Genomic DNA, 123,336 nt, shown 5'->3' with positions numbered 1-123,336 from the left:
AATGTGTTTCTCAACTATTCATGTTTGGTAACAGAAACACGCTTGTAATATCTCAACATTATCATTTAGGATGCAAGACAATTTGAAGTTTTTGTACAAATTTTTACAAGAATAATTGAAATTGACACTCTAGATTTGGCTTCGCGAGCCACATAAAATCATGTGGCAGGCCGGATCTGGCCCCCGGGCCTTGTGTTTGACACGTCTGTTCTGGCTCTTTTGTCATGCCGGTAAACGTCTTTGCTTTTTTTTTTTGTTTTGTTTTAAATGCACAATAATTTCAAAGTTCAACTAAAAGTCATCTCTAGTATTTGGCAAGCAAGTCAGAAGTCAGAAAAACTCCGCCATCTCTGGTTACTTCAAGATGTTTTTTATTAAACTTGAAAAAAAAAAGTTTCCTTAAGCACAGTGGTCAAATGGTAAACACAGCCACCTCATCAGAGCTCTGAGGTACTGGGTTTGAATCCGGCCTTCATGTGTGGCATTTGCATGTTCTCCCCATGCAACACCCTAACTACGATGGGTCACACAATGAAAACATTGACATTTGGGGCTAACATTTCAATTAAACTTTTAACATGCAGTTGTGACATTTCTTATTTGGATGTACTGTGTCCATTTAATGTATCTCAAACTAAAATCATAAATGTGTGTGGGGGGCAAAAAAAAAATCCCTTTTTTATAACTTGGCTGTCTGCCCTCTGGGTAGGACACCCTAAAAGCGTTATGAAGGTGTGAGGTGCCTGTTAAAAAAAAAAAATAGGAAATGACTATACAACAAAGCATGTTGTTTGGTTGTGTGTACAAGCGTGAAAGAAAGATAGCTGGTAAGTCACAATGTTCCACTGTTAGGGTCACTTTTCTTTAGAAATGAGAACAGAAGGGTCAAACTTATATAGGATAACCTTTGACTACAAAGGCGACTTCCTATCCATCCATTCATCCATTTTCTTTGCCGCTTATCCTCACAAGGGTCACAGGAGTGCTGGAGCCTATCCCAGCTGTCAACGGGCAGGAGGCGGGGTACACCCTGAACTGGTTGCCAGCCAATCGCAGGGCACACAGAGACAAACAGCCGGACTCACAATCACACCCAGGGGGAATTTAGAGTGTCCAATTAATGTTTCATGTTTTTGGGATGTGGGAGGAAACCGGAGTGGCCGGAGAAAACCCACGCAAGCATTGGTGAGAACATGCAAACTCCAAACAGGCGGGTCTGGGATCTCAGAACTGTGAGGCCAACGCTTTCCAGCTGTCCCACCGTGCCACCCATCTACAATTACATCCAAATTTCATCCAAAAGTTGAATACAGTGCATCCTTAACTGCGTGTGAGTAGTGTATAATAATAATAATACATTTTCAGTCAGACCCTCTAGCTGGCAGCAGACCAAATGCCTCCATGACTTGGAGGAGGTCCAAATTTTGCACAATTCCCAATTGTGAGACAAATCAAGATGATCTTACTGTATTTTATGCCCTGTGCACCTTCAGTGTTCCATGGTTTGACAGGTTAAGGCACCGTCTCCAGCTATGGATGCTAGACCTGACCGTATCTCTCACTGATTTAAAAGTACAAGGTCAGCGTTTCATACATTTTATGCATTCAGTATACTGGAAATAATTAGTAAGAATTTCATCTGGCAAATATTTGTAACTTTTTAAGGTGCAATAATACTTATATATATATATATATATATATATATATATATATATATAGCCATGGACCATGAAGGATAATGACACTATCAAAACATTATATTGTAATAAAGCTTACCCACTTTAAAATTTCAAAATCCTATTTTTGGTGTCACAAACAATAACATCGGTAGCTCTTGGGCAGGCAGAACATTTCATGCCAGTAACCAATAGCAGTCATTAAAAAAAAAAAAATAGATATAAAACATTTTACACAGGCGGCACGGTGCCTCGGCTGGTAAAGCGTAGGCATCACAGTTCTGAGGTCCTGGGTTCAATCCCGGGCCCCGCCTGTGTGGAGTTTGCATGTTCTTCCTGTGCCTGCATGGGTTTTCTCTGGGCACTCCAGTTTCCTCCCACATCCCAAAAAACATGCAACGTTGATTGGACACTCTAAATTGCACATAGGTGTGATTGTGAGTGCAGCTGTTTGTCTCTATGTGCCCTCCAATTAGCTGGCAACCAGTTCAGGGTGTACCCCGCCTCCTGCCCGTTGACAGCTGGGATGGGCTCCAGCACTCCTGTGACCCTCGTGAGGATAAGTGTCAAAGAAAATGGATGGATGGATGGAACATTTTACACCTATCCCACCCCACTGGATTGTTATTCTTTTATCTATGTTGCATCAAAGTACTGTATTGTGAAAAGTTGTAGGAAATCGGTCAGAATGTGAACATCCATCCATCCATTTTCTGAACCGCTTTTCCTCACGAGGGTCACGGGAGTGCCGGAGCCTATCGCACCTAACTCCAGGCAAGAGTTTTGGTCCTGAACTGGTTGCCATTATTTGCCTAAAGGCAAAATGGGTCAATATTCAACCGATTTAGATCTGGCCTGTGATTGGTCAAATCCAACCAGTTCACACACATCTGGTGAAGCCTTTCAAATGCTGTACTGCTCCTTGTCGTGCTGAAATGTGAAATTCCTCTTTGCCTTCAGCCTTCCAGCAGTCAGGATTTTTTTGGGCCAAAATTGACCCCTATTTGAAAGTGCTCCTAAATCTCGCAATTTTAACTGCAGCCACAGTTCAAAACTGAGGCCCAAAACACGATGCGTGCTTCATTATGTTGATCTTATACTGTCACAGTGTTGTTTTTACCAAGCTGACAGATAAGCAAGCACCCCAGCTAGTTTATCGCTACATTTGTTTGCATTTCCGGAAACCCAACTGCAGACATCATTGAATCAGTTTATAGCTCTCTTTCCTCTCAGTGCCAACACACAAAGTAATCTAATATCCACAAATCAGTTTTAATAGTTCAATTCAGCCATACAGATCATTTCCTTTTGACTTGTTTAGCAGTAATGTAGAATAAATATGAGCTATTCACAGAAATGCTGCATCTGCAGTATTCTTTACTTTCAAAACTGTGCAGGGAATCCAAAAAAAATCATGAGCTTGGCAGCGTGGGTGCAGGCGCTCACGGATTATGTGCCACTACAGCACAAAATACCCCATTTTCAGCCTTTAATCAATGCATCCTTGAATGAGTGGCGTTATAAAAAGCTGTATGGTTCTGACACAATCCATCAAATTGACTAAGATTGTAATCCTCGCATTGATTCATTTCGGCGGCAACTCCATTAGCAAATGACCAAAGTCGGTTTTTTGTTTTTTGATTCTACTTGCAACAGCCCAGTAAAAAAGGGTTGAAAATGACAATTTGCAGTAGGTAATACTGCACTCATGGAAAAGCACGACAAGTTAAAAAAGCAACAATGATAACTCAACTATGTCTTTATACATCAGTTTTAGTATGTGAAAACATGGAAATAAAAAAATACATTGACAGCATTTCCTGTCAGACAAGTTTGTTGAATTGATGCAGAATACATAAACCCAAATGACACTTTCAGGGTCACATGGACCCAAATTGGACTTTGCTGGGTCATTTCAAACAGTGTATTTGTCCTCTCCTTGTCTTTGGGGTTTGTGATAGTGGGTGTAGTTGCTGTAGAGCTCGCTAAACACCTCACGGACTCCAGCCTGCAAGCTCGCCGTGAGGAACTTAATATCCTGCTCCACACACAGGTCCAGTATCTGGTAAATGCCCTCTGTCAGGTGCAGCTTGATCTCTGGTCGCAGAGTAACCTGGACAAACAACAACAAGAGCGGTAATTTAAAATACAAAACTAAAAAATAACAAAGGCTTTCAAATGGGCTGATCCTTAACTTTAAAGTAACAACAGAATCTCTGAAACACCGGTCTCTAAGTAGTGAGAATAGAGCCTTTGTTGTCATGACAAATGCAGATTGTGTACTTTAGTTGTGTATAATTTTGTTGAACAGCCAGGACATGGGAGAGAAGGTAGAGTTGAAGAGGCAAGCGTGAATGACCAGGAAGTGGCAATGATTAGTAAGGGGGAAGTTAGAAAGGCACTGAACAGAATGAAAAATGGAAAGACAGTTGGTCCTGATGCCATACCAGTGGAGGTATGGAAGCAATTTGGAGAGGTGGCTGTGGAGTTTTTGACCAACTTATTCAATACAATACTAGCAGGAGAAAAGATGCCAGAAGAATCAAGGAAAAGTGTGCTTGTCCCAATTTTTAAGAACAAAGGCGATGTTCAGAACTGCGGAAACTATAGAGGAATAAAGATGATGAGCCACACAATGAAATTATGGGAAAGAGTAGTGGAGGCTAAACTCAGGACAGAAGTAAACATGTTCAGAGACAAGAGAGTGAGTATATTGGTAGAAGGGTGCTGAGGATGGAGCTGCCAGGCAAAAGAGTGAGAGGAAGACCAAAGAAAAGGTTGATGGAAGTTGTGAGGGAGGACATGAGGACAGTGGGTGTTAGAGAAGAAGATGCACAAGATAGGCTTAGATGGAAAAAGATGACACGCCGTGGCGACCCTTAAAGGGACAAGCCAAAAGGAATTGAAGAAGAAGAAGCCAGGACATCTCTCAGGTTTTGTTGGCAATGCATGAGCGTAGGTGCCAAGAGTAACTCTTCAGAGTTTAGTGCAGTACTTCAACGATATTCATGGTACACTAAAATGATCAGAATATTTATATATGAAGATGGGATGTTATAAACTGTCATTTAATCATATTATATTAATAACTTATAAACACAGTGTATGTATGTTATACAGTATATTAATTATATTTAATTGTTAATGAACATGATGATGGTGGCAAACACTCATGATGATTGTACTTGGAGATCTAAGACCTAGCATTTCTTGAGGTGGTACTTTGTGTAAAACGTTTGAAGACTCCTAATTTACCGTAATTTCCGGCCCACGGAGCGCACCTGATTATAAGCCTCACCCAGTACATTTGTAAAGGAAATATCATTAGGTACATACATAAGCCGCAGCTGTGTAAAACTCACAAGTGCCCACATTGAAACACGAGATATTTACAAAGAAAGACGGTAGAAAGAAACAGTTTTCCAAGTTGTAATACATTAGCTTAGCTTACCATAGCAACAGCACGGTAGCACAAACAGGGCTGGTTTAAAAAAAAAGAGCCTCAAGCTACGCAGTAGCAACATGGAAGCACAGCACTAACAGGGCTGTTTAAAAAAAAAAAAAAAACTAAATCATTGACATGCAGCAGTAAAACAGCAGCAACTTGCTAGCGCAGCGCTAACAGGGCCGGTTAAAAAAAAAAAAAAAAACATACCGGTAAATGTCACTTGCTCGCCACTGGTCTCACGCTTACCTTTTCTGCTTGACTGCGCACTTGCGGCCGTTAGAAAAAGTTCAGAAATTAGCCACATCACCACATAAGCCGCAGGGTTGAAAGCGTGTGAAAAAAGTCGCGGCTTATAGGCCGGAAATTACGGTAGTTAGTTTGATTGTGTAGTATGGTTTGGTTTCCTCTCCTTTGCTCACGCCATGGGCTCAGCCTGGATAGAATATTTTAGTGTTTTGACTACTGGGACAATAGGCATCTTTCAGTGAAGCCATATAATTTCAATTTCAATTCTAAAATAATGATCTCCTTTTAAAAGCAATATTTGCTTCGCCATTTTGGTCATGTTTTTCCAGAGTACTTCTTGGAAAGTTTGTCTCACTCGGATGATCAGGACAGAGATGAAGTTACATTAGACTCGCATGAATTTCTCGCTGTTGAAAAAGCCATTTTCACAGTCATTGAACACGTCATGGTGTTGGATGACTTGAACGGACCACTCTTCTTACCTTTTCCGTCAGTCTGTCCATTCATTTTGGTGTCTGTTCCTATGTCCCTTCTCAATGTGTTAATTATACTGCAAAATGCTGAGTCAAGCAGGCGTCGCATTAAATACAGTCTGGTAGCGTAGCGGAGCGGAGCCGTGTTCAGAAGCCAGACGTGACTCACCGCCTTGAACTAACCTCTAGCCAAAAGCTTAATTCCAGCACATGGAGCTATAGTAATCCTTAGCCCGTTCCATTGGGGAACATTTAAAACCGCGTTGACGGAAATATTTTCTCGACTCTTCTTTTTGGCGTCGGAATCTTACAGCACTGTTGGATTTTATATGTGACCCGAACTGGGCTACATCACTGGATCACTGAGTTAGAGCTGTCTCCTTTGTGTGTGTGTGTGTGTGTGTGTGTCTGTTTATGTGTGTCTATAAAAACAGTTGACAGAGGGTTTTGGATTGATGGCTATGTATGACTGTGTGTAACGTCTGTCACCTGTTAAAGCTATTTTCCAATGCTAATATTGGAAAAATAAATTACAGAAATCGCTCAAGTGCGTGTCTGTGTGCATGTACCTTTTGCAGCGCTGTGACGTATTGCGCCACCATGAAGGCAGACAGCGTGGTGAAGTTCTCAGAGATGGCAGCAATGTGCGAGTACATCCTTTCTACCAGTCGGGAGCACTGCAGATAAATTTCACTTTCTCCACCTGCAAACCACACATTGACATTGATTTCCTAACCTAAGAGGCAATACTTTAGCTATAAATACACCCCCAGAACGGCGCTGGTATAAAACAAGGTAAAATACCTCCAAAGCAAAGTCATAAATCAGTCATGATGACATAAGTCTAATTACAAATGAAAAAAATATACCCTAGTAAAGCAGACTTGGTGAAAAAGGGATGTTTAGAGTAGTTTTTCAGCATGTTATTATTTTCAGTCTTTTAAAAGAAAAATGAATATCCTGTCAACGTTTAGTTTCTGTTGTATATCAATGTGTGCTGCTGTTAGCGGAAAGATTTGGGTGAGACATTTACTGGAATTCCCGGCCTACAGAGCGCACCTGGTTATAAGCCTCACCCAGTACATTTGTAAAGGAAATTCCATTTGGTACATACATACGCCGCAGCTGTGTAAAAGCCGCAAGTGCCCACATTGAAACCGACATTGAAACACGACATATTTACAAAGAAAGACGGTACACAGAAAGTTTAACGCTAGTGCCACCGCGCTAACACTAATGTTAGCACCGCTGTGCTAACAGGGCCAGTTAAAAAAAACTAAATAAATAAAATAAAATACTGGTAAAAATCACTGAGACACGGCAGTAACACGCTAGCGCAGCGCTAACAGGGCCAAACTTCCTCGGCACATATATTCCACCGGTGTCACGCTTACTTTTTCCGCTCGAGTGCCCCTTGCGACCGTGAGAAAAAAATTCACAAATTAGCCACATCATCGAATAAATCGCATGGTTTAAAGCGTGTGAAAAAAGTCGCACTTTACAGGCCGGAAATTACGGTAATAGATACTATGATGATTTTTTTTACATCTTTTCTTTTACAATGTCTATTCACCCATGTGTAAAATGGGTTTTTGGTCTCTGGAAACTAACATTTTGGAAGACGAGTCAGAATCAAGACTAGTCAAGTTTTTCAAAAACTTTTAAACGTTTGCTTTTTTGGAACTCTTATGACAACAAAATTATTTTTTTTTACTCAAACACTCCTCAACATTTCCACATCAGTCTCAACGGAAAATGTAGACTTCATCTTCCCGTGTCTTTTGAGGAGTACCCAGTCAAGCAGCGCTTTCACACTAATAGTGATTTTCAAAGAGTGGTCGGGTGCACGCTCGTGGTATGTAGATTCCCTCTATTGGTATACAAAAAAAAAGTACAGCTCAGTTCAGTTTTTATTTCAATACAGCTGCATTTAATATTCAAGAAGTTTATTTTTAATCATTTATTTATGAAGTTTTATGTGCAGTACATTCAAATTTAATCATTATTGAAGTACTTTTTTACAAGCCTATGTTTAAGTGCATTGTTCTTGCATCCATGGCTCTATGGATAACGTTTCAGTGGTTTACAATATTATTGTTTGGAATATTTAATATAGTTTGGAAGAATAAAAGCTCTAGTTCAATTTTAATGAACGGGTTTTTTTAGGTGAAGTATAAAATTTGAGGTATACTGCACTGCGACATCAAGATGAAAAGATGCAGGATGACGTGATTCCCTTTTGTGTTTAATATTTTCCAGACATAACTTTATAACATCAGTGGGGGTTGTAATGCCTTCTTAGGTTTTGTCATGAGCTTGGAAGACTGGAAACAGACAGACATTGGCGTCAACTGGGATTTTTTTTTTTTTTTTTAGCTTAAAAGCTAAATATACATAGATGTATCACAAGATAAAGCCTATTAAATGTTTCAGAGGAGAGTCAAAATAAGCCCTCACATATCCAATTCTCTAAGTAAATGAAAATAAAATCCAAGCTCAGGCAAAAGTCTTATTTTGAGCTCAGTTTCATTTCATATAAATATGAAGAACGTACCTGCGTCATTGACTCCTCTCTGGCGACCTTCCTGCATGATGGAAGCCACTAGACGGTAAAAGACATTCAAGAATGATGGCGTGGCGTTCAGCATCACCTGAATGCACACGAGGAAAGGACAAACTGTACTTCTGAAATTGTCTGACAAGAAGACGAGGGACAGTTTCAACCGAGAATGTTTAGTGATAGAAAAGTGCTCAACTGTAGTCCACATGTAGCTTCTACATCTTCATTTGACTTTTTAGAGGGTGCAAATTAAAAGGATTCAAAGGAGTGTGGATAAGGTTGGGAACCTCAGCTTTATGTACAATGTGATATAATATGCTGCTTCGCTGGCATTGCATGCAATCATTGAAAAGATGGATCCAGATTTCTACTTTTTACAGTTGCCAATTTCCTTCCAAGCACTGTTGTAGTACCCCTGAGCAAGTTACCGAATAGTGACTACATCACTGTATTTGTGACAAGACATGCCTATAGAATTCATAGCAAGAGTACAGTTCGTTTACGTCAAGCTAAAATAGACTGACAAGATGTGCAGAGCGGCTTTAGGAATGGGGGGTGGCGGTACAGGTGATGTCAACAAGTCAAATGGTTTCCATCAGTAAATGCCAGCACTCCAACATCTCCACACCCCTCTCCCCCAATCTGACCTATCACACCACACTGCAGCTCACTCTCCTGTTCCACTCAACCTCCGCTGTGCACTCCAGTCACATCTTCATCTTCCTTCTTCCTCCCTCACTTTGGATTCATTTCTGCGTCACCCAATCTTTTCCTCCTTTTCCGCATCGCCACAGTTTAACCCCTCCCCCGCAACCGCCCTCTCTGATAGGCTCCTCCACTGCAGTCTTTCACTCTGAAAACATCTGATGTCAGTTAGCAGGTTTTTGCCTGCATTAATGCATTGCAGCTGCACTGTTTGCTACAATAGCCCAGGCATACATTCACCAATCCAATTGGTGTAGAAACCTGGGTCGGCCGCAATCAAGATATGTGAACACATAATGTTCATTTCTTGGCACAAAATAGTAAACTGCGGACACAAAAAAAAAAAAAACAGGTATAACTGTGTGCACAAAAATACAAACATGCACGAACTATTCATTTGTAGGTCTCACATTGCCATTAAAAACCTGGACGTCTGTGTAGCCAAATGGAGTGCACCTTCACTAGAACAGTAAAAATATGCAAATGTCCTTAAGACAGTGATTCACAACCACAGTGACATGGTACAGGGGATTGCCAGGGGAGCCGTAATTGGCCAACTTCACTAATTTTACCAAAAATGATTGTCCATTAAAAATTACAGTGGTGTGAAAATGTGTTTGCCTCCTTCCTGATTTTTTTTTTTGCATGTTTCTGGCAAATGATTCCCATCTTCAAATAAGTACACAGAAATGCTGTTTTTAAAAGAGGTTATTATTTAGAAGGGAATAAAAACAATACAAATCTATATGGCTCTGTATAAAAAAAGTAACTGACCCCCTCACCCATTAAAGCATAACTGTGGAGTTCAATTCCTCTAGTCAGACACAAGCCTGAAACAGCAACAAATGTTTTCAATCAAGAAATCACCCAAATAGGACCTGCCTGACAAAGTGAAGTTCACTAAAAGATTTTAAAAAGCTAGACATCATGCAGGGATTTACAGATATTCAGGAACAAGTAAAAAGTAATTGAGATCTAGCATTCTGGAAAAACATTATAAAGTAATTTCTAAAGCTAAAAGACTCCAACGAACCACAGAGAAAGCCATTACCCACAAATGGTGAAAACATATAACGGTGGGGAACCTTCCAAGGAGTGGAGGGAGGCCTCACTTGCCTCAGCAATGTTAGTCTTCATGACAACACCGTAACAAAGACAGTAGGCAAAAATGGTCTTTTGGGCAGAGTTCCAAGACAAAAAAAGACTGCTGAGCAAAAAGAACATTAAGGCGCATCTTAACTTTGCCATAATACATCTTGTGTTTACTTGTGTTGTCTTTGTCTTTTGTATTTGTTTAATTATGGGACCAACCCGAATTGTGGGAGTTGTGACAACCATGCAAAAAGGAAATCAGGAAGGGGTCAAACCTTTTTCACACCACCCTATATCTTTGCTCATCTATCAATGCCAGTGACATATTGTGACAGAACAAAGAAATGCGCTCTTATTTGATGGCAGATGGTATAAGAAATGTGTACCGTAATTTCCGGCCTATAAGCCGCGACTTTTTTCACACGCTTTCAACCCTGCGGTTTATGCGGTGATGCGGCTAATTTCTGCATTTTTTGTAACGACCGCAAGGGGGCACTTGAGCTGAAAAGGTAAGAGTGAGACCAGTGGAATATATGCGCTGAGGAAGTGACTTTTACCGGTATGTTTTTTTAACCGGCCCTGTTAGCGCCGCATGTTTCTGCTGTGTTACTGCCACGTCTCAGTGATTTAGGTATGTTTTTTTTTTAACTGGCTCTGTTAATGCTGTGCTACCATGTTGCTACTGTGTAGCTGCGGCAGCTGTTTTTTTTTTTTTTTACCGGTATGTTGTTGTTTTTTTTTTAACCCAACCCCTTCGTGCTACCGTGTTGTTGCTAAGCCAAGGTATTAAAACTTTGAAAACTCTTTGTGTACGGTCTTTCTTTGTAAATATCTTGTGTTTCAATGTCGGTTTCAACGTGGGCACTTGCAGCTTTTACACAGGTGCGGCTTATGTATGTACCAAATGGTATTTCTTTTACAAATGTACTGGGTGAGTTTTATAATCCGGTGCACTGTGTAGGCCCGAAATTACGGTATTAACATTGCCATATATACACACACAGACACACACAAACACACACACACACACACACACACACACACACACACACACACACACGCAGACACACATTGTTATATGATGAGCATTTAATTATGAGTGTGTTCATTTAAATGCCTGGATAAAGAGTCCACTTACCTGAGAATGACACTGGATGATAGCAAAAAGTGCCTCATGAATAGCAAAGAACACTGACTGGTACACAAGTGGAGTCAGGTGGTCAAGCGGCACAGCCTGAAGCGCTCCGAGGACCAAGACTACGTGATGAGGGTTGCTGATGAGACCCTCACCCTGGCGCAGCAGCGTTGTCATCGCTGTCACAGTGGGAATGGTGAAGGTCAAACTCAAGCCCACGTCCTGACTGGATGACCTTACAAGAAACTGTAACAAAGTTGGAAAATTATGTAGTTTGGCAAAAACACTCCGAGTACCTTGAAACCTCTAAGCTAAGGTGCCACTGTACAAATGTGCATCCTACTGCCACTACTGTGTACCATTTTTTCAATTCTACATCACTTTGATTTCTCATGAGGAGTCAAGTGATAGTGTTCTCCTTGAGGTCTGTAGGAGGCAGTAAGATGCATTACAAAGTGGGTACAACTGTAAAGTTTTTCATTTATTTTTTACAACAGCTCCATCTACTGGATCTTGTGTGTCACACTCGCACTTTGCTCCAATGGAAGTGGATGGTTATAAAACAAAATTGTGAATGAATTCTACCGTTATCTAAATCTGCACTCACATGGAGTCATTTTCTGTTCATGGATATCACAGCTCCAGAGGTGGGAATGTAATTGTTTGTGTTTTTATGAAATCCAGCCAACTAACCACCCAACAACAGCATGACAAATCATACAAAGGTTTTCATGCGGAGTGCGTTATTGATGAATAAAATAATACTGGATTTGCTACCTGGAAAAAGACCAACAGGTGTTTCTTTTTTAACCTAAGACAAAAAGTTTAAAAAAAGAAAAACTAACTAATTGAAATATGCAATGAAGATACAACTGCAAGGACAATAAAACGTATATCAGCTGTTTTAAATAAACGACTTCTTCAATTAAACAGTTCCATATTATCCCAAAACACTGTTGCTTATTGAAAATATTTGGTAGGGATTTGACTTGACAGATTTTTTGTGCTTAAGACATGCACAAAAAGACACATGAAAAATTACCCCCCCCTCCAATTTTTCCATTTTTGCATAGGTTCTCCACTTTAATGTTTAAGATCATCAAACAAAGGTAAAATCTCAGACAAATATAACCCAAGTGAATTTAAAATTCTGCTTATGTAATTTCGTTTATTAAGGGAAAAAAAATAAACAACTCGGACAAAATAGCTACTAAAAAAGGCTGCAACAAAATGACACAATCCAAAGAAATTGCGGAGTAGTTGAGAAATAAAGTAATTGACATTTATCAGTCTGCAAAGAGTTACGAAAGCCATTTCTAGAGCTTGAAGAATCCAATGAACCATTTAAATCCATTGAACGGTGGTGAACCTTCCCAAGGAGTTGGTGGACTACAAAGATTAACGCGAGAGAACAGCAACGACTCATCCGGGAGGCCAAAAAGGAACTTGGGACAACTTCGGAAGAACTTCACGCTTCCCTTGCCTCAGTTATGGTCAGTGTTCATGTCAACAATAAGGACATTATTGAGGAAAAATGGCATCCATGGCAGAGTTACAAATCAAAAACTACTGATGACCAAAAAGAACATAAAGCCTTGTCTTACTTTTGCTAAAAGATATCTAAATGATTCCTAAGACTTATTTGGGAGAACTTTATAAGGACCGACGAGATTGAGATTTGTGACCTCAATCTGGAGTGCACTTGGGTTGTGCTGTAGGTCAACTATCCAAGACACCAGCAAGTCAACTTCTGAATGGCGTAAAAAAACTGAATAAAGGTTTTTGAGTGCCCTAGATAAGTCTAGACTTTAATACGATTGAAATGCAGTGACCTTAAAAATATCGCTCTTGCTCAAAAATCCCAAATTTTTGCTACAGTCAAACAATGCTACAAGGAAAAGTGGGCCTAAAATATCTCCACAGAGATGTGAAAGACAGCATTTTAAATTCATTTCATACAAACGTGTCTGATGGCCTTAAAAAATTGGAGAAACTATGCAAAAATATTAGAATTTAAGAAGGGTGACACGGCACTCTATGCAGCGTTTCTGGCTTTATTGATTGAAAACACCCGCGTCATGACACAGGACAAGCATTGCAACATGTGTGTGTCTGTTTGAGTGTGTGATTGTCATCTGCCCGTAGAGTGCTAGACTCCTAATGGCTGTCACGTGTTCTTTTGGAAGCTGACAGTGAATGATTATGGATGAAATACTATACTGAACACTTGAGTTTCGCTCGATAATGTATTCTGCTTCTCTCAAAGCTGTGACTGTGCACGTCAAATGCCAGCCATGTCAAAATAATGAACAAAAAAACTAAACCTATTCTTGGAGATGCTACATCCAAGTAAAAAAAAATTAAAACGCTAATTAACAGCTGTTAGTGTGCTCTGGACTAAGCCACATACTCGAGCAATTAATTATTGTGCATTATGTGTGCATTTTTCTCACCACCATAGCAGACAGAATTTGTGGTGCAAGGAACCACAGAGCTTTAGAGGAAGGTTCAGGTAACTGACAGCAGGACAGCAGCTTGACAATGATGACGCCAGCCAACACTTCCTGGAGATGAGAAAATGGACAGCAGAGTGAGATAACAGGCATTTTGGAAGCTACTATAAAGCTCGTGTACCTACGTCATAAAAAAAATCAGGTGATTTTTGTTTACCTCACCATATTGCCGGTCAAGCTAAGCATTGCTCAATGCTAAGATGACATGGAAATATGTCTTGTAGCACGACGCCCAGAGTCTTGTCCAATACCGTCAGACATTTAGAAGGTGAAAATAAACGATGGTATGTGGAAAAATTTGATAAACTCGGCACAGAGGACCCGTATTTAATGCCGAAATCGATGTTTTCGCCGATAAGAAATTGGACTGTTAATTTGCTTCCGTTTGTCTTGGACACCTGGATGTACACGTGGATCAAGTGAGTAAGTCGTCCAGATTTACACGGAAAAGTTTGAAAGCGTATAAAGGTCTGGACACATACGAATACTTTGTTGGTGGATCTGTTCTCATCAGGAATAAATCCCAAATAGTGATCGTTTTGAAGGCTCGTGAATGCGGAAGTGTGTTCAACGATATGTTAACCTTTGCCGTCATCCATCGATCTTTTCAGCTAGTATTCAATACAAATACTAATATCTAAATAAATGACTCCTGGTTTTACACAAACTTGCATTCATTAGCTATGATTGAAAAAAAAAAAAAAAGAGGACAGCGTCGTCTCCATGTAACGTACACGGAAGCGATTGCGGTCACACTTAACCTCCGGAAACCTCTGCGACAGACTTTTTTTTTTTTTTTTTTTTAAACACGCATTGTTCTTAAATGAGCCAACTTGGCATTATAAATACTTTTTGGTAATTTGAGATTTAGAAGAATAATTCCTACCTGAAATGAAGCGATCGCTACACATGTGTGCGTGTATTTCGGTTGGGCACCATCCATCATGTTTCATTGCCGAAATCCATCGATATTTTCTGGTCTTTTCAGCTGGTATTCCATAGAATGACCTCTTTGAATATCTGTCTCGTATGTTGTGACAGCCAACAGCACAACAGGTCTCGGGTATTGTAAATATTCTCCTCCGGTTCAATGTCTCCCACAATGTCGAGTAGCGATGCTTGACCGGCAATATGGCAGCGTGAAAACGGTGACGTCACGTGCACAAGCTCTATATACTCAACTGTGACAATATAAGGTGCACATGTACATCTGAATGATGCCTAAAATAAGAGCTCTATCAGAATATTAAAAAAAGCTCTAAGTATGATGCAATGCTGGGTGACAACACTGCAAACATCAGCCACAATAATAAATGTGCAGTCAGACACTAGTAAACAAATGTCATCATTATCTTGGACACTACTCTCATTAGTCTTCAACTGTACCAAATTCTGTGATTAGCGAGTGTCAGTCATTCTGTCAATGAAAAACCACGAGAAGAAAATCAAACCTTGTAGTTTCCAGAGCTTAGCTTGCAAGTGTCTAAACCATCTTCGATCATAGTCAGTAACATGCTAAACTGGGAGGGAGTGCTGTTCTCCAGTAGGTGGCGCAGCAGGTTCTGCAAAGCTGGCTCCAGCTCAGACGTGTCAGAAGGAGACAGCCACGGTGCTACAAAAGGAAATGCAAAATTCAGTTAAGACATTTCAGTAATTTTGTTTGAAATTCCAGGTGCGCTTAAGTAAACCAATGTTTGAACCGACAAGTTAGAGTAAGTCAAGATTGTTACCAAAGGCTATAAAACAATTTATAAGTCAATGTATAATTCCAATGTGAAAACACATGAAACATATTAACACAAAAGTATTGAGAATACCTTGTAATCAATGAATTAACTAAAGCAATGTCAGGCTACATCCCTTGAATCTTGCTCAACCAATGCTCTTAACTTTGTGGGCAGTTTGGGAAAGGTTCTTTTCTGGTCCCAAAGCAACTTCCATTGCAAGTTCCCAACCATTACTGAGCCAAAGCACATATTTTACATTTAGTCACTGCAAACTTTATTTTGAGTGGGCCAATGCAGAGACTGTGAAGCCATGTGACTGTTTGTCAAATAGAATCAAATGTCACTAACAGTTAAATTGGTGAAACAGTCGTGACACAAGTCTCTTTGACCAACCAAAATTGATCAGCCCAGCGATAATGCAACAAAGTGGCTCTGGAGAAGGAAGTCTGGGGGTCCCTGCTAAAGCTAGTGCCCCCGTGACCCGACCTCGGATAAGCAGTGGAAAATTGATGGATGCATGGGTGCTTCTACTAAATATGGAGCAAATGGTCTGAATACTTATGACCGTTTGATAGTTCAGATTTTCTTTTTTAATAAATCTACAAAAATGTGAAGAGTTCTGTTTTTCTGTCAATATGGCTGGCGTGCTATGTGTGTATTAATGAGGGGGAAAAAACAAACTTAGATGATTTTAGCAAATGACAGCAATATTACAAAGAGTGAAAAATTTAAAAGGGTCTGAATACTTTCCATATCCACTGTATCAGTATAATCTGACATATAATATAAAATTCATTTAAAATTGGCAAACATCCAGTAACTATTTTATTGATTCAAATTTTCAGCTAACTTTATCACCGATACTGCCAGGCCTGGAAAATCCCTACACATTTTTTAAAACTTAAAACAGAGAAGTGAAACATTAACATATCAATTATATTGAAATTTTGAAAGATATATACATATACATACAAGTGCATATCAGTTATTGGCCATCTTGACCACTAATAATTGATATCAGTCCGAAGGAAAAAAAAATCCATCTCCAGTCCAATGTAAGAGTATAAAAAGAATTTCTTCTTCACAGGATAAAATTATTTAGTCACATTCACAACCAAGATCCATAATTTCATCCCAGAAGAGTGAAATCTGTTATAGTTACATAGTTCCCAATATTCCTTATTTTTACATCCTAGTACTTACATTTTTCGATATTTTCTATTGATTAATAGGTATAATTGGACAAGAAAGTAGAGTAATTATAATAGATTACTTACCTGTCAAAAGTCTGTGTACATTTTTAATGATCTGAGCATACAACTCATCCACTTCTTTAACACTCTTCTTTTTTCCTTCCTCTTCCTCCTTCTCCTTTCCTTTTAGCTTTGTCACTGCTAAGTAGCGCACTGACAGGAAATTCAGAGAGGAAACCAGGAAGTCCACAGGTCTGGCCGCAGAGTTAATCTCTTTCAGGATCTGCTGACAGAAACCCTGATAAAGAGTTTCATGCCGCAGGATGGTCTTTTCCTCGTCGCCCGCTGTCATGTAGGACAGCTTACACTGCAGCATGATCGTGACAGTGTCGACCACATAGGCGGGACTGAGCGAGCAAGCAGGTTGTACGTCGGGTTCATTGACATACTGAGCCTTCACGACTGACTCCACAGCTGATCCCAGTGAGGATGTGGTTCTTGCAATTGTCTGGATTAAGGTTTGATCCATTTGTTTATTCCTTCCCAGGTTAGAGGTCATCGCCTTGGAGGAGGCAGCCAACGATGCCAGGAGGAGATGAACAGACATGACGGAGCCTTCAAGTTTTGATGTGGTGTCCTTACTGGAAAGATATGAGGCAATCCGGTCCAGATTGAGGCGGACGCTGCTGTTCCTGACCACGATCAACTGGACCAAATATACGATGAAATCTTGCAAAGCTTTCATCAGATCCAACCAATCAGAGCTGCTGGTGGCACTAAATCGTCCTTCCTTGCTGTGCCAGAGGAGAGAAGACACTATGGCCTCCAACAGAGCACTGCCATGAATAATCTTCAGAACACCTGGGAAGTTTTTGCCCTCCACAAGACAACCAAGTATCCTAAAAAGTTTAGCTTGGAATCCTGCACAACAACTTGCCGTATCTGGAGCCTCAGAATAAGAAGCGGTGGATGTGAGCATGAAGGTAAGAAGGAGAAAAATGGACGAAAGATTCTCAGAGCTAAGACCATCTGGGTGTAGGCTTGATAAAATTTGCAGCAGGTCGACCACCTCTTTGGTTTGGGCCTCACTCAAAAGTACAAATACTTGTCCAGATTGCGAGGATACCAAAATATCATTTACTATGGTCTGCTTCACCAATAAGGACAAAGGCTCCATCTCACCCTTTTGGGCTTCCTGATACTTGTCAAGAGTCAGACAAACATTAGGGGCATGGGCCGCTGTTAGAACCTCGAAAATCCTCTCCGAGACCATACCGACTGTGGCAGAAAACAGCGGCGGCAACTCAACCAGCACAGAGCTGTGGATGAGCTCTGAGGATATAAAAGAGACAGAGAGTTGATCTTTACCTCTGCTGGATTGCTTGCACAACAGCGAATCAACCACAACATCTGCTATGCAGTTCACATCTTCCCTGCTCAGGTAGGGGGCCAGCAAAGGTAGATTGGATACGACAAAATACCAGTGTGCAACACGGCAGGAACTGGAGTCCACACTGTATACCTGCCCGTCCCAAACCTGATCTCCTTCTGAACAAACGCGGAGCTCATCTTTAGCTGAAATGAACTCGACTGCCCTGTTTATGGTTTCCAATGTACTCGGCTCTGCAAGCAGGAATGAGTCCAAAAGTACTTTCTTAATCTGTTGCATAATGAGGAGCCTGAGATAGACAAAGCTGATGGAACTGCATGGCTGTAAACGTACAGAGTTTAGCTCACAATTTAGGAGATTCTCTATACTGGTTAAGGCTTCTGCATTGGAGTCAAAAGGTGTGTATTTGCTACAGTATATGTGGAAGAGTGTGTCTACTTCTATCCAAGTGTATCTGAGGAGAAGAACCGCCTCTCGGGTTTTCTCCTCCCACAGAGATGCAGTTACTTTTTGAGAGTCTTCCAAGTTCACATTCTTTTTACTTTTTTTCTTTGCTCTGGAAACTGAATTCATAACTGCTTTCATTGTCTTGCTTTCTGTGGGCAAAAGTTGCAGCAGGTCATCGAGGAACCTTTGCATCTCCTCCATCATGCTTTGACCTTGTCGGACTAAGGGAAGAGGTGAAACATTGTCTAGAGTCTTTAGACTAAATAAAACAACATGTAGGAGTTTGCTGAGAGAGAAAAGCTTCATTGACGTCTCTTCTCGCACCCCATCCCCCTTTGCTTCACCATTCACTCCCTCGAGCTCCATCTTCTCAGCCTCAGAGCCTTCCTTTACCAGGCCAGGTAAAATATATTTTCCCATGTTCTCCAACATTACGGAGCAAATCGCAAGGCCCTGCGAGGGAGGCGAGTCCAGAATGCTGGCCCTGAGCGAGGCGGAGACGCAGTCGGAGAGCAGAGGGTGTTGAACCTTTTTAGGAGATGGCTGACAGATCACTGAGAGGAGTTCAGAGAAGAAGTGAGGCAACTGACGGAGCTTGGTATACGTCTGGAACAGACTGCACAACATCAGCTGTTGGGGAATCAAAAAAAAAGTCTTGCTTTAGACAGGCGAACATTTTAATTCTTCAAGTTTCAAAGAGGTGCCTGAAAGCCTCTTATAACATAGCTCGAGATTGCGAAGAAAATGGTCACTTATGCAACCCTTTTTTTTTTGTGCAAGAAAAATGTAATGTGGTCATCTTTAGCGAGTGCATGTTTCAATGCTTACGCCAATTCTTTCAGGAAGAATGGGCTAGCATTCCTGCAGAGTACTGCCAGAAGCTTGTGGAAGGTCACCAAAAAAAATGAGCCAAGTCATGCAGCTACTCAATACTAAGGAAATGCAACGTTTTGACCTCAGAGAAAAGAATATAAAATTCTCTATGAAATTCCCTCTATCATTATTGTAGCATTTAACAAAATTAAATAATTTTGGTAATGCTAGCTGACCTGAAACAGGAGCGGTTTAATCTGATTTGACGTAAGACAGTGGAGGCAAAAAAATGAAATGTGTTTTTTTTGCACAGTGTATGTAAACTTCTGGCTTCAACTTTGTGTGCGTGTGTGTATACACATGTATACACAGTATTGTATACTAACAGGAAGATGATCTGATATCAATTTCCTCACAAATTTAATTGCAGAGATTGAGATCTTAATTTCTGGACCAATAAAATGAAACTGGATAACTTCCCACGGGACACCGGAAATCAATAGCTTAACAGATGCTCTGCTGATTATTTTGAAATAATAAGCACCCTTGTGTGAAAGTTGTCTTAGGAAACAAAAAACTAAACATTAGCTAAGTAGTCCTATCAATATCAAGTAGCTTAGCCGAGTGCTTTGGAAAGATATCCGGTCACCTACAGTAGGTGGCCTAATTAGGTTTCTGTTTGATCATATGGTGAGTTACACACTGTATTTCCCTTTTGCTATGCCACACAATGTACATGGGTGATAGATAGCTACATACTCCAAGGTGGAAATACAGGACCAATGAAGCTTTTCCACCATAGCAAATAAAAATGTTTTGTACCGCTTGGTGAAAATGGGTATATACTAAATTCATGTAGTAATAATAAAAGAGACTATTTCAAGACCTGTCTGGCCCGTTGGACTCGTGCTTCCATGGAGTCGGCATGAACCCAGGCTGAAGATAACAGCTCATCCAAGTCTGTTTCAAGAAGCATGTGGTTGAGACCCAGTAGCACCTTCAAACAGCGATACCATGCAGGGATGCTGAAATACAGAGAATACATATTCTGTATTAAAGTACCTTATCACAACATATCTTTACACATCACACGCGCATCTTCAATCCTTATGACTAAATGTGAGTTGAAAATCCGTGATTTACCTGGGCTGGGCCTGATTGAAGAGGACTTGAGCGAGGCTTTTGTAAAACTTGAGCTGCACCTCTCCATGTCTTATCCTGTCTGCTGCCACGTTATAAATATCTGCAGATAGAGCCTGGCTAAGGAGCGATTCTGCAGCTAGCAGAGCGAGATTCCAGCTTTCTGGTGTACAAGAGATGTTGGATGGGGATAAATCCAAAGCAGGTACCAACATTGTGAGGAATTTGAAACACAGCATCCTCTGCTCTTCTTCATTTTCTACTCTACATTTCCTGTAGCTTTGTAGAAAGAACTTAAAAAGCAATGGCACAGTGTTTGACTTTACCGAGTACATGAGTGGCGGTTGACAAGAACATAATTTGCAAAGTAGGGCATTAGCTGGCCTGAGGGGGCCTTTTGTCCCACCATGGCCACGTTTCCCGGAATCATCTTTGGAAGGTAGGAGCTCATCCTTGTAGGATGCCAGGAGGTCAGCAGAGAACAGTGATAACTGAAGGATGGAGTCTATCCTGACCCGGACATCTCTGCAAAGCTGCTGGCGGAGACTCAGGTGTGTGTGAGAAGGAACATATTCAGCAGATGTCAGCATGTGTCTGAGGAGCAATAACGGCTGGATGAGCTGGTTGGTTACCAAAGCGAAGACTCGATTTGGATTGGCTTGTTGCCGCTGAACTGATAAATACGATGTTAAAACCTGAAGCAAGAACTCAAACAAATGAGTTGTGGTGCTGTTTTCTTTGGGTCTCTCATCTAACTCTTGGGTAAGAACCACTTCAGTTTGAGAGTCCAGTTCAACTGAGTGAAAACACTCACTCATAGTGTCTGTTATGAGTCCAGAATGACGGGATCCCGAAGGTAAACCTTGTTCCAGTTGATGGCAGGCGAAGGAGCAGACTTTAACCGAGAGACTGACCATGAGTTCAAACTTGGTGGTGAACACAGATGACAGCAGTGAGGATGAGAGGATTCCCTGACACACACTCAGCAAGGTGGGCACACCCACTGACAGCCTGGTGGGGGTGACAGCACACTCCTCAAGGAGGTCGAGTAGCAGCTGGAAGCAAAATGAATAATGTATGTCATTTGTACCTCTTAAAGTACATAATAGACACAAGGGATCACCAGAGCACCATCAAATTGACTTGGGCTGTAATGTATCTTTTGTGTCACTGTCTTTGCTGCTTCACTATGATTTACGCAAACACATTTCTTTTATTTTGTGATCTTTCCCAAAAAGGGTGGTATGCCTGAGCGAAGAGCATTATCACAGGCAGAAATGTAACAATAGATTTGGGTTTTTTTTTGTTTCTTTTTATAAAGTGTAAAAAATGGGCACTGATTGTTAGTTTTTAATTGAAATGCAATAATCTATCCATCCATTTTCTTTGCCGCTTATCTTCACGAGGGTCACTGGGAGCGCTGGATCGTATCCCAGCTGTCGACGGGCAGGAGGCGGGGTACACCCTGAACTGGTTGCCAGTCAATCGCAGGGCACATAGAGACAAACAGTCGCAGTCACAATTACACTTTGGGGCAATTTAAAGTGCCCAATTAATGTTGCATGTTTTTGGGATGTGGGAGGAAACCACAGTGCCCGGAGAGAACCTGTCGCAGGCACGCAGAGAACATACAAACTCCACACAGGCGGGGCCGGGATTGAACCCGGGTCCTCAGAACTGTGAGGCCAACGCTTTACTAGCTGATCCAGCGTGCCATCCAAAAATAAAAACATGGGGGCAAAAAAAATAAAGAAATAACCGCAATGGTACATGCACATGAGGGTCACTGTGTGCCAAACTAAGAAATACAGTAATCCCTCATTTTTCACAGTTATTTGGTACCAGACCCATCGGCGAAAAGTGAAAAACTGCGAAACAGGGGTAAATGGCGTGGTTTTTTTTTTTTTTTTGGTTCATAGGTTAGGGTTAATGCACTAATGTATGCTGTTGTTTTTTTTGTCATATTTATTTAAAATTTTGTTTTTTGCTTCGTAGGTCCTTGTCATCTTGCTGGGGATGGCAGATTATACCCTATCAATGCGGCTTTCCGGTACAGTATTGTACTAATTTATGCTGGTGTTTTGTTTTTGTGGGGATGGTGCATTAGTACGTAGCGATCTGTCAATTTTTTTTCTTTTTTTGGGGACAGAGGGCTCAGAAATCCACAACCCACTGAATCCGCGATTGGTGATCCGCGTAGAGACGGTTAACAGATTCACAATCACATACCTGTGCCATGTTGAGCCTCATGCTGACTGTCTTGCCTTGCTTGAGACCAACATGGAGCTTCTGACTATGAAGAAAAGCATCCAGGCAACTCCACAGGCCCTCCAACACAGTTTGTGAGAACTCAACCTTTTTGTTATACCAGCCGGTCAGAGCATATGTGCACCAATCCAGAAGGACCTATGACAACACAAAGTGAAGTACGGAATGATGAATGAAACTGCACACAAAATCGCTTAAAGGAGTAGAATTTGGGTGGTTGTAGGAAGACTTTCTCAAACTCCACAAATCCATAACACCACCAGCACGCTCCGAAGAAAATAATCCTACTTGTTCCTTGTTGGGCAGTAAGCATTGAGAGGAGATCCAAGCAAAACGCGCTAGCTTTAATTTGTCCTCCCATGGAGTTTGAGGGCTCTTTAGCTTCAGATGGATGCCAGAATAGATGGCAGCCATCGTTGCTTCTTCTGAAACCTACAGAAAGAAAATGTAAAGCATTAGAGCGGCAGGTAAGCACGTTTTGCATATTACACATTTAAACGACATGCCACCAGCCGCCCATTGGTGTATGAATAAAGGGTAAGTGAATGGTAGAATGTGAGACTCTGTAAAGTGCTTTGGGCACTGTGACAGTGGAGAAAAAGCCCTATACACTTGCAGTCCATTTACAATTTAAAGTATGTGATGTGTGAGAAACCAGTACAGCATGACTGTATACTTTTCATTTTGTTACCAAAAGGGAATACATCAATAATTTGGAAAGTGTAGTAAGCGTCACACTGGTGGTAAGCAGGCTGACCCTCATGGTATGTAAATAATTGTTTTAATTAAAATAAAAAACAAATGAATAAGGGTTATTGCGTAACTCAATTCTACATGCAGCAAAACACGAAGTACAGTACCAATAGTTACTTGCGGTTCAAGTCACTGTCAGTGCTGTTTGGCAGCAGAACAATGAAAAATGGCAAATACAATACAATACAATACATTCTTAACTGAGACAGACTCTATGCTTCGGATTTCATTCAAATCAACGATATATTATAGATTCTAAATACAATACATTCTTAACTGAGAGAGACGCCATGCTTCTGATTTGATTCAATCATTCAGACGTAGCAATGTTACGCTAGCGAAGAACGTCTCATTCATTTATACGAGACGTGTATTGAAAATGAAATATAGGGCATATCTTCGTGCAAACACAGTCTGGTTAAACTTTGGGCGCGAGCCGGCAAGAAAGCGACACGATTGTGCAATCCGATCATAGCTAAATATCGCTCAATAAAGAATAAGAGTGTCAATCGTTCACACGTAGCAATCTTATGCTAGCGAAGAACTTTGAATTCATTTATACGAGACATGTATTGAAAATCAAATATAAGGCATACCTTCGTGCAAACATATCTGTTCCGGTTGATATTAGATGGATTTAGTTGATGATGCGGTCTTCCACAAAGTTTGATCCATCAAAGGCATTTTTCGTACTGGGTCTTCGGTTTTGGAAAGGGTACGAATCGAACTCCACTAACTAGCCTTTCAGGATACCTAGCGTCACTATTACAAAGTCCGTGACTACACCTCTTAACCATATATTTTGTTAAATAACCTAAATACGCGATAAAACGCTAACAAAACCTACACTGGACCATGCAATGTTGTCTGAGAAAATGGCGGGAGCAAAAAAGGGCTTTGGTTTATGCAGATCTCTGGCCTCTGATTGGTCAGTGACGCGGATTGCGCAATATCCACGGAGGGGTCAATTGCTGTTTGGTGCATAGGCATAAAGAACAGGACCCTTACCCAAAGGCAGAACGAGGCTTTCCTCTCATCCACTGGAGTGAACTCCAAGATACAAGCACTGACTTGGGGGGCATGAAGTATGCCCACACCTGCTCAGCACCTCTCACTGTGGCCAACTGCATAGTGAAAAAGTGTCCAGCCCCTCTCAAGAACTACCAGAGCAAAAACTGTGTGGACACGAGCCCATTTCTATCCAGTCAGAACTTTTTGACGGAATGCACCACCTCAGCCTCCTCGACTGCCAAAGGGGTGACATTCCACGTATGTAGAACCAGTTTCTGTAGCCTGTGGTCAGACCGCCAAGGTCCCTGCCGTTGGGCATTGCCCATTTCTCTCCACACCCTACCACCTTGGCCCCTCCCAGAGGTGGTGAGCCGATGAGGAGGGGGATCCACGTTGTCTCTTCAGGCTGTGGCCAGCCATAACGCATGGGTGCAGGCCCAGCCACCAGGCCTGGCACCAGAGGGGTTCCCATTGGAATACACCTCGTGCACGTGATGTAACCATTTTCACGCCGCCATATTGCCGGTCAAACAGAGCTGCTCGACATTGTGGGAGACATTGAACCAGAGGAGAATATTCACAATACCTGAGACCTGTCGTGCTGTTGGTTGTCACAACATACGAGACAGATATTCAAAGAGGTCATTCTATGGAATACCAGCTGAAAAGACCAGAAAATATCGATGGATTTCGGCAATTATACATGATGGATGGTGCCCAACCAAAATACACACACGCCTGTGTAGCGATCGCTTCATTTCAGGTAAGAATTATTCTTCTCAATCTCAAATTCCCAAGAAGTATTTATAATGCCAAGTTGGCTCATTTGAGAACAATGCATATTTTAAAAAAATAAACTGTCTGTGGCAGAGGTTTACGGAGGTTAAGTATGGCCGCAATCGCTTCCGTGTACATTCTGTAGAGACGACTCCGTCCTCTTTTTTTTTTCAGTCATAGTTAATGAATGCGAGTTTCTGTAAAACCTGGTCTCATTTATTTAAATATTGCTGTTTGTATTGAATACTAGCTGAATAGATCGATGGGTTAACGTGTCGCCGAACACACTTCCGCGTTCACAAGCCGTCAAAACTGTCACTTGTGGGATTTATTTCTGATGAGAACAGATCCAGCAACAAAGTATTCGTATACATCCAGACTTCTATACACTTGAAAACTTTTTGGTGTAAATCTCAACGACTTACTCACCAGATACATGTGTATATCCAGTTGTCCAAGAATAGCGGAAGCGAATTAACAGTCCAATTTCTTATCGGCGAAAACATCAACTCTCGGCATTAAATACGGGTCCTCCATGCCGAGTTTATCTCATTTTTCCACGTACCTTCGTTTATTTTCACCTTCTAAATGTCTAACGGTATCGGACAAGACTCTGGGGGTCGTGCTATAAGACATATTTTGTGTCATCTCCAACCGACTTAGCGTTGAACAATGCTTTGCTAGAGAAGCAATATGGCAAGGTAAACAAAAGTCACATGATTTTACGACATAGGTGCAAGAGCTCTATAAAGGGGGGAAAAATGTGATCCAAAATTGGTAATTATCAGTGGGTTCAGAGCCATGCTTTGTCTGGTCCCTCACCTACGACGTGTTTACCATGGGAGACCCTGACAGGGGCATAAAGTCCCAGAGAGCTCCTTGGACCACTGAAACACACCAACGCTTCCGCTACAATACAGTGACAGCTCAGGGAAGGGCACGTACTGTATATGAACAACTCAACAAGCCTTTCATACAATTTATATTCAATAAACAAAAGCATACTAGATAAGTCAGATGTCTTCACTTTGCTCATACAACTCTGCCAGCTGTGTCTAAATGACTGAAGATTTCAAAAGTCCAAAATAGATGTATGGATAATAATGCATTCTCGATTTGTTAAAGTTCCCGTCATTGTAGTCGCGACCATTAAACCACCGAGTTAAGAAGAAAAATGATTGACGGCTAGCCATGTAGCACAACTGGCTAACAACTTATTCAGTTTATACTGCACCAAAGTCCGCTTTTCGTCAGTGAGCTATATAAACAAATGTTAACCTGGCATATCAGTGTGTATTGGCGGCTATTTACATTATTATTACACACACAAGAATCAATTCAACTTACGATTTCTCAACTCACACGTGTCTTCTGTTTTCACGTTTTTTGTATGACCATTCAACTTCCACCCCGACCGCTAGACAAAAGCAATCAAGAATAAGTAATAACGATGGATTAAGAGTTGATTGTATTTTCCGGACAAAAAAATAGTCATAAAGCATATGAAATAGTATATATTACGATTTTAGACGTCTTATAATTACTTCATTGTGTTGGTGTGAGTGTGTTTGTCATATTTTATACACACATTATCAAATCTGAATACACCTGGAAGCTGTTTGTTTTAGGTAACAAAAATATATATAACGGCAAGGAATTTTAGGATATAACGTAGATGTACACATCAATTAATAATGTAGTACATTTTCAGTTTGAAGAAAAATAAAGAACGTCGACGCCGTCTTACTCTGGCCTCGTTTGCTTTTGTCTTGCAAAGTTTGCTTTCCTGAGCAGCCATGAATGTCCTGCCTCGCAGAAGAAATCGTGTGCTGAAGTGTATGTAACAAATCGAGGTCACCTTTCCTGTTTCTCCACTGAGGGGCGTCTCTTGTCTTGTGAATGTTCTGTTGGATTCGTTCGTCGTTCTCGATTTTGGATGAATATCAAGCCTCCGGAGACCCGGCGTGACCCGACTGTTGACATCAAATCCGGACAGCAGATGACAGTGACAGGCGGGGTGTTGCTAGCCTGTTGTCGATAGATACACGTCGTGCACGGGTTGTCAAACGCAGATAACGACGGGCTATATGTAACGGTTATAAACTCGACAATGTAGAGGAGAACCAGCTCCCAGACTCGAGCGGCTATGCTGACGTGACTTCTGGACCGGGTGGCGTATTCCGTTCACTTGTGACACCCACATACCCTGGAATTGACCTTTCCCTGTTTAGTTGTACTTTAAACCGGGAGACAATGCGACTTTTAATTGGCATGTCGAGGTGTACACACGGGGTACATTTACACAGGACTCCACAACCCAGGACCGTGTGGGTCGCCGTCTCTCCCGACCACCAGAGGAAGCGACATCCGGCCAGATCGTGGATGCCCGCCGGATTCCTTCTCCCGTCCGTCATATCGGCTGTCTCCCGTAGGGATGTGTCTTCATTTCACCCGTACACCTACGCCAAGACACGGACACCATCACTCACACCCGTTGCCTTTGCCAGCTCTTCGGTACCGTCCACATCCGGACCGCGGAAGGACCAAACTGACGCCGAAGGCGGCCAAACACCGACCAGCTTGCCCCTGGAGGACATCAGAAGGGTTTTGCGTCTTGCCCACCCGGAGAGATGGAAACTATCAGGTGACTGATAGATGATAGTTTTGATGATTTTTCTGTCATTTTTTTTACATTAAAAAAATGGCATTTCAACAGATAGTTGTATTTAAAAAAAAAATGGTCAAAGTAGTCCTTATGCAACTCCTGTTCCAAAGTTTGAAAAAAAAAAAAAACCTCTGATTCTGAAGACAATAAGGAGGAAATATGTACAAGGTGTTAAAAAACAGGATGTGGAAACTTTTGATGAGGGTGATTTGTGTAGTTTCTATTGTCATGAAAGAGTTAACAGTTTGATAATACATTGCTTCACCCAAGGACTAACCATGAGTGAGAAAAGTTTTTATCATTCATATTCTCTGAAATATGCTCAAGAAATCTTATTTCTGGCAGGGAATGTAAATTTATGAGCACATCTGTACACTATATGGCCTGCGATTGACTGGCTACACAGTCCAGGGTGTGTCCAGCCTTGTGCCAACTTGGATGGGCTTCAGCTTATGTGGGAGCTAAAAGAGGACACGAGCTATAAAAAAAAATAGATGGATGACATAACATGTCAAATAAGCTGTCTGCAACCCTTTTGTAACAGTTTATTAACCCTTTTGCTGCCAGCACCCAATTTTATTTTGATGTGGAAAGTTTCAAATCAACTTAGCATGTTTTCATATTTTGCCCATAGCTGCTGTTGGCTTCCTGACCGTCTCCAGCGCAGTCACTATGTCGGCGCCATTTCTCCTGGGTAAAGTGATCGACACAATCTACACGACTGGATCAGATGCGGAGGCCATGGCGTCCTCGCTCACGTCCCTGTGCCTCGTGCTGACTGGCGTGTTCTTATGCGGTGGGGCTGCCAATGCTGCCAGAGTCTACCTTATGCAGATTTCAGGTGAGTCGAGGGAACTGGTACAATGGCAAAAGGGAGTCATGAATTTCACTTACAGCGCAACATATACTGTACTGTAAAATTTTATAGATTCATAAAGATGGTTGCGAAGGACAATTTATGTGTAACTCACTTCAACAACGCACTGTCACAAAGATGCCACCAGATGCTGCCAAACAAATACTGTTCATAGTTTTTGCCTAAGGACAAAACAGTACGTAAGTTTTTCAGCTAATAATATCCATCCATCCATTTTCTTTGTTGCTTATCCTCACGAGGGTTACGGGGAGTGCTGGAGCCTATCCCAGCTGTCAACGGGCAGGAGGCGGGGTACACCCTGAACTGGTTGCCAGCCAATCGCAGGGCACATAGAAACAAACAACCACACTCACAATCACACCTAGGGGCAATTTAGAGTGTCCAATTAATGTTGCACGTTTTTGGGATGTGGGAGGAAACCGGAGTTCCCGGAGAAAACCCACGCAAGCATTGGGGAGAACATGCAAACTCCACACAGGCGAGGCCGGGTTCGAACCCGAGTCCTCTGAACTGTGAGGCCAACGCTTTACCAGCTGATCCACCAATATATAGAGTATATACATATAGCCGAACCACGATTACACAGTGGTTCAATTTTATGTTCATTTGGTGTTCGTGGGCAAAGTGAATAAACTAGTGAATAAAAAATGTATTGTTATTATAAATGTATTGATGTCAAAAGTCACTGTAAAATGAAAATATGTATTTCTTATGAATTTGATAGACCACAGAAAACAGTTGTTAACAACCATCCCAAATTTGAAATGGCAGACTTCCAATCTGAGCTCTTTTGGCAGAATTCAGGTGCTTCCATAATTGACTGATGGGCCCTGACGTTTCCCCGCAGGCCAACAGATTGTCCGCAATCTCCGCGCCTCCGTCTTCTCCTCCATCCTCCGACAGGAAGTGGCGTTTTTCGACAGGAACAGAACGGGCGAGCTGATCAACCGCCTCTCGGCAGATACGGCCGTGGTCGGCCGCTCCATCACAGACAATCTGTCCGACGGCTTGAGAGCTTTGGCCCAGGCGGTTGCTGGTGTTAGTATGATGGTAAGTGTGTGCCTCCAGGTGGTTCATCATTTCTACCTTTTTAGATTAGAGGATATTTTATTTCACGTGAAAGACTTTGAGAGTGCAGTCCTCTTCAAGCAAAGGTTAAACATAGTGACCTCCCATGAAGCTTAGATAATTAACAAAAGGTCAAACTTAATCTAGAGCCATGTTAAATTTTCCATTTTTAATGATCAAATGTGTCCTCTGATCTTAAAGGTCTACTGGCACGTATGACGTGATTTTTAGTATGTTTTAATAGAAAAAAAAGGCAGCGGGAATGGACCCATCCACTTTTTCACCACACATCGTGATGTTGTCGTATACGGATTTTTGCATCTCCCGCCATGAAAATCCTCTCGAGGGCTTCGTTTTGGAGAAGAAGCAGGAAGTGACGTTTTTTTTTCCAGACACCCACACTGTTGGTTTCACGTGTTTATACCAGTTTTACCGGCGGTAAAGTAGCTGTTTTTTTCCTGCGTATTGACCAAAATGCCGTCTCGTTGTATTGCTGGATATTGGTTGAACACTCGGGAGGATGGATTCACTCTTCACACATTTCCAAAAGAGCAGGTAATCCTCCCAGAAGTAACAAAAGATCCGCGTCACAATAACTTAATAAAGTACGTAAGTCAGGGGTGCTAAATGTGTCATCGCTCGCAGCCGAGGGTGGCGTTGTCGTCGCTCCCGGGCGGCATTGTCATCGCTTGCAGCCTCGTGCGGCGTTTTTCATTGCCACTGCGGAGGTAGATCGGGTGGGGAGGTGGTTTGGCCGTGTGCGGGAAGAGAAAGAAGCTCTTCCCCCCCACCAGCCAGTTACTTCGCCCAGCATGGGTCCTCCTGAGTACGCTACAAACTGTCATACATACTGTCGGGGAGGCTGCTGTTAGAAGTGATCCGCTTATCATCTAAATATGGCTCGAAACGATATGGTAATATTGCCACAGTCACTTCACTCAATTGCGAGATGTTCTCTTCTTTGAAAAGAGCTTCCGTGTCAGAAGGGGCGTTGGAAAAATCCGAAAATCTCTGTTGTAATTTTCATATAAATATCAATTTTACAATGTATATTGGGATGTCGGTAGACCTTTAAGTTTGAAGCATTTAAACTTTCAGAGATGTGGTATGATAAATCTGCATGTCAGTTTTCAAAAAGGTTTAATTGACAAAAATCCACATTTATATATCAAACTACAGAAGATTAAGAAAAATGGGTTTGACTATAAAATCGGGATTTCTTTGTGTTGTCATGGAAAATACACCTTGAACCCAATTTTTGACACATATTCTAGTGCTATAAAATGAGAAACTGCTGGTAATCAGTTGTATGATTTTTAATTTTTTTTTTTTTGGGGGGGGGGGTGAGAAAGGGCTCTAGAGTGAGAGTAATTTGATCCCATATGTGCCCTAATTTCATGCAGGGAAAAAAAGGAAAGAGGATGCACCTGTTGTGAATGTGAGTGCGTATGGTTGTCCATATACTTTGACTTCCTTGCATGTTAGCAGTCAGCAAGGAGAAGGCAAAGTTGTGTGGAATGAGAAACTGTCCGAAATTTTGACTTGTATTGTCTGTTGTTCTGTTCTGAGCTTAATAAAATTAAAGTTCACAATCAAATAAGCGAGGAATCATTGTGACATCTGCTCTTTGTTAAACGCATCACATGCTTCCTGGAAATGTAAGTGATGTAAGGACAAAATGATCACATCCAAGTGTTTGTTGAGAGTCCTTGAGCAATTCTTGTTGCACTTCAAGGAAGTACTGCACATGAGGTATTCATCTTTTGTCTGCATGGAACTCTTGACTTGTTGGGAAACTGGTTTGAAGTAATACTCCTAACAGTAGAGGAAATTGTTTGAAAGGTGACTGCACCTCCCTTGTTAAAACTAAAGAGTTTAATTGAAGCTTTTTTTAAATTCCAACAAATACATCCCAAAAATCTGCAAAATCCTCCATTTTTTTTTTGTTCCATTGCTCATCACCCACTACTTTCTTTCTTGCCCTCACTCCTACAGTTTTACGTCTCGCCGAGTCTGGCAAGCTTCATGCTCCTGATAGTGCCCCCTTTGGCTGGCGTGGCTGTGGTTTATGGCAGATATCTTCGCTCCATCTCAAAGCGCACGCAGGATGCACTGGCCCAAGCTACACAGGTATACTACAGACACGTTGTGAACTCGCTAGAGTCGACAAGCGTTTCTGACCATGTCGAGAAAGTGTTTGAATATGTGGCAATGAGGAATATTGCAAGGGAGTGTGACAAAACAAGATTGCAAAGTCGTTACATCAACATGTCCCAACAGAACAAATTATATTGTTGTTTAGTATGTTCTGTAAAAGTTTCCACTGCAACATAATTCTATAGGTAACAATAGTCCTAAAGTTTTTGTTCATGTGCAGTTGGCAGAGGAGCGCATCAGCAACATGCGGACTGTCCGAGCCTTTGGAAAAGAACTGTCTGAAGTCAACATATATACCCAGAAAACAGATCAGGTCCTCAAACTGGCCAGGAGCGAGGCTGTGCTACGTGCTGTCTTCTTTGGAGTGGTAAGTGTGTGAGAGACAAAGCCGATCTGCAATCATGAAGTCCTGCTTGACATCCAAAACTACAAAATAATAATAATAACTTAAAAAATACGTGACCTTCTTCACATTAAGGTACAACAGTATCATCCGTCAATATGTCTAACTTCCTCTCATTTTTCATACATGATATCTATTCCGCGGCACGGTGGGTCAGCTGGTAAACCGTTGGCCTCACAGGTCTGAGGACCTGGGTTCGATCCCGGCCCCGCCTGACTGGAGTTTGCATGTTCTCCCCGTGCCTGCGTGGGTTTCCTCCCACATCCCAAAAACATGCAACATCAATTGGACACTCTAAATTGCCCCTAGGTGTGATTGTGAGTGTGACTGTCTCGATGTGCCCTGCGATTGGCTGGCGACCAGTTCAGGGTGTACCCCGCTTCCTGGCCCTTGACAGCTGGGATTGGCTCCAGCAATCCCCGTGACCCTCGTGAGGATAAGCAGTAAAGAAAATGGATGGATGTATTACATATTCCCACTTGTGTTTAAGGGGATCTTACCATCTCTATCTGTCCCACCTCTTCTTCTTTTCCTTTCGGCTTGTCCCGTTAGGGGGCGCCACAACGTGTCATCGCAGATGAACGCATATTTGTGCAAAATACACAATATCCCTCAAGTCTGGACACATAGACAAAATGCATTTTTTTCAAGAAATTACAGTTTCAGCAACATTTTAATTGATTGAGATATCACCATGCAAAATACAGTTGAACCCAAAAGTTTGAATACAGTGTTAAAACACACTTCTTTTTTGCCTTACTGTCTGAAGTTATATTAGACAAAACCTCTTTCAAGTCAGTCAATAGCACCAAAATTATTTCATTTTGTTAAATGCCACAATAATGAGAAAATTGTATATTATTTTGAGGTCAAAAGTTTACATCCACAAAAAAAACTGTCTTTAAAGAACAAGGTGAAGTCCTGATGATTTGGAAGCTCCTGGTAGGTTACCTGACAACATGTGAGTTAATTGATAACACACCTGGGGATGTATTGAAGGCCAACACTCTGCTTACTTGTTTGAAATGATGGAGAAATCAGCCAGGAAATTGAAGAAAGAATCGTGGAGCTACAAGTCAGGCTCATCCTAGGCAACATCTAAAAACATCAGCCAAAAAGCTCTAACTTGTGTGCAAATGGATCTTGCAAACGGAAAATGACCCAAAGCATACTGCCAAAATGGTTAAAAAGTGTTCTGGGCATGTCCCACCGGGAGGAGACCCTGGGACACCGCAAGAAACGCTGGAGTCTCTCAGCTTGCTTAAGGAGTGCCTCCAGATCCCCTCGGAAGTGGCTGTGGAGAGGGAGGTCTGGGCCTCCCTGTTAAAGTTACTGTACCTGGATAGGTTGAAGAAAAATGATGGATGGATAAACTGTGAGACAAAAACTGAATTGTGTGGTTTTGCACAGTGTATGTAGAAGTCTGGCTTCAACTGGTTATGATGCAAAGATTGATGCACTTTGCAAGAGTCATGTGTACTTGCTCTAACACCCCTGTGTCCAGATGTTACAGACCCTCTTTATAAAGTATATATGAGCCAGGGCTATACCATTAAAGTCAAGTTTAGGAAAATATTTCAAAGTCAAAATACAGAGCATCATAATGGACAGCACGCATTACGATTCTGTGCTAAATAATGATGTGTCGTAGCATCTCGGAACAAGTCTTACAAATGTAACTTATTCTGTTTTTTATCACACCCCAAGCATTTTTTTAATATTTTGACTGTTTTGGCAACCCTCAATTTTTAGCATTTGAGCAACATATTGTAGTGTGTATAGTTCTACCCAAATTGGAATCGTCTTCTTTTTCTTTTGGCTTGTCCCGATTAAGGGTCACCACAGCGTGTCATCTTTTTCCATCTAAACCTATCTCGTGCATCTTCCTCTCTAACACCCACAGTCCTCATGTTTTCTCTCACAACATCCATCAAATTTTATTTGGTCTTCCTCTTTTGCCTGGCAGCTCCATCCTCTACACCCTTCTACCAATGTAGTCGCTCTCTCGCCTCTGAACATGTCCAAACCATCGAACTCTGCTATCTCTAACCTTGTCTCCAAAACATCCAACTTTGACTGTCCCTCTAAAGAGCTCATTTTTAATCCTAGCCAACTTGCTTACTACGAGCGAGAACCTCAACATCTTCATTTCTGCCACCTCCAGCTCTGCTTCCTGTTTTTTCTTCAGTGCCACCGTCTCTAATCCATACATCATGGCCGGCCTCACCACTCTTGCGTAAACTTTGCCCTTCATCCCAGCGGAGACTCTTCTGTCACATAACACACCAGAGACCTTCCGCCAGCTGTTCCAACCTGCTCGGACCCGTTTCTTCACTTCTTTACCACACTCAATTCAAATCGGAATAAACTGTTGTAAATGTATTTTTCCTCACAGAAAAAGGCTTTTGATGTGTTTTCTAGTGGAAATCAAACAAGTGTGTGTGTTTGTTTCAGACTGGTCTCAGTGGTAACATCATGATCCTATCCGTGCTGTACAAAGGAGGGCTTCTGATGGCGAGCCAGCACATGACTGTGGGAGAACTTTCATCATTCCTCATGTACACCTTCTGGGTCGGCATCAGCATTGCAGGTACCATGTTACACGTTATACGTCATCCGCATTGCGCTCTGTACATGTTCTTGCAAGTAAAACGTGTACTGACTATATGATTCTGGGTGATGTGGAGGTCTGAGTACTTTCTACTCAGAGCTGATGAAGGGCTTCGGTGCAGGAGCGAGACTGTGGGAGCTGCTGGACAGAAAACCTGAGCTCCCTCTTAATGGTCAGTATTCACATGACTGGAAGACGCTCGTGTCATATAAAACCCATAAGTAATAAGATAAAGGGGACAAAGCTTATTTCATGTGCGTCCCGCTTCCTGTGATGTACAAAAATTAGCAGGGACTCATAAAGCAACATCAATCTACGCCTTAGGACACGGAGCTATGACTTCAAGTACTCTGGTGTGGTGCTGGAAATCAGTTGTATGATTTTTTTTTTTTTTTTTTGGGAGGAGACAGGGCTGTAGAGTGAGAGTAATTTGATTCCATATGTGCCCTAATTTCATGCAGGGAAAAAAAGGAAAGAGGATGCACCTGTTGTGAATGTGAGTGCGTATGGTTGTCCATATACTTCGACTTCATTGCGTGTTAGCAGTCAGCAAGTTGAAGGCAAAGTTGTGTGGCTGTTTAAATACACTGTCTAATTCCCTTTTTTATGTTTGGCTTGGCCGTAAACTTAAACTGAGTGTGGCATTCAAGAGTTTGAAGCCCCTTTTTTGAAGGATTATTGGTTATCTGGCAAATGGCTGCTTTTTCTGAAGTGAGATGAGTTTATTTTGCTGCCACCACATGCTGCTTGTATGTTGGATTTTTAATCGGAAGACAAAGCAAGAAACGACAGCTCATATCGTTTGTACATGAAGGCACCACAGTACAAAATCAAATGGGGAAAGAAAAAAAGAAAATCACTCCTGCATCTTCATCCTCCGCAGATGGTCAAGTTCTGCCTCCAGAGCAGCTGAAGGGCTGCTTGGAGTTCCATGACATCTCCTTTGCCTACCCGACCCGTAAAGATGCTCCCATCTTCCATAACCTCAATCTCCTGGTACCAGCTGGAACCATCATGGCTGTAGTGGGACCAAGCGGTTCTGGAAAATCAACTCTAGTATCGCTGCTGCTCAGGCTTTATGACTGCGACTCGGGTAAGACTTGCTTTTTTTGTCTCTCTTTCCTCTGTTAAAGTGGGAAGCCGCTGGTTGTAGCTCAGTTTGCACCTCTTCCAACAGGCATCATCACTGTGGACGGTCATGACATCAAGGACTTGAATCCCTACTGGCTCAGAAGTCACATTGGAACTGTTAGCCAGGTAGAGATAAAAATGTTAAAGTACACTTTTTTTTTTTTAACAAGAGAGCTGTTATGTTTCTCAAGTTCTCGCCTTTTGTCTCTCAGGAGCCAGTGCTGTTTTCCTGCTCCATTAGCGACAACATAGCATACGGCGCTACAGACCCAGAGGCTGTGACGACAGAGGACATCCACAGGGCAGCCCGAGTAGCCAATGCATATAATTTCATCCAGGATTTTCCTAAAGGCTTTGACACTATAGTGGGTGAGAAAGGAGTGCTGCTGTCAGGTGAGTCCCCACAGCATGTGATCTTTTTCCATCGAACCCTACCTTGTGCATCTTCCTCTCTAACACCCACTGCTTCCTTGTGTTCTATGGAGTGATTAATATGTCTGATTAACAATTGTGAGTATCTGGGTTTCAAATCTCAGGTCAGATCTGATGGAGTTTGCATTTTCTCCCTGTTCTGACCAGAATTTCAACAGTCGTATAAAATCAATTCCTAAAACGATCCTTATATCAGCTGAAAAACATAATCGCCTGAAAACAGTCCATGTTGTATCCCACATTTTGCCCAAAGTCGTATGAGAAGAACTTCAGCATAACCAGGATGCAGAAGAGGATAACCACTGTGAAAAAAAGTGATTCTTCTCTTACTGTCTTTATCATGCACAATGACATGAAAGTAAAATTTAAACTTCACGACTGTACAAGGAGCCCAAGAACAATAAAACGACCTGCCGCTTTAGTTCATATATTAGAACACTATGAACGCCAATTTCCTCATTTTCTATTCCGTAGGTTATCTGCTGTAGAAAATGAATGGATGACTGGATGAGTTCTATCTGTTCCCTCGGTACTTTCATTCCTGTGAATTTATATTCCTTATGAAACAGCACATACTCTTCCAAGTTCAAACCTTAAAAACGTGCTTCACATTGTGTATTGCAAATACATGTTCTCACAATTCTGTGTAATAATTGCAATAGTATATGAAGACAAAATGTGCATTTTATGAGATTTGTCAACCAGAAGGGTTCATTAAACAGTAATTTACTTAACTTCACCACAAGTTTGGGTACTGCAACATCATTTTGATCCATTCACCTGCACACTGAAATGCGAAAATTAATATCCACTGTTGTATAGTACAACCATGCAATTCTTTAATATCATCCACACGCAAAATGCATTCTGAGCCAGTAGGACATTGTAGTTGACATCTGTGGGTGGATAAATATTTTCTAATTTTGTGATTGTATCCCAGGTGGTCAGAAGCAAAGGATAGCAATTGCAAGAGCTCTTCTGAAGGTCAGTGAAGCACCCTTATTGTGCTACGAATCACAATGCTAAGGGACTTGAACGTGCATGAAAGCATTTAACTGATCAGTAGAGAAATCTTAATTATTGCTTCAGACAGACTTTAATTGTCTTGGATTTCTAACTCACAATAAAAAAGCGCCTTCAAGCAATTAATCCATAGCACAGTTGTTCCTCCTGGCATTAAACGAGCGCTATTTGCAATAATTTATGATTGGAATGTTGACGCTTTGTACATTCAATTTGTACTCTCTGTCATCAGAATCCTAAAATCTTGCTTTTGGATGAGGCCACCAGGTATGACAAAGGACAGACTATTTTGACTTATTATTTGTCCTTCATTAATCGTGAAGGGATCATTTTATTCTGTAAGCATTTTCTGTATTTATGAGTTGTATAATATCCCATCCTCAGTGCACTGGATGCCGAGAATGAGTACCTGGTGCAGGAGGCTTTGGAGCGACTCATGGAAGGTGGATCCCATTTTTGTCTTTCCTTTCAAATCCCCAATATACAGAAGCATATTGCTGCCACACCAAAAAAAATATATAAAAAGGTCACTACCACATTATAATGTGAAACATATAACGTTATAATGTGGTTAATTACATGTTATGATGTGAATCGTTTCACATTATAATGTAGAAAATAATAAATAAATAAATGTCACCCTTACCCCCCCAAAAGGCAATTACTTCCGGTTCGGGTGGGCAGCAGCAATAACGTCTGGTTCAGGTCCCTGCCAGAGCCAATTCGGCGAAGCCGGATGAACGTGCATCTTCTTTTTCAGTCTTAAATCATTTTTTTAGTATTGAAGAAGCAGTGTTATAGAAGACCTGGGTTGATGTACAGGAATGTATATGTTTGATATATAACTCTAAAAGGTCTCCATCCACCCAAACCGGAACTAAATGTCTTTTGGGGGCAGGGTTAAGAGGGGTGAGATTTATTTATTTTCTACAATAAGTTAAACAAATCTATGCTATAACATGAAACAAATCACTTTATAACGTGTAATTACTACATTATAATGTGAAACAATTCATTATAATGTGAAACGTTTCACATTATAATGTGTAATTAACTACATTCTAATGTGAAACGATTCACATTATAACGTGTAATTAACCACATTATAATATGAAACAAATCACGTGATAATGTGATAGTGACCTTGTTTTTGGTTTTTTTTTGGTGTGGCAGCAATACGCTTCCGTAGCAATATGATGTTTGGGCTTAAAATATTTTCAAACTTATTTTGACAGAGTAGCGTTTATATTAATGCCTTAGTGATCTACAATCTCTTGCTTGAGATGTTAATAAAGAGTGGACCAGGCTAGACACCCTAAGCGGATTTAGCATTAAGCATTGGGCTAATGTTATTGTTCAGCATTGTGTGCAGTTTTTCTGCAAATGTAGTGGTCCTTCAAAAAGATAAAGAAGATATAGATCATTTTAAGACATTACTTATAAGTCCGTAAATGTTGTAAAACTGTCTTAGAACTTGCTTTGAATGCTCGCTTTGTCATAATTTCCTTCTCATCAACAGGGAGGACGGTGGTCATTATCGCTCACCGACTCTCCACCATCCAGAACGCCAATGCAGTTGCAGTTCTGGACCAGCGCCGTGTCGCCGAATGTGGCCAGCATACCGAGCTGCTGGGAAACAGACAGGGGCTGTTCCGGAAACTGATGGAGAAACAAGCTTTTCTTCAGGAAGAGCAAAAACGGGCCCTAAGCTAATTTTTGTCAAGTGGATAAAGAACAAGGATGAAATGAGGTGAGATTAATGGCTGGGGTGAACAACAGCATCCTCATGCCGGCTGCCTGCGATAATGCTGCAAGTGTCCTTTCACTAAGCGATGAGGCTCCATGAAGAACCTGAACAAGTACTGACTATTTACTACCTTTAATAAAATGTTATTCCCCTCTGAAGGGATAAAATGGTAAGAGGCACTTCTCGAACTGGAGACACCTGTGGTTGTAAAACATTGTCATCATGGATGTATAATCCAGGTACATAACATGTCAATGTATTTGTGTGTAGTGGAAATGTTTTTTTTGTTTTTTTTTTAATACAAGCGGCACACTGTTCTCAGACAGAACAATGATTTCTCAGAACCCCCCCCCCCCAAAAAAAAAAAAAAAAAAAAAAAAAACAGTATAACAATTACTGCTAAAAGTGTTTTTATGTTCTCTTTTCTGGTAGACAATTCAACTTGAAGCTCACAAAGAGAGCCCTTTTAGTGTTTATCGTTAAAATGAAGCAGCTATATCAGTATGTGGTATTGGTATTGTGTTAGTGGAGAAATAAAAGGACAATAACACTTTTTTAATGATCACATTTGATTCTCTAAACACATGCTTGTCTCTTAGTATAATTCTATATTATTACACAAGTGCCAACTGGATTTGCATTGAGATGAGTTATTTTGCTACAGTGATTTACTTGTTTTAGAACAGACAACGATTTTTCTGGTTGGAATTTATCGAGTGACTCTGTGCTAGTTTGTTCAAATAATACTGGTTATGATTAGATACTAGATGTGTGGTGATGGAACCACCAAGGTCAACCAATCCCTTTCTCTGTTAAACTGTCAGCGTCATCAAACTGAATGTTCAAAAACGTGTCTGACTAAAATGTTTTATATCATTCAAAATAATGTCACAAAAAAAAAACGTTTTACATTAAGAAGCTATCTTTCCTCTGGTTTCTCTTTCTGAGCCCATGACAATCATACGTTCACTTGAATCAAGAGCAACTCATTAAATATTTTGCTTGTAGATGCGTTCAAATACTACAAGGGTGGGTTTACAGTTAATTTAAAAAAAGATGTTGGATTAATCAATTACATAACTCATATTCCAGAACACTTGTGTTCATGCTAGTGAAAGAACAAATGTCTGATAGATACCAGAATATAAACTTGGCACATGCTCAATCTTAACTAGTTTGAGATTGTGTACAATACTGTACAGAGAGGAATAAAATTATTTTAATTTTAAAGGGGATTTCCTTACAAACTTTTTAAATTGGACTTTAGATGCTTAAATGCAACTTTATTTACAATTTGTGCTCATATAAAGATTACACTAAATGCAGAGCTAGGAGACATTGTTTATTTATTTTATATTATGTAGCAGATCTTTTGTGGCATAGCAAAATTCATGACTGGACTTCATGCTTTCGAATTCAAAATTTAGTTCAAAATGAAAATGACCTTCACTTTCACATTGACGGTGCTTGAAAATGTGTCATTATTATATGTATGTGGTGTTTCTTATGTTCTATCCTGCATTTTAAATCATGTTTTGATAAATTCTAGTTTTGTGTTAAACAATAAAGTAGAGTATGTGTATATTTGATGGCTGTGTTTGGGCGTTTTTATAAAGTGGTTTCAGTTTTTGGCGGAAACGTGTGCGTGCAATGCATGAACTCGTCACCTCGTGGCGTGCTTGCCGTAATCCAAGCATGGCGAATACAAATCGCTGTGTTTTTACTGGGTGTTGACAGTGCACAGCTCAATGTTTGCTATAGAGTGTGCTGCACTACAGTGAATGTGAAGTTTGTCTCGTGAGTTTTGTATGTCGTCTGGTGAAGAGATGATGAACTTGTGTATGGCAGCTCCTCCTGGATTCTAGTGTGTTGCAGCTCCCCATCTTTGCCGACCCGTTAGAGCAACTTGAATAATTTACATTTTCGCAATATTACAGATATTTTTAGATGGTATTTGATCTGGGCAGCCACATAATTTTAAAAACAAATGAAATGTTAGAACTTTTTTTTTTCAGTGTATGGAGGTTTTGGAGAGTGAAATATACAGGTAGATCTCAATGGAGTATATCATGGAAAATGTAATTTGTTTCAGTTGTTCAGTTGAAAACGTGAGACTGACTACACGCATGACTACACGCAATTTTCCTGATTACATAGCTTACAGGGAACAAAAAAAAAAAATTAATAAGTTATTTTTAATAGAGAAATTGGGTAGGAATCCACCTTCTAAAGAGTATTTTCTCCTGTTTATTGAATCTATATAATATACAAAACTCACTTTTTGAATTGAGCTACTCAAATTGGCTTTTATGATAACATTGAGATGCCCTCACTGGATACTTGCTGTTTAACTATTTCTTCGTGGGTACCATTTTCAGGGGTGTATAATTCATATTGATGTCATACGAGGTCTGTCAGAAACATTGCACAACTTGTGTCACTAAAGCTATATTTCAAATCTAAACAATGAGAGTTCCCCTTCAAAGTGGCCAAGATGCTCAACGGCACATTAACAAAGATCCTGCGACGTTTGCTTTGTTTAGTGCTCTAGAAGAGGCAAGAGTTATGGTTGGACAACTTGTAGCTGCTTTACCTTGACAACATGCCAGCTCAAAATACTCCTGCGTGCTGGAGCGACCTCCCAATTCACCCAGACTGTCTCCGTGTGATCTTTATCCCTCTTTTTTTTTTCTCCCCCTGCAGAACGCTAGTTGGGAATCACTGAAGTGCACAAATCGACTAGAACTTTGAAAGCTGTTTAACGACATCTGAACAATAATATTCCAACTACCGGAAGACAAAGATCCATTGCGAAAAAGGGTTCTTCGCAATTAGTATTACCTGAAGTAGAATAAATGTTTAATAATCCAGTATATAGTTTGTGTTGCTTTTTAATCCTCCTGACCATTGGTGAATGTCTTTCCTCCTACATGCTATCCTTACCACAACAAAAATGATTACAAAGTAGAGCGAAATGCCAGTATCCCCAACAACTGTTTCTCTCTTGTTTTCTCTCTTTGCCTGGCTGCGTGTCCCCGTGGGTTTACAGGCTAATAAACATCACAAAAACACCCAATAAGTCCATCAACTGGCAACGTCACATCCACTGACACACAACACTTCTTCTCCCCGACACCTGCTGCAAACACATGGACACACTTCTACCTCCCCGTATCCCTCCACCCCCTCTTGGTGTGTGTGTCTCTCCTCCCCCTTGTCCCTTCTGACCTCCTCCCTCCCCTCTACGGCTGGCCCGACAACTGCCTGACCATTTACATTTTAGACCTTTCCCAGGCGCGCTTGTCGAAAATGGCACACGACCAGTGCGTTAAAGTAGCGCAGCCCCTTGCCTTTCTCCTCCCACAATTTATTCACGTACACTCGCAACTTTCAATAAGCACCCAAGGAGGCGTCTCCCTCTTTGCACACGTCCTCCTTTCCAAAAATCCTCAGACGATTTTTTTTCACCACTCTGCCCCGCACTTTCCAGGCTTCCTTTTTCTTGGAATATTAATAAACTATACACCAATAACCATTTATTTTTACAGACAAATCCACTTGTATTTTCCTTTATAACAGAAGTCATGACAAATGTCTACCAATCGGGAGTTCAACCAATAATAGCTGTAAAATGTTCCATACTGCTTGTCCTCAATAGGGTCGCTGGTGAGGTGGAGCTTTTTTCAGCTGACTTCCTGCGCTAGCCAGGGTACACCCTGGACTGTCAATCATAAAGCATATTTAGACAAACAACAATTCACACTAATGGACAGTTTAGAGTTTTCTATAAATTCTCCTTTGCTGAGATATTCCACCTAATTTCAATCAGATTATTGATAGGCCACCCCTGTGAAGATGGTGAATTAGCTCCCCAAAGACAAAATGCACTAAAGCAAATTGGGACAGATTTGAGAATATTTGAGAGAAATACACCTTTTATGTACATTAAAAAAATCTTAGATCTTTTAGTTTTGCATGTAAAAATTAGGAGTACAAAAGGGGAAAAGTGCCATTTATATTGTGTAATTACCAAGATGATTTTAACAAACTAGTACATAGCTAAAGGCATAATGACTGTGGTGAAAAGAACCAGAGAAGAAAAAATGTGGCAACTTCAGTAAACACCTTCTCCATCACTCAAGATGAATATCCATCAATTTTCCACACAGCTAACCCTTCACTAGGAACGGGGTGGCGCTGGAGCCTATCCCAGCTGATACTGGGCAAGTGGCGGGCTAACACCTTGAACTAGTCACCACCAAATCACAGCTCAGGATGAATAGTTTTATTTTAATTTTCGTGTGGAACATCTTATACTTCCCTTTACATGATCTCCTATTTGAAGTCCTTCAAAGATCTTACGGTCAAGTGGTGCCTTGACATAGAAGTTTAATTCGACACTTGTTCATCTCTCAAATCATCATTACCCACGAAAATGAACAAAAATGCCATGAATCTGTTCCAACCACCCCCGAAATGTGTAATATTTTTAATGAAAAAAAGTTACCGTACAGTATTGTTTATAAACATACGGTAACAGTATCCAGGTTCATTTTCTTGGGTCCCGGATTGTAGTTAGTTTCTCTCAGAGGATCATTCAGTCATATAAATCTTTCATTGACAACTCATATTATTACATAACAACAACAACAAATTGATGGATAACTAGTTTTGAAATCAAAACTCAATGATAACAGTTTGTTCAGCTGTTGTTCAAGTTACTGTAAAGAGGGGTTTAGTAATCAAAACTTGTTTGAAATTTTGGTGAAGATTTTAGCAAAAAACATGGAAGTTGCACCTGATTACCTTGCTGGAGGAACATAAAATGTTGTGGTGGTCGGGATTTGGCACACAAACCTTGAGTTTGACATGTGGCAAAAGCAATAGAATGTAAAGAGTTGGCCACCAGGGGCCTGTATATCACAGACACACTTCACTGGGGTTTTTTTTTAATAGAAGGTAGAAAAAAGACAGTCGAAACTAAGCTACAATAATAATCATTCTTCGCAGAAGGATAAAGAATATATCTGTGCGAGGATTGTTATAGTCTGCTTGTGTTGTTAAATCGTGTGTTGTAAGTTGGTTCACAGTTGTTTAACGTTTTAGATTTGTGCATTTTGTTTACGCTATCAATGCCAAACATGCTTTGTAACAGGGAGCGTTGGAAGTGAATAAGTGACGCTTCTTTTTTTTTTTTTTTATCTTATGGCAATCAGCTGTTTGGTGGTGTAGTTAATTATCCATACTTAACCAGTATTACTAAGCTTACTTTTGGCCCACCCTGTTTAAATTGTTAAAAGGTTGATAATTACGGCTACATCAATGCAAGCTTCCGTAGGCCGCGTATGGTCATTTGCATCGTGTGTTAGCATTAAGCTAGCTGACTTTTGTAAGAAAGTTATGTGGTATGGGTAAATAAGATTGTCTGTGTATTTAGTTTGACAGTTAACTTCAACTGGGAATGGCAATAAACAGTGTGAAAGAAGGATTTGGACACCCCCCCACTCCTCAATTGTTTACTGACAGCCGAACTGCTGCGAGTTTTGACACTCAATGTAAACATCTTGCTTTTCTTTTGCTCATTTTTTTAATATACTTTTTTCCCATCCTTTACTAGCCCAACTCTGATTGGTCCTATTTTGCTTCTGTGTGCACTCACCCTCCCTCCAAAGTCCCTGGGGTTTATTTTAACCTCCTTGGCCGCTCCCCTTTCACTCCTTACGGCCCCTCATACGGCACTCACACCTGCCAACACACACACACACACACGTGTGCACCACATGCACACACTGTACGGTATTCCCTTTGCAGCTTTCCTTGTAACACACACGCACGCAATAGATGGAGTGCAGCAGAGGTTTACAGTAATTTGTCTCACTCCGGATGTGATGGAGACTGATAACGTTCCCTTCCTTATTCATCTAATTAGTCTCATATATATTTAATGTTGGCACCTGGGGCAAGAAGATTTGAACACGTTAATGACCACACATTCCCGTTACGGCATACCGTAAATCATTAGTCCACATGTTCATCCACGAACAAACAATTAGTAATTGACTGCAGCATTATCGATTAATGACTAGTACACAAGAATATAACACATGCTAAAAAAATACGTCATTTTGTACAAGACAAGCGTGGCAAAATAAAAGGAAAATCCAAAATAAAGGTACTATAGCACTTTTGCCGTCAGAAAATACACATTAAAGTCCACTAAATGTATTTAATGCCATCTACAGTAGTATCTAGCGAGCAAAACCAAATAAGTGCAATTTGAGACATTTTTTTTGTATTTGATATACGACTGATGTGACATAACCACAATCCTGGTTGTTTTTCACCCAATGGATTGACCTTCTAGTCATTTGGCCTGAGGCCTAAATGTGTTGAGATGAGGGCAGTACTTTCCCATTTTAAGGCTGGATGAGGCCTAGTAGCAGCAGGTCTCTAACCCTGCTTGGTAGCAACTGGCATCTCCCCTTGGAAACCCCACCCCGCCACCACCAGCAGCAGCACCCCCAGGGTTCCGTGTGCTCCTTATACGGCCCTGAGGAGTGCCCGCAAGCCTCTACGGGAGGTCAAAGCGACAGATCCAAATATGGCAGGCGCTCCTCTTTGTCGCGGGGGGCGCGCCGCGCTGTCACTCATGAGCCCCCTGAAACCTGATGGATGGCCGTCACACACTCCACACACCCCCCCAACCCGACTCCCCCTCCCTAGCCCCCAGGCTCCGGCAGCATCCAAATATGGCAGAGGGCCGGGATGGATACCTTTGTGAATGGTCGAGGTTGTGTATATAAACTGACCTGGCGGCGATAAGGACCGTAGCTGGTTCAGCAGCAGCACTGGTTGGGTCATTCTCTCCGAGCCGCAGACACTCTCATAAGGTAAGGTGCTAACACCGGGACTGAGACCTGAGAGAGCCACACATCCAGGATTGGGTACACTACACTAGGGGACACATTTGGGATAGAACCACTCTGGAACAAACGGTATAGGGAAAAGGAAATAGTATGGTCATTTAATTTTCAATCTTTTTAAAAGTATAATTATATTTACATACTGGACTGGCAACAACTGATAGGACAAGCCAAAAGTCAAAACAAAATCTACTAATTACGCTCACCATTGCTGAATGTCAAAGTGATCTAAATAATGATAGCAACATTTGTGGCTTTATTTGAACGGTTGCTCATGTTCATCCAATATCAGTCCTGCAGCAAAGTTTGTCATTAAACATTTTGCTATATATATTTTGCTGTTTTAAAATGAATAATTAGTACATACCCTCTCTTTGCTCAAAATCAGCTGGTATAGGTGACAGCTCCCTGCAACTCTGAACAGGATCAGCAAAACAGAAAAATAGACAGATGACTATTCTATTCAGATAAAATTAATAGTTGGCGTTAGACACGCCACTGTTAATTTTCCCGATAGTTTTAGCGGTCTATCACCAAAAAATAGTCAAGTCTCACTTAAATGTTTCTCAACTTTTTTATTAGTGTTAAAAGCCAAAAATATATAATGTTTTTTTTTTTTTTTCGAACATTAGCAATCTATCCAGTGTCAAGTTATTAGGAACTATAAGGTACTGTTTTCTAATTCAATTGAGTTTGGTCAATTTTATCTACATTACTTGTCTAAATCTCTTTACTAAAAAAAAAGTCTTATTTTTGTTTTAAAACAAAATAAGATAATAATGCTTCAACTGAATATCAACAATCTATCTAGTACCAAATATTATTTAGGCAACGAAAAATTAGGCTTTTCAGATAACAAAATCAGCTTCTATCCCTAAGATGTCAAAAACACTGCCACACTAACAAAGATATGTGAATTCATTCTAAAATCCCTTTCGTAAGTCAAAATTCAGGTTCATGTTAATTAGCTTGCAGTGGCTAAACGTCTGCGTTATGGTGTTTTCACGACGTTTTTTGTAATGTCGAGCATTTAACCCAAACTAAATTATCACACTCATTACCAAGTTGTATTTCATGTGTAAAGACTTATCTTAATGAGCGTTTTTCGGCAGAAGAAGCCACCATGTGTGACGACGACGAGACTACCGCCCTCGTGTGCGACAACGGCTCCGGCCTCGTGAAGGCTGGCTTCGCCGGAGACGACGCCCCCAGGGCGGTGTTCCCCTCCATCGTGGGCCGCCCCCGTCACCAGGTAAGCACGGACCGAGCCCTCATAACCACCCATACATACGATAGGTAACCGTTTGGAATGTAGAGGAAAAGGTTCACAATTCAATAATTAATGTTATGTTAATATTAATTACGGACATCTGGCGATTAGAGAAATTAGAGTAAAGTTGACAAGACCCCAGCGAGGAAGTAATAACCACGTGACTCATCCTAGCCAATCAGGAATGAAAGAATCAAGCTAATTAAATAATGGTGTTGTCCCATAGACCTTTTTTTTAAATATAAAATGATTGGCGAAATTATGAAAATGATTTTTTTATGTAAAATGATGTATAAAAATCATATTTTTGAAAATGTTTAAATGAAAAAAAATACATGTACTCAAGAAAAGTTGGGGAATTTTGTTTTGATATTCTTATCGTCGCCAGCAATTTCCTTTCATATTGACTAATGTTGGTTAAACACATCGTACATCATTTTCCCCTCACAGTGACGACATTGTTTTTATGCATGAGTGTATCACATAAATGTCTCGCTTATTTTGGAGCATGCGGTACCTCGTACTGTAACGTGAGGCCAGCTGGGTGTAAAGTCATTTTATCCTTTATTGGTGCGCCTCCTTGAGATATAATTAGTCCCATGTGAGGTGACCTGCGTCGTTACAGTATTTGGCAACGTTTGCGCAATGATCACCATGCGCAACAGGGTAGAGGAACCCATTAAAGAGCAAGGTCGTTTTGCCTCCATGGCGCGTGCAGATGTCTGTTATCCTAACCCAATTCTTCTCCCCCCACGTTCAGGGTGTCATGGTCGGTATGGGTCAGAAGGACTCCTACGTCGGCGACGAGGCCCAGAGCAAGAGAGGTATCCTGACCCTCAAGTACCCCATCGAGCATGGCATCATCACCAACTGGGACGACATGGAGAAGATCTGGCACCACACCTTCTACAACGAGCTGAGAGTGGCCCCCGAGGAGCACCCCACCCTGCTCACCGAGGCCCCCCTCAACCCCAAGGCCAACAGGGAGAAGATGACCCAGATCATGTTTGAGACCTTCAACGTCCCTGCCATGTATGTTGCCATCCAGGCTGTGCTGTCCCTCTACGCCTCCGGCCGTACCACCGGTGAGACCGACGACACCATAAATAATGAGCAACACACAGTCATCTATTACACTATTTAATTGATACGCATGTTAAATTTACATTTACATGTCAAAGAAAAAGACGCTGCGTTGATCAGCGCATTTTACGCACGACTTTTTACGCATGTGTTGTGCGACTCACACTTGCGTCCTTATTTCTAAACTCCACTATTTGCGCCCTGTTCCTCCTTGTAGGTATTGTGCTGGACGCTGGCGACGGTGTGACCCACAACGTCCCCGTCTACGAGGGTTACGCTCTGCCCCACGCCATCATGCGTCTGGACTTGGCTGGTCGCGATCTGACCGACTACCTGATGAAGATCCTGACCGAGCGTGGCTACTCTTTCGTCACCACCGGTGAGAAGCGTGAACAAATAATAATAATAATAATAATAATACGGCGATAACGTGTGTGTGACGATGACGGCCTCACGGTGGCGCTGTGGCATAGCCCGATTACGTGTTATTTCTCCCCAAAATGTGACCAAAACTCGCCGTCTTTGCTCACTCCGCAGCCGAGCGTGAGATCGTGCGTGACATCAAAGAGAAGCTGTGCTACGTGGCTCTGGACTTCGAGAACGAGATGGCCACGGCTGCCTCCTCCTCCTCCCTGGAGAAGAGCTACGAGCTCCCCGACGGTCAGGTCATCACCATCGGTAACGAGAGGTTCCGTTGCCCCGAGACCCTCTTCCAGCCTTCCTTCATTGGTACGTTTTCTGCGGAGGACGCCCCCCTCCCCCGAACGTAGACCCTCCTCGGTCCTCACACTTGTCCTCGTTACCTCCACAGGTATGGAATCTGCCGGTATCCATGAGACCGCCTACAACAGCATCATGAAGTGCGACATTGACATCCGTAAGGACCTGTACGCCAACAATGTGCTGTCCGGTGGTACCACCATGTACCCTGGTATTGCTGACCGTATGCAGAAGGAGATCACTGCCCTGGCCCCCAGCACCATGAAGATCAAGGTACAATTATTATTTGAACGTTGACACTGTGCTTAGATGCAGGAAAATAAATACAACTATACTTAGATAAGCATTTAATTAAAAAGTACAGTAATGCAGATGGTTAAATAATTATACTCAAATAAACATCCATCCATCCATTTTCTTAGCCGCTTATTCTCACAAGGGTCGCAGGGAGTGCTGGAGCCTATCCCAGCTGTCAACGGGCAGGAGGCGGGGTACACCCTGAACTGGTTGCCGGCCAATCACAAGGCACATAAAGACAGCCACAATCACACCTAGGGGCAATTTAGAGTGTCCAATTAATGTCGCATGTTTTTGGGATGTCCGGAGAAAAACCCCCGCACCCACGGGGAGAGCATGCAGACTCCACACAGGCGGGGCCAGGGATTGAACCCGGGACCTCAGAACTGTGAGGCCAACGCTTTCCAGCTTTTTCCACTGTGCTGCCTACTCAAATAAACATTTAAAAATAATCATTACAGAGTAACTGCAAAAGTGTGGAAATTTCAAAATAAATGCAAATAAACTGTACTTAAAATATATATGCTGTACTTGAAAAGTAAAAATAATTCTTTACATGAAATGAAAAAATATTTTTAAGTTCAGACTATGCATCGCTCAGAATCAGAATCAGCTTTAATGGCCAAGTATGTAACAACACACATGGAATTTGTCTCCGGCAGTCGCTTTTTGATCATATATTTTGATTGGACATCATCTTTCAAATTGATTTTATTTTCAATTCAATAATTGTGTCGCATATCACGAAAGGGAGCCCAAGTATCACCTGTTGTACATGGAACCAGACGAGAATTTCTGTTCTAAACAATTAGTATAGTCCATAAACAAGAGTGACAGGTTTGTGGATAGATACTTTATGTCACAATTTAATTATTCAACGCTGTTAAGTAAGTAATGTTTGTTTTTTTTTAATTACCAAAAGAAAAACACCCTTTTCTGGTGGGGAACTTCCTCAACTCGTGGAGTCTTCATAATTTTAGGCAGAAATTATTATCCATGACTACCCATACATTGTATTATGTATATTGTAGATTATTGTTTATGTACAGAATGCAACATACAAAGAACTACAAGAGTGAGGGATTTGTGGCACTGTGAAAAATTTTCACTTTTGGGCCCAAGCACTTCGGTGCCATAAATTTAATGGTACTGATGAGCATTCGACGCCGACCTGTTAAAAACTGGTTCTCTCCCACCCTCTCCTCCGCCCAGATCATCGCACCTCCCGAGAGGAAGTACTCCGTCTGGATCGGCGGCTCCATCCTGGCTTCCCTGTCCACCTTCCAGCAGATGTGGATCTCCAAGCAGGAGTACGATGAGGCGGGCCCCAGCATCGTCCACAGGAAGTGCTTCTAAGTCCCTCATCTGCCCCCTGGCTTCTCCGTCCTCTCCGCCGCCGGGTTTTGGGGAATCGAACGGGAGGGGGCGAGAAGCAGGAGACTCGACCTCTGCGGCGCGGCAACACTCTGCTGTCAATGGACTGCCTGTCTGTGCTGTTGACCTCCTTACACGTGCATTCTTTCAACAAATGTACATGTTTTGTAGCTGTCTGTTGCCTGTGTTGTACGGAGAAAGGCTGTGAAAAAAAAAAAAAAAACACCACTGAACCATGCATCCAACCCTATAAAAACTTTAATAAAAAAATAACAACAACAACATGTTGCCCAACACATGTGAATGTAAGTGTACATACATATAAATAATTTATTAAAGTCCATTATTTGGTACTTTTGACCTTGCTTTATTATTTTCATACAGATGACAAGGTAAATATAATGATAGTCACTCTAGAAAATATTCACCAAGGGTCAAAAGGGTTGAGAAAATTAAAAAATGCACTGAGAAGGGGATGACTGGGTGTTATCCATCATAGCAAGGCAGAGGAGGGGGTCTCTCTTCCATTGCTACCACACTCCGGTCGGGTGGCAGGGTCCAGTGAAAGGCGAGTCCTTCCCTCCTTCCGAGTCTGACTCGCCAAAAATCTGCCCAGACAGCAGAAGCGCGGTCAAGGTCCGTTTTGGGCTCTGACTGGATGATGGACACTCGACACCTTGAGTCCTGCATGACACTGTGAGCGGACCTGGGCCGTCTTTAGACCAAAAGAGAATCTGTAGGACCACAGCGGGGCCACCCACCAATCGTGTACTCCTTATAAAGCGCGCAATCTTAGCTACAGCTTTGATTGGATGGACTCACTGGGGTGTGTAAAGTGAGCCATCCATGAATTTTATGAGGCACTTATCCTCACAAGGGTCGCGGGAGTGCTGGAGCCGAGCCCAGCTATCTTCGGGCAGGAGGAGGGGTACACCCTGAACTGATTACTAACCAATCACAGGGTACTTATAAACAACCATTTCTACTCACATTCACACCTACGGGCAATTTGCAGCCTTGGCAGTCTTCAATGAACTTACTGTGCATGTTTTTATGTCGTGGGAGGAAAGCGGCGAACCCAGAGAAAAGCCATGTATATATATATTGCCCAAAAAATGGCCAATGGCTAAAAATAATAATGTTTATAACCGTGCATGTTATTAATGTCTTCGCCATTTCACTCCAAACACAATGTGCCACACAGGCACGTGGAGAACATACAAAATCCACACAGAACGAGGCAGGATTTAAACCCCAGTCTTCAGAAGTGTGAGGCAAATGTGCTAACCAGTTGTCCAACATGCTACTTCAACTAAAGCGGCTCAGATTTTACATTAAATACATTTGTGGGTAAACATTTTCTCAGTACAAATGCTTTTTTTGTGTGTTGGGGGTACGCCATAAGTTTGTTCTAATGCAAAATATTTACCTTGGCTGAATCAAAGTTAGGAAACACACACTCGCACACACGCATATTAGTCAACAGAGGGATGTACACTATATAAGGGCCACCTGTAATTTTACCGTTAATTAACTTTTGACATTGTGAAACAGTAAGTAAATACTGTACTGTAGTAGGAATGATGTACGGTAGAGCAGCCTAGTTCAAAGCGTTCTGTTATAGCCATGCCAGTAGTAGGCAGTTGTTCTATTTTTGCATTTGCACAAGTGTGCCTGGACATGAATGCACACCATGTTACTAGTTGGGAGCAGGTACCTTCCTGTCTCAATTGACTTGACATAGTAGCACAGTGGAGACACTTTGGATCAGCTGGTAAAGCGCTGGCCTCACAGTTCCGAGGACCCAAGTTCAAATCCCGCCTCATGCTGTGTGGATTTTGCATGTTCTCCCCGAGCTGCGTGGCTTTTCTCTGGGTTCGCCGCTTTCCTCCCACGTCCTAAAAACATGCACGGTGAGTTTATTGAAGACTGCAAATTGCCCGTCGGTGTGAATGTGAGTAGAAAGGGTTGTTTGTTTATACAGTATGTTGTAGTTGCTGTTTGTCTCCATGTGCCCTGCGATTGGATGGCAACCAGTTCAGGGTGTACCCCGCCTCCTGCCTGGTGACAGCTGGGATAGGGCACTCCTCGCAACCCACGATTGGATAAGCAGTAATAATTGGATAAAACAGTATTATTATTATTAGTAGTAGTAGTAGTATGCAGCTATTGTTGGACTGATATATGTATGCGTAATTACTTTGAGGCACAGTGGGTCAGCTAGTAAAGCATTGGCCTCACAGTTCTAAGGAATCAAGTTCAATCCCAGCCCTGTCTGTGTGGAGTTTGTATGTTTCCTCATGAATGCGTGGGTTTTTTTCCGGGCACTCTGGTTTCCTCCCACATACCAAAAACATGCAACATTAATTTGACACTCTAAATTGCCCCTAGGTGTGCGGCTGTTTGTCTCTATGTGCCCTGCAATTGGCTGGCAACCAGTTCAGGGTGTACCCCGCCTCCTGCCCGTTGACAGCTGGGATAGGCTCTAGCACTCCCCACGACCCTTATGAGGATAAGCCGCAAAGAAAATGGATGGAAGGAAAATTACTTTGACTGGGGATGCATGCAAACATTGAAAGGGAAGGTCAGCATTAGACCGACATAATTTTGTAAAATTTACAAATATTACAATAATTTAAAGGTTTTCACTATGTATAGATTGGGACACGTAATGTGCACAAATTAACCTTTATATTGTAGCCAGGAAGTAGGTAGCAGTTGTTGTACAGGTTTTTGTTGTTGTTGCATTTACACTCAACGCTTGGACGAGCACCAAAGCTAACAGTTGCATGTAAGCACTGTGCTTAGTCTGCTTTATTTCTACCACCCTAAATCATGATCGCTGGTCTGGCCATATGCACGGCTGACAGTGGCACACCTCCCTCACCTGTTGCTGCTTCTGCTGGGGTGCGTTTGGCTTTTGGAAGGGACATCTCCGACTGGGCGGTACCAGGGAGGAGCGTTCCAAGCAGGCGGGATCCTCATGGACGCCATCTGTCCCCTGCTTCCGTGAAACCCGACCGTGGTGTAAGTATAACCAACCCTGCACCGATTTAATCACAGCCAGTCGTATTTTCTACTGTAATGTTCTTGGGTGCTGCCAGAAATAATAATACGCTCTCAAAGAGACTGGAAGCTACTAAGCTATATCTTTTATTATTATTATTATTTTTTTGCGTATGTGGTCAGGTGATAATCTGCGCTGAGATGTCTATAAATAGCACGAACACCCAATTTTAGGCGAATTGTAGACACACAGTTTCGCATCCACATTCAGTTCTCCCTGTTTGGCGCATGTTTTGCCTGTAGTGATGTGTTCCAGTATAAAAAATGTTTTGTGGAATAATATCTTAGATGTCCATTTAAATCTATGTAGCCAATCAGAGGAGGTGGTTGTTACGTTATTCACTCGCGACACGTCGCCTGTCATGTTATTTTCTGATATATTTGTTAAAAATGTACAATAATTCTATGATGTTGTTTCTTCTAATATTCACACATTGTATGATTTTGTTTTTTCAATTCTTTCTCTGGGTAAGACGTTTAATATTTTTAGACTGGCGGTCAAAGACGGAAGTAGGCGGGGCCTATATCTGGAACTGCTTCTTTATTGGTTGAAAGCTTCCCAACTGTTTTCGTTTAAATAAATGGGTACAAAGCTCGACTGACCGACAGCCGCACTAATAATAAGACGAACTCTGCTTTCTATTTTAAAAGCACAATTCACACAGGGAGGAATCTGAAGGAGTCGCGCGTGACTGATTGCTCGACAGTCTGTCGGGGCAGGGGAAGAAGATGGTGACGAAGAGGATCCGCTCGGAGTACATGAAGAAATTTAAAGACCCCAAATGGGAGACCTACGCGAAATGTTACGAAGAGTTGCTGAATTACAGGCTGGGCCGCAGACTCCTGGAGCAATCACACAACCCCTGGTTCTGGAGCGGATCTGACAGCGACTCAGATTCAGGAGGAAATTCACCTGAGGCCCGCCAGAGTCAAGCTTGGTGTTGTGGCAAAGGTGATGACCCCGCAGTGACCCAGATGGAAGAGTGCCAGGGGGCTGTGACTGATGTACCAAGACTTCCGGTCCTGGAGATGTACGATCATGGTAATATTGGGATTGAAACCTTCAAAGAGGGATGGATGGTTGTCGTCGATGTATGCATTCTTAAATTGTTGGTCTTTTCTGCTAGATCGGGTTCCGCAAGGAGAAAGAGAGTCATGTGTACCAGAGAAGGAGCGAGGAGAGGAGAGTGACAGTAAACATAAAAGTGTCACTCGCAAGGAACCACAAGCGGGTATTAAAGGGATCACATGCTCATTTGTGACCCACACAACATTATGACACCAATATCTAGAAAAAAAAACTTTTTTTTTTTTTTAAATTGAGACTGTCTGAGATGTATGCATACGTTTGTTATTTTGCTTGGGATTTTAGTGGTGCTGACCTGCCTTACATCATACCGTTAATTATTTTTAATATTTCACCCCATGGCGTGTGGTGTGGTGATTTAACCAGAATACTGTACTATAAACAGCTCCCAGTGTGATTGAGTGCATTTGTACACCGCTGAAAACTGACACCACAATAACATCCATCCATTCATTTTCTTTGGTGCTTATCCTCACGAGGGTCGCAGGGAGTGCTGGAACCTATCCCAGCTGTCAATGGGCAGGAAGCGGGGGGACACCCTGAACTGGTTGCCAGCCAATCACAGGGCACATAGAGACAAACAGTCGCACTCACAATCATACCTAGGGGCAATTTAGAGTGTCCAATTACTGTTGCATGTTTTTGGGATGTGGGAGGAAACCAGAGTGTCCGGAGAAAACTCACACAGGCATGGGGAGAACACGCAAACTCCATACAGGCGGGGCTGAGATCGAACCGTGGTCCTCAGAACTGTTAGGCCAACGCTTTACTAGCTGATCCACCGTGTCGCCCCACAATAACAATGGGGGGGGAGGGTGAAGAAAAAAAAAAAACACTTAAAATGATTTATAGCCTGGCCAGAATTTGAGTTAATTTTTGTTTGAATGGATATGTCCAGTCCGGAAATAAAATGACAAGAAAAATCCCAATGAAGTTATGAGGGAAACCCTTTCACCAAAGACAATTGACTCAAAATGTGGCCTTTTTTTTTTTTTTAACTAAACTTACTTCTGTCCTGTTTTTTTTATGTTAAGTGTCTAAACCTGACCAAGAAAAAGAACCTGCAGGTTCACAGACGCAGCAGACGAAGCCACAGAGGCTTTCCAAGCTTACGCGGGGCCGACGGGTCAAACCGGCACTGGCGCGACGCCCCACTGAGGACGGCAAACATCCTTTTGCGCTGTATGCTTCTGGTGAGAAGGATGCGGACATCGCGGGCAGAAAGACGCACAACGTCCGACCTGCTGCTTCGACCGATCAGGTAATCCATTTCTTTCTTTAGTCATTCATTCATTTTGACATCTTTGATATCCAGCCTAAGGTCCGCAACGCTCCCAACCGCAGACGTCTTGCTTTGTCGACATCTGGCTCAGAGCAAGTTGTTCATACAATAAGAGGAACAGAGGTCCAATTTCATAGCTTCAAACCAAAACTAAATATTGTTTGAGGTTATAATTAACGTTCGATAAATTTTCCAAGTGCAAAGAAATTTCAAATCAATTTACTAGTAGACTGTCTTCACAAAAAATGGAGAAATATCATACAATACTCTAATGTAGTAGAAGAAAAAAATGAATGTGTCAGCATGATGACATGACTAGTAGGACAATTATGCCATTTTACAGTGGTAGGACAACTAATAAGGCAAAATTATGTACTAGTACTAGTTTCCAACTAGCACTACCAGTGAAGTGCTGGTCGTTGACTAATTCTACTAGTAAAATGTTAAATGTGAACTACTTGTAGTAGTAGTGTACAGTTTTTCCCAAATGGTAACATGTAATTGTGCTACTAGTATGCAAAACTGGTCCTACTTAGTGATATTTTCTTAGCCTACTAGTGGAAAAAAAAATCACTATGACATTAATGTAGGTTATTTGTCCTCACTAGTAGGGCAGTTACATGTGACTAGCTCAGTGATTTTCAACCACTGTGCCGCGGCACACTAATGTGCTGTGAGAGATCGTCAGGTGTGCTGTGAGAAATTATCCAATATCACTTTTTTTTTTTAAATTAACATTTATTAATAATTTTCTGCAAATATTATGTCATTGTCCAGTGTCCGTGCTGTAAAGGCTGGCAGAGTAATGTAATATTTGTCCGTGTGGCAACACGTAGCTGATTGCCTCGTTCCTCCAAGAGAATTAGTGATGCACCTGAGAGGCCGTGGTGACAGTCATGGAGAAGTTTTTAAAAAGGACAACTGCAAACTCCGAACTGGGCCCTGGACAAGATTGTGACCCGGATGAAGGCCCTAGTATGAGTGGTGGGAAAAAGAAAGCAAAGACGGTGAGCTCAAGGCAATATAGTGAAAGCTATCTTTCGTTTGGATTTACTTTCACCGGGGATGAGACGACACCTATTCCGTTATGCCTGGTGTGTGGCGAGAAGCTATCCAACAGCGCCATGGTGCCAAGCAAGCTTAAACGCATCTCCAAACGAAATACCTGTCGCTTCAAAACAAGCCAATAGACTATTTTGTTCGCTTGTTTTGTTCGAACTTGTTGCTAAATCAAAAAAGCCGCACACTGTGGCAGAGGCATTAATACTACCTGCCTGTAAACCCATTGTCAACGAGATGCTCGGCCCTCACGCGGTTAAAGACATAGCTAAAGTCCCGCTCTCTGATAACACAATTGCCAGGCGTATTGATGACATGTCTAAGACATCAAAAGCCATGTTTTGGAAAAGATACGCATCAGTAGGAAATTTGGGTTGCAAGTTGACGAGTCTACGGATATTAGTGGACATTCTCAGCTTTTGGCCAATGTGCGTTTTGTGGATGGAGATGCCATTAGAGAAAACTTCCTATTTTGTAAGGCACTGCCAGAAAAAACAACTGGAGAGGAAATTTTTCGGGTCACATCGGAATATCTTGACCAGGGAGGACTTACGTGGGAAAACTGCACAAGTGTGTGCACTGATGGAGCTGCAGCAATGGTCGGGCGCACCAAAGGCTTCGTGAGTAGAGTGAAGGAAAGAAACCCAGATCTGATTGTTACGCACTGTTGTTTGCACCGTGAGGCCCTCGTTGCTAAGACTTTACCAGCAGAACTGGTTCCTGTGTTGGACGATGTGGTGCGCATAGTGAACTTTGTAAAGACACGACCTCTGAAAAGCCGTTTATTTGCATCTCTGTGTGAGGAAATGGGAGCGGAGCATAAAGCCTTATTGCTCCATACGGAGGTCCGATGGTTGTCGCGCGGTAAGGTGTTGATCCGTGTGTATGAGCTGCGAGAGGAACTTAAAATGTTTCTGACAAATGAGAGGTCTGATTACTCAAATATGTTTGCAAGTGATCAGTGGTGTGCAAAGCTGGCATACCTGACTGATATATTTCATCATCTTAATGAACTGAACACAAGGATGCAGGGCCGAAATGAAAACCTGCTTACAAGCACAGATAAAATAAATGGATTCCGTTTAAAGGTGCACCTCTGGCAACAACATGTGCAACGTGCCAACCTGGAGATGTTCCCACTCACAGACAAATGGCAAAGCAACACTGCTGCACTGTCTGAGGTAATAGAGAAACATTTGAAAAGTCTTGAGGAGAAGTTGTCATTTTATTTCTCTTCAGCCTCCACTGAATGCTTTGACTGGGTTAGGGACCCATACAGCTCGGCATCAGTTGTTAGAAAGGACATGACTTTACAAGAGCAGGAGGAACTAACTGAACTGAAAGAGGATCGTGGTTTAAAACTAAGATTTGCTGATCTTCCTTTGGACAGTTTTTGGTTGACTGCTGCCAAGGAGTTCCCCATTCTGGCCAACAAAGCTGTTCTGACATTGCTCCCATTTTCCACAACATATCTGTGTGAGCTGAGCTTTTCAAGCCTAACTGCTATAAAAACTAAAAACAGAGAGAGACTGAGAGCTGTTGAAGAAGAGCTTTGTGTGTGTCTTTCTTCTATTCCGGCCAGGATATCGGCTTTGTGTTCATCTAAACAGGCCCAGATTTCACACTGACTGAGTATAAATAAATTGAGAAATTATATTGTAATTAAATATACTATACAGAGTGTCATTTTGTAACATTTTTGGTTAGTAGTGTGCCACAAAATCTTTCCAATGTAAAAAATGTGCCGTGGCTCAAAAAAGGTTGAAAAACACTGGACTAGCTAGATGACCTACTCGTGTGCAGGAATGTTACACAGTGCAGCTGTGCACTAGTTGACTGTGCACAGCTGCTCTCTGCACTCTGCTCTGTGGGCTACTAAACTAGTTTTTATTGTTTTTTTTATCCCGTTTTAAATGTTTTTGCTCTTTGTTTTCAAATTCCGTTTATCATGTAAAGCACAATGAGTTACCTCGTGTATGAAATGCGCTATACAAATGAATTTGCTTCACTTAATTTGCTTTACTTGTACTCAATCTACTTGTGAAGCACTAGATAGCCAGTGCTTCGCTAGTGGGGTGAATAACACACTATGAGTGAACAGTTAGTGCTTTACTAGTTGTATTAGTAGCACACTGTTGTCAACTAGTATATAGTTTTGCCTCACTAGTCAAATATAGTTGTTTTATTAGTATGTCAAAATTTCCCTATTAGTGAGGACTAAGTGTATACTGGTAACTTTTTCCACTGTTGTATGACATTTCTGGTAGTACAACTACATACTACTAGTGAGGCAGAACTGTATAACGTAATTTCCAGACTATAAGCTGCGACTTTTGTCACACTCTTTCAACCCTGCGGCTTATGCAATAATGCGGCTAATTATTGCATTTTTTTTTTCTAACGGCCACCAGGGGCGCTCGAGCAGAAAAGGCAAGAGTGAGACAGGTGGAATATATGTGCCGAGGAAGACGCAGGTTTAATGTAACTTCACGCTTTGTGCATGAAAAAAATTAGCATGAACCTACCCTCCTCATGGAAAATGCAGACAGGTGCGGCTTGTGTCTGTGCAAAATGGTTTTTCCTTTAAAAATGTCCTCGGTGAGTCTTATAATCAGGTGCGGCTTACAGTCCAGAAATAAAGGTACTTGTTGACATTTGTTCGACCCATTAGTAACGTAGTTGTCCTAATCGTATGCTGAAGTTGTCCTTCTAGTGAGGAGAAAGAGTTGAAAGAAACGTCATACACTGGTGGAAAAAAAAACATTATAAATGGGATATTTTGCCTTTACAACTACAAATATGTAGTTGTTCTACTAGTATGCCAAAGCTAACCTTACTCGTGTACAGAAATGTCAGTTATTTGTAAGATACAGTCCTCCTTCTGTGCCTTAGTCATTCTACCTGTGCTCCGAATTGTGGAACTAGTGAAGACAAAAAGATTACTACTAAATTGATGTCAAGCTGGATATTAGTGCTATTGAATAAATGCTCAAATGACTTTCCACTGTATGACAAGAAATGCCGAATTTGGCCCTTTTCTGTTCCTCGTAGATCCATGCGTCCGCTTTAAGGGCAAAATCCAGACGGGAGGCAGAGCGGCAGGTCCAGACTTGGCGAGGCGAGCGGCGCAGAACCAAGTCGGCTGATATCGACAAAGCCAAAAAGACGGTTCAGCCCGAGTTTGACCCTTGGCTCACTGAGTACATGCGCTGCTTCTCTGCTCGCGCTCGATGAAACACAAATGCTGCGCACGTAACAATACAAAGCATTTATTGTCCACCTGGTTAATGGGCTAGTAGACTATTTTTGAAAGTCACCAGGAAATACTTAAAAAGTGGCGGTGACGACGTAATCCGGATAGAAACAAGTCGGTATTTTGATGCAGTCAGCTTTTTAGAAATCTTAAAGCCATACTTTGATCCAGTCTCTTTAAACACATGGTGAATAAAGCCGGGTGACTATTTCTTTACCATTAATGAGCTAGTAGTAGTTAGCATGTCTGGTTCAGAAATGTCAGGCTTATGAGACCAAAAATTAATCAAATGAATCATAAAATGGACATGAAGCCAAATAACCTTTAATGGTAAAATATTTAGCCCATTTGAAGGACTAAGTCACCTCTGGGCCATACAATGAAATCTTTATACTAATGTGATGTGCATTGAGGCCAAAATCAAATTTTGTTTTTATTAGTACGGTTTTAAATGTTTTTTTTTGTAACTGAAAGTTGAATTCTGTAACTGTAATTTAGAAAAAATTTGAAATTTTGTGCAATATGACCGGAAATAGTGTGAAGTTGGACAATTTCAAAGCTGAAACTTTAAGTTTGTTCCTCTTTTGCTTTACTACCTGTTTTTTTTTTTTTCAGCGAACAATGTTCATTGATCTTATAGTCGTAAAATGAGCAGCAGATATTCAGTCTGCATTAAAAGTTTTGGTTTATTGTACAAGTTATATGTTCTTTCCTTTTTCCACTCATCCATGACAATACAGCTTATGATAAAAGCAATGTTACAACACAAAAAAGTTCCATATCTTTTTTACAATGTCTTGTTTAACTTTTAATAAATGCTGTTTTGACCAGTCTTTTTTTTTTGTGTGTACTTACCAGGTTACTTTTTTCCCCCCAGTGAAACACAACAAGTGGAATTTGGAAGTAAATCCTAGATTTGCACTTTTTTTAAATTTTAAAAACATATGCTTTATCATACACAATAAATTAACAATTCACGATTTTCATAATGAGAAAAGCACTCTGGATAAAATATAAATTGAGGGAACGATGACACAAATGTAAGAAAACCTGGTATTGAGCAGACATCAGATTGACATTTTCAGTAGAAGCCAAATGTTTACATATATCGTGCAAAAGACATTTCATTTTGTTGTCTCCACTGACTAAACCTCTCCTGTTTTAGATCAGAAAGGATCACCAAAATTATGTAAATGTTAAATGTCATAAAAATGAGAAATAATTTCCTAGAGAATTTTATATTATTTCCATTGAGGTCAAAATTTTATATACATTTGCTTAGTATCGAGTAGCATTTCCTTTGAACAACATGACTTGGGTTAACCTTCCACAAACTTCCGACAGTACTCCGCTAGAATCCTGGCCCATTCCTCCAGACAGAACCGGTGTAATTGAATCAGGTTTGTCGGCTGCCTTGTTGGCAAACGCCTTTGCAGATCTGCCCACAAAAGGGAAAAGCCATTTGCACCTAGGTTTTAGCTTCCTGGCTGATATGTCTTTGTCATGTTCTTTCTTCGTGATGGCGTCTATTTTATGAAGCGCTCCAGTTCCATGATGCTGCCACCTCCACACTTCGTAATTGGTTGGTAGTTAATATCTTTTCCTTGGTGGGTTTCAGAAAACTAATCTTTCTTTTTAGGTTTCTTTAGGAGCTATGGCTTCATTCCCGGTCAGTGGCTAATGACATTTTCTTGCGAGCTTCATCCATTCATTTGTTGTGGGGTTGATTTGCACATTTCGGACAAAAACATGTTCATCTCTGAGAAACAGATCCCATCTCCTTTCTGAGCGGTGCAAGGCTGGACATTCCCATGATTTTTATACTTGCTTGTAATTGAACAGATGAACATGGCAACTTCAAGCATATGGAAATTGCACCCAAGGATAAGCCAGATTTGTGGTGCTCCAGGATTCTTTCTCTGATTTTCTAGCTTCTCTTCTTCTGTTTGAGGTGTTGTTTAAAATACATCCGCAGGTCTTCTGTCAATTAACCCACATGTTCTCTGTTAACATATTAGGAGCTTCCAAAGCCATGTCCTCATCATCTGGGCTTCCCCGTGTTCTTTAAATACATAGTATTTTGTGTATGTAAAGTTTTGACCTCAAAGAAAATATGGAATTCACTCAGGATTGTGGCATTTAACAAAATAATAATAATAATTTTGATGATCCTGACTGACCTGAAACAGGAGAGGTTTCATCTGATTTGACTTCAGACAGTGAGACAAAAAAAAAAAGGAAATGTGCTTTTGCACAGTGTATGTCAAATCTTGCCATCAACTGTATATAACTCTTCATTTGTAATTCTCTTCTTGGTGTGCTTTAAAGTTTCTATAACAGGGACAATGTAAAAAATAATGCTAATAATTAAGTAGAATATAAGAGGCCATGGAAAATTTTTCAACTGAAATAAATAAAACAAAATCACCTTTGAGGGCCAATTTGAACAACGGGAAATTTCACAACATTTCACAAACAACTGATGAAAAATACAATTGAGCGTTCCCTCCAGCAGTCAAGTAAGGCGTCACGTAATCAAGCAACACAGAAAGTCAGGGACGCCTTTGTTGAAATCCTATGGATGAAACATGCTGCAGTGTCAGATATGTTGCTTATGCTAAATAATGATTGAGTAATGTACTGTATTTGATCTACACATCAGTTAGATAAGGTGTAGGATAGAAGGATAAGAAGTATCTTTCGTACATTAGTGAGTGTATCTGAATCCGATGTCAACCATTTACAAAATATACAATCGGCTCTTTCATCCATACTCCTCGTATATACCATAGCTTGATATAATGATAATAATACATGTGATAGTGACGCACGCGTGAATATCTTCGTTAGGAAATCATCCAATTTTAATCTGAGTTTAGGAAAACATGCGTCAAGCTTTATATACAGGTTCGCTGTACAGTGTAGAAGATGCTTCCGTGAAGGGAGGTGCAGGTGTATGTGTCAGTGGAAATGGGAGTGAGATGTAAACAGCACGAGAGGAGCCATGTGCCAAATAGAGGTGAGCTAGCACTGTTACAAAGATGCCAGTTGTTCTACCTCAAGGGCAACGTGTAGAGAGGCTTCACTGCAAAATGGACGCAGTGCCGTGACCGAGGGGCTCTGTTAATTGGAGTGGTTGGCGGGGAAAGCTTCTTGGGTTCCTGGCTGGTTCAACCATGGCAAACGAAGGTTCCGTGGAAAGGAGTCATCAGAAGAGTTTTACGTCGCACCCGGCTGTTGGTGTCTTCAGTCACTTCTCTGAATAACACAAACACATAAAAAAATGACACGAGTTCAACATCAGCATGACTGTAAACAGTAAGTATAAGTACACATTGCCAGTTCAAAGACTTGGTTTACAGGGTTATGAACGATGCATAATGAATTAGTTTTAACACTGGCGTAACAAGTTCACAGGTGCTCAGTTATCTCAGAACTTACTCTTTTTCATTTAACTGTTTTATTGTCAAAACCAAGTGTTTTTCAAACAAATCTAACTTTACTACCGCATTATTGTAAGTTAGTGACAAACTACAATTATGATCATTATTAAAAACTCCTGTGAAATGGAACTGTGTCAAACACTGAGGACTTCCTTTTAAATGCCAACAGTACAAGTACAAAGACGCAGTACCTGCGAGCCTACTAGCAGCCACACTCCTGAGTGCCCTGAGGCTGAGCGCGACGGGGGGAACGGAGCTGGCGCAATGCAGCATCCCCGTACTGGATGCCAGAGCCCATCCTTTCTGGATCCAATTCTCCTGGAAAAAATAAAAAAGAGGAAAATCAATTGCTCTTCCCATATAAGAACAAGAAGCATTTGAGTTGCCTTCGTCAGTGGCAAATATCATATAAAACCATTCATCCCTTTTCTGTGCCGCTTATCCTCACAAAGGTCGCTGGAGTATACACCCTGAACTGGATTCAACCCTTGCCGAGTTGCCATTATAACCTACTTTTGAATTTTTCCGTAGAACTAAAACTATTCACTGAAAAATGCACTTACTGTATTTGCCTTCTTACTTTATTCAAATACGTTTGTGACTTTTTTTTCAAACTGCATAGAGTACAATGTGATGTAATGATGTAATAAAAGTTTATTAATGAGGAGTAAAATCAATCGCAGGTGGGATATTGATTGATTGACTGAGATCTTCGGGAGTCGTTAAGTGGAAAAAAATATCCACCCATCCATTTTCTTAGACGCTTATCCTCACCAGGGTCACGGGGAATGCTGGAGCGTATCCCAGCTGTCAACGGGCAGGAGGTGGGGTACACCCTGAACTGGTTCCCAGCCAATTGCAGGGCACATAGAGACAGACAGCTACACTCACAATCATACCTATGGGCAATTTAGAGTATCCAATTAATGTAGCATGTTTTTCTGACGTGGGAGGAAACCAGAGTGCCCAGAGAAAACCCACGCAGGCACAGTGAGAACATGCAAACTCCACACAGGCGGGTACAGGATTGAACCCAGGACCTCAGGACTGTGAGGCCAACACTTTTCCAGCTGATCCACCGTGCCGCTTGAAAAAAAATATTTGTGGTGAATGTCTTTTCTTGTGCCAGCCGAATCATTTCAGATTTGAAAGGTGTCTAATTTGAAAGAAATGAAAATAAATGGATACAAGTAAGATGTCATTTTTAATTTATTTTTTTACTATAAAATTTTACCAAAAATGCCCATTCGTTGTACAGCAATCATTAATTTTCATATTCTGGGATTTTTTTTGGGGGGGGGGGGCGGAACATATCCCCCATCTGAACTGAAAATCGTGGCCATTCCTTTTTATGGTCCTTTAAAAAAAACTGTTACTTGGCGCCATCTGGTGGAATATTGGTATTAACATAATAAACATAAGTGTGCATATTGGTTTACCGATGTATGTCACATCGCTTCGTAGTATGATAGCATGATGATTATTCAGGCTAGTATGGAAGCTAACAGAATTAAAGTTTCTGTTAAAAAATAAACTAGAGAGTAGTTATGCAACATGGGTTACTTATTGTGTACATGCCAGATGCATAGCGTTTGTGCTTTATGATCCGCTCCATTTTAAGTGCTTTGCAATCATCTACCAAAAACTATATGCAATCTCAAACCCTTTTTGGTGGGGAGCATCAATTATTTACAGATTTTCACCTTCGGAATTCATCGTGGGTTTACTCCCTAACCCCTGTGAATAGTGGGGCAGTTAAGTATGTAATTGGGAGTCAAAATTCGTTTTAATTTTATACATAAATTACTTTCAAAGCCAATTGTTTTTGTAAAAATTGAAAAAATAAATGAAAGTTGAATCAGGTCTTCTAATTTTACCATCTTTCTAAAAGTATCTGTATTTCTATTTGAGTATAGAATGTGAGAAATGTTTCCATTTCTTTTGGTAGGGTCATCATGACAATAATATTGCATGTGTGATTCATAATATGGGCACAAGAAGGTCATTTCAGGGCTACTGTAAGGTCATTGAAGAGGTCATTACAGGGTCAAAGGTCAGTATTTGCGCCTGGAAATGAGGATGAGAGCTCCTACCTGATTCAATCTTATTGAGAATTTTCCGCGCACATTGCACAAAAGCCTCTTCAACATTCTCTCCAGTCAGAGCGCTGGTCTCCAGGAACATCAGCTCTGATGCACACACGCACACGCAAATTGTTTTCATGAAAGGTGTAGCACTCTCCAGCTGAATGCAATAGGAGCACGCATATGTATATACAATCAAAAGTTACTTCTGTAATATCAATTTACCGTTCTCCTGAGCGAAACGAGACGCCTCCAAGAAGGTCACCTCTCTGTCAGCATCCAAATCCTTCTTGTTTCCACACAGGATGATGACAATGTTCTGACTGGCCAGCATTCGGGCATCGCTCAGCCACGTGGTGAGAGCGTTATAGGTCTCGCGGCTGCAGTGGGGAGCAACACATGAACACAGCGAGCAGACAACATAATCCCCCCTCCCGCCCCCCAAAAAAGCTTCTGACGTCTTTGAAGTATCCAGCCATCCATTTTCTCGACTGCTTATCCTCATGAAAGTCGCGGCCATGCTGGAGCCTAACCCATCTGATTCTGGGCGAGAGGTGGGGTACACCTAGAATTTGGAGCCAAACAATCACAGGGTACACGCAAACAAACAACCAATCGTGCACAGATTCACACCTAATCGCAATTAAGAGTTTCCAATGAATTTAGCATGCATGTTTTTGGGATGTGGGTGGAAACGAGAGTGCCCGGAGAAAACCAATGCAAGGCACGGCACCAGGCTGGAGTTGAAAGCGAACTGTGAGGGGGAGAGGTGCTAACCAGTTGGCCACTGTGCTCTTTGAATTATTTTAAATGAAAGACAAATGCGGCAGAACGGTGGATAAGTTGGGAAGCGTTGGCCTCACAGTTCTGAGGTCCCGGGTTCAATCCCGGACTCGCCTGGGTGGAGTTTGCATGTTCTCCCCGTACCTGCGTGGGTTTTCTCCGGGCACTCCAGTTTCCTCCCACATCCCAAAAACATGCAACATTGCCCCTCGGTGTGATTGTGAGTGCGGCTGTTTGTCTCGATGTGCCCTGTGATTGACTGGCAACCAGCTCAGGGTGTACCGCGCCTCCTGCCCGTTGACAGCTGGGATAGGCTCCAGCACTCATGTGACCCTCGTGAGGATAAGCGGGTAAGAAGATGGATGGATGGATGGATGGATGGATGATGGATGGATGGATGGACAAATGCTTGTTTACCTGGTGATGTCATAGACCAGCAGGGCCCCTGCTGCTCCTCTGTAGTAACTTCTGGTCACTGACCTTCAACACACAATGAACATTTACAATGCAGCATCATCCCAATTGGAACTAAAACAATGAAAATTAATTCAGTGTCATTAAAAGCAAGGCTATACTTTAACATACTCTTTTGCCATGAGTTGTTTCAACGACAAATGCATGATAGTGTTTCACCTCCCGATTCTTTTCTTCACCCAAAGAAGATTGGGGATAAATTTGCTACAGCTGTTTCTCTTCAATCTAGATGAGAGCGCCGTGCTGTTGCAAGTTTTTCCAAAATCCTGGAAAATGCCCTACCTGAACCTTTCTTGTCCAGCTGTGTCCCAAATCTGCAGCTTGACAATTTTGCTGACCACATTGATGATTTTAGAGCCAAACTCTACCCCAATGGTGTGATTTGATTCATCCTTAACTGAAAAGAAAAAAAAAATCACAAATCCAAAATGTCAAATTATTAAAACTATACAATGAATATGATACATATACGTATGTGTCATGCTTAGGTCAGAGCTGAAAAGAAGAGCAAATGCAGTTATTTAAAAGATTCTAATTCCATATTATGTTCACGTTTTGGCAAATAATGTAACATTTTCCAGCTATTTCAAACAACATCACAATATTGGGACAGCAAAATACAGCTAATAAAACTTTTTTCTACTTACATCTCTTCTCTATAAACTGATGCAGCAAACATGATTTGCCAGTTCCAGCATTCCCAATCACCAGGAATTTAAACAGGAAATCTGAGGAATTTTTTGTTATTATTAATGCTAGTATCTTTAAAATCCATCAAAAAGTACACTGTTAGGGGTCATTAACACTGTACATCGTTAAAAAAAACAACATGATGTGTTTGTGGTCATTTTTTAACAACAGCAAGTTCTTTTGTTCACTTTTGAAGTAGAGTGAAGTATAAGACATAGCCAAAATTTTTAGATTGAGTGTTTCATAATCTCACACAATAAACTATTTTACTTACTGTTAGTGACTTTATGAAAGGTTGCGGAAGTCTGAAAGGTCGCCAGCGAATCGAAGGGCACACATTTAAAGACAAGCCACCATTCAAACTTAAATCATTACCCAAATGAAACCAAACATCAAATTTGTACGAGAACATGAAAAACCCACACAGCTAAGACTCGAACTTAAAACACCAAAACTGTGAGGCAAAAGTTCTAACCACTTAGTGAACGTGTGGGCTTTAATTGCTGTTGATTAAATCACATCTGATGAGAGTGAATTTTCAGACACACCCAGTAATCTGCAAATGATGATGCATCATAACGAGGTGACATTATTCACAAGTTAAAACAATAATAATCCAATAATAGTACAGGAAGCTCCCATCCATGATCTTAAAAAAGGCACAGGATGGATAGGATGATATTTCCAAAGAAATGAGCTCCACACCTGAAGTCTTTCGACCGAAATATATAATGACGTCTTTAACTGTGGCTTTTGTTGTCTTTCAGATCAGTGTCCATTTGCCAGAAGCTAGGTTAGCTTGCCAGCTAATTATTTACAATGAGAGAAAAAAAAAGAGCCGCTTCGACACACCTGCCCCCTTTCCCATCTCTGAGACTAGATGACGGCGTCGACTGTGGCGACTCGACAAAAAACGGCACCTTACCGTAAGACTCCGACATCGCCAAGGTGGCGTTTTAAGATGGGTTTAATGATTCCTAGTGAGGACAGGGATTGACAGATGGAGAGCTAAGCTAAGTGGAGGAAAACAGTCCCGTTGTTGATTTCCGCGGATTGCAACTGAGTTTCCCCACCGACTTCCCGTACGTGTTTAGTTATTTCAAAATAAAAGCTTACCGTCCCAGTCGTCGCTTCAAATTGTATGACGTCATACAGCGAAAGTCGTCCAGAAGCCAAAATTAAAAATATGTAGGGTCCAGCTATTTTATGTTATCCATGTGCTTCAGAGAAATACTAACGTGTATGTAATATTTCGCGGGTGTCTGCTCGTGTTGCGTTACTTCAAAATAAAAGATCATAACCTGGAAATGCATGACTTTCCCATTTCTCTGATTAATTAAAATGTATTTAAAAATTGTAAATAATAACAATTATTGATCTATTATGTAAAATAAAATAAAAGCATTCAATACACTACATATTACAATATACATTCCATATTTTCTTTTCTTCATGTTATAAAATAATGGCTTCGTTGATTAGGGTTAGAAATAAAAGTTTTGTAATAGGAACAATCTCACATCATTCTTTTATTATTTAAAGAGTGGCCTGTTCATTATAAAGTTTTATTATGAATAATAACGTGCTAGCTCGCTAGTTTCTTTCGGCTTGTCCCGTTAGGGGTTATTACTAAAACAATACATTTAATATATTTTACCTTTTCCGGATTTTTAGTCATTTTATATTTAATTAAGATTATGTTCTTTTTTTTATTATTATTCAACATGAATAGAACATGCAAACTCCACACAAGCGGGACCGGGATTTGAACCCCTCTCCTCAGAACAAGTGAGCCCAACACCCACAGATTATTATGTTACAGAAATCCAGGACACAAGGTGGCAGTATGGTGCGCCGAACAAACATGAACCGCCAAAACAATCTGAGAAAACGAAGACAAAACGCGGCTAGTTTTGCTAGCTTGCAGCTAGCCCAGCAGTAACCCCAAATTAGCGAAACATGGCTGCTGTGCTCCCCCCGAGACCACAGTGCGACAGCAACCCCGCCACGCCCGGATCACAGTCCCTCAAGGTAGCGGCTGTTCTGCTGAGGAAAGGCGAATTGCTAATATAATTGTTTCCGGAGGTGTGCGTCTATCAGTGCAACGCTAAAAGCTAATTAGCACGGCAATGTTTGCTACTGTTGACGAATAGCATCTGATAGTAGTACAGAGAGTATTGCTTTGTTTTTTAGTAATGTAATTATGGCCATATTGGACTGACATACTGGACGGACCACAACATTTCAATTTTGTGATTAAGTTTTGACGTTTTACCTAACAGTGGGCGATTAATCTGTTATAACACTTTCCCACACAAACTGTACTGTTTAAGTGATATGCACTTCTAACAACATGGATGTTATTATAAATTACTGAAGTTGTGCAAGTCTTACTAAGGCCACACATTTATGTAACTTTGTTTAGGTCAATTAATAACCTCCCCTCCGCCCTCCATTATTATATTTTAACCGCTACATTTCTTACATTATACTGCTTTACAAACGTTTGAGGCGTTTGTTCCAATATATTTGATAGCAGATATGATGATGTTTTCACCCCCGTCCCAAGACCACTTAGTCTACACCCAAACTCATCTCAGTGGCATGTTTATTACGCAAGAAAAAATATGATAGCACATCACCAAACTATAGAAGTATATTACTGAAATAATGATAATCTCACACAAATGGACTCTGCATGAAATCTGGGATTGTTTCATTGAAACCTGATAAATGCTTGTCTGTCTGTCTTTTTTTTTTTTTTTAAGTTTGTCTGGCACATACAGTGGATGTAAAAAGTTGGTGTTTTGATAAATCCAATTTTGGAAATCCCAGTTGGACTTTTGACCATAACATTGTACTTGGGATGCAGTGCTAAAGACAATGCTTACATTTTCTATTGAAACTGTGTTTAGGAGGACATAACGGGAGATGAGTCCAACGATGGAAGCCAGCCTGCAAAAAGGCGACGAATGGGTTCAGGGGATAGTTCAAGAAGTTGCGACACCTCAAGTCAAGACCTTGGGTGGGTCTGCTTATACTTTTTACAAATTATCTATCATCGCCAAATATGGATAACTTTTTAAGAATGCTGTTTCTTCCACGCACTTATTCCAGGCCAACGTATTTCCCAGCGGAGAACTTGACCGAATACAAGTGGCCAGCAGATGACACGGGAGAGTATTACATGCTACAAGAGCAGGTCAGCGAGTATCTGGGAGTTACATCCTTCAAGAGGAAGTACCCGGGTATGAATTGGAATCCTTGTTTTGGGGGAAAAAAATGTTGTGGATAATTTTGTGAAAAACTAAAGAGATAACATTTATATAACTTTTACAAGCAAAGAGGTATAGCTGTGTCATGTTTTATTTTTTTCAAACTACTCTAGATATGGAAAGAAGAGACCTATCGCACAAAGAGAAGCTCTACCTACGTGAACAGAATGTCATCACCGAGACGCAGTGCACTCTGGGTAGGAAGCATCCTCTTTCTAACACAGTCAGACCGACATGGGGATTGCTGTCAATGAATGTTTGTCTCCAGGTTTAACAGCTCTGCGGAGTGACGAGGTCATCGACCTGATGATAAAAGAGTATCCTGCCAAACATTTAGAGTACTCGGTCATTCTCCAGGAGCGAGAGCGACAGAGGATAGCTAAAGAGTACTCCGTAAGTACATCATCCAAATGGAAATGTCCTGCACTTCACAATTGTCATATGTTCACCGGGCATGTCTATTGTCGTGGTAAAGCAAATGCAGCAGCAGAACCCTCAGAAGGTGGAGGCCAGCAAGGTTCCGGAGTACATTAAGAAGGCGGCCAAAAAGGCGGCCGAGTTCAACAGTAACTTCAACAGGGAGCGAATGGAAGAGAGGAGGGCCTATTTTGACCTCCAGACACATGTAAGTCTATGAGTTCAAATGTGGCAGTCACTCAAATAATGATGGAGCACAATGGTTGGGAGTTGTAACCCCTAAATCCTACTCAGTTTGTAGTATTTTATTCACCCCAGCTTGTCAAAATAATCATTAATTTCTCATCAAGTAAACATTAGACAATGCTTTTATATGCATCTTGTCTATACTTTCGGATAATTTTAACTGTTTGCTAGCTATTATTTGATGAAAATCACAGATTTTTAAAAATTTTTTTTTTTTTTGACTGGTTATGGCGATTGTTCGTTTTTTTTCAAAGGTTTTAATATAGAAATATCACAGCAATTGCTAAGGTTTCAAGTGGTTGAGGAGCTCATACAGAGGCTATTGGTTCAGTTTGACATATTTGTTACTTCACATTGACATCCATACATCTATTTTCTTTGCCGCTTATCCTCACGAGGGTCGCGGGGAGTGCCGGAGCCTATCCCAGCTGTCAATGAGCAGGAGGCGGGGTACACCCTGAACTAGCTGCCAGCCAATCGCAGGGCACATAGAGACAAACAGCCGCACTCAAAATCACACCTAGGGGCAATTTGGAGTGTCCAATTAATGTTGCATGTTTTTGGGATGTGGGAGGAAACCGGAGTGCCCGTAGAAAACCCACACAAGGCACGGGGAGAACATGTAAATTCCACACAGGCGGGGCCGGGATCGAACCCGAGTCCTCAGAACAGTGAGGCCAACGCTTTACCAGCTGATCCACCGTGCTCACTTCCCAAAAACATGAATAAATTGGAAATTCTAAACTGACCTTAGGTGTGATTTTGTGTGCGAATGAAGATAGCTGGGATAAGCTCCAGCGACCTTTTTGAGGATAAGCGACTGATATATTGGATGTAATAATTTTTGTCTCAGGTTATTCAAGTGCCCCAGGGCAGGTTCAAGGTGCTTGCTCCAGAACTGACCAAGACGGGTCCCTACCCAGTTGCTCTTATACCAGGGCAGTTCCAAGACTACTACAAAAGGTAGATTACGCTTACAGAAACATTCATTCACATTAACCAACTCCATGTGTGGCAATGTTTATTTTTGATTTAACCTGTCCTACTCTTAGAACTGAATTCCTATGTGGTCATGTAATTTGCAATTTAACCAATATTTTCCCACACTAAAGTCACACACCAGATCATAATTTTGTCAGCCTAGAGATAATTCAGATGGTGACAGTTTGACCCTGTAATTAATTGCTTCAAATTCTGCACAGGTTGGAGAGGAAAAAGTACTATACAATCTGATGGATAACCATGTTTAGATTATGTTGAACTTTTCAGGTTTGATTTCATTATATGTATGGTTGTGTTCTGAACCAAAACTGTATTGTGCCCAACAGTTACTCTCCCAATGAGCTCCGTTACCTGCCTTTGAACACAGCCCTGTTTGAGCCTCCGCTGGATCCAGAACTCCCTGCGCTGGACTCGGAACCTGACTCAGATGATGGAGAAGACGATAAAAAGAACAAGAACTCCTCTGTAAGGCGTTTGGAGGGGCACAACAGTGCCGACTCCCGTCTCGGCACACAACCAAATCCAGTCTGTAGTGGATGAGTGAGTAGGAAGTGGTCATTGTGAAGTGCGCCTTAGGCCAGGGAATCAGTCAAAATGAATGACAAATGAATTTACTTTCCCCAAAAACATGCGACATTAATTGGACACTCTAAATTGCCCCTAGGTGTGATTGTGAGTGTGACTGTTGTCTGTCTCCATGTGCCCTGCGATTGGCTGGAAACCAGTTCAGGATGTCCCCCGCCTCCTGCCCGTTGACAGCTGGGATAGGCTCCAGCACTCCCCACGACCTTTGTGAGGATAACGGGCTAATAAAATTGATGGATGGAATAATTTATAGGGAGTCTTGTAGTTCAAAGTGCTGATGTGCATTTCTTACACCAGCAATATGGCTGCGAACACAGGGACAGAGGCTGTGATGGCTGCTTAAAGATGGTCTCTGTATTTAGTGCAGGGCTCACCAACCTTTTTGAGGCCGAGGGCCACTTCGTGAGTACCGATCGTATGAAGGGCTACGTGACTTCTTTGCGGCAAACTTCATTACACGTACATAAAATATTTTTGTTTTAATTTATTGTACTAAATTAGATTACAGGTATTTTAAAATTTTAATTCACATAAGCAAGTCAGATTCAGAACTTAAAGCACAAATAATAGTCACGATTTGTGGCCTATGGTATTTTTATAACATACCTCCCGGGCGCCTTGTACGGTCCTCGCTGGCTACCATTTGCCCGCGGGCACCGCGTTGGTGACCACTGATTTAATGCCTTCTTCAACCCCTCATGTTAGTTGAAGGGATACGGGAAAACTCATTTTCACATTGTGTTGCGTATGACACAAAAGGAGTCAGTCGCGCAGAGCATTGGTGCCTGTTAAATGTTGAAAAAGCACTGATTTGAAACTTTTGACCTGAAGTATGTTCTTCCAATTTGCAAATATTTTGGTTCACTCGAGACAGGTATGAGAGACCCAGAGGGTTTCAGCCTTAGACTCACTCTAACTTATGAGGTGGCTGAGCCATGGAATTTGATGTTAATTTTCATGAATGATCATGTTTACATATATTTAACGGTATTTTATTTTATCCCATGTTCCAGCCTTTGGTGAACTTCCTTAACTTTGTGTTGATTTCACCTCTGTAGGACAGCTCTTCAGGCAACACATCAGACGGTGAAAGTCAGGAGGGAGGAGGCCACAAGTCCAAGCCCAAAGACAGGATGTCCACGCTGGGCAAAGATGGGAGCCAGCGCCAGTCCCACAAAGCCACTCCCGGGTACAAGGTAGAGGACAAAACCACCTGAACTCTTCTTCAACAGCAGCAGCAGCACTTTTCTACCCCTCCTCCTGCTCCTCCTCCTCCTTTTTCTACTACTACGACCACCTCCTTAATCCGTACATCCCGACATCCCCTCCCTTAGCTTTCTTCACTTTGTTCTCCGCTTCTACAGTTTGTCTCAGCAGGGACCGGCATACACATTTGCCCACACACTCCAACTGAGATGCCCGTTTTCACTTTTTCTTTGTAGGACTACTACACCGTTCTGTTTTTCACTTTCAACCAGACTGTGAGCAATAAGAACAATAAGAAAGGAACAGATCAGTTTGTTTTGCATTGCACTTTTTTTTAAGTTTTTCCCGCAAGGACAAATTAATGTTTCCTTTTTGAATGTCTTCAGTTTCTCACCTCACTTGTCTAAAAAAAAAAGAAAGAAAAGAAAAAAAAAGAAAAGGATACTTGCAAGACAAGTAAACTGATCCTTTGGCTGCTACTTTTTCATTTTTCATAAAGAACTTGGACCCAGACAGCAAACAGTCATTTTGTGGTTGCTTTAAAATGTAGTTGATATTAAAAAATAGTGCATTTTTACCATGTATACCTGAAGTGTACAACACAAATGTTATTGTTTGTTGGTGTTAAAGATTATATGCTATGTATTAACGTGGTGTACTGTTGGTCTGTGGGTAAATATTAGAGCGCACTGTTCTAAAACGCAAGTGCATCAGTGAAGCGACATGCTAACTTTGTTCACCCTGAGCTGAAATGCTGGACCCCAAAACATTAGCTTGTCTCTCCAAATCAGGGGCAGATAACCTACCATATTCGCTGCATCCCTTGACAGTATTTAATCTTGCCTGCTATGCAGTTCTATAAACAAATAGAATCTCCAGATGACGTAGACCAAAAATATTAACTAAAAAAGTGTTCATAATCCATCCATCCATTATCTGAGCTGCTAATCCTCACAAGGGTTGCGGGAGTGCCGGAGCCTATCCCGGTTATCTTCGGGCAGGAGGCCAGTATGACGGTCTGAGCGCTCCCAGTGCTGAGAGGTCTTCTTCAGGTTAATGCGCATGTGCGTAGAATTTTTGGAGTTTTTCTACTTTTTCCACATCCGTGCCAGTCTGAAACTTCCCCTTCCATGCTTCTTCCGCGTGTTCATTTTTGCTCTGCTTCCATGTGTTCATTTTCATTCCGCGTGCATTTCGCTATGGACGTCTCACAAAGCCGAACATAGCAAATGAAAGAATACAGAAACAAATGTGAACATATTGTTTGTTGTTGTTATTATTCTTATTATTATTATTATTGTTATTGTTTGTCACAAAAATCAACAGAGGATTGTGCGGGCTCAGTCATCAAGGCACATTTGGGTTAGTGAAAGTAAGTGTCATATCATCTGAACCCATACCCGAACAATCCTCTGTTGATTCTTGTTCAATGCTGGACCGTGCTTTCCAGTTGATAAATAACAAACAATATGTTCGCATTTTTTTCTGGATTCTCTCATTCGCTGTCATAAGCTTTGTGAGATGTCCATAGAGAAATGCATGCGGAGCGAAAATGAACACGCTGAAGCGGAGCAAAAATGAACATGCAGAACAAGCAGGGATGGGGAAGTTTCAGACTGGTATGGATGTGGAAAAAGTAGAAAAATTCAAAAAATTCTATGCGCGTGCGCATTAATCCCAAGGGGACTTTTCAGCGAGGGGTAGCGCTCAAACTGTCACACCGGGTACACCGTGAACTGGTTAACAGCCAATTGCAGGGCACATGGAGACAAACAACAGTCGCACTCACAATCACACTTATGAGCAATTTAGTCTCCAATTAATGCATGTTTTGGGGGGGATGTGGGAGGAAACACACAGGCCGGGTCGGAATTTGAAGACCGGTCCTCAGAACTGTGAAGCAGACACTCTAGTCAGTTGCTACACTGTATCACCAGCGCTCGTAATGATTATTCAACTGTTGCATCATCCATCCATTTTCTGAGCCAGTTATCCTCACGAGGGTCGTGGGAGTACCGAAGCCTAATCCAGGTATCATAGGGCAGGAGGCGGGGTACACCCTAAACTGGTTGCCAGCCAATAGCAGGGCACATAGACGCGAACAACATTCACACTCACAATCACACTTAAAGACAATTTAGAGTCTCCAATCAACGCATGTTTTTGCGATGTGGGAGGAAACTGGAGTGCCCGAAGAAAACCCACGCAGGCACGGGGAGAACATGCAAACTCCACACAGGCGGGTGCGGGATTTGAACCTGGGACCTCAAAACATTGTGGCCAATGCTCTAACCCGTTGCTCCACCTGTTGTTTGATATTTTTCTCGAATACATATTTAGTATGGCCTTTATCAAAGCACTTTATCAAAATGAAATGACCCCTAATAGGAGAAAGGTTCCCTACCCCGGTGTGAAACATAACGTTTATGATAATTTCTCAAAATAAAACGTTTTAATAGAAAGTGGTGCCTTGAGATATGAGTGACCGTACAATTGGGATAGGCTCCAGCTTTCTCACAACCCTTGTGAGGATAATCGGCTTGGAAAATGGATGGAATAGAATTTGAGATATGAGTGCTGTACAGTAGAAGTGAATTAAACCCAACTCAGCTGTTTGCCATGGAGTGAACTATTCATCAAAATAGAGGCTTCAAACTGTCTATTGCCACTTCCAGTTGTCTTTTAGTATCAAAACAAGTATAAAACAAGAATTACACGTTGCGAATACAAAACCACATAGCTTTGTCTTCGGAAAGTCTACTTATCTTAATACTAAAATACAATAAAAAAAAAAACACAATTGACATGCTAATGTTGGTATTGATCAACGCTTTTTTGGAAGCAGGACATATTTGGACATAAATGGTGGAGCAACACATCTAGACAGTATTCACAGGCATAAATATTTCTTATCCTCTATGAAAAATGACTAATATGACTAATAACACCTTACTCAGTCACTTATAATAGTTGTTGTATTGGTAGAAGTACTATGTACAAATTGTTGTCATTCTGTTTTTAGAAAATACAATATTTTAGAGTACTGTTGTCCGTATCCAAAAACAGAAAAAAAATGTTGTTGTTGTTTTTGGGTAGGGAGGCTGGAACGGATTAATGCCATTTCTATTCATTTCAATTGGGAAATTTGAATTTGAGATGAGATGGTTTTTACGTTAAAACCATGGTCACTGAAGAAATTCACCATGTATCTCAAGGCACCATTATCAAATTAAGATGTCATTTTTGGACTAAAATCAGTTTTCAGTTCTTTTAATTTACACTTTAACCAACCATTTTTGTGCCTAGTCTGGCTCTGCGATGCGGACGTGGTTCTTTTTCTACTGTTTTAATGTGTTCCAGTTAGATATTACCGTATGATCGCAAGAAAATGTTTTTGCACGTTTTTCTTAGTTTATTTACGTGACATGCAGCTAAAATTTGTGCCCATGTAGTATTTTAAATTAGTGCACAAAGGAACTACAGTAACTAAAAAATATTTATTTAAAAAAAGTCTTTCAAAAAGTGATACTTTTGTTACTCCAAGGTAACGTGCAACGTGCACCCCCTTCTAAGTTTTATATATATATATATATATATATATATGCATTTATATAGTGATTATTCATTTAGAAGTACTTCCATATCCCCATAGTATATGCAAAGGTTTTTTTGACTGTTTTGAATCATGTGATATTTTCACAATGCAGCCTATCAATAAATTCAAGTTATGATACAAAGCTGACATTAAATGGACTAATTCCCTGTACTTGCATTCCAGGTGCTATTAATGTTTCTTCTCATTCCAGTGTTTCTTAAATTCTAAAATTAAAGTGAATTATCTCGAGAGGAATAATGGTAGGTTGATGTGGAAATTTACAGAATTCATGTCAAGTTGAAATCATATTAATAGCTGTATTGTGCAGTATTTTGGTGGTGGATTGCAGTTTTAAAGAAATGAATGTTGATTTTCTACAGCATGGGAAAGTGTGTGACAAAATTGAGGACTTTTTGAAAACAAACAAAGTGAGAATTTGATCTTTAGTGCTTGTGTATTTTAACCCAGACACCATTTTTCAGCGGTGCTATATTTAAATGTATCTGTTTTAGTTATGTTTTAGAAAGCATTTTATTCGATGACTGCTTTGGGCTTTTCTCAAAGCTGACCAGCTGTACTGTGTATTGAACTTGACTCGAGTATGCTGTGCTGTTTGGTGTTTATAGCATTGTTCTGCCTTGCAGCCTAAGGTCATTCCCAATGCTATATGTGGCATTTGCCAGAAGGGTAAAGAGGCCAACAAGAGAGGCAAACCTGAGGCGCTCATTCACTGCTCCCAGTGTGATAACAGTGGTAAGTACACAAACTCATACACAGACAAAAAAAAAAGACTCTTCCCTTTTATGGACTAAATTTTCCCTAAATTTTGGAGTTTAAATCCTAACCCTAACCCAGAGAAGGGCTCATGCAAGTTTGTGTGTTCAAGACATATCTGGTGAACGGTTGATGAAATTGTAATTAAGCAACTTTTGCACTAAATATATGTGCGTGTGCGTTGGCCTCACAGTTTTGAGGTCCCGGGTTCAATCCCGGACCCGCCTGTGGAGTTTGCATATTCTCTCCGGTTTTCTCTGGGCACTCCGGTTTCCTCCCACATCCCAAAAACATTCAACATTCATTGGGCACTCTAAATTGCCCCTAGGTGTGATTGTGAGTGCGACTGTCTCAATGTGCCCCGTGATTGGCTGGCAACCAATTCAGGGTGTACCCCGCCTCCTGCCAGTTGACAGCTGGGATAGGCTCCAGCACTTCCCGTGACCCTCATGAGGATAAGCGGCAAAGAAAATGGATGGATGGATATTTTGTCACCAATGGCTTTCTTATATAATAAATTATTGTTTATATGTAAATTGATGCAATCCCCAGCACGTAGGTATGGTACATTATCGTATGCTGTGTTAGTTTATTTATAGTACATTTTGGTTTTAGGCCAGTCTGTGGCACAGATGTCCTGAGGAGGGACGAAATATCAGTTTGAGTTGTAAACTGTAAACATTTTGGGAACCCTGAAGCTGATTGTCTTCAAACGTTGATTAATCTAAGCACAGTAAAAAATGGATAAAACTTTTAAGTGGATAGAAAAAAAAATGTATACACACCTGGGTTCAAATATCAAGTTTAATATAAAATAAGACCAAGATATAATTTTAGACCTTTTCCAGCATTAACATAGTTGACCATCTTCTTACAACTGAGGTGTTACTGTTTTCAAAATCAGCCCATCACATTCAGAGTGATGTTCGATGGGAGTCTACGCACACCTGCCAACATTTAAAGTGCCTCGAATTAACCCCAAATAAAGTTCAGTTTGTCTTGGTCACAAAAACCCTATCATTTGAGCAGGAGTGTGTAGACATTTTTATTTCCACTGTACTATATATTAGAACATGAGAAAATCTCAGAGGCAGTCCAGTACTTTTTACTATGTTGTAACAATACTATACTACTTGCATGACCTCACCAAAGACCATGAATTGTATCTTTGAATTAATGTCATGCTATTGTTATTTAAAAGTTCTTACTTAATCGTTTGAGAAATGTGCCAAGTTCAGGTAATGCCTGTAATTCTCAAGAAAATGATTAAAAGACAAATTGCACATGATTAGTTGATATTTAAGTTTCTTCAGTTGCAGTTTGACGTGGTTTACGATGCCAAGTACTGATTTGTTACTCAGAGTTTAAGTTAATGGTTTCTGTTTAATTTGAGAAGATAACGAAAAAATCTCACAACACATCATCCCAAAATATGACACAAAAAACATACTGTGTACTAAAATAATGATAGTCTCAATCACATTTTTTTACTTTGAGTGAAATTTGGGCCTGTTGAGCCTCATATTCTGTTACCTGATGAACACGCAAGTGCCTTCTGCCATCTAGTGGAAGAGAATTTCGTTGTTTCACCGTCACTTGGCGTTCCCGGGCATAGGCTGCATAAACAAAGATGTGCTATTTTTACTAAATATATAATTTCCAACTAATGTGGCCAGCACAGTGGTTGGTCATCACTGGTTTAAACTGCCCGAAAATAAGATTTTAAAACCTTAAAGCAGTCAAATCTTTGTAGTATTCACTTTGAGAGTATGCTCTGCGTATTTCTACCTATGCCCTAAAGGGTGTCTGTGTTTGTTGTGTCACTAAATGTAGGCCACCCGTCCTGTTTGGACATGAGCGAGGAGCTGGTGTGCGTGATCCGGACGTACCGCTGGCAGTGCATGGAGTGCAAAACGTGCACCGTGTGCCAGCAGCCCCACCATGAGGACGAGATGATGTTCTGCGACAAGTGCGACAGAGGCTTCCACACCTTCTGCGTTGGCATGGGCTCCATCCCCACAGGTCGTTGTCTCGCTCACTACTTTGCTGTTTATTTGCCTTTTATGATATTGAGTCATTATTTGGGATGGTGCAGGTCTTTGGCTGTGTGAGGTGTGCGATAAAGATTTCAGCGCACCCAAGAAGAAAGGTGGAGCGAAAACACCGAAAAAGCCCAAGTCAGTGCAAAAGTGATTTAAGTGTACTCCGTGGACCACAACTAGGGGGTGGCAGACGTTTTGAAACTGAAAGCTACTGAGTGGGGGCAAAACTTATGATCAAGTCAGAAGGGACGAGAAAACAATGGCCACAACAAATTCCTACGGAATCACAATGTCCCCTCACTGGTGAGCGATGTTTAGAACAAGCCCGTGGACTACACATCTGGTCCTTGGAGGGGTTTTTTTTGTGACTGTGGACACCATGTTGGTGAACCCTAATCTAGACTGAGTAATGATATTTCACCTCAAATGTTGTTTTGGGATCTGCAAATTCATTTTAAGCACTCCAACTAAATCTCATGAGCAATTTATGACAAGCTGTTACCAATTGGCAACTGATATACAGTGGCTGAAGTAAATATTTACCATGTCAACATTTTTCTCATTAAATATATTTCCAAATGCCTCACAGTTCTGAGGTCCGGGGTTCAATCCCATACCCGCCTGTGTGGAGTTTGCATGTTCTCCCCGTGCCTGCGTCGATTTTCTCCGTGCACTTTGGTTCCCTCCTACATCCCAAAAACATGCAACATTAATTTAACACTCTAAATCAGCGGTCGGCAACCTTTGACACCGAAAGAGCCATTTGAACCCGGTTTCCACGGAAAAGAAAACACTGGGAGCCGCAGATCTAAAATGAAAAAAAAAAAAAACTTCTACTACTTTACCACAGCATGTTTCTTATGAAATCCACGTGGACTCATCACAGGCGATTGAGTACGCTGCTGTTTTGTGATATTTTCTGCCATTTTTATGGTTCTGTCTTTGACAGTCTTTGCAGAGAGAGGCATCTCTCTGATTTTCTGCACAATTTCGTCTTTGTTTTTAAAGTCCGCAAATAAGTGTTCTGAAATCTTAAGGAATGATTCTTTCATATATTCTCCATCTGTGAACGGTTTCCCATGCCTGCCTATTTCCTGAGCGGCCACAAAGCTTGCATATGTAGTTGAATTTGCAGACTTCACCCACTTCTTGAATTGATTTTTCGTCCAGTCAGCCTTCTGCATCAGTTCCGAAACAGCTTTTTTCCTCTCTTCTCCCTCTGGATATTTTTCAGCAAAGGCTCTGTGTGTATTGTTAAAATGTCTTGCGACATTTGACCGTTTATTGTTAGCCAGTTTTTCTCCACAAATTAGGCATACTGGTAGGCCACTCTCGCCCGAGGTAAATGCAAATGAATCTGCCCAGGCATCATTGAATGTTCTATTTTCTTGAGATATTTTTCTTTTCTTACATTTCTCCATTGGCTTTGCCGGGCTTGAAAGTCGCTCAAAATAGACGGCGTTTCAGCGGGTATACCCGCTTCCGCAGTGTGACGTCTATTTTGAGCGACGAAAAAATAATATCAAATAATTTAATTAATATTTTAATATTTCAAGATCACAATAATCTTCAAATTTAGAAATAAAATAATATAAAAACTAACACAAATAAAACACACTTCAATTAAATACAAAAAAAAAAAATTGAGTAATTTATTTTCCCAAGCCAATCAGAGCCGCATTATAAGGATGAAAGAGCCGCATGAGGCTCCGGAGCCGCGGGTTGCCGACTGCTGCTCTAAATTGCCCCTCGGTGTGATTGTGAGTGCAGCTGTTTGTCTCCATGTGCCCTGCGATTGGCTGGCAACCAGTTCAGGGTGTATCCCGCCTCTCGCCCGTTGACGGCTGGGATACGCTCCAGCACTCCTGTGACCCTCGTGAGGATAAGCGGCTAAGAAATGGATGGATGGATATATTTCCAAGGTGCTATTGACAAAATGTTGATGTTGAGAACAACCCAAGTAATCCATACATACAAATAAAGTAGAATAAGTGACATTAGAAATTAAGATCTGTGCAATAATGTGAAATGACAGAGGGGGAAAAAAATTGAACACGCCAACTGGTATTTAATACCGGCACTTTGTACAAAAGCCTGTTTACAATGACAGCTTCAACACAACACCTGTATGGAAAAACTAGTGCCATACATTGCTCTAGAGTGATTTTGGTCTTCAATTCTTGAAGCTTCCACGGCCATCTTTTGTCATCCTTGGCTTTCACTTTTTCCATGGATTTTTGACTGGATTCAAGTCAGGTGATGGGCTGGGCCATTGTAGTGGCCTTTGTTTTTTCTTTGAAACCAATTTCGAGTTCCCTTGTCCGTTTGTTTTGTATTATTAAACTGCTGAAACGTCCACTCTCGTTTCATTTTCATCATCCTTGAAAATGGCAGCAGATTTTGTCGAGACTTGTTGTTTCCTTTAATCATATCGTTTACCAGTACCATATGCTGAAAAGCAGCCCCACACCATCATGTTCCCACCTCTGATTGTCACTGTTGGTGTGTTTTTTTTAAGTGCCATTCTTCCTCCAAACGGGTTGTGCATTATGGCATCTTAACAAATCATTCACGCTCTCATCTTACAAGACTATATTTTCTCATTATTTAAATGGCTTGTCCAGTTGTTCTGCAAAATTTAACGAGGTTTGACATGTTTTTTTCAGCAGTAGGGTCTTGTGACAACAGTATCTGCTAATTCCAGGTCTTTTTGAAGCCCTCCACACGTGGTCCTTGGCTCTTTTCTGATTATTCTTTGCACTCCTCTGTTGGAAATCTTGTGAGGAGCACCAGATCGAAGCAATTTCATGGTGGTATGATTGCTTTCCCCTTATGTATTATGGCCTGCTTTTTTGCACCTCCCATGCTCCATGTGTTCAATAAATTTTTTCTGTCATTTCACATTTTTATACACAACTTTTTTTTGTACTTTCTTTGTATGTATGGGTTGTTCCCATTCTATGGTGAAACTTTCAGGTCAATAGCGCTTTAGGAAATGTATTCAGTGACGTGTTCAACACTGTACCTGGAAATGTAAAGGTGACCACACAAGTCTTATATTATACTACTAACCAGGAAGGTGAGGTATATTTCCAGACTCAGTGTCCATTAGAGATAGAAAATCTGATGTTTTAATTATTAGTTTTTGGGTTTGGGTCATATTGAACACTATAACGCTTGCTGGATTTGTGAGGTAGTGGAGGTATGTGTGTGGAAGTAGCTAAACCTTATTCTTATTCTTGAGGCCACAAACTACTTGAACTATTGTTTGCAGCCAAGTACAGCATTCCATTTTCCGAAAATTACTTCAAGATCAGTGAGCTTTTCCACATTAATTCATTACTTTGTCCATCACGTGTGTCCATGCCTGGCACAAAATAAGAAAATGCTAACTTATCGACACGGCGATGACATGAAAACAAGATTACACAAAAAGGTCAATCTTCTCAGATTCCCATAACATGACATGCATGCTGCCCTTTGTAGACTTTTTTTTTTTCAACATAACCGCCCCCCACACACATTTTTGTTATGATTTATAGCACTATAGTACTAATGTTTGTTCGCCATGTTACACATTTTATAAACTCCATCTAACTATTGATGTTATTGTCACTATTTAACAATGTATATTTCTTGGCCAAAACATGTACTGTATGTTATAAGCTATTAAGCTGTTTTGGATGAATAAATGGTGCTTTTTTCGGGTGGGGGTGATCTGCCTGTAGTAGTTGAAAAGCAAACGTCTGTCTTGTAGATTTAAAGTGTTATTTTGTCGTGCAGTCTTATTTAAATGTCTTATTCTGTCATGGTGCTAATGATCTTTTTAAATGTAGTGTCTCATTTTTTGTCCTGTTCATTGAAACAAATGTCTTGTGTAAATACACATTTTCACCGTACTTACCTTGTCGCGATGCCTCCGACTGCAACAAGCCTGTCGATTGTAGCTACAGTAAAGCGGCTCATATTTTTGGATTTGCCTTGAAAAAGTATTTTTGTACTTTTCTAAACATTCTTTAGTGAAAGCAAATAATTTGTTGATGTCTTTGTCACTGAACATTTTTTAAATAAACTGTGATTATAAAAATATATCTGTATGTCACTCATCCTTTTTATATAGATTGACAGAGTGATTTGTGTAAAAGATGGAAATGTCTGTATCCGGGACGGTGATTCACCTGGTAAATCGTTGGCCTCACAGTTCTGAGGTCCCGGGTTCAATCCCGGCCCCGCCTGTGTGGAGTTTGCATGTTCTCCCTGTGCCTGCATGGGTTTTCTCCGGGCACTCCCAAAACCCAAAAACATGCAACATTAAATGGACACTCTAAATTGCCCCTAGGTGTGATTGTGAGTGCGGCTGTTTGTCTCAATGTGCCCTACGATTGGCTGGCAACCAGTTCAGGGTGTACCCTGCCTGTTGACGGCTGAGATGGGCTCCAGTACTCCCCGGAACCCTCGTGAGGATAAGCAGCAAAGAAAATGGACGGATGGATGTCCGTATCCCACGACGACCCAACCAACTTCCATCGGGCTTGACACAAGCAGCGAAACATTTTTCAGTGAGTGAAATTTACAATAGAGTTGTTGGAGAATTTTATTAGTAGTTTTGCACACAACTTGTTTACACCAGTATCTTTGTTTTTCCACACATTTTTGTGTTATCAAATATGAAATACATTTGAGACGATTAGATTTAAAAAAAACTACATCCATCATTGGTTTCTCCATGGTCAACGGGCTTTGACCTCCGGTCAGGGCAAAAAACATGGTAATCAAACACACATTGCTAACCTATATAACAATTAATTGTTAAGGTTAAGCTGAAACACACCGGTGAAAAGTTACATCTTTGCAACCGCCTGCACGATTTTGACAGCCAGGGTACAGACTGAATTCTGTCATTGCATCATACAGCCAGAGAGGGAGCCCGCGTACCAGGGCCAATTTCAATCTGTCCCTCAAAGAAGAAGTTGCCATATTGCAGTGATACAGCGACTTTAGAAGAGTTGTTATTCAAGGATTTCTTCTTTTTTTCCGTAATTTAAAGCAATGCTCTCAGCTCAAGCTTTTGGGGACCCCGACAAGATGAAGGACTATCACTACACGGGTCCAGTTGAGCACCGTTTCTCCCCGTATACTTTCAACGGAGGGTAAGTTTAGTTTTTATTTACTAGCTCTTTAGCCTTCAAGCTAACATTTACCTCCCGGGTGAATGGTGAGCTAATAATTTGAGCTGACGACAGATGATCATTCGATACACACATTTGGCTATGATTTTTTTTTTTTTAAACTGGACATACCACAGTGGAAGAATGTGATTTTTATATGGTCAACGCTACCAAAACCCTTTTTGCAACTACGTATTGTTTTACTTTCGAATCACGCCGTTTCTGTTTAGTACATGGGCTGTACTTGCTTCACGGCAAGAATTTCCTTAAAACCAAAAAAGAATAAGTAAAAATTTCTACAGGACTGTTCTAGCGCTGGCTGGGGAAGACTTTGCCATTGTAGCTTCAGACACCAGGCTGAGCGAGGGTTACTTAATCCACAGCAGAGAGTCACCGAAATCCTACAAACTGTAAGTGCTACTTCCACTTTACTGTAAATAAATGATCACACATTACTTAAATTAAAATGTATATTTGTGTACAACTTGCTTTTGGTTATACCGTTGTCTCTTCTAGGACAGACACAACAGTAATTGGCTGTAGCGGTTTCCATGGGGACTGTCTGACTCTGACCAAAATCATTGATGCCAGACTAAAGGTGGGCAAATATAACAGGCATGTTATATTTTGGCTGCATATCTGATATCGGACATGCACAGAGAAATCAATGGAGAGGATTTTGTGCCTCTCTAAACTACAGAAGTATATGTAAACAGTTTTTAACAGGGAATAATGAACCTGTGCTTATCTACATGTGTTGCGCAACCGTTTTTGCTCAAAGATCCATAGCAGATAGCCATATAGCTACTGTAGCATTGACGCTAGCTTCAGTAGCCCATATATGGTATTTAGGAGCCATAATTAAAAATTTTTCCAGTGACTCAAGGCAAAAAAAAACCAGCCAAATCCCAGCTCGTATCTTGAAAAACACGTAAGTGGCGTTACTTGTAAATCAAGGTACAACTGCCCCCCCCTCCCCAAAAAAAAATCCACAAACAAAAGATGAAATTTAAAGAAAAGTGTGTTCACTTTCTAGCCACTGTACCTTTGCAGTTGTAGCACATGAAAGTGATGTTGCTTCCTTTCTTTCCTCTCAGATGTACAAACACTCAAACAATAAAACCATGTCGTGTGGAGCCATCGCTGCCATGTTGTCCACCATCTTGTACGGGAGGAGGTTCTTCCCCTACTATGTTTACAATATCATTGGAGGCCTTGATGACGAGGGTATGTGGGGGGCTTACAACATGCACATCTCACTTTTATGATACATAAATATCCCTGTTTTACATGGTCTCACTGTTGAAATTGTGGAAATTACTCAGTTTCTTCCTGATAAATTGATGATAATTGTAATGTTTCATGTAGGCAAGGGTGCAGTCTACAGCTTTGACCCAGTAGGATCCTACCAGAGGGACTGCTACATGGCTGGGGGATCAGCTAGTGCGATGTTGCAACCACTTCTCGACAACCAGGTACACTGTGATGTTGCCGTCAAATAGGGATGAAATGATTAATTCAATAACTTGAGTAATTCAATTCCAAAAAATAAAAAAACTTTGCTAAAAGTCATTTGACAGCTAGTCACTCACATGAGCATTTAATTATCTGATTCCCACTTCGTCACCGGGCCCGGCCCCACCTTTTGAAACCCACAAGAGGATGGTGACCCCATGTAGACACATACCTGCATCTCACATGCTCATTTTACTCTTTACATACTGCAATATCAGTTATGATTGGTTTTATTGACAGGTTAATCTGTAGAGTAATTGATTCTAAAAATATTCAATAGCTGCAGCCTGACTTTCTAGTATAGAGCTCGTGCACGTGACGTCATCGCTTTCACAGCGCCATATTGCCGGTCAAACGGAGCTGCTCAACATTGTGGGAGACATTGAACCAGAGGAGAATATTTACAATACCCGAGACCTGTTGTGCTGTTGGTTGTCACAAGAGACGAGAGAGATATTCCAAGAAATCAATCTATGGAATACCAGCTGAAAAGACCGGAAAATATCGATGGATTTCGGCAATTAAACATGATGGATGGTGCCCAACCACAATACACACACGCCTGTGTAGCGATCGCTTCATTTCAGGTAGGAATTATTTTTCTCACTCTCAAATTCCCAAAAAGTGAACAGAGAACAATACGTGTTCTGTCGCAGAGGTTTACTGAGGTTAAGTGTGGCCGCAATGGCTTCCATGTACATTCCATGGAGATGACTCTGTCCTCTTTTTTTTTTTTTTTTTTTTCCCCCAATCATAGTTAATGAATGCGAGTTTGTGTAAAACCAGGAGTCATTTATTTAAATATTGGTATTTGTATTGAATACTAGCAGAAAAGATCGATGGATTCCGGCAAAGGTTAATGTGTCGCCGAACGCTTCCGTGTTCACAAGACGTCAAAACCGTCACGATGTGGGATTTCTTGTTGATTGAGAACAGATCCACTAACGAAGTATTTGCATGCGTCCAGACTTTTCTACGCTTTCAAACTCTTCCGTGTAAATCTCGACGACTTACTCAAAAGATCCGTGTGTAGATCCACTTGTCCGAGACAAGCGGAACCGAATTAACAGTCCAATTTCTTATCGGCAAAAACATCAACTTCGGCATTAAATATGGATCCTCTATGACGAGTTTATCTAATTTTTCCACGCACCTTCGTTTATTTTCACCTTTTAAATGTCTAACGTATCGGACAAGACTCTGGGCGTCATGATACAAGACATATTTCCATGTCGTCTCTGCCCGACTTAGTATTGAGCAATGCTTAGCTTGACCAGCAATATGGCGACGTAAACAAAAGTGACATGATTTTATGACGTAGGTGCACGATGTTTATACCCTTTGCTGCATTCTCCTGACACACATTTTTCCTCCTCAGATTGGTTTAAAAAACATGGAAGGTGTTACACGCGTTCCTTTGAGCCTCGAGAAGTCCGTTCAGCTGGTCAAAGATGTTTTCATCTCGGCCGCGGAAAGAGATGTTTACACGGGCGATGCGCTTCAGATCCGTATAATCACGAAGGAGGGAATCAAAGAGGAGACCGTCATCCTGAGGAAGGACTGAAGACTTCGTTCCTTCTCCGTCTTCTTTCCTCAAATTGCGCTTCTTTTTAGATTTCAATCTGCTTGTTTGGCCACTTGACATCCGATTCTATCAAACAGGAGTGTTGATCCAGAAAACACTGAACTTGTCGTAGGCTTGAAACAGGAACCGTATATCCCATTTTTGATACCTGTAACTCACCCCCACCCCCCCACCCCCCAATTTAACACATCTTTTCATTTTTCCTGTCGTCACCAGGATTCTTGATCAACTCTCCTGTTAGATGTTTGCTATGGAAAGTTTCAATTATGACAGGCACTATACTCTGTTATTCTTTTTACATTCTTAATAAATGTAAACAATTTAAAACACTTGTTCACTGTATCCTGTTTGCTTTATATAATTATACATCAGCCTCTGGTTGTTAAAAGAAAATGGTTCAATTTAGTAGTTGCATGACATAATTCCAAAAGGATTTCACAAGGCTGGTTCTTTTTAAAATTAGATGTTTTCGCTTTTTCAATTTAATGTAATGTTTGCATTTACTTCCATTAAAGGATGGGATTTGCTTTGGGTTCTAAAGTATTTTGTTTGATCCCTTGAACGTAATTTGCCATTTTAATATTTTAAAAGTGTATACATTAGTACAAAATACACTATTATTTTAGGTCTCAATATTAACTGTTTTTTTAGAATCATAAATAGTCAACAGTGAATAGATGTTGCTCAAAACACTTCTTTCTGTTCTCAAATCATAATTTTTCTCAATAAAATGCTATGATTCCAGGTTCCCTGCAAAACATTTTTGTATTTTATTCTTAGAGCAAACGGAAATGATGGCACATGTTTTGTCACACTTGCAACATTTAAATGGACATTGTGCTGCTCAGTGTGTCTTTTGGTCACTTAGGGGCAGTATAAAGATAAGCAGATATCCATCCATTTTCTTTGCTGCTTATACTCACAAGGTTCACAGGGAGTGCTGGAGCCTAGCCCAGCTGTCACCGAGTAGGAAGCGGGGTACACGCTGAACTGGTTGCCAGCAAATCGCAGGGCACCTAGAGACAAACAGCCACACTCACAATCACACCTCTGGGCAATTTAGAGAGTCCAATTAATGTTGCATATCTTTGGGATGTGGGAGGAAACCCATGCAGGCACGGGCAGAACATGCAAACTCCACACAAGCAGGTCCGGGCTTGAACCCGGGACCTCAGAACTGTGAGACCAACGGTTTACCAGCCGCCTAAGCAGGTATACGTAACCATATTCATCAGTAATATTATTTTCCCTTCAAACAATATGAAGCATATGCCCGTGAATGTTGTTTTATGTCTACATGTCTAAAGAGTTATAACACCAACACGTATATGCTACATGCTCATTAGCCCATCTATGGGGTTTCCCATTATGTCTTAGCATTAAGCTAGTGAACAGCAATCATAAAATAAAAGCATTTTACTAATTTGAAGCTGTCAAACTGTTTGTATTCAAAGTTTACAGTCACAAATATAAACCTTTAAAAAAAAAAGAGGCTGAAGGACAGTTTATACCTTTAAACCTGAAAGTCAGGTCACTTGTACGTATTTCGAGGGACTACAATGTATGCACGCACGTCGTAAATAAACACACCTTGGAGATAAAATAGAATGACATTTATTGACATTTGTACAAGTTAGAAACAGGCAGAATGAAATTGTCTCTGAGTAAACGCATCACCTTGGAAATATACAATCTGACGTGTTGAAACGCTGTAAGATGATTTTTTTTTTTTGCATGAATTCTTCCTTGTACATGCATCTTGTAAATCGAAGGGAGTACATGTGGCAACGTGGTGGTCCAGCCTTTTTTTTTTTTAGAACAGCAAACAATGTACAGATACAGCTCAATACATTGCAATAGTGCTAAAATCTTTAGGTATTGCGTGTGCGTATGGTTCAATTAAAAAAGTGAAATTAATTTCAGAGGCCCACTACACACAAGAGTGAAATAGTTCACATTTTTAAAAATATGAACTTCATGATCATTGCTTACAGCAAAGGAAAATACAAAAGTCATCTGTAGACACTATACTGAAAGTTATCTTTTTAATGTAGGAATTAGGCAGGAATACCGAAATTGGCTGAGAAAGGCTCCTGCACTCCCGTGACTCTTGTGAGGATAAGTGTCTTGGAAAATGGATGGATGACCTCTGAAAAGTATTCTTCCAAATGTTTAATGAATCTATATAATGTATGAGTACTGGAACAAATGAAATTTCTACCATATTCTAATTTAGTGAGACATACCTGCAAGTAATAAAGAGGGAGTGGCGGTTCTCTGTATTAAAATGGATTTCATCTGCGCTCCCCAAGTGAAAACACATTGTCCCGATCACTTCCTGGAATAAAGTGTGACCACGGAATCCTGATGATTTTTGATCGGACCATGTTGCAAATGGCACATTTTACCACCTGCACAGAGCTATCAAAGGGAATCACCGCGCCACTATTTTTCCAGAGTCAAAGGGTAGCAGTTCTTGCTGAACGCTGGTGATTTTACAGCCTCACACACAAGACTTGCACATGGGCTTGTGCAGTACAGCGATTAGAGTTTTCATCGCCCTCCGTTCTCGCACCAGCGCATTTCTCTTCTCTTTCTCCAGGTTCCAAATTCTGGTTGCAGCCTGACTGAATTTGGCCTTCAGAGCGGCGGGAGAACTGGGCAGCGAATAGTTGTGGTCCTGGTACAAAAAGGGAAAACAAATGTGGTCAGTTGGTTATAGAGCTCGTGCACGTGACGTCACAATTTTCACGGCGCAATATTGCTGGACAAATAGAGCTGCTCGACAGAGTGGGGGACATTTAACCGGAGCAGAATATTCACAATTGCCGAGACTTGTTGTGCTGTTGGTTGTTGCAAAAGATGAGACAAATGTTCAAAGAGATAATTGTATGGAATAGCAGCTGAAAACATGAGAAAAGATCGATGGATTTCAGCAATTAAACGTGATGGATGATGCTTGACCAAATACACACGGCTGTGTAGTGATCGCTTCATTTCAGGTAGAAATCAAGAAGTATTTATAATGCCAAGTTGGCTCATTTGAGAACAATGCGTTTAAAAAAAAAACAACGAGAGTCATCTCCAAAATACACGGAAGCGTGTTGCGGCCACATGTTAAACTTTGGGAAACCTCTACCCGACAGACATTTTTTTTTTTAAATATGCATTGTTCTCAAATGAGTCCAACGCGTATTTTAAAAAAAGGAAATAATCGGTCACAGTGATGTTTGTAGGTTAATGTATAGCCGCAATACGCTTCGGTGTAGGGGGGCTGAAGCCTATCCCAGCGTTTTTTTTATGGTTTAAATCTGCATTGGACTCAAAAGTCTGTCACGGAGAGGTTTACCGAAGTTTAACGTGTGGCCACAACACGCGAGCCGACTCGCTGTCTTTTTCTTCTAATCATAGATAATGAATGGGAGTTTGTGTAAAACCAGGGGTCATTTATTTCAATATTTGTATTTGTATTGGAAAAAAATCAGTGGCTTCGTCACTATGTGGGATTTATTCTTAATTGGGAACAGATCCAGCAACCAAGTATTTGTATGCGTCCAGACATTTCTACGCTTTAAAACTTTTTTGTGTAAATCTTGACGACTTACTCACCAGATCCATGTGTAGATCCAGTTGTCCAAGACAAGTGGAAGCAAGTTAACTGTCCAATTTCTTATTGGCGAAAACATCGACTTCTTCATTAAATATGGGTCCTCTATGGCAAGTGTCTCTAATTTTTCCACGTACCTTGGTTTATTATCACCTTCTAAATGTTTTAACAGTATCAGACAAAACTCTGGGAGATGTATTTTCGCGTTGTCTCCAACCGACTTAGCATTGAACAATGCTTTGCTTGACTGGCAATATGGCCATTCACGTGATTTCGGTGACATAGGTGCACGAGCTCTATAGATCCTGCTGCTAGCACCGTACAATAACTGAGACCCATCCCATAATCTTCTCACTTTTTGGGGATTTACAAATACAAGTACTGTAAAAAAAATAAATACTCACACGCTCAACGTTAAGCTGATGTTTCTTTTTGGTAACTTTCTGAGGGGTGGCTGATGGTGGACAGCTGTTCGCTTTCATTAAGGTTGACTTGGTCCTTTCTGCTTCAGGCTAAAGAAAAACAATTTTTTTTTTTTTAAATCCAACATTGGAATACATATTGAGTGGCGCCTTGCAAAGACCAATACTTACAAGGTTGCTATGAAGTTGAAATTCCTTTTTGGATGTTTTGTTAGGGGTGGGTAATGGTAAGCCCTCTTGAGCTTTCATTGACGTTCTTGTGGTTCTTGGGGTCTTTTTTTTCTCAACCTGAAGAAAAAGGAAATGTAGATTCGATTTAATATTAATCCCATGGGGGATTATAGTACATATAAACTGGTGTCTTGCGATGCAAGTTTAATTCGTTCTGGGACCGTGCTCATAACTCAAAATCATCTTGAAGCATCTTTCCCCATTCAAATAAATGAAAATGTATTAATCTGTTCCAGCCCCCACACAAAGTATTTGAACACCCTGCTATATTGCAAGTTCTTCCATTTAGAAATCATGGAGAAGGCTGGCATTTTCATCGTAGGTGTATGTCCACTGTCTTCTTTTCCTTTCGGCTCGTCCCGTGAGGGGTCATCACAGCGTGTCATCTTAGATGAACGCGTATTTGTTTGGCACAGTTTTACGCCGGCTGCCCTTCCTGACGCAACCCCTTTGCATTTAGCCGGGTCGAGAAGCTTACAGTACTCGGTATCCCCTAGCAGTCCACTGTGAGAGAGATAATATATAAAGAAAAATCCAGAAATCACAATGTATGATTTTTTTAATGATTTATTTGTGTGATACAGCTGCAAATAAGTATTTGAACACTTGTCTATGAGCTAGAATTCTGATCCTCAAAGACCTGTTAGTCCGTCTTTAAAAGCCCACCTCCTGATTATCCTGAATCAGATGCACCTATGTGACCTGCATAAAGACACCTGTCCACCCCATCCAATCAGTAAGACTCAAACTTGTAACATGGCCAAGACCAAAGAGATGTTCAAAGACACCAGAGACAAAATTGGACAACTCCACCTGGCTGGAAAGGGCTACGGAGACAGGTTTCATACTCAGTCTGACCCAAAAAATTTAAGGGCTTTTTAGGGGCATTCTTAGGGGCTGACACGGAAAAAATTTAGGGCCATCGTGGGAAATCAAGAGTAAGGAAAGAAGACTCACCCAATGGTGCCATCAACCGTTCTTGGTTCATCACATGTTCCAGTACCTCAGTACCTGTGACAGTGATCACCTGTCGCCCCTTGTGGTAGTTCTCATTGATATGACCATTGTCAACGTTTTCACATAACAGTATACAGAAAAACGGATTCTAACTACAATTGCAACTATATACACAAATGTCTTCTACTGATGTCTGTCTCAGCACCCCGACTCTTAGCTCCTTGAGCCTACCCAGTGCCTCCTCTATTTGTTGCTGCAGAGGTGCCAAAGTGGCTCTCTTGTCCTTTGCTCTGCCTCTGAGTGCATTGGCCTCGGTGATAAACCTCAGATTTCTCTTTTCTTCTGCCTCCTCACACAGCCTGTCAGCCTTCTCAATAGTCTCTATTCTGGCTTTTTTGGCTTTGAGGCAGTAGAGATGAAAAGTGGGCAGCGATGCCAAATGTAGCCAAGTACGAAGTCTTCCTTTCCCCACAGTGGTAGTTTTTAGCAATGTCACTGTCTGGGAACATGACTGCAAACACTTTTGAATTATTTTCACAAGATTTGTAATTGTAACGGCTGCAGATCACTTTTAAAGTCCACACGATCTCTGCCTTTAACGAGTCCACCTTCATGTATTGAACTACGTTCATAAAGCCTGACTTCTGGCTAGTTGAAGTCGATGGCTGGAGAACTGTAGGTGCGCATTAGGGATCACAACCGGTTACAAATAACTGGTTGTAACCGGTTTTCGTTTTTTTTTTTAAAAAAAACGAAACCGTAATTGGACTTTCGGCATCGGTTACAATTTCCAATCATTTCTTCCGGGTCCGGTACTCCACATTGCGCTATTTTTTCAAAATCATTTACACTTTTTTCAAGTTTCGCTGTTAGAGTAAAGTTGGACTCAAAAGAACATTCAGTTAAATCAAAGAAACATCAAACATGGCATCGAGGAAACGCTCTGTATACTTTCATGCCCTTTCTGAAAGTCCGAAAGAAGAATGTCAACATTAAAACATTTTTACAAAAAAAAATAAAAATTTAACTTACACGAGTGCGTTGTTGAAAGCCACATTCAACAAGCTTGTTTGTCAATATTGTATACAAACTACCCCATTACCGCAGAGTAAATTAACGATCGATGGTGTAGCGCCGGAGAAAAGGAGTCGGAGGCGGAGTGTCGGACACAGGAACAAAACTTGTTTTATTGGCAGACATCAAATCACTATTCGCATAACGGGGGGAACTCTGTGACTCGTCACTCCGGAAGAGCAACAACAAAAACAGTCAACAACTCGAGGTCCCGCGGGTGAATTATGTAAACACCACTATGGTACCGGTTTTAAAAACGGTTAATCGTTTTTTGCTACAGCTGTTTGGTTAAAACCGGTTATGAAAGTAAGTGGTTTTTTGCGATCCCTAGTGCGCATGCACTGCTAGTACCACTGCCTGAAGTTGATGCTTCACTATCTTGATATTTTAGAAACAGATTCATACCAACGGAAGATGAGAGAGTCTTCGCCAAATCAGCGTGTCTCCTGTTTTTCCGGTGCGACTCCAGCGCTTTGACGTCCATCTTTTCAAGCTGGTAACTCTGCTTGCACAGATGGCAGTAAAAAATGTGCCGATCTTTTGCATCTCAACGAACCCAGCTCCCAAACTCCTTACTTTCAACCCAAGCTTCTTGAAAAATGCACTTCCCCGTGATACAAGTTGGATCAATGAAAGAACTACGCTACGTCATAACGAAGACGAAGTGAAATGCCTACTCACGGAAACAAACAATGGAATATCGACAAGATGGCGACTAGTTGTCAACACGGTGACTTCCGTTGACAATTTCCGGCTGATTTGGACGCCAGACGGATCGCTATTTTTTTTTAAATAAAAGATTAATTTATTTTTTAGGGAGAATTTTGGCGGTAGAGGTCCCCCCTTTGATTTATTTTTTAATTTATGGCCTTTTTAGGGGCTTGACCGGTTTTCGCGGATTTTAAGGACTTTTAAGAGCCCCTAAATGCACCTTCGAAAATTTAGGGGTTTTTAGGGACTTTTAGGGCCGCGTGCGAACCCTGGGAGAAATTGCCAAGCAGCTTGGTGAAAAAAGATCCACTGATGGAGCAATCATTAGAAAATGGAAGAAGCTCAACATGACAGTCAATCTCAATCGGAGTGGAGCCCCATGCAAAATATCACCTCGTGGGGCCTGAATGATCCTTAGAAAAGTGAGGAATCAGCTAGAGAAGATCTGTGTGGAGGAGTGGGCCAAAATCCCTCCTGCAGTGTGTGCAAACCTGGTGAACAACTACAGGAAACGTTTGACCTCTGTAATTGCAAACAAAGGCTACTGTACCAAATATTAACATTGATTTTCTCAGGTGTTCAAATACTTATTTGCAACTGTATCACACAAATAAATCGTAAAAAAAAAAATAAAAATCATACATTGTGATTTCTGAATTTTTTTTTTTCTTTAGATTATCTCTCTCACAGTGGACATGCGCCTACGATGAAAATTTCAGACCCCTCCATGATTACTTAGTGGGAGAACTTGCACTATAGCAGGGTGTACAAATAATTATTTTATTCACTGTAAGTACGCACTGGGTTGCAGATTGTCATCTTCCAAGTAACAGAAAAAGGTCCAAATTGTCACGAAAAGAACAAAACTCCAAAAACGAGTTGCTCCACCCTTGTAAATGATGCACCTACTCTTTTGGGACGATCCGGGAAGTCAAACACTGACGGAACGACGCCAGTTCTAATCCGGCAAATCTGCCCCGTCCTGTCAAAATCAGCTTCCATAAAATGTTGACTGCAGAGCACGGTCTCATCCGTCGCGCTGAAATCCTTTCTCCTCAGAGCTTTTTCCCATTCTCTCCTCATCTCCTCATCTTTGGGAAACCTGCATGGGATAGCAAAAGTAGACAGAAGTAAACAAATCTGTACTGTACGCAACATATTTGAAAATAAATCATGGTCATAAATTAAGGAGAAAGAACCTAATTAGCAATTACACTGGCGACCAAGTCTCATTAATTTGATAATTATAACCTTGTTTACTAACATTTTAAGGATTTCAGAGCAGTCCGTGAGAATTGCCCCTAAACCCTTTATTTAGCAGTACAAGGAGTGAGCCACGAAAAATTTCTCGGCATGTGATATTGTGTGTAAAATGTCTTTGCTAGCTCATGAACAATGTTAGTCACACAGAAGACTCAAGAGGTTTGTCAGTTTGGAGGTAGAATTTGTCGTAGATGGTAATCCGGATTTATTGTATAGCGGTGCCTTGAGAAAATGAGTTTAATTAGTTCCTTGATCACGCTCAAAACTCAAAACACTTGTCAGAAAGCATTACTGTCCATTGAAATGAATGGGGATTACATTAATGCGTTCCAGCCACCTTTGATTTCATCTGATTTTGGGGGTGAATCTCGATTTGTGGAGAGAAACACAAACACAGAGGAAGTCACACTAGATTAGGCAACTAAAACATTCAACTGTACAATATATGTATGTACTCTATGCAAGAAAAAGACTGAGTCACATCAAGTCACAGAAGTGTTTTGCGATCAAGGAAAAAGTGAATGAGGTGTTCAGAATAGCCCACGGTGGTCAACTTTTGTACATCCATCCATCCATTTTCTTTGTCCCTTATCCTCACGAGGGTCACGGGGAGTGCTGGAGCCTATCCCATCTGTCATCAGCCAAGAGGCAGGGTACACCCTGAATTGGTTGCCAGCCAATCGCATGGAGACAAACAGTCGCACTCACAATCACATGTAGGGGCAATTTAGAGCGTCCAATCAACGTTGCATGTTTTTGGGATGTGGGAGGAAACCCACACAGGTACGAGGAGAACATGCAAACTACCTGGGTCCTCAGAACTGTGAGGCCAACGCTTTACCAGCTGATGCACCGTGCCGCCTAACTTTTGTACATCTGGAACCAAATTGTTTGGCTGTTATTACCCCTTTCTCAGTCTTGTTTTTGTTGTTTTATAGTGTGTGCCACAAGGCAGGAAATATTACCGTCTACGTCATTGTTCTGTTTTACATTTCTTCTCACAAATAACTCATCTGTTTGCTGAAAATGAAAGGCATGTTTGATTAAACCATCCCATGTTCTGATTAATAAATAACGGGAAGAGCTTGTTTTTTTCTTTTTTTTTTGTGGGGTGAAAGTAGTAATGTTTATTTTGGTCGTTTATGTGGTCGTTTTTTAACAGTTTAATTTAAAAAAAAAAAAAAAAAAAAAAAAGGTCACATCGGCAGCTCAAAAATGGCTGGCAATAAGGGGAATTCTCACTCCGAACCGTCCGGAACCTCCGATCATTTTCGTAATGTGCTTTTCGGTTTTTGAGAGGCTCAGAGCACCCGAGCGCACATGGGACGCTCTGACGCACCCGGAGACGTTGCGTCAGAGTGTTGGGCAGGAAGAGCATGGACGCAAAGACGCAGCTCAAAAAAAAAAGGCGGTCGTTCTTGAATTACCAAAAAAAAAAAAGAATAACAACAACGAAACACGCTCTGCCTTTCGGAACCCTCGCATTCTCAACTCTGGAGTTAGGGGCGCCAGATTGGATTTCTCGACTGGACCCATTGTTTTGAAAAGAGCCGGCAGTCAACGAGTTAATCATCTGGTATTTTAGCGTTCAAGTTGCTAGCTCGCATTAGTTTTGCTTGTAGCTTAGTTGGGAGACTGCGGTCAGGCCGCCAGCCTGTACTCGAAGGGACGAGGTCAATTCAAAAATAAAAGCTGAACAAATTGACACACCGACGTCAATGCTTTGGATTTACATCATTGCAATTACGAGGGTCCCAGTTAACAAGGCTCTCATAGACTGCGAGCTGTCAGTCAAATTTATCATGAGAAAAGACCCCCCCCACACACACACACACACACAATAAAAGTCTTACTTATGAAAGGTTATTCCCGCAGTCTTTGTTTCGGCTGTACGACGTCGCGTGCAACCGTACGCCGCACAATGGGCAGGCATTCTTATTTTTCGTTTTCGAGTCGTCTACAAACACGGAACACTTTGCCCCGACTAGCTTAGCCTCGCCGTAGGCACGCACCTCAAAGGGGAAAGGGACGTGTCGTATCTGCCCTGCTGACAAAGCAGTTTCCTGCCGTTAAGACGTCCTTTTTGCGATTGTGTCGCAAAGCTAAACTGTTGTTTGCTGTTGTGGTTGGGTACACGCTTGGGCAGTAGGTGGCGCTACAGAAATCAAACGTCACTTGCAAACCACCAGTACAAAAAAAAAAAGGAAGAAGACTGCCGTGGACGTGGTTGGTTGGAAATTTGACCGGGTGTCCTCTGGTAGTTAGTTAGTTAGTTCGTTGCCCTTCAAAGCAAATTTCATCATTTATCGGTCATCATAGACAGAAGCCGAGCGTTAAATCATGGCTGGGACAATTGCACGAAAAGCGATAGACCACCTCAAGAGCAAAGAATTCAGAGACTATTTGATGAGGTATGTAACAAAAGCTGCTGTGAACAAATGTGCTAATGTAGCGAGCTAGCTGTTAATAGTCGCTTTCAAGTGACAGCCAGCTGTTTTTTTTTTTTTTTTTAACAGACTGTTGTATTTGAACCTGAAAATGATTGTCTGGGAACTGCAAAAATGTCTTTACTATTTTTTTTATTGAAGGACGACGAACCACCTCGGGTTTATCCACTTTGAAGTTAGTATATAACAAAGTGGATCAACTTGTTTCTCACTCTTCATTTAAACGCAACATTTAAATGTCTTAAACCTAGATTAGAACTACATCTTGCTTGAATGTAGCATGACATGAGGCTTAGGTTTTGAAATGCGAAAATGTAACATTCTCTTTATTAATCCCTCAAGAGGAAATTCAACTCCCAACTCTGGTGTATTTTTTTGTTGTACACCATACACAGAACCAAATTATACTCGGCAGGCAAACAGTGCTGTACCTCTTGGGCTTTGTAGCGGGGTTGTTGGTGCCTTGCTCAAGGGCATAGCGACTGTATAATTATCCGTAAACCCAATTAAGACTATCATGCTATAGTGGCACCGTTTCTTGACTTTTTTTTTTTTTATTTGCTTTGATTTGAAAGATGATATGAGAGAGCAGTTTTTTTTTTTAGTCACCATTCTGGTCACACAACAACTGGAACTCATATATTAAGCCACCAATGTCGTTGCAGTTTTACATTTTTATTTGCATTGGGCCCTGAACGTGACCCTCTCATTCCAAAGTGCAATTTCTTACACATGTAGATGACTTTTTGGCATTTATTTGCTCACCCTTATTTCAACACTGACGACAGTTTTGTGGCCAAAAATAAAAAAAAAAATGCTGACTTAAACCTCTAAAATATAGAGGAAAAATTCAAGGACATGCAGTTATTTTTGAAATCAGAACTTTGGACTGTTTCACTATCAACCATATAGCTAGTAGGTGTGTGATTCATATGTACAACCAGACATGGACTACAGGTTCTTGATGCAGTACATACTCTGACCAACCTATAACCCATTTGTATGACATATTTTTTTCCCCCTCTCTCTTCCATGTGGCCTTGAATATTGAAAAACACTCACCAGCACAGTAAGTCTTTGTTTTTCGGCCTTAGTGTTTGAGAATTATTTATTTGTCTGTCCAACATCAGAGTATAATCATTGTCATTTTACTTTATTTTAAGTATTTGTATTACAAAAATTAGCTTTTTGTAATTCGATTGCTCTTAAAATTATACTGTTTTTTTATCATAGATCCTTAGAAAAAATATTGTTACTGGTCTAGAAGCATTTGATGGGTTTGACATGATATTTTTAATTGGCTCGTTTTGTGCGTGTTTACAGCATTTTTGGGGTCCAGTAGCAAACTGGGGTCTCCCTATAGCCGCCTTCAGTGACATGAAAAAGAGCCCAGAGATCATCAGTGGCAGGATGACCTTCGGTGAGACTCATGCACACACACTCTCAAGCATTCTTTAGTCATAGAGCTCGAGCACCTACGTCATAAAATCACATGACTTTTGTTTACGTTGCCATATTGCCCGTCAAGCTAAGCATTCCTCAATGCTAAGTCGGTTGGAGACGACACGGAAATATGTCTTGTAGCACGACGCCCTGAGTCTTTTCCGATACTGTCGGACATTTAGAAGGCGAAAATAAACGACGGTACGTGGAAAAATTCGATAAACTCGGCATAGAGGACCCATATTTAATGCCGAAATCGATGTTTTTTCGCCATGTTAATTTGCTTCCGCATGTATTGGACAACTGGATATACACGTGCATCTGGTGAGTAAGTCGTCGAAATTTACACGGAAAAGTTTGAAAGCGTATAAAAGTCTGGATGCATACAAATACTTTGTTGCTGGATCTGTTCTCATCAGGAATAAATCCCGCATAGTGACGGTTTTGACAGCTCATGAACGCGGAAGTGTGTTCGGCGACACGTTAACCTTTGCCGGAATCCATCAGCTAGTATTCAATAAAAATACTAATATTTAAATAAATGACCCCTGGTTTTACACAAACTTTCATTCATTAACTATGATTGGGGGAAAAAAAAAAAAAAGAGGACAGAGTCGTCTACATGGAAGTGATTGCGGCCACACTTAACCGTTGTAAACCTCTGCGCTAGACTTTTTTTTTTTTTTTTTTTTTTGAACACGCATTGTTCTCAAATTAGTCAATTTGGCATTATATATACTTTTTGGTAATTTGAGATTGAGAATAATAATTCCTACCTGTTATGACGTGATCGCTACACAGTCGTGTGTATTTGGTTGGGCACAATCCATCACATTTAATTGCCGAAATCCATCGATCTTTTCTCGTCTTTTCAGATGGTATTTTTGAATGATCTCTTTGAGTATCCGTCTCGTCTATTGTGACAACCAACAGCACAACAAGTCTCGGGGATTGTGAATATTCTATTCCGGTTCAATGTCTCCCACAATGTGGAGCAGCTCTGTTTGACCAGTAATACGGCGCTGTGAAAATGGTGACATCACGTGCACGAGCTCTATACCACTATGCTGCGTGATCACCCAGTGTGGTGCAGGTCTGGCTCTGTAGCCCAGCTGGGTTTTACTGTCAACCTTGTCCAGTGTGTTTTCTCTTCTAGTCGCACCCTTGACATACTGGTGGAGTTTAGGAAGCACGGATTTTAACTCATATATGATTAAAATCCCGAGCTATATACTTCACTGCGTCTGGATATAGGCATTGCTGCTGGCTAATGTTGTTACGTAACAGTCCGAGGGCCGAGCTAGTTAGAAAACTGACAAACATGCAGGAGAAAAAAAAAAAAAAAAAAAAACGATCAGGAACTGGACATACTTACCTACATCACCGAAGTCACATCACTGGCCAGAAGTGCCGGTCAAACAAAGCATTGTTCAATGCTGAGTCTGTTGAGAGGAAACAAAAATATGTCTCATAGCACAACGTCCAGAGTTTTGTTTGTAAACATTTAGAAGATGGTGTAAACATTAGAAGATGGTGATAAATGAAGGTACGTGGAAAAATGGGAGACAGTTGGCATAGAGGACCCATATTTAATGCCGTAGTCGATGTTTTTGCTGATCAGAAATTGGACTGGTAATTCGCTTCCGCTTGTCTTGGACAACTCAATCTACACATCTATCTGGTGAGTAAGTCGTCGAGATTTACATAGAAGAGAAAAGTTTGGACGCATACAAATACTTTGTTGCTGGCTCGGTTCTCAATCAAGAATAAATCGCACATAGTGATGGAGCCACTCTGATTTATTTCAATACAAATACCAAAATTTAAATAAATGACCCTGGTTTTACACAAACTTGGATTCATTAACTATCATTGGGGGGGTAAAAAAGACAGCGAGACGGCTCCTCCCTACACAGAAGCGTATCGTGCGTAAACCTTCTTTGCGACAGACTGTTTATTTTCTTTTTTAAATACACATTTTTCTCAAATGAGTCAATTTGGCATTATAAATACTTCGTAATTTGAGATTAAGGATAATTCCTACCTGAAATGAAGCGATGGCCACACGTGTGTGTGTGTGTGTGTATTTTGGTTGGGCACCATCCATCACGTTTAATTGCCGAAATCCATCGATCGTTTCTCGTCTTTTTAGATGGTATTCTAGAGAATGACCTCTTTGAATATCTGTCTCGTCCATTGTGAATATTCCCCTCCGGTTCAATGTCGAGCAGCTCTGTTTGACCGGCAATATGGCGCAGTGAAAACGGTGACATGACGTGCACGAGCTCTATACCGCTGTAACTTCAGCGAGGCTGCAAGCAACCTTTTCTTTTTCTCTTCTCAGCTCTTTGTTGTTACTCGCTGCTCTTCATGCGCTTTGCCTACAAGGTCCAACCACGCAACTGGCTGCTGTTTGCTTGCCATTTGACCAATGAGAGCGCACAGCTGATTCAGGGTGGTCGCCTTATCAAGTACAAGTAAGCCGGAATTTTTTAATTTTTTTATTTTTATTTTTTTTAAACACCGTCCTATTCTATCTTACTCTCAAGTGATTATCATTATTTCTGCAAAGAGTAACTATCTCTTTGTGTATGGTTTCAGCTTGGAGAAGAAGACAACATAGTGGCAAAGTGAAGTGTTCCTTGTCCTTATTCCACCACACTGACGAAAGCAGCTCCACAATTGTGTGTGTTCGTTCCTCCAATCACAGAAGATGTTGCTGCGTTTCCATCTCTTTTAAAAATGATTGAGCATCCACATGAAGTTAAACTCACATTTTACAACATAAAACTGATTTCCCCTATGAGTATACTGCTCTGATTTGAGTTTGCATCATTAACCATGAGGGAATGTATGCGCTGATAATTCACTTTGCGTTCTGGATCTGATGATTCCAGTGCGTTTTTGTTTTTAAATAACATCTAATTGGAGGAGTTTGAGACTATTGCTCTTTCACCTTCCATTTGACGGTGTTTCACTGAAAATGTAAGTCTGAACTTGTTTGACGAGTGAACAAAAGCAATAGACTGTTACTCGGGCACTGAAAAGAAAATATACGATTGAATGTTGCCAAATGTTGAGGCTGCCTGGATGTGATAATTCGGCTAGCGATTATTAATGTTTCTGATGACAAAACCTGTTATGTGTGTTACTTTACGTGTCATTCTAATTTATTGTAGAACCAAATCAAAATTTCCCTAATCTGATTCTTTGGGTTTGTAAAAAATAAAGCTTAAAACCAAGTTGAAAATACTGAAGTGATTTATAACATTTTATTTTTTTTTTTTTTGGTTCATGCATTTGATTTCAGAGTTTGTGATTATTGCCTCCTCCAACAATAATTTTCGGGTCAAATGGTTCTTGAAATAGGCGGAACAGTGGGTCAGCTGTAAAGCGTTGGCCTCACTGTTCTGAGGTCCCGGGTTTAAATCCGGACCCGCCATTGTGGAGTTTGCGTGTTCTCCCCGTGCCTGTGCGGGTTTTCTCCGGGGACTCTGGTTTCCTCCCACATCCCAAAAATATGCAATGTTAATTGGACACTCTGAATTGACCCGAACTGCAATTATGAGTGCACCTGTTTGTCTGTCTCCATGTGCCCTGCGATCGGCTGGCAACCAGTTCAGGGTGTACCCCGCCTCCTGCCGGTTGACAGCCGGGATAGGCTCCAGCACTCCCCGCGGCCTTTGTGAGGATAAGCGGCTAAGAAAATGGATGGATGGATAGTTATGAAATATATGAAGCATCTCTACAGATTTGCATAAATTCAGTAAATCAGAACAATTAGATGGTCTTCCACTCAATAACAGAAGTTACAAGTCACCTGCTCATTTCACTAGTTCCAATGGATAGGTTTCCAATGATGTCACCACAGTCCTCAGACCAATCATTTAAATTAACGACAGAAAGAAACTTCACGCTTCACCTATCACCTTTGTTCCCTGACCTCTATGGCACACAAGATGGCGTAATTGGAAACCTTTCCATTGATTACGTAGACTTACCTATGTACATAATGTTACCGTTATGACAGTTTAGAATGCACGTCCAAATCCTTTAGTTGGATTCAAGTGAGGAAGATGACCTAATGTCCAAATATTTTATTTTATTATTATTATTTTGTAGCTCCTTCCACGTTTCCACAAGTAGATGTCAGTACTGTGTAGAGCTCTGAAGCAGATGACATCAGAAGAAGAAAACAACCATGGCGTTCCTCGGCAGCGATCAGTGGACAACAATCTGCGATAAATTTACCGACGCCCAAAACCTCACCGAAGTCACATCTCGAAACGACCCAGAAAACGATCCTTTTCGTTCCAAGTACAAAGCCAGAGAACTCCTCCGGGAAATACACTGCTCGCTGAAGAGTTTCGAGGCCGGTGACGGGGAGGATGACTGCGAGGCGCAGGGCGGCGACCAACCGACCGAGCCGCCGGTGGACGGCCAGCTGGAGGAAATGTTCGAGCGGGGCTTCGAAGGTTACTCGCCCAGCGGACACAGGACCGCGAGGCTCGCCGTGGTGGAGTATTACCTTGGGGTGAACCATGTTGACACGGAGGAGCTGTCAGCTGGCCAGGAGCACCTTATGAACTGCTTGAAACTGCTGGAGAGATGCAGAGTCTCTCCCGAGAATGTGTCGTTATGCATTCATGTCCGGGTAAGTCACTCACTCGTCAATATGCCCGGTATGGGCCGTCTCTCATCCATATTTACAATTTAAACTATAATCGTTCCGCGGAATTGGATTTATTCATTCCCAACAGTCGAGTTGACCTCAAGTGGGTCGGGCCAGTATATTCGTGGGAAATAAGACATAAATAATGGCAGTAAAACATGTTCTGTCCTGTGTGTGTGTGTGTGTGTGTGTGTGTGTGTGTGTGTGTGTGCGCCGCAAATAATTTTAGTACATTTGGAAAATATTCACATTATTACTGTGCTGTGTTAAATCTTGTTTCAAATTATTTCAACAATCTGAAATTGTTCGACAAAATGAGTGCAGTTTATCCATCCAAACATCCATCCATCCATTTTCTTTGCTGCTTATCCTCACGCGGGTCACGGGGAGTGCTGGAGCCTATCCCAACTGTCAACGGGCAGGAGGCAGGGTACACCCTGAACTGGTTGCCAGCCAATCACAGGACACGTGGAGACAAACAGCCACACTCACAATCACACCTAGGGGCAATTTGGATTGTCCAATTAATGTTCCATGTTTATGGGATGTGGGAGGAAACCGTACTGCACGGAGAAAAGCCACACAGGCACGGGGAGAACACGCAAACTCCACAGAGGCAGGGCCGGGATTTAACCCAGGTCCTCAGAACTGTGAGGCCGACGCTTTACCAGCTGATGCTCCGTGCCGCCCTGCAATTTAAACTATTATAAATCAATCTGGTGGCCTTTGCTTTGCCATGTTAGTCACTGGTCTTTGGTCGAAGTCCGATTTGTACGACCGCTGAGTCGTCTAGGTGGCAGAGTGCAGGATTTTTCCTGTCCCTAATTGTGGCTTAGGTGTTAAGTGATCCAAAAGGGATAAACTCTTGCCTATCTGATTCCAGAACCAGCTTGGCATCCTGTGGGCAGGTTGGGAGGAGACTGAGATGGCACAGCGTTTCCTGGAAATGGCCGAAGCTATTTACCTGCGCTACATGAAGGAGGTAAGGTTGATTGTGGTTCCACCCAATGTTCCCTCTCAGCTGCGCAACTGCGCACTTGTCCCACACTCTCAGCGCAGATGAAGACAGATCCAGTGCAGTGAACTTGACGCCCCCTCCGCTGTTAAAGGGGTACACTCATAATTACAAATACCCCACCCCTAGCGTTTTAGTTTGAAACATAGTCTGGGCAACGAAGAGCAAAGACAAGTTAGACATGCCGCTTATGTTTACTCTCGATAGTAATGGTAAAAGTTAAAAAAGAAAAAGGAAATGCTGTTGCTTTAATGACTGTCAAAGTATGTGAAAAATGGAAGAAAAAGTGGTGAAACTCGACGAGATTTTCTCTCTTTTTTGGGTGAGAAAGATCTGGTCTGAAGCCAAAGTAGAAAATGCAGGATGAGATGGTGTATAATGTTAAAATTCCACCTTGGCACAGCCTGAGGATGAAAGCACAGACGATACAGTGCCCAAAAAGCTAATTATGTATTTTAAATATAGGAGACAACATAACATTATCCCTCAAACTGTTTGGGAGTATCATTCAGCATTACTAAAGATATTCTGCAAGCAATAATTCAGTTTTACACCAAGAAAAACAGACAGGGATATCATTGTGGGTTAAAAAAAATTGAAACAAAGTTGAAAGCGACATTTCAAATTTATAGTTCATAGTTGTCTTGGTTTGGTTGGCAATGTATTTTTTTGTTTATTGACATTTTCAGTGTAAAGTTTGCAAAAACACAAAATTGTTCTTAAAAATGTTCTGGTGGGAACGTAAATGCAGTAATCTCAATCTTTGAATGAGCCGTGTAACTTCAATGAGTGACACTGATGTGACCACAGTGCATATGTCCAGTATGATGTTGCTCACAGTGGTCAAAGGGGGCGCTCATGGGCTTAGTGCGTAAAAAAATTATAGGGAACATTGGTTCCACCATTACAGCATTTCAAATAAAATAAAAATCGTGTGCAGGATGGAAGCCCTCCCACTGATCTGGTGGAGTTTTTTGCGCCCAAGGAGAAGCTGTTGACACATCAGGAAAAGAACAAAAAGTAGGTTTATTTTTTATCACCGTTTTCTACTTTCTTGCCTTCAATCTTCTGTTCATCTCTTCTTGTACCAGGTTTGAGCTGGGCTACACACACACGATGTATTACCTTGCTCAGGTCTATCAAAAACTCGGTGAGTCTAATTCTTTTGAACCAAAAATGAAACTGACAATCTCCTGTATTAGAATCCCTCGTTAGGGTCACAGTGTTATTTTGTTTTTGTTTTTTTTCTGTTGAGGAAACTAACAACACAAGTGTCTTGCCAGGTCAGACAGAGCGAGCTGCTGCATACTGCCACAGCACCCTGCAGAGACAGCTGCAGTTAGGTCAGTTCGTTCCAATGGAGTGGGCTCTGAACGCCGCTTCGCTGTCACAGTATTACATCACAAAGGTGAGGCATGGTTGCATGTGAAGTAGCCTGTAAAAGTTGTTCCACGGATTATAAGATCAAGATGACACTTGCTCGATTTGTTGGGCTTATGAGATCAGCGTCCCAAGCATAACACTGGAAGTCACGAGGTCTGTGCGTTGTCTATCCTCAGGATCGATACATGGAGGGAAGACACTGTCTCTCGGCAGCCACCGTCGTATCTGGTTTAGCAGGAGAAGTTCCATCTGAGGCTGCCGCGAAAGAGAGTGAGTGCTTGGGTCGACCACTCGGTCAAATGTTCGCATTTCGTCCTAAGGTCGTATTAGTAGCACACAAGCTGTTTTGTTCCGGTTTCTGAAAGTCTGAAGCAGTCATGTAGGAGTGGGAGATGGTAACATGAGTGTCTGTTTGAGAATTTATTTGTCATCATTGACACGCATCGTATGCCCAGAACCAAGAACAGGATTTTAGCCCCGATATTGGCTTGATTAGCTATCGCGGCAGATTTCCATGATCAGGCCCAATATATTTTGTCAAAACAACAAAACTTATTTTAGCGTGACATAAGCCATGACTCAGGACTTGATAGCCCTACTTTTCGGCGTACCATATTTGTGACATATCAACAACTGTCCGACAGCTCACCTGGACGTCGACCAATAGGATTAGGATTGCGACCAGAGCGTCGCCTCCCTTACTCGCCATTGTCAACATACTTGGGAACTGTTGCCAAGAGTTATTCGTGTGCACAGTCCAATCACTCACATTTGAAAAATGTACGGGTGTGGTCAGTCCTGCTCGCAGATAAAGTTGCAAGTGTGTTTAGGGATGGAATCTCAAGACCTTAAAATAACTTACTGGATTAATGTAACATAACTGTACATTAAAAATAAAATAAATACAGAACTAAAATAGAAAACAAACATTTCAAATTCCGAAATGATCATTTCCAATTTCAACTGATATTAGTAGAACATGATATAAAACGGTATTTAAAATTTTTCATCAATAAAAATTCTTGATCTGACAAACTTTATCTGAAGAATAGTTAAATGCACTGGCCTGTCAAGGAATAAACACGAACGGTCTAAATGCTGAAAGTTTAGTTCAACATAATCGGTGTTAGTGGCAACAAGCTAGCAATACTTTGTAACAAACATTCCTGTCGCCAATCGAGATGTATTGCTGTGCATGCGTGCCGGGAGGCACGCATTGCCGCGACTGCTGTAAATAGGAGGCCGGCTTGCTAGAATGACCCTTTATGTGTGTGCGCTCGACGTATTGGCCACAGCTGAACCAAGTGATGAGGTGAATGATAGTCGAACGTCTTTTTTTGGGGGGTGGGGGGGATGCCGTCAAATTGCCTCTTGCCTTTGACATGGCTCATTATGTTGATGACTTTCAACATAAATGCGCTCGCAGTACGTGAAGCAGCTCTGAACATGCTTTTGGCCTAACTTTAATACATGCTCAGTACGATTTACTTGCGTTTCCTGTTTCTGGGTGAATACTGATTGTTTGGGAGCAGGCTTGTTTTGTTAACAACGTTTTTGAAATAGACATGTAAATTAAAGCTCAAGACTACACAAAATAAGCGACGTCTTTCAATATATATTTTTTCCTACTCGTAACAGATTTTACGCGCGTGATTTTTCGTGCTTGACTGTGCAGATTTGCGAGCACGAAGGCACATGAGCGCGGTCGTGCTCGTCAAAGTGACTGACAATCCAATGTTTACTGAAGCTACATTGCATGATAGTACAGAATGCTGGTTTGTTGACATTTAAATGTTCGTGCAGGGCTCAGCAACCTTTTTGAGGCTGAGGGCTTCTTCGTGAGCACCGATCGTATGAAGGGCTATGTGACCTGTTTGCGGCACATTTCAGACTCAGTTTATGTACATAAAATATTTTTGTTTTAATTTATTGTAGTAAATGACATTACAGGTATTTTAAAATTTTAATTCACATAAGAAAGTCAGATTCAGAATATAAAGCACAAATAATAATAATTTGTGGCCAATGGTATTTTTACAACATACCTCGCGGGCACCTTATGTGGTCCTCGCGGGCTACCATTCGCCTGTGGGCACAACGTTGGTCACCCCTGTGTTAGCACTAGCTTGCTCGAGCACCACGTTTTTCCTCTAGTTATATTTAATTGAGTTGACCAGCGATACGTTTTCTGGTCCCACCTCCCCGACAGTGTTTGATTTGATAGTTACCGCTACATTTTAATAGCAGTAGTCCGACATAAAGCCATTGTAAAGACCACAATTGTCTTGTAGTTTGACGTAATTGGTACTAGTATCCTTTTTTTCCTCATTACTAAGCCAATTCAGCAAGTGACTGTTACACCAGTAGAACTGTGGCTTACTAGTAATGTTTGACACTACTCTATGACTTTTCTGCACATGAATTGGACAAGTTCCAACTAAGTAGGGCAACTACACGTTACCAGTGAGGCAAAACTGGGTTCTAGTTGGGTCCCAGTTGAACTTTACTGTCAAACCTAACATAAAACTAAATTTTACCAAGTGCAGGTTTGAACCATCAGTTATGCTAGTTATTGCAGCGTACACAGGGAAGCCAATTGGTTTGGTTATTTCTGATTGTGTTATTATTATGTAATTATTTTAGGTTTTGTGTCCAGTTCTTTGTGACAGCTGCGGCTGTTGTGAGAGCTTTTTTTTTTTTTTTTTTACAGTACATAAATCTTTGTTTATATACCCTATCTATGAATGATCCGACCCATTTTTCTGTTTTAAAAATCAAATACTGTAACTAATCAATATGTATGTATATTTCTTTGAAAGTCAAAGACAACTGGACCTAAAAGGCCCTTCCCGATTTTTTTAGGTGAGACGGAGTGTGAGCGTCGGGATCAGCTCAGGCAGAAGAGAGCTGATATAGCAAGATGCTGGATCAAATACTGTCTTGCCATCCTTGAGAGTGCCAAAAAAGTGCTCGAGGTGATGTGTTTTTTCACACTGCCAGGGAGCAGCCTTCTGTCTCCACACGAACCTTTGACAATTGTTCCTGCAGCGTACTCATCTGTCCCTTTGTGTGGTTTTTCTTCTGTATGAGCAGGACAACATCGGGGAGCTTGATAGCGATCTTCAGGAGGACTTGAGGAGGAAAAGGAGGCTTGAGGTGGAGGAACAAGAAAAGGGCAGGAAGAGTGCTCTGCTCTTTGGCTCGGAGGACACTTTTGACTCCATCGCTAGCCTAGAGGAGAAGGTCAGTGTGCATATTATCATTTATGAGCGTAACAGATCATAGCCCATGTTATTGAAGATATTATGGTACAATATTAATATACTATTGTCATAGTTTTATAATACGGTATGTATATACAAGTACATGATTTCACTTGTATAATCGAATAAATTCAAACAAACTAGTGTTAAAATATTTAAAGTAAAATGTTTGCGAGAAGTTTTCATGCTGTCTCATTCTGGGTCTCCAGGTGAGCTGCTTGCTCCCACTGGACTTTACCGAGGCCAGGAATGTATTCTTGGTGGGACAAAACTATGTCACACAGGTACTGTAAGCTCAAGATCAATGTGCACGACAAACAGTCACCTACTGTGTTAGAAGTAAATCAAGATGAAATTGGAAATTGACTGAAGGGTTTTATAGCTGCCTGTGGTTTTTATATATTACAGTGGTACCTTAATTAACAAGTGACAGCCACATAACCGAAGTCCACTAGCTGAATGCTAACACAATACAGTGCCATGGATGGGCTAACATGGGGAAATGATGATGTTTTAGTTCTGATAATCTATGGGAAGATCAGTGGGTTGAAGCACAAAATGCTTGTAATTGCCACAAATGCATCATGACGATCTGGATATGGGGCCAAATTTTGTTCCCTAAAAACAAGGTGTCTTGTGTTTGTGTCGCAGTGTAACATTGTGTTTGTGTGCAAGTGTGTCACTTCATGAATACATCCCATTCACTCAGGGTTCCCACGTGCCCTGGAAAACCTGGAAAATGATTTACCAATTTTCCAGTCATGGAAAATGACAAAAAAAAAAAAAAGGAAAATGCCCTGGAAATGCTTGAGTTGTCCTGGAAAATAATTTTTCCTCCCTCTGCTTCTCTCTGTCTTGTGGGTGAACACAAACGGATTAAACATTTTATAAATGTATGTTTTCCTCTGCCTTTAATGGGCAGCGCTTCTCTTCATCTCTACTTCTAGCCGGCACAGTGGCCCATGTCATGGTACCAACCGATCAAATTGCATATTCGCTTACCCAGTGTTTCCATGTGACTTTGATGCTAGATTTACTGACTTTTCACAACCAAGTAAGGATTTATTGTCTCCAAAGAAGCACAAAAAACTAGCAACTGTCAAGAAGCTTTTTATTTAAATGACATTGTTTTATATTGACCTTTTTGCACTGCAGGACAGGACTTTATTTTGATATTTGTATTTTACATTTATTTTTGCAGTGATCTTGATTTTTACTAGAAGAATGCAGGTCTCACATGCCCAAAGTAAACTGTACTGTAAACTAAATACAGTAAGTAAATAAAGGAAATTTTTTGGTCATTTATTGAACATGAAAATATTTTGTGGAGAAAGTACAAGAGAGAAAGAGGGAGACGAATAAACACTGAAACACTCTGGTTAGATCTACAAAATATAAGGTACAATTGTAGAAAATAACACTTCTCCAAAGCTTGAGGGGGTTACTAGTGTATATTGTGATAACTTGACTCGCACCGTAACAGCTGAAAATGTCCTGGAAAATAATTTCAAGAAAAGAGTGGGAACCATGTCACTGTATAAGTTACATTTGTGTTTGTAATGTGAACAACTCCAAAAAAAGATCTGATTGCACAAAAAATCCAAATCAGGCATCATGCCATGCGCTGCTAACATATAGGAGCCTATGCCCGCATTTCAAAGTCCCTTGGTGGCCAAGGAGTGCACACAACAAGAAGCACAATGTCGGGCTGGAATGGATTAATGACATTTCCAGTCTTTTAAATGGGGAAAGATTATTTAAGGTAAGAGTCTTTTGATTCTAGAGCGTTGTCACGGAACAATCACACTTGTAACTCAAGGCACCACTGTACTTTGTTTCTCTTTAGATTTGGTTTTTGTGTCTTTGTGCATGTGCATTTCACAACTGTTGATAATCCCTACGTCATATAGAATATAATATAGGTTTTGTTAGCGTTTATTGCAAAAAATAAATAAAATAATAAAAACATAAATCTAAATTTAAAAAAGATATGGTAAAGGTTTGGCACAATAACAAATGCCTAACAAATACAATGACTAAATAATGACTTTAGCAAATGACAAGTGAATAAAATACTAAAGAATATTTTTATTGACCAGGAAATCTAGCAAGTCGCCGTTTCATCACAATATATATTAATGACTAATTGTGTCATGTCAAAATATTATTGTCATCGATGACAGCACTTGACACAAAATATATATATCGGATTTTCTTGCCTCAGATTTTCCTTTATTGTATTGACCAAAGCACGAGGCGGCCATTACGCCATAGAAGAAGGCAGCTCATTGGCTTGTTCAGTGGAGCTCCAGCGAATCAGAAACTCCTATGTTAAGTGTTGTTGTCACGTTGTTTCACACAATATCAGGGGTGAAATATCAAAACTATTGAGTCGGACACAATAATTTTTTAACAAATGCGAAATTACGATATTTCTGTGAAAATTCCCACTTGCCCGGTCGTGCACTCGTGCCGTACATTTACTTTCCCGAAGATGCTTTTCGAGCAAGTCGGGCCATCGGGGAATCGTTAATGTTGAGCCCTGTGCCGAGACTATTGGAGAATACCAGGTTTAACCAGAACTGTTAATCCCAATTTTTTTCATCCTTATATGTGGGGTCTCTCACAGATTAAAAAAAAAAAATAATAAAAATCTTAGAAGATTTGATAATTTATGTCATACAAAGCTTTAAATGAAATGTTTTCCTTTTTTCCGAATTGCTCAGATAGATTATATGCAATACTTTGTTACAATCGATAATTCTTCAGACAGGGTTTCCTAAACTGCGGGGGAATATGCGGGAAAGTGTTGGATGCCTTGTACAATCATCATCAGTGTGTGTGTGTGTATTTTTTTTTTCTGTGCGCGCATGTACTTCTCAGGCTAAGGATTATTTTCAGATGGACGGCTATGTGACGGACCACATTGAGATCCTGCAGGATCACAGCGCTCTCTTCAGGGCTTTAGCTTTCTTCGAAGAGGATGCTGAACGACGCTGCAAGATGCACAAACGACGGGTTGACATGCTGGAGACCATCTGCATTGGTACTCTTCTCACCTGTGTTGTATTTGCTTTGGTGCTTTTCCACTCAGTTGCAGCGCTGTCTTACATAAATGCACTTGCCCGCCTATCTGTAGAACTGAACGCCCAGTACTACCTCATGATCCGCAGACAGCTGATGTTTGAGCTTGCTGAGACCTACAACGAAATGATGGACCTGAAACTGACTCTGGCCAACAGACAAGCTGACACACAATCTCTTGATAACCACACCATAAAGAAATTCAACAGCCTCTGCTCTGCCTCCATCAAGTGAGTGTACATTATATAGCATGGTAACTGTAGTTTTGGAACGTTCCCCAAAGGTGATACATAGATTATCTTTACATGGTGCGTGCGTATTTGGTTCCCCATCTCTGCTTTCCACATACAGGGAACCCGCAGTTCGCAGCAGTTCACTACATACATAAATTATTTGCGTTTTTTTTTTCCCCCCTGTGGAACCTGTTATTAACTACAGCTACTCAAAAAACTGAAGTCAGCACAGTATTTGTGTTTACACACACGCACACACATTTTAAGTACTAATATAGGCAACTATTTATTGTATGGTGTCAATTACTTGTGTAAGGCACCTGCTAATAGAGCTCGTGCACCAACGTCACCGAAGTCATGTGACTGGCCATATTGCCGGTCGAGCAAAGCATTGTTCAATGCTAAATCGGTTGGAGACGGCACGAAAATGTCTTATAGCACGACGCCCAGAGTCTTGTCCGATACCGTTAGACATTTAGAAGGAGATAATAAACGAAGGTACGTGGAAAAATGAGGGACACTTGGCATAGAGGACCCATATTTAATGCCAAAGTCAATGTTTTCGCCAATAAGAAATTGGACTGTTAACCTGCTTCTTCTTGTCTTGGACAACTGGATCTACACATGGTTCTGGTGAATAAGTCGTCGAGATTTACACGGAAGAGTTTGAAAGTGTATAAAATTCTGGATGCATACAAACACTTTGTTGCTGGATCTGTTCTCAATCAAGAATAAATCCCACATAGAGATGGAGCCACTCAAATTTTTTCTAAATGTAAATAGCAATATTTAAATAAATGAACCCTGGTTTTACACAAACACCCTTTCATTAACTGTGATTCAAAAAAAAAAAAAAAAAGACAGCGAGTCGGCTCCTCGTACATGAAGCGTGTTGCTGCCACACTTTAAACTTTGGTAAACCGCTCCGTGACAGTTTTTTTAAAAATATGCGTTGTTATCAAATTGGTCCAATGCGTATTTAAAAAAAGAAAATAAACCGCTGGGATAGGCTTCAGCCCCCATACATGGAAGCATGTATCAGCCACACGTTAACCTACGTAAACTTCTGTGTGACCGACGGTTTATGATTGTTCTCAAATGAGTCAATTTGGCATTATAAATACTTCTTGGGAATTTGAGATTGAGAAGAATAATTCCGACCTGAAATTAAGTGATCGCTACACAGTCGTGTGTATTTGGTTGAGGACCATCCATCACATTTAATTGCTGAAATCCATCGATATTTTCTGGTCTTTTCAGCTGGTATTCCATAGAATGATCTCTTTGAATATCTGTCTCGTCTTTTGTAACAACCGAACAGCACAACAAGTCTCAGGCATTGTGAATATTCTCCTCCGGTTCAATGTCCCCCTCTTTGGTGAGGGTTGACTGTACTCTTTACTCTGAACCCTCCCCTCTCCAGGTACTTCCAGATGTTTCTAGATTCACTGCGCTCTCCAGAGGGGAAGTTTCCCGAGCACCTGGAGGAGGAGGTGCTCAGACCGGCACTGGTTGCCCGCTTCAGAGTGGCCCGACTGCACAGTCGCCTGATTTGCTCCCTGCCGCTTACGCAGCTGGAAAACCTCAACAACTCACTGCAAAACTACAAGTATGTCGATAAGCACCATCTGCACACTTCATCCATTACATCTACACAATCCAGGGAGAGCCAATAAGAACGCTGCAGTCAAACGTTTGCCTTGAGAAAGTTGATTGTAACTTGTCAAGAGTGTCCAGAATGTGGCGTATATTATATTTCCACATAAATGCCAACTTACAGGTGAACAATGAGTAAAATGAAAAATGTTGCGTTTACACCGTGGTCTAAAAATACAGTCGTTTGGAAAGCCAATGCTGCTTTTTTATTTTTATTTGTTCTACCGAATGGACAAATTGGCAAAATATTTTTAGAAATTATTGAAAAGCAACAAAGCCTATGTGTGACAGTGGGATACAATAGTGCTCAATTTTCATTGATTCAAACAGCTATACATATCTGTTTTATATTCAATTGAACTCTAAACATAATTAAGATGTAAAATTGGTTAATTTGTCTGCCTCACGAGTTTGAGGCTTGAAACTTAGCTTGTTGCTTCTTGTATCGGCTCTCATGGCATTGTGTGGGTAATACTTTTCGCTAGAGAGGGCGTTACAGTTTACATAAAAATTCCAAAAGAAATATAAAACATCCAAGATAGTAATGATGATCTCTGTGCTGCCTGTCATCCAGATACGTCGTCGAGTATTGCGACGCTCACCCGGAAGCCGCCGCTGCCGTGGAGTCTGAGCTGGAGTTGAGTAAGGAGATGGTGGGCCTGCTTCCTCTCAAAATAAACCGCCTCAAAGCAAGGATGGCTGCTAACAACTGAATTCTGGGCATACAGTATTTGAATTTCTCATTCCTTGTTCGTGCCGTGTGTGCATGGTGTGTGTGGCCACATACAGAGAATACATATTTTCAGCTCCCTCCAAAGATTTTCAATTGGGTTTAATGTCTGGAGACTGGGTAGACCACGCCAAAATCTTGACATGCTTCTTACAGAGCCACTCCTTGGTTTTCCTGGCTGTGTGCTTCGGGTCATTGTCATGTTGAAAGACCCACACATGACCCATGTTGAATGCTTTGACTGAGGGAAAGAGGTTGTTCCCCAAAATCTCACAATACATGGCCGCGGTCATCCTCTCTTTAACAGAGTGCAGTCATCTTGTCCCATGTGCAGATTTACACCCCCAAAGCATGATGCTACGACCCCCATGGTTCACAGTAGGGCTAGTGTTCTTGAGATGGAACTCATCATTCGTCTTCCTCCAAACACGGTTAGTGGAATTATGACCAGAAAGTTCCATTTTGGTCTCATCTGACCACAAAACGTTCTCCCATGACTCCTCTGTATTATCCAAATGGTCATTGGCAAACTTAAGACAGGTCTCTTGACATGTGCTGGTTTAAGCAGGGGAACCTTCCTTGCCATGCATGATTTCAAACCATTTCTATAGCCTTCGTGACTTACTGAGGTGTTTTGGTGAACACAGAACGTTTGCTTCACTCGAGCATACGCGACGTGTAGCCAGCTGGGCCTTAAAAAGAGGAAGGCATAAACACAAGCTGTTGCAATTCCCACACCGTTTTACCTTATTTGAATGTAAATACACTGAAAGCTGAAAGTCTACAGCAGGCACGTATTGATCATTTCATTTCGAAATCCATTGTGGTGGTGTTCATATCGTAATGTTTATGCTAGTGACTGGAAGCATATCAATGCTCCTGGTGACATTATGATGAAGTTGGGTGAACTTTTTGCATAAACTGAGCTCATTCACATATCATCAATTGGTCTTTGTTGAGCAAAGGCACCTATATTACATTTGAAAAATGAAATGTCACGGTTACCCACAGGACAAAAATATCTTAAAATGCCGGAAAACTGAAATCTTGTCTAGTTTAGTCACACGTGTACTTCGTGTGACATCTGGGCTTGTTGAACACAAAGCTGACATATTTGCAGGAAGCCAACATATCGCGTTGCATGGACAGCAACAGCTTTATTGTACCTTTTACCATCCAGTGGCAGAGATGTCTGCCACTAAATGCCACTGGCATGAGTAGACAAACTAAGATGTATTTCTGGTTAAAAATAACAAGAATCCAAAATTCACACAACATAATTCATTTTCTTAAGAGTCAACGTGAACTGAACAAAAAACCGTCACCACAAAACTGACGTACGAATGAAGTAAATTGTGAACCCTTCCACCCTTTGAATTGTTTAGGTTAGGTAGCTAGATTTAATATATTCAACACTAAGTCCTTTTGTCTTTTTTTTACGTGTGTGTTAGTCATGAATGAATGCATGTGCCCTTCTCTTACTCTGCTGATTATGAACAACTTTGAGGGTCAAACACTTCACCAGTGGATTGTATTTTTGTGATGCCTGAAGGAGAGTGAAATACAGTGGTACCTCAACTTGCGAACATCTGTAGTAACGAAAAATTCAGGTTACAAAATGCCTTCTCGGGAAAAATATTATCTCTAGTTATGTCCCTTGGACTCTTTGACCGTCGCTGACTCACGCTAGTGCTTTCACTTGCTGTCACACTCTAGCACACATTGGTAGAGTGCAACTTTATGGTGAGTTTTTCGTTTTTGTTTTTTGCAAGTTTCAATTCATCTTTCTTCACCGTGGGCCACAAGAAACTTTAGTGGAATTAAGTTGTGTGCGCGCGTACATTTGTACGTGTTTTCTCTCAGCTGTAAAAAGTTTAACTGCTCCTCTGTCCCCCCACGATGCCTTTTGCTTGTCACTCACTGTTCTCTTTGCATAGTCGCCCAACGCCAAAGGTAAATGAGCATAATGTTCATTATTCTTTACATTATGTACTTGGAATGATTATTTTTGGCTGCCGGGCAAGGAACGGATTAGGCCATTTACATGTAAAAAGTGCTTCTACATACAAAAAAAATTCACATGAGGACTTCTGTAACAAATTAATCTCGTAAGTAAAGGTACCACTGTACTTAAAAGCCTTTGTACATTTTGCCTTTTTGAAGATCGTGATGTATTTTTTTCCCCATCTTAATAACCTGTCAATGTAGATAATGAATGCAATGAAAATAAATTCATGCAGTTATCACTTACAGTAGAGAGTCTTTTCTGATGTTGATTTGATTAACCTACCCATTTTTTAAATCACTTATCTTATTCAAAGTTGCATGGCGCTGGAACCTGTCCCATCTGAATTCAGGTTCTTACAATCTGGACTGGTTACCAGTCTGTGGCATTCCACATATAGAGACGGACACATCCCTTCACGCTGTCACTGAATGAATTTATATTGCCTGCACTGAAGTTAGGCAAGTAAACTGCTACCGTAATTCCCATCCTACAGAGCGCAGCGGATTATAAGCCTCACCCCAGTACATTTGTCAAGGAAATACCATTTGGTACATACGCACGCCGCAACTGTGTAAAAGCCGCAGGTGCCCTTATTGAAACCCACATTGAAACGAGATATTTACCAAGAAAGACGGTACACAGAGAGTTTAACGCGAGCTGTGCTAACAGGCCCGGTTAAAGAAGCATACTGGTAAAAATCACTCAGACACGGCAGTAACACAGTAGTGCAGCCCTGACAGGGCCGCACCGGTAAAAGTCATTTCCTCGGTACATATATTCCACCCCTCTCACTTTTACCTTTTCTGCTCGAGTGCCCCCCTTGCGGCCATTAGAAAGAAATGCAGAAATTAGCTGCATTACCGCATAAGCCACAGGGTTGAAAGCGTGTGAAAAAACTCGCGGCTTATAAGCCGAAAATTACAGTACTTTGCCTTTTTTTCCAAATCATTTTAATTTAGCAGGGTAGTTCGTATCAATCTTCTCTGTGCTATGTATAAAATTTACCAGACAAAATTTACCCCTAAAAATCACCGAGAGACAGCAGTAACACAGCAGCAACATGCTAGTGTAGCGCTAACAGGGCCGGTTAAAAAAAAAACTATTAAAATACATACTCGGCACATTTATTCCACTGGTCTCACTCTTACCTTTTCTGCTCAAGTGCATCCTTGCAGGCCGGAAATTACAGTACTTCATCAATGACTCCTTAACTCAGACTTTCCAGTTTCATTTCATCGTAGTTCAGGATTATATTGCATGTCATTGGACCAGTAGATCTATTTATATTATTCTATATTGCATTTTTTTGTGGAATGTATCGCTGGTGCTTATTAAAAGTCTACACACCCTTGTTCAAATGGCACGTTTTTATCCTATAAAAATTTTGACTAAGATCATTTCCAAACTTGATGAGGCGGCTCGGGTATCTTGTTCAGATGCGTCCTCATGAGGTGTTACAGACACGTCCCGCAGGGATGAAGTCCCAGGAACGACCCAGGAAACGCTGGTGAGACTACGTCTTGGAAACACCTCAGTATCCCACGAAAGAGCTGGATTAAATGGCTGGAAATCTGGTTTTCCCCGATTCAGTTGCTGCCCCTGTGACCTGACCTCAGATAAGTGGAAAAAGATGAATTGATAATCTTTATCTGCTCTTTCTTGTAGAGTGAATCTGAGTTCACTCCTGACACGGCGCTCGTATATGGTTGTGAGCGGAATTGATTGCGAAATTCAGACGCTTGAATAAGAACCGTCTGACCCTGAGGCTTTTGACCGAATTCATGCTGCTTCTTCTTTTACGGAGGTTGTGATTTCATCATGATGACATTGGTGAAAAATGGCCACACATTGTTTCATGGCTATACACACTAAAAGTAAATTAACAATTAACATCAAATATTTCTGAAGAGCATGAGCCTGCTGAATTTATTGTAATGTTTCACATTGATGGAGAAAAAAGACTGAAACTCTCACGTCAGATGACGCGAGGGAGTGGAAACTTAAGTGATGGAAATAAAAGTGTTACAACATCGCCCTGCGCAGCAACTCCTTGAATATCGCAGCGGAAGACAGGAAAAGCAGCTGCGTGTGCTGTAATGCTCTATTTGTGTCACTTCCAGTCAAGACTATCGCGGTGTCAAAGAAAATCATTTTGGGGTCATCCTTAATATTTAGTGGTTTATTTGTCATTTAATGAGTAGTGGTTTAGTCCTGTCAAGCTGTGACATCCGTAAATGTGTGTGACTGATCGAAGATAGTGTGTCATTTCCTGAAGAAGATTGATGCTACCACTTCCTGTGACTCAGTATTGATGCGTCAGCTGAGTTGAAATTCTTCTTTCTCTCCCTATCTGTCCTCCTTGACTTGAGACCATTTCTACAAAAGCATAATCCTTCCATCCATTTTATCTGCCGCTTATCCTCACAAGCGTCGCGGGGGGTTGCTGGAGCCTATCCCAGCTGTCAACGGGCAGGAGGCGGGGTACACCCTGAACAGGTCGCCAGCCAATTGCAGGGCACATCGAGACAAACAGCCGCACTCGCAATCACACCTAGGGGCAATTTAGATTGTCCAATTAATTTTGCATGTTTTTGTGGTGTGGGAGGAAACCGGAGTGCCCGGCGAAAACCCACGCAGGCAAGGGGAGAACATGCAAACTCCACACATGCGGAACCAGGATCGAACCCGGGTCCTCAGAACAGTGAGGCCAACGCTTTACCAGTTGATCCACCGTGCCACCACAATAGCATAATTCCATTGGGAAAAGTTACATTTTCATAGAAAATAAAGTCTCTCGGCAGCATGGTAGTTGACTGGTTTGAGCGTCAGTCAGTTGTGTGGACCGGGGTTCAAATTCCGGCCCCGCCTGTGTGGAATTTGTATGTTATCTCCGAGCACTCCGGTTTCCTCCCACATCCCAAAAACATGCATTATTTGGAGACCCTAAATTGGCCCCCAACTGTGATTGGTTGTTTTTTTGTCCCCTGTGATTGGCTGGCAACCAGTTCAGTGTGTACCCTGTCTCCTGCCCAAAGATAGCTGGGATAGGCTCCCGCCCTCCCACAACCATTGTGAGGATAAGCGTTTTAGGGTGGATGGATGGATAAATTCTCTCCATTCAATCCAGTTGGGATTGAAACCATTTTCAAGTGAGCCACACATGGCTAATTTACATGCAATTTGTATATGTATCAGCACATGTAATTTAGCCACGTGTCTCACGATACGAGGCTGTTATGATGTCCATTAAATCTGGTCAGATAAAAATGAGATTCCACTGTACATGGAGTTGTTTAAGCTCCACAGTTAGCCGCAGTAAAATTAGTCATTCTTCTCAGAGGATAAAGAATACATCCCT

At 41.2% G+C, this 123,336-nt stretch overlaps 10 protein-coding genes and 1 long non-coding RNA gene across 20 annotated transcripts; 7 read left to right on the top strand and 4 right to left on the bottom strand.

Moving 5' to 3' along the window:
* Positions 1-3,417: 3,417 nt before the first annotated feature.
* On the bottom strand, positions 3,418-27,353 carry urb2 (URB2 ribosome biogenesis homolog). Of its 5 annotated transcripts, none has more exons than XM_061814338.1 (12): positions 27,226-27,353; positions 23,115-23,258; positions 22,788-22,964; positions 20,562-21,613; positions 20,305-20,443; positions 16,853-19,235; positions 15,300-15,460; positions 13,789-13,899; positions 11,339-11,581; positions 8,398-8,494; positions 6,413-6,546; positions 3,418-3,789 (listed from the first exon to the last, which is right to left on the bottom strand). In XM_061814338.1, the coding sequence occupies exons 2-12, from the start codon at positions 23,238-23,240 to the stop codon at positions 3,592-3,594; spliced, it is 4,821 nt and encodes a 1,606-aa protein (XP_061670322.1). In that variant the 5' UTR covers positions 23,241-23,258; positions 27,226-27,353; the 3' UTR covers positions 3,418-3,591. The 5 variants fall into 5 exon arrangements, 4 of the variants coding, with proteins under 4 accessions (XP_061670322.1, XP_061670323.1, XP_061670324.1 ...); XM_061814339.1 differs by lacking the exon at positions 27,226-27,353 and adding an exon at positions 26,715-26,802; XM_061814340.1 differs by lacking the exon at positions 27,226-27,353 and adding an exon at positions 26,730-26,760.
* Positions 27,354-27,609: 256 nt separating this feature from the next.
* abcb10 (ATP-binding cassette, sub-family B (MDR/TAP), member 10) lies at positions 27,610-41,070 on the top strand. The gene is made up of 14 exons (XM_061814343.1): positions 27,610-28,011; positions 28,667-28,873; positions 29,757-29,959; positions 31,973-32,107; positions 32,355-32,501; positions 34,992-35,127; positions 35,225-35,320; positions 36,032-36,241; positions 36,326-36,405; positions 36,492-36,672; positions 37,652-37,695; positions 37,967-38,001; positions 38,119-38,177; positions 39,254-41,070. Exons 1-14 carry the CDS (start codon positions 27,621-27,623, stop codon positions 39,445-39,447), a joined length of 2,118 nt encoding a protein of 705 aa, XP_061670327.1. The 5' UTR covers positions 27,610-27,620; the 3' UTR covers positions 39,448-41,070.
* Positions 28,749-46,911, bottom strand: LOC133498008 (uncharacterized). Its single transcript, XR_009794158.1, has 5 exons — positions 46,772-46,911; positions 46,291-46,464; positions 33,038-33,155; positions 29,004-29,070; positions 28,749-28,887 (listed from the first exon to the last, which is right to left on the bottom strand). It is a non-coding gene; the product is annotated as an uncharacterized LOC133498008 (long non-coding RNA).
* Positions 46,294-51,430, top strand: LOC133498005 (actin, alpha skeletal muscle A). Of its 3 annotated transcripts, none has more exons than XM_061814346.1 (7): positions 46,294-46,400; positions 47,497-47,656; positions 48,435-48,759; positions 48,975-49,136; positions 49,295-49,486; positions 49,569-49,750; positions 50,987-51,430. In XM_061814346.1, exons 2-7 carry the CDS (start codon positions 47,528-47,530, stop codon positions 51,128-51,130), a joined length of 1,134 nt encoding a protein of 377 aa, XP_061670330.1. In that variant the 5' UTR covers positions 46,294-46,400; positions 47,497-47,527; the 3' UTR covers positions 51,131-51,430. The 3 variants fall into 3 exon arrangements, with proteins under 3 accessions (XP_061670330.1, XP_061670328.1, XP_061670329.1); XM_061814344.1 differs by having other exon boundaries at positions 46,320-46,371; positions 47,517-47,656; XM_061814345.1 differs by having other exon boundaries at positions 46,323-46,371; positions 47,520-47,656.
* Positions 51,431-54,044: 2,614 nt separating this feature from the next.
* ccsapb (centriole, cilia and spindle-associated protein b) lies at positions 54,045-61,728 on the top strand. Its single transcript, XM_061814348.1, has 5 exons — positions 54,045-54,175; positions 54,866-55,256; positions 55,342-55,446; positions 56,336-56,562; positions 60,694-61,728. The coding sequence occupies exons 2-5, from the start codon at positions 54,944-54,946 to the stop codon at positions 60,874-60,876; spliced, it is 828 nt and encodes a 275-aa protein (XP_061670332.1). The 5' UTR covers positions 54,045-54,175; positions 54,866-54,943; the 3' UTR covers positions 60,877-61,728.
* Positions 61,562-69,436, bottom strand: rab4a (RAB4a, member RAS oncogene family). 2 transcript variants are annotated; one of them, XM_061814349.1, is made up of 8 exons: positions 69,295-69,436; positions 68,327-68,407; positions 67,962-68,076; positions 67,623-67,685; positions 66,648-66,802; positions 66,432-66,527; positions 64,530-64,656; positions 61,562-64,153 (listed from the first exon to the last, which is right to left on the bottom strand). In XM_061814349.1, the coding sequence occupies exons 1-7, from the start codon at positions 69,308-69,310 to the stop codon at positions 64,541-64,543; spliced, it is 642 nt and encodes a 213-aa protein (XP_061670333.1). In that variant the 5' UTR covers positions 69,311-69,436; the 3' UTR covers positions 61,562-64,153; positions 64,530-64,540. The 2 variants fall into 2 exon arrangements, with proteins under 2 accessions (XP_061670333.1, XP_061670334.1); XM_061814350.1 differs by having other exon boundaries at positions 69,222-69,322.
* A 759-nt stretch (positions 69,437-70,195) lies between these two features.
* phf10 (PHD finger protein 10) lies at positions 70,196-85,578 on the top strand. The gene is made up of 12 exons (XM_061814335.1): positions 70,196-70,400; positions 71,285-71,394; positions 71,487-71,617; positions 71,758-71,841; positions 71,913-72,037; positions 72,120-72,269; positions 73,161-73,270; positions 73,636-73,774; positions 74,953-75,090; positions 79,340-79,448; positions 81,303-81,491; positions 81,565-85,578. The coding sequence occupies exons 1-12, from the start codon at positions 70,329-70,331 to the stop codon at positions 81,660-81,662; spliced, it is 1,455 nt and encodes a 484-aa protein (XP_061670319.1). The 5' UTR covers positions 70,196-70,328; the 3' UTR covers positions 81,663-85,578.
* An 863-nt stretch (positions 85,579-86,441) lies between these two features.
* Positions 86,442-90,306, top strand: psmb1 (proteasome 20S subunit beta 1). Its single transcript, XM_061815117.1, has 6 exons — positions 86,442-86,661; positions 86,982-87,089; positions 87,196-87,277; positions 87,777-87,906; positions 88,048-88,154; positions 89,573-90,306. Exons 1-6 carry the CDS (start codon positions 86,561-86,563, stop codon positions 89,756-89,758), a joined length of 714 nt encoding a protein of 237 aa, XP_061671101.1. The 5' UTR covers positions 86,442-86,560; the 3' UTR covers positions 89,759-90,306.
* A 1,071-nt stretch (positions 90,307-91,377) lies between these two features.
* On the bottom strand, positions 91,378-105,643 carry LOC133497998 (THAP domain-containing protein 6-like). Of its 3 annotated transcripts, XM_061814332.1 has the most exons (6): positions 105,509-105,643; positions 103,310-103,376; positions 97,691-97,883; positions 93,980-94,096; positions 93,791-93,898; positions 91,378-92,459 (listed from the first exon to the last, which is right to left on the bottom strand). In XM_061814332.1, exons 3-6 carry the CDS (start codon positions 97,862-97,864, stop codon positions 92,283-92,285), a joined length of 576 nt encoding a protein of 191 aa, XP_061670316.1. In that variant the 5' UTR covers positions 97,865-97,883; positions 103,310-103,376; positions 105,509-105,643; the 3' UTR covers positions 91,378-92,282. The 3 variants fall into 3 exon arrangements, with proteins under 3 accessions (XP_061670316.1, XP_061670315.1, XP_061670314.1); XM_061814331.1 differs by lacking the exons at positions 103,310-103,376; positions 105,509-105,643 and adding an exon at positions 100,057-100,189; XM_061814330.1 differs by lacking the exons at positions 103,310-103,376; positions 105,509-105,643 and adding an exon at positions 99,898-100,118.
* Positions 100,232-105,176, top strand: mpc1 (mitochondrial pyruvate carrier 1). The gene is made up of 4 exons (XM_061814333.1): positions 100,232-100,459; positions 101,815-101,911; positions 104,279-104,411; positions 104,536-105,176. Exons 1-4 carry the CDS (start codon positions 100,385-100,387, stop codon positions 104,555-104,557), a joined length of 327 nt encoding a protein of 108 aa, XP_061670317.1. The 5' UTR covers positions 100,232-100,384; the 3' UTR covers positions 104,558-105,176.
* A 327-nt stretch (positions 105,644-105,970) lies between the features above and the next one.
* On the top strand, positions 105,971-120,209 carry kifbp (kinesin family binding protein). The gene is made up of 13 exons (XM_061814329.1): positions 105,971-106,588; positions 107,490-107,588; positions 108,562-108,641; positions 108,713-108,771; positions 108,905-109,029; positions 109,181-109,274; positions 111,867-111,979; positions 112,098-112,247; positions 112,477-112,551; positions 115,151-115,313; positions 115,407-115,581; positions 117,008-117,193; positions 117,815-120,209. Exons 1-13 carry the CDS (start codon positions 106,136-106,138, stop codon positions 117,951-117,953), a joined length of 1,911 nt encoding a protein of 636 aa, XP_061670313.1. The 5' UTR covers positions 105,971-106,135; the 3' UTR covers positions 117,954-120,209.
* The last annotated feature ends 3,127 nt before the right edge of the window (positions 120,210-123,336 follow it).

This window comes from Syngnathoides biaculeatus, chromosome 3 (genome assembly GCF_019802595.1).
Source record: "Syngnathoides biaculeatus isolate LvHL_M chromosome 3, ASM1980259v1, whole genome shotgun sequence".
NCBI classification, from domain to species: domain Eukaryota; kingdom Metazoa; phylum Chordata; class Actinopteri; order Syngnathiformes; family Syngnathidae; genus Syngnathoides; species Syngnathoides biaculeatus.
Note: the sequence above shows the minus strand (reverse complement) of the source record. Positions and strands in the feature narration are given on the sequence as shown.

What these genes read in the sequence shown, in the direction of transcription:
- phf10 (XM_061814335.1), top strand. Translation starts at nt 70,329, where the DNA reads ATGGCTGCTGTGCTCCCCCCGAGACCACAGTGCGACAGCAACCCCGCC. An exon ending in CCGGATCACAGTCCCTCAAG is followed by an intron (nt 70,401 to 71,284) that starts GTAGCGGCTGTT and finishes AACTGTGTTTAG; the next exon opens with GAGGACATAACGGGAGATGA. An exon ending in ACCTCAAGTCAAGACCTTGG is followed by an intron (nt 71,395 to 71,486) that starts GTGGGTCTGCTT and finishes CACTTATTCCAG; the next exon opens with GCCAACGTATTTCCCAGCGG.
- ccsapb (XM_061814348.1), top strand. Translation starts at nt 54,944, where the DNA reads ATGGTGACGAAGAGGATCCGCTCGGAGTACATGAAGAAATTTAAAGAC. An exon ending in CCTGGAGATGTACGATCATG is followed by an intron (nt 55,257 to 55,341) that starts GTAATATTGGGA and finishes CTTTTCTGCTAG; the next exon opens with ATCGGGTTCCGCAAGGAGAA. An exon ending in TCGCAAGGAACCACAAGCGG is followed by an intron (nt 55,447 to 56,335) that starts GTATTAAAGGGA and finishes TTTTATGTTAAG; the next exon opens with TGTCTAAACCTGACCAAGAA.
- mpc1 (XM_061814333.1), top strand. Translation starts at nt 100,385, where the DNA reads ATGGCTGGGACAATTGCACGAAAAGCGATAGACCACCTCAAGAGCAAA. An exon ending in GAGACTATTTGATGAGGTAT is followed by an intron (nt 100,460 to 101,814) that starts GTAACAAAAGCT and finishes GCGTGTTTACAG; the next exon opens with CATTTTTGGGGTCCAGTAGC. An exon ending in GGTCGCCTTATCAAGTACAA is followed by an intron (nt 104,412 to 104,535) that starts GTAAGCCGGAAT and finishes GTATGGTTTCAG; the next exon opens with CTTGGAGAAGAAGACAACAT.
- abcb10 (XM_061814343.1), top strand. Translation starts at nt 27,621, where the DNA reads ATGCGACTTTTAATTGGCATGTCGAGGTGTACACACGGGGTACATTTA. An exon ending in CTACCTTATGCAGATTTCAG is followed by an intron (nt 28,874 to 29,756) that starts GTGAGTCGAGGG and finishes GTTTCCCCGCAG; the next exon opens with GCCAACAGATTGTCCGCAAT. An exon ending in GCTTTATGACTGCGACTCGG is followed by an intron (nt 36,242 to 36,325) that starts GTAAGACTTGCT and finishes CTCTTCCAACAG; the next exon opens with GCATCATCACTGTGGACGGT.
- urb2 (XM_061814338.1), bottom strand. Translation starts at nt 23,240, where the DNA reads ATGGCTGCCATCTATTCTGGCATCCATCTGAAGCTAAAGAGCCCTCAA. An exon ending in TACTGCCCAACAAGGAACAA is followed by an intron (nt 22,965 to 23,114) that starts GTAGGATTATTT and finishes GTGTTGTCATAG; the next exon opens with GTCCTTCTGGATTGGTGCAC. An exon ending in TCATCCAGTGTCATTCTCAG is followed by an intron (nt 8,495 to 11,338) that starts GTAAGTGGACTC and finishes GTGTGCATTCAG; the next exon opens with GTGATGCTGAACGCCACGCC.
- rab4a (XM_061814349.1), bottom strand. An exon ending in TCAGTTTATAGAGAAGAGAT is followed by an intron (nt 68,077 to 68,326) that starts GTAAGTAGAAAA and finishes TTTTCTTTTCAG; the next exon opens with TTAAGGATGAATCAAATCAC. An exon ending in TCGTTTCGCTCAGGAGAACG is followed by an intron (nt 66,528 to 66,647) that starts GTAAATTGATAT and finishes TGTGTGCATCAG; the next exon opens with AGCTGATGTTCCTGGAGACC.
- kifbp (XM_061814329.1), top strand. Translation starts at nt 106,136, where the DNA reads ATGGCGTTCCTCGGCAGCGATCAGTGGACAACAATCTGCGATAAATTT. An exon ending in ACCTGCGCTACATGAAGGAG is followed by an intron (nt 107,589 to 108,561) that starts GTAAGGTTGATT and finishes AATCGTGTGCAG; the next exon opens with GATGGAAGCCCTCCCACTGA. An exon ending in CACAGTATTACATCACAAAG is followed by an intron (nt 109,030 to 109,180) that starts GTGAGGCATGGT and finishes GTCTATCCTCAG; the next exon opens with GATCGATACATGGAGGGAAG.
- psmb1 (XM_061815117.1), top strand. Translation starts at nt 86,561, where the DNA reads ATGCTCTCAGCTCAAGCTTTTGGGGACCCCGACAAGATGAAGGACTAT. An exon ending in CCGTATACTTTCAACGGAGG is followed by an intron (nt 86,662 to 86,981) that starts GTAAGTTTAGTT and finishes AAATTTCTACAG; the next exon opens with GACTGTTCTAGCGCTGGCTG. An exon ending in TCATTGATGCCAGACTAAAG is followed by an intron (nt 87,278 to 87,776) that starts GTGGGCAAATAT and finishes CTTTCCTCTCAG; the next exon opens with ATGTACAAACACTCAAACAA.
- LOC133498005 (XM_061814346.1), top strand. Translation starts at nt 47,528, where the DNA reads ATGTGTGACGACGACGAGACTACCGCCCTCGTGTGCGACAACGGCTCC. An exon ending in CGCCTCCGGCCGTACCACCG is followed by an intron (nt 48,760 to 48,974) that starts GTGAGACCGACG and finishes TCCTCCTTGTAG; the next exon opens with GTATTGTGCTGGACGCTGGC. An exon ending in CCAGCACCATGAAGATCAAG is followed by an intron (nt 49,751 to 50,986) that starts GTACAATTATTA and finishes TCCTCCGCCCAG; the next exon opens with ATCATCGCACCTCCCGAGAG.
- LOC133497998 (XM_061814330.1), bottom strand. Translation starts at nt 99,977, where the DNA reads ATGCCTGCCCATTGTGCGGCGTACGGTTGCACGCGACGTCGTACAGCC. An exon ending in TTCAACTTCATAGCAACCTT is followed by an intron (nt 93,899 to 93,979) that starts GTAAGTATTGGT and finishes GTTTTTCTTTAG; the next exon opens with CCTGAAGCAGAAAGGACCAA. An exon ending in ATCAGCTTAACGTTGAGCGT is followed by an intron (nt 92,460 to 93,790) that starts GTGAGTATTTAT and finishes TTTTTGTACCAG; the next exon opens with GACCACAACTATTCGCTGCC.